Source organism: Danio rerio, chromosome 23 (genome assembly GCF_052040795.2).
Source record: "Danio rerio strain M-AB ecotype USA chromosome 23, GRCz13ab, whole genome shotgun sequence".
Classification (NCBI taxonomy): Eukaryota; Metazoa; Chordata; class Actinopteri; order Cypriniformes; family Danionidae; genus Danio; species Danio rerio.
The window spans coordinates 47,439,716-47,570,000 of record NC_141043.1 but is presented as its reverse complement, the minus strand read 5'-3'; the positions used below and the strand labels follow the sequence as shown (position 1 = coordinate 47,570,000).

General features: G+C 38.2%; 6 protein-coding genes across 10 annotated transcripts in view; all 6 read right to left on the bottom strand.

Moving 5' to 3' along the window:
* The window catches only part of cnga1b (cyclic nucleotide gated channel subunit alpha 1b), a 19,734-nt gene extending 14,821 nt beyond the window's left edge, over positions 1–4,913 (bottom strand). Inside the window, exons 1-2 of the mRNA XM_087307885.1 lie at positions 4,709–4,913; positions 3,217–3,406 (exon numbers count right to left, since the gene is read on the bottom strand). The gene's annotated coding sequence lies outside the window, so the exon portion shown is untranslated. The remainder of the gene's footprint in view (positions 1–3,216; positions 3,407–4,708) is intronic.
* A 3,921-nt stretch (positions 4,914–8,834) lies between these two features.
* si:ch211-149b19.4 lies at positions 8,835–22,038 on the bottom strand. 2 transcript variants are annotated; one of them, NM_001386532.2, is given in 7 exon segments: positions 10,549–11,630; positions 17,154–17,192; positions 17,289–17,318; positions 17,707–17,742; positions 17,828–17,941; positions 21,065–21,208; positions 21,704–22,038. In NM_001386532.2, coding segments are annotated over 7 exon segments (663 nt in total). In that variant the 5' UTR covers positions 21,791–22,038; the 3' UTR covers positions 10,549–11,417.
* Positions 22,039–30,355: 8,317 nt separating this feature from the next.
* Positions 30,356–56,606, bottom strand: ppm1ka (protein phosphatase, Mg2+/Mn2+ dependent 1Ka). 2 transcript variants are annotated; one of them, XM_087307909.1, is made up of 7 exons: positions 56,555–56,606; positions 46,120–46,537; positions 44,940–45,040; positions 42,890–43,055; positions 36,228–36,372; positions 34,748–34,882; positions 30,356–31,136 (listed from the first exon to the last, which is right to left on the bottom strand). In XM_087307909.1, exons 1-7 carry the CDS (start codon positions 56,568–56,570, stop codon positions 31,005–31,007), a joined length of 1,113 nt encoding a protein of 370 aa, XP_087164035.1. In that variant the 5' UTR covers positions 56,571–56,606; the 3' UTR covers positions 30,356–31,004. The 2 variants fall into 2 exon arrangements, with proteins under 2 accessions (XP_087164035.1, XP_087164036.1); XM_087307910.1 differs by lacking the exon at positions 56,555–56,606 and adding an exon at positions 56,012–56,115.
* A 12,699-nt stretch (positions 56,607–69,305) lies between these two features.
* gprin3a (GPRIN family member 3a) lies at positions 69,306–76,936 on the bottom strand. Of its 2 annotated transcripts, XM_087307840.1 has the most exons (3): positions 76,804–76,936; positions 70,652–72,361; positions 69,306–70,038 (listed from the first exon to the last, which is right to left on the bottom strand). In XM_087307840.1, the coding sequence occupies exons 2-3, from the start codon at positions 72,313–72,315 to the stop codon at positions 70,032–70,034; spliced, it is 1,671 nt and encodes a 556-aa protein (XP_087163966.1). In that variant the 5' UTR covers positions 72,316–72,361; positions 76,804–76,936; the 3' UTR covers positions 69,306–70,031. The 2 variants fall into 2 exon arrangements, with proteins under 2 accessions (XP_087163966.1, XP_087163965.1); XM_087307839.1 differs by lacking the exon at positions 69,306–70,038 and having other exon boundaries at positions 70,446–72,361.
* An 8,876-nt stretch (positions 76,937–85,812) lies between these two features.
* On the bottom strand, positions 85,813–104,581 carry rnf150b (ring finger protein 150b). The gene is given in 8 exon segments (NM_001017554.5): positions 85,813–85,996; positions 86,067–88,367; positions 92,426–92,630; positions 94,493–94,589; positions 94,826–94,908; positions 96,336–96,407; positions 96,925–97,175; positions 103,873–104,581. Coding segments are annotated over 7 exon segments (1,260 nt in total). The 5' UTR covers positions 104,324–104,581; the 3' UTR covers positions 85,813–85,996; positions 86,067–88,266.
* A 15,068-nt stretch (positions 104,582–119,649) lies between these two features.
* LOC147838299 (interferon-induced very large GTPase 1) overlaps positions 119,650–130,285 on the bottom strand; it is a 35,225-nt gene continuing 24,589 nt past the window's right edge. Inside the window, exon 3 of one of the 2 annotated variants that reach the window (XM_087307837.1) lies at positions 119,650–124,672. In XM_087307837.1, coding sequence (XP_087163963.1) covers positions 120,368–124,576 — 4,209 coding nt within the window. In that variant the 5' untranslated portion in view covers positions 124,577–124,672 and the 3' untranslated portion in view covers positions 119,650–120,367. Of the gene's footprint in view, positions 125,075–130,285 lie in introns of both variants that reach the window. The other variant, XM_087307838.1, reaches the window with a different exon arrangement.

Here is a 130,285-nt window from a genome sequence, read left to right as displayed (position 1 = left end):
TTCTCCCTGCCTTCGCGTGGGTTTCCTCCGGTCCAAAGACATGCGGTACAGGTGAATTGGGTAGGCTAAATTGTCCGTGGTGTATGAGTGTGTGTGTGAATGTGTGTCTGGATGTTTCCCAGAGATGGGTTGCGGCTGGAAGGGCATCCGCTGCGTGAAAACTTGCTGGATAAGTTGCCGGTTCATTCCGCTGTGGCGACCCCGGATTAATGAAGGGACTAAGCCGACAAGAAAATGAATGAACTCGTACAAATTCGTACGAATTAGCCACTAAACTGGCAAAACGTAAAATACTTACGTTTTCTTGTGAAATCAGGCTGGAAAATTTGATATTTCTAAATGTGCCATTGAGTTTCCCCCAGATGTTGGTAACAACAAAATAAACACATATATGCCAAGAAAATAAACCTGATTAGTCTACAAATGAAGTTATGCATGATAAAATGAAATGACACACCGAAAAAGTATTGAACACATGAAGAAAGGAAGGTGTAGTTCGGCAGGGAAAGCCCAGACAGCAGCTGAAATCTCTCAGTAGTTCTTCAGCAGCCCTCTGCCCTTCCTCGGTGTAAATCAATATCAGCTGCTACATTAGCGGGAAGATGAAGATGAAACCAGGGTGGACATTTCAGCAAGACGATGATCCAAAGCACAGCCGAGGAGACTCTCAGATGCTTTCAGAGAAAGAAAATCAAGCTGTAGAATGGCCAAGCCAATCACCTGACTTGAATCCAGTAGAGCAGTGGTTCTCAAACTGTGGTACGTGTACCACTAGTGGTACACAGGCTTCCTTTAGTGGTACGCGAAGGAATGAAATATGTCATGTACATGCTACACACATTTAAAAAAATGTCAAAAATGATGGATATAATATGCTACATATGACATATAGCCTATATTTCTGAAGTAATCTGCCACGTTTTTTGAACTGTGCAGAGTTGTAGCTGCTTTATTGGGCCCACTGCCCTACTGTATTTCAATACTGCTTACTTTTGTGGTACTTGGAGAGACTATTTTTTTCTGAGGTGGTACTTGAAGAAAAAAGTTTGAGAACCACTGCAGTACAGAATACAGAATAAAGCTCAGATTTGATAGACGAGACCAACAGAAGCTTCAAGATTTACACACTCTGTGGGAAACTCACACTTGAGCAATGCATGTGACTTTAAGCTGCAGCACCAAAAAAGCCTTTTATATAAGATATCAAATATATTTCAGTAGTTCAGCTCCTTCTGCTTTAGCCATTTCAATCTTATTACACACAAATTGTTTCTCAGATTTGTCTGTTTTGTTTTATTTATATACCGTATGTTTGTATTGTAAAGTTAAAGCAGATTTTGGTATAGCTTTTACCAAAATCTGGTTCAATTACGGTGACGTGGTGGCGCAGTAGGTAGTGTAGTCGCATCACAGCAAGAAGGTCACTGGTTCGAGCCTTGGCTGGGTCATTTGGCATTACTGTGTGGAGTTTGCATGCTCTCCTCACGTTCGTGTGGATTTCCTCCCCACAGTCCAAAGAAATGCAGTACAGGTGAATTGGGGGAGCTAAATTGTCTGTAGTGAATGAGTGTGTATGGATGTTTCCCAGAGATGGGTTGCAGCTGGAAGAGCATCCGCTGGGTAAAACATGTGCTGGATAAGTTGGCGGTTCATTCCACTGTGGCGACCCCAGATTATTAAAGGGACTAAGCCAAAAAGAAAATGAAGCAGCCCCTTTACGACTATTACTTCCAGGAAAACACATGACAATGTGTTCAATACTTTCCCCCCGCTGTATTCAATAGCTAAGGAAAAAAGAAAAGTTTAGACTATTTTAAATGATGGCAGCTTAAAGACGCCTCTCATATGGAGAATGAAGTCTCCTGCATTGCTCATGTATGAGTTTCACACAGACTTCAACAGAGTGTCAAAATCTTTATGCTTCTGTGGGTCTTGTCAGTCAAATCTGGGCTTTATTCTGTATTCTCAATTGGATTCGCATTAGGTGATTGGCTTGGCCATTCTACAGCTTGATTTTTTTCCTCTGAAAGCATCTGAGAGTTTATCAAATCTGAGCTTTATTATGCCCAAGTGAAATCTGCATGCACAGAAATCCACTGATACTTTTAGCCCATCACTGAGTCTATTATTTTCTTTTGTAAATGTGCGTAAATATATATTTATTCAGTTTTATACTATTTTCAGTACTATTATTGACTAACATGCAAACATTTATATGGTTTATGTACAATACACTTTAAGTAACATTTTCTGTCTTTTAGTAGATTTATTATTATTTGAGAGACTTGCTTTATTTATCAAACAAGTCAATCTAATTGGATTCACATTATCTTTAAATAAAATATAATATTTTATATTGCAGATACTATATTCTCAAATCATTTTTCATAAATACGCAGATTTTCATCACACTTCTGCAAAGAAATAGCAAACAAATGTCCCTGGTTCTGCTTATTACTGTGATTTTATAACGCAAGTGTGTTACTTTCATTTATTCTTATTTTCTTTTGCAAATGCTTTAGTGCTTTAAGTTTCATAGAAGTGCATCATTATTTATTCATAGATTTTCTTTTCGGCTTGGTCCCTTTAGTAATCAGGGGTCGCCACAGCGGAATGAACCGCCAACTTATTCAGCATATGTTTTACAAAGCGGATGCCCTTCCAGCCGCAACCCAACACTGGGAAACACCCATACACACTCAGTTACACACACACATATACACAATTTACCGCATGTGTTTGGACTGTGGGGGAAACCAGAGCACCCGGAGGAAACCCACACCAACACGGGGAGAACATGCAAACTCCACACAGAAATGCCAACTGACCGAGGCTCGAACTAGCAACCTTCTTGCTGTGAGACGACAGTGCTAACCACCGCGCCACCCCAAGTGCATCATTAATAAAATGTATTATTATTATCTGCATGTGTGTGTGTGTGTGTGTGTGTGTGTGTGTCTGTGTCGATATGAGTGCGGTTCTGGGTTTGTGTATCTGTACTGTATGCATGTGTGTGTTTGAGTGTGTGTGTCTGTCTATATATACTGTATGTGTGTGTCTATGTGCATTGTGTGTGTCTATAGTCACGTATTTGAGTGTCTATATGCATATGTGTGTCTATAAGAATGTGTTTGAGATAGTGTGTGTGTGTGTGTGTGTGTCTATATGTACTGTATGTGTTTGTCTGTGAGTGTGTGTGTGGTGTCGCTTGCTCACCTTGTGTCGCTTTCACACACCTGACATCTTCACAGGTACGCCAGCGAAAACATGCAGGCATTCTCCCTCACACACACTCCAAAAACCGAAACACCGAACATTTGCCCAAAACACGGATCAGCCTCAGGTTTAAGCGGTATTCCCAAACACACACGGAGCTCCAGAGGATTGCAGACAGGCACAGTAGGATCTGGGATTAAACAGGATACAGATGAGTGTCACTGTCTCTCACGCACACACATACACACACACACCTTGGGTTTTCATGTTATATGTGGACTCTCCATAGCTGTTGTGTACAGACTGTATATTGTGTCCTCTTCCCCCAACACTAACCCTAAACCAACCTTTACACAAAACACTCTGCACTTTTACATCTTCACGATACTTCATTCTGTCTCATTTATCAGCCACATTCCTTGTAATGTCCCTATAAGATCAAAATTACTGGTATTAATATACTTGTGGGCACATTTGGTCCTAGAAATGTAACACACACATGCACAGACTAATTCACACACACTTACTGACTGATGAAAAATGTTGTTGACTGTAAGTATATTAGTTGATGAATGATTTATTATCTTCCGCTGTGTGAAAGATATGCCAGAATAGTTGGCGGTTCATTCCACTGTGGCAACATCTGATAAATAAGAGGCTAAGCTGAAGGAAAACGAATCAATTTATTATCTTGTAAATGTTGTAGTGCTATAAGAATATGTCCTGTGTCCTGCGATGTAAGGGAACTTAACCTTTTCTCTCTATGTGGAATAAAGTTGTTTCTTAAAAATCCCTCTCTCTAACAATCACATTTACTTTATTTTTATGAAGACTTACCATAGACAATACTGTTCAGCATGTTTCTACACTTTTACATTTTTAAAACACTAAATTTTGTGTGATTTATAAGCCGTTTTCCCTCGTGAGGGACAAAAAAAAGTCCCCACTACGTCAAAAATTACTGGTATCACTATACTTGTGGGGACATTCGGTCAACCGGAAATCAAAAAAGATTTCTTATATAGTTATATAAAACACAATCGCAGGAAAAGTCCAGAAGGGGGACATTTGTAGTTGCAAATGAACAAGAATTAGGTCTATTTATATTATTACAGTAGTACAATTCCTCTACAATTATAATTACTGTATTTGCATTACATATAAAATGCGATTTGATAAATAATATGAATAATACTCTGTATAATTGCTCTTTAAACATTGATGTGAGGGTTATGGGTAGGCGTTAATAACATATAATTAATGGGTAACGTTAATCTAATACTTAGAAAATATTTCATGTTAAAAAATTTCGTTAACTTCCGGCCGCCGCTGTATCCCTTCTAGCAACAACCGTTATTACGATCGCTTCGATTAACGAAGTACATCTGAAACTCTCAATTAATCATAAATAAAACCATGATTTTTTTTCTTGAGGATCTTCTCTGCTTGATGTGTGTGTTTAAGACGTGTGTGTCGATTATTTTGTGCTCACCTTGAGGCCAGATTATCTGTCCGCTAATGTGCCCAGTCAGCTCTCTCCACTGATCGCCTGTAAACCCGCTAATCAGGTTAACTTGACACTTAGGAAACACACACCACACACTGACACAACACTCTATTATGCCACAAACACACACCGAGGGAATGTATTGATTTAAATAGTGCCAGTCAAAGATGAAACATACATACAGAAATCTGATAATATAGCAAGTTACATATGCCAATATGATGTTTTAGCTGGTCGACCAGCCTGGTTTAAAGGAGTTCGGGCCATTTCCAGCCTGGACTTAGCTGGTCAGGGAGATGACCAGCTAAAACCAGCCAGAGATTTTTTAAAATGTTATATTTTATACAACTATATTTATTTATGAAATTATAAAAGCTTCCCTAGTAGCAAAGAATTCTGGCCCAGATTTGGCATAAAGCTGGCACAGCAGGCATTCATCCGGCACTGGCATACAGCATGTGGGCTAAACATGGCCCGGGTTTGGCAGAGGTGGCACCGTTTTTAAGGCGGCACACAAGATTTGGGCCAGATGAAAAACGTAGTATTTGGCCTAGATTTACAAATTTGATAAGTGGGCCATGTGAGTTTGGCCAGTCTTAACCCACATTTAAAATACACTAAAATCATTTTTGAGTAAAGAAAAAAAATTCTACCAATCAGGTCACTTTGAGAAAAAGCGTGCCCATAGTGTGCCTAAAGCGCATCACTCCATGGGTTTATCAATTTCATTGTAATCGTGACACACCAACCTATCTGGCCCAGTTCAGGCCCAGTTATGAGTTATTAACTTGGCTGAGACTTGGCCCAGATATGGTCTGTGTTTGGCCCTTGTCTAGAAGCCAGATTTGGTCCAGTCATGTACCGTAATTCACTGCGGCATGTGGGCCAAGCAAAACCTGATTGTGTGGGCCAGAGCTGGGCCAGAGAAATTTTGCTATGTGGGTTATTTGTCATGTTAGGGTTTTATAGTGTTCGTATAGTGATGTTCTTGTTGGGTCTGATGTAACATCGTTCTGCATTACAATTTATTGTGATGTTTTGAATGTCAAATAAAGGAAACTGAACTGAACTGTTCAATTTTTATACTATTTTCATTACTATTATTGACTAACATGCAATCGTCTTTATGGTTTCCCTGCTGAAAAATCCAGCTTAAACCAGCCTAAGCTGGTTGGCTGGTTTTAGCTGGTTGACCAGGCTGGTTTTAGAGGGGTTTTGGCCATTTCCAGGCTGGTTTCCAGCCATTTCCAGCCTGGTCTTAGCTGGTCAGGCTGGGAGATGACCAGCTAAAACCAGCTTGACCAGCCTAGCCAGGCTGGGAGCCCAGCCAAAACCAGCTATGTCCAGCTTAAACTAGGCTGGTCCAGCTGGTTTTAGCTGGTCATTTTCCAGCCTGACCAGCTAAGACCAGGCTGGAAATGGCTGGAAACCAGCCTGGAAATGGCCAAAACCCCTCTAAAACCAGCCTGGTCAACCAGCTAAAACCAGCCAACCAGCCTAGGCTGGTTTAAGCTGGATTTTTCAGCAGGGTTATGTATTATACAGTTCAAAAAGTAGTATTTTCGGTCTTTTGGTTGATTTATTATTATTTGAGAGACTTGCTTTCTTCATCAAACAAGTATCTAATTGGATTTGAAGTGTAAACTTTTAATAGAATTTCATATTTTATATTTCAGATACTATATTCTTAAAATTATTCTTCATAAGTCCTCAGATTTTCATCACACTTCTGCAAAGAAAAAGCAAAAAAAAAAAAATCCTGGTTCTGCTTATTACTGTGATTTTATAATGCAAGTGTGTTACTTTCATTTATTGTTATTTTCTTTTGCAAATGCTTTAGTGCTTTAAGTTTAAGAGAAGTGCATCATTATTCATTCACTGATTTTCTTTTCAGTTTAGTCCCTTTATTAATCAGGGGTCGCCACAGTGGAATGATCCACCAACTTATCCAGCATATGTTTTACGCAGCGGATGCTCGTCCAGCCACAACCCAACACTGGGAAACACCCATACACTCTAATTCACACACATACACTATGGCCAATGTAGCTTATTCAATTCCCCTATAGCGCATGTGTATGGGCTGTGGGGGAAACCGGAGCATCCGGAGGACACATAGGCCAATATGATGTTTTAGCCTGGTTTTAGAGGAGTGTGGGGTATTTATAGGCTGATTTCAAGCAATTTCCAACCTGGTCAAGCTGGTTTAACTGGTCATTTCCCAGCCTGATCAACTAAGACCAGCCTGAAAATGGCCAAAAATCCCTTTAAAACCAGGTTGATGGCAGCCTAGGCTATTTTAAGCTATTTTTTTCAGCAGGGAAGTGTGGGAGTGATCACTTTTGAAGCACTGTTACGGAATTTTATGTAGCTATAAATTTATCTCCCGAATTAGTGGTTCCAACAATACGATTATTCTGGGTTTATCAAATATAGAGGTCAGTTGCAGGCTATTAATCAGAGCGGTGCGGACATTAATATTGCTATATTTTGCCAATTGTTCTGTTTTTTTATGTTATGGAATGTTTTTATTTAAATTTTTTTCTTTCAAATTGGATTTGGAGTCTAACTAAGTTTGATATGTTCATATTTGGATTTTACAAATCTATTTGTCATATATGCAATTTATATTTGAATGTTTTGGAAAGTCTAGATGATGATTCTTTTGTTAAACGTGCTGTATGTAAGGTTTTGACTCTTCTAAAGTATAAAACACCATCACATGTGTGCAGATATTTCAGAAACATGCTCAGTGAACATTCTTGTTTATCTGAAAAACAATGCTGGAGTCAGATATTCTGCTTTGAAAATGTGCTTTATGTGCTGGAACGGCTGTCTTTGGTCATTTAACCCGCCCATTGCCAGTTAAGCCAATTAGATTTCAGCACCTGGGTTACCTTGACGCAAACCTCATTTTCATTCATTCATTCAGTCAGTCAGGAAGGTTCTAAAATAAAAGTGTGTCCGTGACCCAAATCCGACCTCTGGTGGACAGTAGCAGACTCCGAAATGAGCCGCAGATTCAGAGTTCCACATGAGGTTGTTAGTTAGCAAATAAATTAAATATCACGAGCATAAACATTAGGTGAGCAGATTACATTGTAACCCAGTGTCCAAACAACATGCTACATGAATGATTTAAAGTAATAAGCAATTTGGCTGTTTGCACAAGACAAAACACGTCAGAAATGTAAATTCAGCCATTCAGAAGCACATAATAGTGCACTCACTGCACTCCAGCCAAATGGTAAGCTTCATAATAAATGAATAATGAATACATATTAACCTCTTTAACATGATTAAATGTAGATGTTGAATCACTGATATGTGTTGGTTTGCACTGAGTCTCAGTTCTGAAGTTCAGTTTTAGGCAGTTTATTTTATTTTCCAGATCTGAGCTGAACTATGTGCTGCTGCTTTTAGTAGTATGGCAATAAATGTCATTTACGATGGCATTCAAGCTCACATTATTAGCATTTAACACTGAATAAAGTACATAAGCTGTACCTGAGCTAATCATTGTTTTTTTTGTTGTTTTTTTCAGCTGCAAGAAGCTGTTTTTAAAATATAAATTTCAGGTGTTGGTTTGGACACAAACTTTTTAAATATGAAAATATTCCTTCTAATGCTCGCTTCTGTTGGTCCTCAATCCAGCAACTGCATTTGCGTTTGTTTGGATCCAGGAATGCAATACCTAGTTCAACCACTGTGTGTGTCAAACTTACATACTGCACCTTTAAACTGATGGACACTGAAAGTACAGGCAATGTTATTTTTACTGCTTTATTATTGTTGTGTACAGAGCATCTGGTTATTTTAATGCTATCGTCTTCTCATGTGGAACTATTTTATATGTTCATATGTGAACCTATAAGATTATAGTAAATATTTATAAAGATAAATGTGCATTTATTTTATTTTTTATTTTATTTTAATGGTTTTAAAAATGCAAATGGTCATTTTTCAATATAGTATATTTTATATTTGTGAAAACCAAACATGAGCTTGTGTGTGATTTACATATTGCCATATATATCAGGTTTCTGTTTGGGAAAAGCTGTAGTACAACATGTAGAAAAAAAGATTTGCAAATACATGGGAAAGACACAGATGCACAGCACCAGATTTTAATTTTGACAAATCAAGCCATCAAATGAGAGTAACACTGAGGTCAGAGGTCGCACTCTTAGTGGAAATGCACAGTTCTCACAGAAGGTCACATGCTAAAAACGACAAATCAGCGGTTCGATCTTTCTCCAGTGTCAATAATAGAAACATAATCAGCATAAATCAGTCTCGTTCATCTGTCAGTGTTTGTTTTTAAACAGTTTGCCCTGGTAGTAATGCATCCTGTTTGAGTTTCTGAGCCAAATAAATAAATAAATAAAATCGTTATCGTCAATTTTTCCCATCATTTCCAGAAGACAGCCACTGAAATATCATTGAGTGTAATAGTTTATGTATCCAAAAATCTTGTCTGACATGATGAATGACTCTATTTGGCCTCAAAATACTCATTGGTCATCTGAAATCTTTAAACTCTGCCACTATCATTTACAAAATCATTCATAACTACAGCTCAGAATAACATGTTTCATTTTGACAAATGGAGCAGGACTGTGGCTCAGTGGTTAGCACTGTGGCCTCACAGCAAGAAGGTCTCTGGTTCAGTCCCGGCTGGGTCAGTGGTCATTTCTGTGTGGAGTTTGCAAAAGGTGCTTCGCTTTTCACTACAATCCAAACACATGCGTTATAGGGCAATTGAATAAGCTAAATTTTCAGCAGTGTAGGAGTTTGTGTGTGAATGAGTGTTTCCCGGTACAGGGTTGCAGCTAGAAAAAGGACTTGCAATGAAACGTACAACAAAACTCACCCTAAGTAATGCATTTCAGATTTGCAATAATGTATATAGCACCCTCTAGTGGATGTCATGTGAAACGTACAACAAAAGCACCCTAAGTATTGTAGACAGTGCCCTCTAGGGGTTTGTCACCTGAAATAATGTAACTCAGATTCATTTAAATGTAGACAGCGCCCTCTAGTGGATTTATCATCTTCAATATACAACTAAATGTACCCTAAGTAATGTATTTCAGATTCACAAAAACGTAGACAGCGCCCTCTAGTGGATTTGTCATCTGAAACGTACAATAAAAGCACCCTTAATAATGTTGACAGCGCCCTCTAGTGGATTTGTCATCTGAAATGTACAATAAAAGCACCCTAAATAATGTTGACAGCGCCCTCTATTGGATTTGTCATCTGAAATGTACAATAAAAGCACTCTAAAAAATGTAGACAGCACCCTCTAGTGGGTTTGTCATCTGAAACGTACAATAAAAGCACCCTAAAATAATGCAGACAGCGCCCTCTAGTGGATTTGTCATCTGAAATGTACAGCAAAACGTACCCTAATTAATGCATTTCAGAATCACTGCAATGTAGGCAGCCACCTCTAGTGGATTTGTCACCGGAAATACTTAACAAAATGCACCCTGAGTATTGTAGACAGCACCCTCTAGTGGATTTATCATCCGAAATATACAACTAAAGCACGCTAAGTAATGTAGTCAGCGCCCTCTAGTGGATCTGTCATCTGAAATATGCAACAAAACGTACCCCAAATAATGTTGACAGCGCCCTCTAGTGGATTTGGCATCTGAAATGTATTATAAAATATACCCTAGGTTTTGTAGGCAGTCACAACGCCTTCTGGTGGATTCATCATCTTAAATGTGCAACAAAATGTACCCTAAGTAATGTATTTCAGATTCACAAAAATAGACAGTGCCCTCTAGTGGATGTGTCATCTGAAACGTACAATAAAAGCACCCTAAATAATGTTGACAGTGCCCTCTAGTGGATTTGTCATCTGAAATATGCAACAAAACGTAACCTAAGTAATGTATACAGGACCCTCTAGTGGATGTATCAACTGAAGCGTACAATAAAAGCACCCTAAATAATGTTGACAGCGCCCTCTAGTAGATCTGTCATCTGAAATATGCAACAAAACGTACCCTAAGTAATGTAGACAGCACCCGCTAATGGATTTGTAATCTGAGGCGTACAATAAAAGCGGTCTAAATAATGTTGACAGCGCCCTCTAGTGGATTTAACAACTGAAATGTATAATAAAATATACCCTAAGTTATGTAGGCAGTCACGACGCCTTCTGGTGGATTTGTCATCTGAAATGTACAACAAAATTTACCCTAACTGATGTATTTCAGATTCACAGAAATTTAGACAGCGCCCTCTAGTGGATTCGTCACCTGAAATACATGACAAACTGCTCCCTAAGTATTGTAGACAGCGCCCTCTAGTGGATTTGTCATCGGAAATGAAATAATATATATTTTATGTCGCAGCCTCTTGTGATTAGCTAACCGCAACGTTTCAAATTGCTCGATTTCAATTAATTACACAGCCCTAATATATTATCTTTCTAAATTGTAGGCTGAACATTCTCTGCCTGAATCGCTGTATTGTTCCACAGTTTGAAATATAATGGCTTTTTCTTGTATTTTTTCATCTATGTTTAGCTGCTTTGACACAATCTACATTGTAAAATATGCTATAGAAATAAAGCTGAACTGAATTGAGAGCTGAAATGCTTCTGTCGATCTGGAAATAATCTAGATTTGATGGTTGGTGAGTGCCCTGCTGCTTCTGGATCTTGTATTTCTGGCTCTCAGAGTGTTTTATTTCCCAGCGTTTCTGTCTTAATCGCTGTTTCTGTGGCCACAGTTTTTCCCATCTGGCCTTGAGCGTGTGGTGGTGCGGCGGTGGGTGCAGCGGAGGTGCTGGCTCCAACTTGAAGGTGTCCTGGGTCAGGATTGGGCACAGTCCCCTCCATCACTCCCATGTTGGCCGAATCCACACTGATGGGAACCATGTAAATGACCTGAGAGAAAGAGACATGCATCATTATATCCTCAAAAATTTTAATTGTGAATGAAGTCAAAATTAATATCCCCGCTGTACCCCCCCCCCCATTTCTGTTTAACAGATTTTTTTCCAACACATCTTCTAAACATAATAGTTTTAATAACTGATTTCTAATAACTGATTTATTTTAGCTTTGTCATGATGACAGTAAATAATATTAGACTAGATATTCTTCAAGACACTAGTATTCAGCGTAAAGTGACATATAAAGGCTTCACTAGGTTTATTAGGGTAAAGTTAGGGTATTTAGGCAAGTCATTGTATAACAGTGGTCTGTTCTGTATTTTTCAGATATTTCCCAGGTCTTGTTTAACCAAATCTGTCAACCCTCCTGTTTTTCCCTCGCAGGGCTCTCCGTACACTCAAAAATACATTTGCTGCTTGTTCAAACTTCTCATTTAATATGAGTTCAATTCATAAGATTTTGTCAGGAACAACTTAATTTTTTATGTTCAATGCACTTAAAGTTACAACAATTATTAAGTTAATTTATGTTTGGATTTACAGTGTATTTTACCATTCGATCCTGCAATCATCCTGTTAAAGTATTCTCCTGTATTTTTCCTGCATTTTGAATCTTTCTATGAGGGGTGGCAAATAAAGATCATCAAACAGCTGATCTGATTTGGGTCGGGTGCGTTTAAACAGACAAATAGACGTAATATTATGTAAACACTTGGCTTGTTTTATTTTGGCTTGTTTTATTTTAGACACAACAAATTTGGTCTTAAATGAGCCTTAAAGTGACACCTCTGTTATTTAACATAATAAAACAAAACGTCAAAAGGAGATTCATTTGCTGTTCTTTAATAAATAACTATAATACTTTAATCAGAAAGTACACTCTAAGAATAGTGTTATACAAAACAAAAAAAAATTACGCAACAGTTTGCATCAATATTCAAGTAACGACGGCATCTAACAAAATGAAGTTCAGACAACAAACTTTATTATGTTTGCCAAATCTTTTCCTCTTCATTCAGAGGCATTTTTACATAGAAAAAACCTAAAAGTTTTAAGTTGAGTACTCAAAAAATAAGTTGCTTCAATTAGTTTTTTAAATTAAAATTGAAAACAAATCCAGTGTTATGTACTTAATTACATGCACGTTTTCAAGTTTACAGTTACAGCTGCACAGGAGTGGAATTCTGTCCCTGGCAGCATCAGAGAGATAACCTCATTTAATATATTCAAAAAACATTTTAAAGGGTCACGAAACACCAAAACACATGTTTTGAGCTGTTGCCAGTCGTATATGTGTCCCACACTGCTAAAAACACTATTAGGACACCTATATTTCACTAAAAAGTGTAATTTGGTTGTTTTTGCGTTATTTTAAGCAAATTCGTACTTCCGGTTTGAAACTAATTTTTGAAGCTGCGTCACGGTCATGACATAATAGCGTGTATTCCAGCGTGCAGACTGGACGTCTGAGCCAGAGTGTGTCTTATTACGTCTTACAGTGTGCTGCATTAATGCATGAGTAAAGCTTGGTTCAAACCAATCAGCGCGCTCTATTGTGCAACTACATTAATATTCATTACTGTCACAGTGTTTAGACGACAGAGACGCCACGTTGTGTTGGCAAAACAAGCGTGAAGTGTTGCTTTTATAGTTTGCTGCCGTGAAGTTTTGTTTTCATTTTCTCTCTGTGAGAGCTCAGCTGGAGTCACGTGTGGATTAACAGTGTACGCGACGCTCCACAACAATAACTTACGTGTCTGAGGATTATTGTTTACCTGAGAGCTGTTCTCATCTGCAAACGCTGAGATCCGGATTCGCTTGTAGTCTCCTCTTAATAAAGACGCGGCTCTAGTTGCTGGTGATTGTCCTGTCTCTACAGATTTGGTAAGTGAGCGACCAGTGCTCTTTGTTTACTCAGTTTGTTCGTATCGAACAAACTATTGCACTGAGTGTAAACAAGTTAGCTCTAACAGTTACAACCAAACTATAACCTCGTGTTGGATTTTGTGACCGGAATAACACACGCGGCTTCTGACGCTACCTGCCGTGTGCATCTAAGTTTCCGGGAAATGCTGGGTTTTTTTTCTCTCATTCGCCGTGCGGTATCAAACATTGCATGAAAAATACACGCTTAGAGCAGCTCCTCGAATCAAATATCTCGTTTGTCGCGAGGGACATGAATGAATTCCCTGAATGAAAGAGCCAAACTGCAGTTAAAGTCCACCATTTAATAATTTGGCAAATAATTTGACTACAGATGTCCATGTAAACACAGTCACATTGTCCGCTGTGTGTGTGTGTTTTGACTCTGAAACTCAAGCGCGCCCAAATAGACACTTTCACACCATCCCACTTTTCTTCCTCCGACACTCCCCCCTAAACAGAGCTGGACACGCCCACTTTTCTGACTTTTTCCAAAGTAGAGGTGTGAAAACACCCTGCTGAAACGAGGGGCTTTCATGGCCCTTTAAAACCTGGTTTATAGAGAATTAGACGTGTCTTCATTCTGATTAAATTGAAACTAGCATGTTTCCAATTGTGCCCACCATCTTAATGATCTGTTGTTTAGATGTGTTTCAACTATTTTTATCTCTATTACAAAATGTTGGTGTTTTAGCTTAATTTGTACAGTAAATATTCTCTTTTAACATCTATATGACCATGTCTATTTTAGTACTTTTTAAATATGTTTGATAGATTGTATAATTTTTGTATTGTTTTTTTCTAGGTTGTTAAGGCACAACAGATGAAAAATAGCCTTCGGGCTAATTCTGATGCATTGGCAGAGATGCTAATTGATGTACACTGTCCCTGCCAAATAGTTTAGTTTAGAGCCTCAAATAAAGAAAGTAGCCGAAATTGTTTAATATTTTGTTTGTTTTCAATTGTACTGTTTATGCTTGTAAGAAATACATTTAACAACAACATTTTTGTTTTTCGATAATTTTTTATTTGTATTAAACCACAGGTTTTCATTCTTTTACAAAACAAAAAAAAAAACATGTAGATTCCCATATTATCAGTATAAAAAAAATAAAAAAACATCAGAGTGTGGATTTAAAAATACAAAACAACTCCATTAGTGTGGAAAAATTATCAACCCAATTTCTTTGGTTTGCTACAAGTTAGATATTGTTTTAAAGTAACTGACAGATATATTTACCTTTAAATTAGCCCATTTTTAAATTGATGAAATTATTAATAGTTTCCTGTTTTTAAAACTTAATAAAATTATTCTGGCAACTTAAAAGTTTTAATCTAATCAGCATTTTAAATGATGTAGTGCTAACAGACCTCTTGAGTTATTTTAGAATGTATATTTGAATTACACAGTTAAGAAAAAGATTTAAAAGATGTAATAACTAGATTTTATTTGTGCAGCCTATATTAGGCTATTAATATTCATTAAATCGTTTTTCTTATGCAGTCCCTTTATTCATCAGGGGTTGCCAAAGCGGAATGAATCGTCAATTATTGCGGCATATGTTTTACAAAGCGGATGCCCTTCCAGGTGCAACCCAGTACTGGCAAACACCCATTCACACACAACTCATACATACTATGGACATGTAAATACAGCTCATTCAATTCCCCTAAAGCGCATGTGTTTGGACTGTGGGGGAAACTGGAGCACCAACATGGGGAGAACATGCAAACTCCACACAGAAATGCCAACTGGCCCAGCCGGGACTCGAACCAGCGACCTTCTTGCTGTGAGGCGACAGTGCTAACCACTGAGCCACCGTGCCACTGGCTATTAATATTAATAAGCTGTAATCAACAGCTCCGGATGAATAGATTTAAAAATGTGCCCCTTATTTTAACATTACAATGATGAGGAATATAGTTTACAGAGCAAGGAAATTATCAACAATAGTTTCTATTTTATTTTTCTTAGACTGGATTAAAAAAGTGTAGCCTAAAAAAATGTTAACACTGCTATGGTCAATATTATTAGCCCCCTTAAGAATTATTCAATTTGGATTGTCTCCAGAACAAACCACGGTTATACAATGACTCGCCTAATTACCCTAACTTTACCCTAATTACCCTAGTTAAGCCTTTAAATGCCACTTTAAACTGAATACTAGTACTGCATCTTGCAAAATTATAAGAAAAATATTATGTGCTGTCATCATCATGCCCTTAGTTATGAGAAATTAGTTATTAAAATTATTGGGCTGTATTTTGACGGTCCATGAGCAGAGCACAAAACGCAGGGCGCAAACGCTTTCAGGGCATGTCAGAACACGTTTTTGCTAATTTAAGGACGAAAAAACCTGCTTTGCGCCGCGGTGCATGGTCTAAAAGGGTTGAGTTTATTTTCTTAATGAGTTATAGGTGTGTTTTGAGAATAAACCAATCAGAGTCTCATCTCACATTCACTTTAAGAGTCAGCTGCGTCGCGCCAAGAGCGCATTCGCTATTTACAGGACGCAAAGTAAGTCTAATTGGAAAATCTGAGCATTTCACAAGCAAACAGTCAACAGAAAACAGTTAAACAGAGCATCTACTGCGTAAGAATGAGAGATAATGGATCTACTTTCACTTTCCCTCTTGGATAAGGAAACCTTTACGCACGGACATCAATTAGTCTATAAATAAATACTTTAGTTTGTTAAGCGCAAATATTCGTTTCAAAACTATTTCTAAATTCAGTTCTAATTTCCAGCAAACGAATAAATGAACAATAATAATGAAGTGTGCTCAAAAACCTGAGTTATATCCTAAAACACATGCTGTGCCCCATATGGTCTAAAACCTGACAGGTGGACAAATCTAAGCTTGTTTTTAATAAAACAAATATAAATATGGATATAATAAATAATACTGCTAATAATAATAACATTATACAAAAGCAAATTGTTATGAATGAACTGAAAAAGCCTCCCGAGATGAAGAAGACATAAAAGCAGTGATTTTTCATATTTCTGTAGGCTAGAAAATAATATGTTTTGTAATATTTTAATCCTTTATATTTATATCCTATATCTATTCTTATTATATCCTATATATATCCTTAATATTTAAATGTGTTCATATGTAAAGATATTTGCCTCTCTTGTGTGTATTAAGCAGTGTGTAAGCGAGGCGCAACTCTGCGCTGGAGTTTAGACCGGGTTTGTTTTGGTCTAATGAAAAATCTATTATAGTTTCTCAAAATAGCAACGCGCCAGCGGTCCGCCTCAGAATGCCTTCCTTTATAGACCAGATCGCCTATGGACGCACATATGAGCGCTAATGCATTTGCTATTTAAACAGCGTAGCGCAACGCCTCAAAACCACTCTTGCGCCAAGCTGAAACTACCAAAAGACTATTGCGCCGCGCCTTGCGCCACACTGCGCCGGGTGTATGATAGGGCCCATTGTGTTTAGAAATGTGTTGAAATAATTTTCCGATTCTGATCAAACAGCAGCAGACATAAGACAAAAAAGTCTATAAAATAAAAAAAGACTCTAAAATCATAAGAAAATAAATCAAAGTTTCTACAAGAGAGAAAACAAGTTTGTTTACCTGAGTAGCGGCTCCTTCCTCTGAACTGCCGGATTCAGCCTGAAATCAACATAAATCCTCCACATAAATGTCTTAAATCTCTTTATGAGCACGTCTTTATGTGAACAGATGATGATATTGAGCAAACAGACTTACAATGACAGCCTGCTGGACAAACGAGTACACCTGAAAACAAAGAGCATCAACCACAGAATCAATGTTGATATACTCATTAAACATACTCATTAAAGGGATAGTTCACACAAAAGTGAAAAGTCGCACTATTTACTCTCCCTCAAGTGCTTCCAAACATTTATGAGGTCCTCTCTTCTGTTGAACACACACAAAAAGATATTTTGAAGGACTTTGGAAACCAATGGTTACAGGTTTCCAACATTCCTCAAAATATCTTCTTTAGTGTACAATAGATGAAAGAAACTCATAAATGTTTGAAACAAGAATGAGTAAATGATGACGGAGTTTTCATGTTTGCTTGTGTGAATGCTGTTAAAGAATGCAAAAGTGCTTAATTAATCAATAATAAAAAATATTAAAGTGTTAGAAAGTTCTTGACCTGTAGAGGGACGTTTGAGGGCAGGAGGTTTGACATCTGCAGTGAAATAAAATAAACTCCTTTGAAATCAGGACAGAAGTGGGATTGATTCATGCGAGATGAAGACTGATGTTTAGTTTACCTGTCCCTGCAGAACTGAAGACTCTGGTGGGCCGGCGTTAATGACGGGAGCGGGGCTGGGGGCGGGTCCAGAGGCAGAGACTGGGGCGGGGCCAGACAAACCTTGAGAACGAACCTGTGAAGAGAATCAGCAATAAATAACTGCATTCAAAAGCACCATAACCCTAAACATGATTCACTACATGTAGATGAATTACCATGTTTGTGAACATGCGGTACAGAGTTTGTTGTTGTCTTCGTAATAAGTTATATATTATATATATATATTATTTACAGCAGTGGTTCTCAAACTGTGGTACGTGTACCCCTAGTGGTACGCAGGCTTCCTTCTAGTGGTACGCGGAGGAATGAAAGATGTCATGTACCTGCTACATATATTTTAAAATTGATCAAAAATGATGTATATAATATGCCATATATGACATAAAGCCTATATTTCTGAGGTATTCTGAAACTTTTTTTTAACTGTGCAGAGTTGTGGCTGCTTTACTGGGCCTACTACGCTACTGTATTTCAATACTGTTCATTTTGGTGGTACTTGGAGACAATTTTTTTCTGAAGTGGTACTTGATAAAAAAAGTTTGAGAACCACTGGTCTACATAATGCTTTCAGCATATTATAACAGCTCGTCACCCAGTGATAAGCACAGTGATTCGGCAAAAATTAACGTTAAAGTGAGCGGCGTTCGTCTGACAGGTCTATTTGCGATAGCACCCTCCAAATGGATATTGGCGAAATGACCAATCATCCAGCCCCAAATATACAATCTCATTAAAGCTCCATGTGATTTTACAAGAGAGAAGCTAAAGGCCTACAATCAGGGACTAAAAATCAGCCCTGGCACTGTAGCCACACCAGCTCACATTACCACACCGACACTGCCCCACCCACAGACACGCACATTCACTACTTATATTGGTGTACAGATGGTAAAATTATATAAGCAGGACCACATTTAAGAGATATTTAAACATTTGATGTATGTGACTGAAACAAAAACAACCCATTTAAATATGCAATCATGTCATTCATTTTCTTTTCGGCTTGGTCCATTTATTAATCTTGGAATCGGCAACTTATCCAGCATATGTTTTACACAGGGGATGCCCTCAAAGCTGCAACCCATTACAGGGTTACCCAATTCCCAATTGGCCTACCCAATTCACCTATAGCATGTGTTTGGACTTGTTAAGGAAACCAGAAGGAAACCCACGCAAACATGCAAACTCCGCTCAGAAACACCAACTGACCCAGCTGAGGCTCGAACCAGCGACCTTCTTGCTGTGAGGCGACAGCGCCACCTACTGTGCCACTTTTTATGGTCCATCTTTGACAATTAGCTTGTGTTGCACTTACTGTTTGCTTGACATTCTTGCCAGATTTTGATTACATCTGCGTAACCTCAGATTGGGTCGGCCCATCTCGAAACCAGCCGATCGTTGCCGATTGGGCCAATGCTTAACATTTATAATTATTCTTACTATCATCATCATCATCATCATAATATTCACATCTTGCAAGAGATAAAAGCTGCCTACATGTAAAAACAATGCATTTGAAAAAATAAAAATAAAAAATAAATAGCTGACCGGCCCACATTTAAAAAATGGTCCGGCCCTTCTGGCATTTGCCAAAATTGCCAGATGGCCATTCCGCCCCTGCCTACAATTCTTTGTATGCCAACAATTTAGCTCTTTGTGGTCATGTGCAAGAAATAATGTTCCATGATGACCAGATTTAACACTATGTAGTGCTAAAAACCGAGGTTGTGCCTTAGCCAAAAACAAGAAAAGAAGACGAAGCTGTACAAGGCTTGGGTAATCATCAACAAGCAAAACAACTGCATTCTGACAGTGAACTGCACCTGTACGGCAGGGTATGTGAACCTACATTTGTACATTTTATTCTTAGCATTCAGTGTCCGCAGTTTAATTCACCATGTTTAACTGTTGTTAAAGATGTGCTTATAAAGAGATTTCAGGTTTAATTTTGTTGATTTCAAGCTGAATCGGGGAGTTCAGAGTAAGGAGCCGCTACTCAGGTAAACACAAACTTTTCTTCCTCTGATTTTGATTATAGAAACTTTATTTGTGTCTTTTTTCATAACTAACATACACATATTATATGAAGGATGGCAAAGATGTTTGTGTCTTGTTCATCCTGCTGTATGATCAGAATCTAAAGATATCCTCAACACATTTCTAAACATAATAGTTTTAATAACTCGTTGCTAATAACTGTTTTTTTTTCTCATTGTCGTGATGACAGTGAATAATATTAGACTAGATATTCTTCAAGATGCTAGTATTCCGCTTAAAGTGACATTTAAAGGTGATTAGGCAAGTCATTGTATAACAGTGGTTTGTTCTGGAGACTATCCAAAACTAATATTGCTGAAGGAGGCTAATAATATTGACCTTAAAGGGCACCTAGGTTACCCCTTTTTTCAGATTTAAGTCTTTTGCGTCTCTAGAATGTGTATATAAAGTTTCAGCTCAAAACACCCATCAGATTTTTCATTATACTTTTTACAAGATGCTGTTTTATACACATTTCCACCAGGGGGTGGTTTTGTGGTACTGCGCCTTTAAGACGAGTCTTCGTTCTGACACGCGGCTGTGCTGATGAAGTAAAGCTGAAGTAAATCGCTGTACTTCATTACACACATACTCTGTTTTAAAACACTTTAAACATGTGAAACTCACCCTTGAACACATTTGATGATGATTGCTGATCCTAGCGAACAGAACAGACCTTTTATTCCCGGTTGCTTTGCGTATGTCTGGTCTTGTTGACATATACACGTGACTACCGGAACATGTTAATGCGCGCAGCTGTCAATCAATTCAGTGGGCGGGGGGATCGCACTCTTACTTAAAGCTGTGGTCAGTCTGAAAACCGCTCTAATTGGTCCACTATTTATATGTTGTTAAATTGGAAAAAAAAAAAAAAAAAAACTGGGTGTGTTTATATTACTCCAATATGATGGTCTATACACTATATATACACATATGTCTGTCCAAATAGCTTGTTTAAAGTGCCTTTAAAACAATTAAAAACTGCTTTTATTCTAGCCGAAATAAAACAATTAAGGCTTTCTCCACAAGAACAAATATTATAGGAAATACTGTGGAAATTCCTGAATCTGTTCAACATAATTTGGGAAATATCTGAAAGAGAAAATTCAACAGCATTTCAGTGTTGGATGCACTTCTATCATGTTAAATCTTCCCTCACCTCTGTGTGGTTCGCTGGTGGGTTTTTCTGGATCTGTGTGTTTGTCTGTGCTGCGCTCATCGGGAAAAGCACCGTCTGAGGCCCGAACGGCCCCATCACCGACACCGGATACAGCATATATCTGAAGCCCTCAGGAAGCGGGAACTAAACACAAAAACACTCACAATAACGGCTGTGTGTTCATTTAACAGACATGCAGAAAACAGGAACTCTGGCATCCCAGCACACACTCAGCCATTCATTTTCCTTCAGCTTATAGTCACTATTTCAGAGGTCACCACAGCGGAATGAACCGCCAACTACTTCAGCATAAGTTTCACACAGCGGATGCCCTTCCAGCTGCAATCCAGAACTGGAAAACACCCATACACACTCACATTCACACACACTCATACACTACAGCTAATTCAATTCATTGATTCTCCTATAGCGCATGTGTTTGGACTGTGGGGGAAACCGGAGCACCCGGAGGAAACCCACGCCAACACGGGGAGAACATGCAAACTCCACACAGAAACGTGAACTGACCCAGCTGGGACTCGAACCAGCGACCTTCTTGCTGTGAGGCCACAGTGCTAACCACTGAGACTTGTACATTTGGCCCCCACAACATAGACACACACACACACACATACTCACCTGCGCTGTGTCCATAGTGAGGATTCCCCACACACACACCATCAGGAGGACCCTGGCCGTGTCTTGAAAGCTGCAGGAGTGTGTCATGATGGAGACTCACAGCCAGCAGAGCTCCAGACGCCGTATATAAAGAGCTCCAGCAGATGCATGAGGTGTGTGTGTGACGGAGAGAGAGACGCTCGGTCATCCTGCACACACACTTCACTCCAATTATACCAATTACAGACGCTCACGTAAGAGGAATCAGCCGCTTAACACACACATAACACTTAAACAACACTTACAGAACACTTACAGACACTGATGAGTAATAAATAACACACATTAATGTCTTCAGTGGAAAAACAACACACACTCATGCTGAACACACACGTCTCTCACACACATGTAGTGTACACACACACCACACAAACATGCACTTATGCTGAGCAAATACTCAGACACACACACACACACACACACACACACACACACACACACACACACACACACAATCTCTCTCTCAGACACATACACAACACATGCAACACACTCAAAGTGAATGCACACACTCACACACACACAAACTCTGAACACACTCAAACTGAATGCATGCACAACTCATTGAACACACACACACTCTCTCGCTCTCTCTCTTTCTCTCTGACACATACACTGAACACACACACACAACACATTTGAAACACACTCAAACTGAATGCACACACAACTCACTGAACACACAAACACACACTGAACACACTCTAACAATGCATGCACAACTCATTGAAAACACACACACTCACACTGAACACACACAAACTGAATGCATGCACAACTCCTTGAACACACACACACACACACACACACACACACACAAACATACACTACACACACTTAAACTGAACACACACACACTGAACACACACACATATACACTGAACACACTTAAACTGAACACACACACACACACTCAAACTTAACACACGCACACACACATACACTGAACAAACTCAAACTGAACACACGCACACTGAACACACTCAAACTAAACACACTCACACACATACTGAACACACTCTCATACACATACCAAACACACACACAAGGCATTGAATGCACACATAACCCATACTAGCATCAAACGGACGGACGGACGGACGGACACACACACACACACACACCAAAATCTCAGATCCTTACATACTTTCTCTCTCTTACTTTTTAGACGCATGACACACACACACACACACACACACACACACAAGGCATTGAATGCACACATAACCCATACTGGCATCGAACGAACGGACGGACGGAAGGACACACACACACACCACAATCTCAGATCTTTACATACTTTCTCTCTCTTACTTTTTAGACGCATGACACACACACACACACACACACACACACACACAAGGCATTGAATGCACACATAACCCATACTGGCATCGAACGAACGGACGGACGGAAGGACACACACACACACCACAATCTCAGATCTTTACATACTTTCTCTCTCTTACTTTTCAGACGCATGACACACACACACACACACACACACACACACACACACACACACACACATCAGACAGAAACAAGCTGTTATTTTAAAGATTATCCAGTCTAGTGTGCACATGTCATGTCAAGTGTGTGTAAGAGTGTCCATGAGAGTGTGTGTGTGTGTGTGTGTGTGTGTGTCAAGCGTCTGAAAATATGAGTAAATAAAGCGAGAGAGACAGATAGAGACACAAAAGCAGACATTACAGTAAACGCCACAATGCACACACACACACACACACACACACACACACACACAGACAGACAGCCATCATTATACTGTAATCTTAAATACACAGGAGGAAAAGTGAATAAAAGTAAAGTGTTTCATGTTTAAAACAACTTTCAGGAACACAGAAAATGAATATATGAGTGAAATCATACTATACACTTATTAAGATGAATCTAAACTTGAAGTAAAGTGGCCAAGAGTGACTGATATGTAGAGCCAGACGGAATCTGCGGACGTCTTTTGCCAATTCTGCTGGGAATTTTGGTGAAAGTCTGCGGATTTCTGCTGAATTATTTTTGGATTACCATAACTAAAACCTTTATATGTGAAATAAAAAGTAATAGCTCTTAAACTTTTATTTAGTGCTTAAAATTCAAATCCAGTTAGATTCCAAGAGGAAGCCCTATGTTGACAGTGTTCAGAGGCGCCGTTGACGTCTGGGATGGACCATCACTTGGTGGAGGCATGTACTGTGCTCAGATCAGTCAGTATTTCAGGTGTTTATTGGGGAGAAATGGACACTGTGTGCTCCGGACCAAAGAAGAAAAGGACCAGCCAGACAGTCACCAGCAAGTCCAAAAGCCCGGGTCTGTGACGGTATGGGGTCATGTCAGTGCCCTTGGTGAAGGTAACTTCCCTTCTGTGATGCTCCATTAATGCTGAAAGCACAGAGAGATTGTGGAGCACATATGCTGCCGCCTTCTACAGAGACGCCCTGCATATTTCAACAAGACACTGCGGATCCACACTGTGCACACATTACAGTCCTGCTGCAGAGGAAGAGGATACAGGTACTGGACTGGCCTGCCTGCAGTCCCGACCTGTCTCCAATAGAGAATGTGTGGCGCATTTTGAAGCGACAAAATGTGACAACAAAGACCCCGTACTGTTGCACACCTTAAGACTTGTTTGCAGGAAGAATGGGACAAAATTAGACCTGAAACTCTTCATCATTTGCTGTCTTCAGTGTCTAAACGTCTTTGTTGTGTAAAGGAATGACATCATTACAAAGTGGGAAATGCTTTACTGAAACAACTGTTGTTTTTAATGTGTTGCAAGAAGCAGAACTGAAATACAAGTTTATTATAAAATCATCAGGAACACATTAAATAATGTTTGTTGTGTTGTCAGCAGTGAAACACAAGTCGAAGTAAATGTAGAAATCACTACTTTCATTTCTTATTTGCATTTTCCATACTGTCTAAACCTTTTCTGATTTTGGGTTGTAGAAACTTCCACTGAATGATGTTTCTTCTGTTAGTCATGGAGACCAATGTGATTATGTCGTATTCATAAATAAGTCACATTAAATAGGAGACATTCTAACACACACACACGCACACACAAACACATTCACATACACACACACACATACAGACACAAGGACAAACAAACAAACAAACAAACAAACAAACACACACACACACACACACACACACACAAACAAAAACTTACACAAACACATACAGACACACGGACAAACAAACACACACACACACACACACACACACACACACACAAAAACTTACACAAACACATACAGACACACGGACAAACAAACACACACACACACACACACACACACAAACAAAAACTTACACAAACACATACAGACACACGGACAAACAAACACACACACACACGAACACACACGAACACACACAAACACACACAAACACACACACACACACACACACACACACACACACAAAACTTACACAAACACATACAGACACACGGACAAACAAACAAACACACACACACACACACACACACACACACACACACACATACACACATACACACAAACAAAAACTTACACAAACACATACAGACACACGGACAAACAAACAAACAAACAAACACACACACACACACACACACACACACACACACACACACACACAAACACACACACACACACAAAAACTTACACAAACACACAAACACACACACACACACACACACATATACACACACACACACACAAAAACTTACACAAACACATACAGACACACGGACAAACAAACACACACACACACGAACACACACGAACACACACAAACACACACAAACACACACACACACACACACACACACACACACACACACAAAACTTACACAAACACATACAGACACACGGACAAACAAACAAACACACACACACACACACACACACACACACATACACACAAACAAAAACTTACACAAACACATACAGACACACGGACAAACAAACAAACAAACAAACACACACACACACAAACACACACACACACACACACACACACACACACACACACACACACACAAAAACTTACACAAACACACAAACACACACACACACACACATATACACACACACACGCACAAAAACTTACACAAACACATACAGACACACGGGCAAACAAACAAACACACACACACACACACACACACACACAAACAAAAACTTACACAAACACATACAGACACACGGACAAACAAACAAACAAACAAACACACACACACACACACACACACACACACGAGCACACACACACACACACACACACACACAAAAACTTACATAAACACTTACAGACACACGGACAAACAAACAAACACACACACACACACACACACACACTATAATATATTTACATTACAATAACTAAAGTATTTTATAATTAACCCCTTACGCATTTCATCTGTAATATTAAAGAAAATCTATAAAACAACACAATTATCACATAACTTATGTATTTTTTTGGACATTTATATATAATAACTCTAGGCTAGACTGAAGAATAAGAAATACTGTGACATTACATTAAAGTATCTAAAAATGCATACACACACTGCTTTCTTTTTATTTATTGCACATTCACGAACAACTTTAGTGAAGAATGTGTTTGATTTAAAGTGATCAGCAGAGGGCAGCAGAGAATACAGAATACAGAAACTGAACTACAGACCAACTAAACTAAACCAAAATCACATGAATATACATTAGAAACGCTTTTTCAAAATGTTTATTTAATTTGTATTTTACAATATAATAAATAAATAAAATATTAAATGAATTATTGGTAAATATATAATGTCTTATATAGTGTATCATTTATTAATATTACTTTTATTATGTATTATTATTATATTATTTTCTCCTTTTTCTCTAATTGATGTTAAAATATATATTATATAGTGTGTCATTTTATGAATATTATTATGTATTAATATAATATTATTATTGCATTTTTACTTTTATTTTCTTTAATAACTATTAAAATATAAAATGTTGTATACACTGTATTATTTATTAATATTATTATGTATTAATATTATATTATTGTATATTTTTTTCTTTTTTCCTCTAATTTATATTAAAATATATTATGCTTTATATATTGTTTTATTTATTAATATTATTATGTATTAATATTGTAATATTATTGGGTTAAATTATTTTATTTTTTCAATGTTTTCTTCTAATTATTATCAAAATATATATTGTTTTATGTGTTGTATTATTTATTAATATTATTATTCATAAATATTATACTATAATTGTATAATAATAATAATAATACTATAATCCCTCTTTTTTTCTCCAATTTATATTAAAATATATATTGTTTTATATATTCTATTATTTATTAATATAATTATGTATATTAATATTAGATTATTATTGTAGTTTCCCTCTTTCTTCTCTAAATATTAAATAAATATAAACTGTTATATATATATATATATATATATATATATATATATATATATATATATATAGCATTATTTATTAATATTATTATATATTATCATATCATTCTATTATATATTATATAGTATTATATATTATATTATTCTTTCACCATGTGACCGCATTGTTTCTTTTTAATAGTTAGGTATTTATTTCAAGCTTTTTTTGAGTTATAATTTTATGTTTATCTTTCCTCGATCTGTGACCTCAGCTCTTTTGGCGGAGAATTGACCCCACAGACAGCACTGATAAATAGGAAGCATCTCCAGCACATTTCACAATACAGTTTTATTTTATCTTGCATTCACATTTGTATTCACTCAGAAGATATTGACTGAAACTAAATGTTCAAACAAGATCTGTAAACCAACGCAAAACCTCAGGAAAATCTAATATGTTGAATTTGTGATTGCATTCACATCATATTCAAGAAATAAGGCACTGAGAATTAATCCATCATATTCAAGATAGTGAAAAAAACACAAAAGTGACTTGATGAGGAGAGATTTAAAGGTGCAGTATGTGTGATTGACACCTAGCGGCTGAACTAGGTTTAAGGTCTTATGGAGCGAATTTTCATTCAATGTCTGACATAATCTCAACCGAAACAAAAGGAGAGGGCGGAACATAATATAGCTCCTCCCACTTTTTAAAACAGCCAATAGCATTTTGTTTATATCACAGCTCTGCAAGTGAGAGTGGTTGAGCTCAGGCACATCAAATTAGAAGCCAATGAGAAGAAGGGGGCGGGCAAGTCAGAAACTAGAGAGGATTTGATTGGTCAGAAGATTTGATGAGAAGCTGAAGTATGGGGTGAGGTGAATAAAATCATTGATCCATTTAGGCAGAAGTGCATTAAAGCTTCACATGTTTATATCTGTTTTAAATCTTCTAATCGCAAATTTCGTCACTATTTTTGAGGACCACTAGATTAAAGATATCTTAAAATCGAACAATACTGCTACTAACTAATTTCATGGGACCTTTAAAGCAGAATATCTGACTTTAGCATTGTTCTCCAGATAAACAAGAAAGCTCACTTGGCATGTTTCTGAAATATCTGCCTACATATTACAATATGTTTATGCTTTAGAAGAGTCAAAAACTTTCATACAACACCTTTAAAGGTACAAAAATATGGACATTTCTTGCTAAAACCGAGAACCACAGAAGACTTATTCAGGTTAATTCTGTCTGCAGTTCCTCTAGTCCAGTGGTTCCCAACATGGGGGGTCCCTGCCCACAACAGTGAGCTTTGGTGGGGGTCGCGTCATATTTAAAAAAAAATACTTAGCAGTGGACAATCTGAAGAATGATCATGTTGACTTCATTTTATCCCCTAGCTCAGTGGTCCTCAACCACCTGTCCGTGGATTAATGGGGTATATGCCGAAGCATGCAAATGGGACTTTTAATTTGCCAGTAACCTGGTTCAAGCACTTCCGGCGAACTGTATGCCAATGCAAAAACCGGCGCGTTTAAGGTCCGTTTTATAAAAAAAATCTCAACTCTCAAATCTCTTCCTTCCTAATCTGCAAATGCCTCTCTGGTTCTACCGCTAACTGTACTACAAAAAAAATAAAAATAAATGACTAATGTTTTGCGTCTTACACTTTACATACCTGAAACTTGCCTACAGCACTTATTCATTGTTTGTGTAAATTGCTTCCTTGTCCTCATTTCTAAGTCGCCTTGGATAAAAGCGTCTGCGAAATGACTAAGGCCGTACTCACACTAGGTACAGTTGCCTCGAACCGGGCCAAAGCACGCTTGTCCCCCCTCCCGTCTCCCCCGACGGCCCGCGCTCACACCATATCGGGCCTCGGCACGCTTACGTCATCGCTGCTGCGCTGTTCAGAAGCGCTCTCTATGGCAAGCCTTTTTAGCATTTAAATCTTTGTTCTGACTCCATAAATATATTTCCAGATATCTCTAATTATATTTTGACTAGTCATTATTATAATTCGACTAGTCAGAATAACAATTAGAGATATCTGCAATTACAATTGTACTAGTACGAAATCAGATTGGAGATATCTGCAAATATATTATGACTGACTAGTCATATTCCTCCATTGACTTCCATTGAAAAATATTTGCAGATATCTCCAAATGAGTTTTGACTAGTCACAATTGTAATTAGAGATATCTCTGAGTTTTTACTAGTCATAATACATTTGGAGATGTCTTTAATTCATCATATTTAGAGATATTTACAAATATATTTGAAGATATCTCTAATTAATTTACTAATAGTCGAATTACAGTTGTAGATATCTTGAATTGGATTTTTGACGAGTCAAAACTCATTTAGAGATATCTGCAAATATTTTTCAATGGAAGTCAATGGAGGAATATGACTAGTCATAATATATTTGCAGATATCTCCAATCTGATTTCGTACTAGTACAATTGTAATTGCAGATATCTCTAATTGTCATTCTGACTAGTCGAATTACAACTATGACTAGTCAAAATATAATTAGAGATATCTCTAAATATATTTATGGATAGTCAGAACAAGGTTTAAATGCTAAAATGGCTTGCCATACGCTCTCACTCAGTAGCACAGTGGAGATTTCTCTAGTTATATCGTTTCAGTCGTTTGAAATGCCGTCAAATATTTCGCCAAACAGTCCTTAGGGACGCGGGGACACGCAGTCAGATATTTTACCGGACAGATCCGCCACTTTTGCCACTCATAAACAATCATAAAGCTCTCGTGCTGCAGGAATGAGGAGGTCTGCTGAAGGCGCGCAGCTGTGGTGCAGTGAGGGGTTTGCGTCTTTAATAAACTACGCCAGTTTGCGTTCACTGAACAGTAAGAATGATTAATAAATCCATATCAAACTGTCCTTAAAAGTCACGTCTCGCTTTCGGTTTCGGGCTTTGGCGCGTTTTGTACTCACACACAAAGCCCAAGTGAACCGCGCTCAGGCACACCTCTCCCAACCGGGTCAGGGCCGGCCAAGTGAACCGTGCTTGAGCGCGATTCAGCGCACTCACACTTCTCTAACGATCCGGGAAACGGGCCTGGGCCAGTACGGATGGCATAGTGTGCGATGTTTTGCTTGTATATTTTGCATTAGGCTATTATTTGTGCATAAACATATCTTGATATAGTAATGAACACACCGTTTGTTTGAAAACAACATTCTTTGTCATCATTACTGCAAACTTTTATGCGTGATGATATCATTAAACGTGGAGGGGGCCTTACAATATTTTCAGGGGAAAAGGGGATCTCGGGCAAAAACAGGTTGGGAACCACTGCTCTAGACTAGGCATTTACACTGATAAACACATCACTAAAATATATACAGAAAGCTGCTGATTATGTACAGTTAAAAGAGTGAGTTGTTTTCACAAAGGAAAAAAATCTGTGTTCAATACTTATTTTCCCACTGTAAGTGCAATGCATAAACATGTATTTACACAATACGCACATTGTAACTAATCATTAATTTCAGTGTACGTATGTATTGGTTAAAAACCCCTTTTATTATATATATATATATATATATATATATATATATATATATATATATATATATATATATATATATATATATATATATATATATAATATATTGGCTCCTTCCACAAATCTATCCATGCAGCATAAGCCTGGTTTTGCGTCCAGGGTCACGAATAATAAAGCAAATAATCCGCCACACCTTCTGTCTTTAGATGTAAAGGTTGGTTTAAAGCAGATGTTTCCTCCTCCTCATAGTGCAGTTGTCAGTGTAACGGCAGTGCTGTAGTTGGAGAGTGTTAGTCTTCATGTTAAGACCAGCGGCCTATGGAGGCAAAGTTTCGGCTCATGTCGTGTGTGTAGTCTGTGTTTTGATGTTTCCCCCAGGCTCCAAACGGGACCACGATCACTGTGCTGTTGTCCTCAGAGCCGTACTGAAGAGCCTGGACGACACAAACACTTGTGCTATCAGAATTATCAGGAAATTAGTCTGGCAATAAGTTGACTCGGGTTTTATTCAAATTAAAAAAATCTTTAGTGATATCTCATGTGAGTATAACAATAAACTCCAGTCAAAAAACTGTTGCTCTGTTTTTCTTTCTTTCACTTGCTCATCTCGTAATATACAGCTGAAGCCAGAATTATTCATCCTCTTGTGATTTTTTTTTTCTTTTTCAAATGCTTCCCAAATGATGTTTAACAAATCAAGGAATTTTTCACAGTATTTCCTATAATATTTTTTCTTCAGGAGGACGAATAATTCAACTGTTTATACCTGTAGTATGTTTTTGCTATATCCTGTCATGTATCAAAAGAAACAATAAAATACAACCATAATTATGGATGGTTATTTAATAATCATGACCAGTGTTGGGTATAACTCCTTATAATTAACATACGTTACGTAATAGTATTACTTTTCTATAGAAACAAGTAATATAATGCATTACTTTAAAAAAAAGTAATATAATTTAAGTTACTTTTTAAAAAATGTAACGCGAGTAAAGCTTTTTACCTTGCTCAACTGACTTTAAAAAACATATTGCGGTATAAAAATGATCTTGTCTTAAATCACACACTCAATGAGAGAGCGTGTTGCGAAGGAACAGACAGTCGGCTCGCACTCATCATCATCATCAGGTCTGTTTTTCACAGCATTTGAGTCGGTGTACTGTTCTAGTAACTGAATAACTCAGAATATGGGTTTCTTTCGAGTCCGGAGTATATGGTATGTTAGTACTTACTGCAGATGCAAACCATTTCATAACAACTCAATATAATTCAATATAATGAACTGATTCGACCGGTCCACTTAGAAGATCTGGTTAAAACAAAGGATTCTTTCGTAAATCGCCCGTCATTAATACAGAGAGTCAGATTGGCAGGCCGCAGACTTTTTTTTTTGCTATGGATTCTTGTTATTTTGAACTCATCAAAGAAAAGAAGTGGATTGTCGATAAGTGTAGATTGTAAGTAAAACTCTTGACAACTGCAAGAAACACGACATTAAGAAAAAAACTGGATGCAAAGCACTACACTCGCACCCCACCTCCAGCAAAACAACACATGGTAGACATCAGATCACGTTCCCCAGGTAAAACAATTCATTCGACTTAGCTCAAAAATTGTTTATAGCTCTTTTTGTTGAGGGGATGCAGCCACTGTCTAACGTTACCGTAGAAGCGACTACTGTTTTGTAATATAGTACGATTACTTTTTCTTTTGGCAATTGATTTACACATTTATTAAGGCCATGTGAAGCAATTTATTCAGTGTATAAAGTTCAAAGATTTATTTTAAGCTGGGTTTTTTTATCGTCTTTCTGTTTATTTTGTTATTAAACATTTTAAAGGTTTCAAATGTGTTTTTGCCTTAATATAAATTATTTCATGGTAGTACTCTTGGGCTTTATTGCACTCTTTATCTTAGTAGACTGTGAATTTAATCATACTAATAACTAGGGCCAGACGGAATCTGCAGACGTTTCTTACTATTTCTGCGGAGAATTTTGGTAAAAATCTGTGGATTTCTGCTGAATTATTTTGGGAGTATCCAGCGAAGTATCATAACTTACACCTTAATATATTAAATAAAAAGTAATAAATTACTGAATAAAAACCGAATAAATTCAGGTTTACACATTTACTCAAGTAAATAAACAGAATTAATAATGGGCTAAAAATCGGAATCTGCGGAATTCTGTGGAAAATCTGCGGAATTCTGTGGAAAATCTGCAGAATTCTGTGCGCGCAGATTCCGTGTGGGCCTACTAATAACCCAAAACGTACAAAAGTAGCAAATACATTACTGTACATGCTTTCATTAATCTGTATAGACAGCATGTATAGCTCTGGGCTCAGAAAGTTCTCCAAATATAATTTTATCCTTCATTTTTTAAAGGAAAATGACGCTGCAGGTTATATAGGTTCTGTTAAATGCAGAGTTTCTCTATAAAAAGGTGAGTGTAACTTAACAGGGCTCGAAATTGCGACCATTTTGGTCGCATATGCGCCCGAAAATTAATCTATGCGACCTCATAATATATCTGGGAGCATTAGTGCGACTGCAGGTAATGGTTGTAGTGCGACCTGTTTTGGTTCTTTCTAAAAACGTGCTGAATCGCTCTTCCCTGCCGCTATATTGGTTCATATTAGCTGTCAATCACTCAAGGTATTCCGCTGTCAGATAACAGGGAAGGAGCTTTTATGACCACGGGAAATGCAAACGGCTGAAGAGTAAAAACTTAAAGCACACAGGTTTGCAAACCCCACCTAAAGTTGAGGCACAGATGAGAGCGATCATGACACGTCACGTGGTGAATATTGATCCGCCAGCTGAGATCAATCGAGTACAAGCTTCTTGGAGAAGACGCCCGAATCTCCATGCGTCGCATTCACTGCGTGTTCAGCGTCCACTAAAAGCCAAATCTAATACTGAACACATCATCGTCAAAGGAGCTCGCCTTTACTAAGTTTACACTGAAACTGCGGCTCATCATAACAAAGACCGGTATTGTGCCAATGGTTAGCGCAAGAATCCTGATCTGCCTGCACATAAATTGGGTCGGCTGACTCGCCTGCTTTACCACTAACACAGAAACATGAAGATCAGCTCAGACTGAACCTTTAAATTGACACAAACTGAAACCAAAACTTTTAAAGAGTGATAGAAGTGAGACTTTACTTACTTTCTCTTGTCTATTCTTTCTTGAGGTGTATATTATTTATTTATTTATTTACTGATGACTGCTTTGCAGCTTTCATCATTGAATTGAATGACTTATTATAATCTTTTGTTTGTTTTGTAGCAGAAATATTATTTATTAAATTGACATGCATATAAAAACAGCAGTGCAAAATAAATATTTCTTACTGCAATGCTTCATTTTTGTTTGATGCAAACTATACAATTATTTTTCATAAAGTAACAGACTTTTTATAGCAGATAACATACATTCATGCACATTCAAGGCAGCATCATAATGAGAAATGGAATTCATTGTTACTATTATTGTCATTTTCATCATCATTAATATTCTATGGCCTAATTATTAGACATTCCTTTTGGAATTATTGCACACAAATATTAATGTCTTCGCAGCATTAGTTAGATAGCTGTTTCTGATTTTTGTCAGTCCTATTAATTTTGTTTTAAAATACAATAAATCCCTTAAAAAACAATTTGCAGCGGTGCTCATTCATTTTTTCTGGTGCTCCTAACATTTTTTTTGTGCTCCTAAATATTTGAAGTTGGGAGCACCGGTGCTACCAAGTAAAAAAGTTAATTTCGAGCCCTGCTTAACCTCTAAGTTTTGAAAGAGAGAGCCAGTTAAGGAAAAGTAATGTAAAAGTAACTCAAAAGTAATATAACGCGTTACTTTCCATAAAGAGTAGCTAAGCAACGCACTTAATAGTTACTTTTTTCGGCGAGTAACTCAATTTTGTAATGCACTACTTTCAAAAGTAACTTTTCCCAACACTGATGACGACAGGCCGAGCCAGATTTTTAGAGCTGTAGAGATATTGTGTGGGAAGTTTAATGCATGATTGCGCACCTGCTCAGCGATGACGTTTGCCGCCTCGGTGGGGTCGTGGCACAGGTTGATGATGTCACAGATCTCTTGGTTGGACATGATGAAGTTGACGCCGTCAGTGGTGAGGACCAGGAAGGAGTCGTGAGCGTGCTGCAACTACAGCAAACACCACAGATTACTTTCACTGACACTTTATGCAGGGTGTGAATTATACACTGAAGACTGGGGGGGTTAACTCTGTCAATGTTAGTTTGTGTAATACATGCTTAAGTAAACCAAATTTATATATTTAATTCAATTACATCTAATTTATTAATCAAACTTATTTCAGTTTTCAGGGCAACCCAGTGGCTCAGTAGGTAGTGCTGTCGCCTCACAGCAAGAAGGTCGCTGGTTCGAGCCTCAGCTGGGTCAGTTGGCGTTTCTGTGTGGAGTTTGTATGTTCTCCCTATGTTCGCGTGGCTTTCCTCCGGGTTCTCCGGTTTCCCCCACAAGTCCAAACACATGCGGTACAGGTGAATTGGGTGGGCTAAATTGTCCATAGTGTATGAGTATGTATGGATGTTTCCCAGAGATGGGTTGCAGCTGGAAGGGCATCCGCTGCGTGAAACATATGCTGGATAAGTTGGTGGTTCATTCCGCTGTGGCGACCCCAGATTAATAAAGGGGCTAAGCCGAAAAAAAAAAAAATTAATTTCTGTTTTGAGTGTTTGATATTGAGTGTATTCTGACCTACTCTATTTCAGCAGATGTGTGCTTCTCGAAGATGACCTTGACGCATCCTGCACTAATAAATGGACGATCTTGAAGTATTGTATGCATTTAACTCTTTAAATTCCATGTGCAAGCATTAGTATTTATTAAAATGCAAACTTTGCGTCTGATTTTACTTCACTTATAGGCTAAATATAGATACAAACAGCTATATCTTACAAAAAAACATTGTAAACAGACTGCTGGGGTAATATTTTCTCTTGGCGTGTTTGTGCATTCACAATGGTACGAACCATTATAGGGGTGGTCAAATGAATATTTATATTTATTAACTATTGAATTATTATTTAAGACAAAGTTAACAGCTAACTGGGAGAACACAGTGGCTCAGTGGTTAGCACTGTGGCCTCACAGCAAGAAGGTCACTGGTTTGAGCCCTGGCTGGGTCCCCCACAGTCCAAACACATGCGCTATAGGTGAATTGAATAAACTAAATTGGCTGTAGTGTAAGTGTGTGAATGGGTGTGTATGGGTGTTTCCCAGTACTGGGTTGCAGCTGGAACAGCATCCGCTGTGTAAAACATGTGCTGGATAAATTAGTGGGTCATTCTGCTGTGAATAAAGGGACTAACCTGAAGGAAAATGAATGAATAACAGCAAACTATTTCTCAATATTAAAGGACTTAAATACCCATACACCCAGTAATCCACACCCTGGTTTCATGTCAAACAATGAGGGAATACATTTTAAAAGTCATAGGGATGAAATAATGTGAAAAGCACATACTAGAGTCTGTGTGATCTCTGGTTCAGCGATCACGCCACTTTTTTTCAAGTCAAAGTCTCCGATGCTGCGGGTCATTGCCAAGCGGCCGTTAACGTTAGCCTGGCCGACGCTGTTCCAGGTCACGAACCCACCACTCTGACGGATCCTACAAAAGACATATTAGTTAAATTATTTAATAATAATAGTTATATATACCATTGAGGTCAGAATTATTAGCCCCCCCCCTGTATATTTTTCCCCAATTTCTGTTTAACAGAGAGCAGATTTTTTTCCAACACATTTCTAAACATAATAGTTTTAATAACTCATCTCTAATAACTGATTTATTTTATATTTGCCATCATGACAGCACATAATATTTGATTAGATATTCTTCAGGATACTAGTATTCAGTCATAGATATATACATTAGATGTCGCCTGCCCTATTGTTGTCTGTTGGGCGGAATGCGTCAATAGCGCCGCCATCTTGGTACAGGGTAGCGCTCCTTTGAAATGAATGCGGGACCAAGGTACAGTGGAGGACTGTGGCCATCCAAAGCCAGAGATATACACATATATCTGTGATCGGGAGTTTTCCTGGATGTTAGTATGTTTTTTTTTTCTAATTACAAAAATTATAATTTTACATCACTTTTCTACATTGATGGATCAGTGACCGCACGGACATTCCTGACAAAAAGCTTGTGTTTGTGTTTACAGAAATGTACTATTCACCCTCCCTGTTAAACTTGATCTAATCATGTCCTGAAACACAGCTCCTCTCCTGCTTTCACTTGTCATACTGACGGAGGGAGCGATTCGCTTGTGAATGAATCTCCATTATGAACGACTCTTTCACTAGCCGACAATAATACAAGTTTCTGGCAGCGCAGCATCTCGTTGTCATATTTCTTTTGCATTGTTTGCTGATTTTATTCAACAAAACTAGCATAAGCCGAGTGTTTAGTGCGAGTTGGAGCTGCTTTGCCGTATGGTGACTGCAGTAAGTGACTGTTATCATCAATAACATCACCTTATTAGCACAAAAGTTCAGAACATACAAAAACGTAAAAAACTTAATATTACCTATGAAATGTTCTGCCTTTTGTGCTTTGTTTTCTTTGTTTGCTCGTTACTACACTCGTAGACAGCGCTAAAGTCCAGCATCTTCATGTAATAACACTGTCTTGACTAGTGCGGTTGAATGACATTTGTCCTGGGAGCACTGTACCAATGTGGCGGCGCTATTGACGCATGCTCAGGGTCCCTATGTGATATCTATAATATATATCTATGGTATTCACCTTAAAGTGACATTTTAAGGCTTAACTAGGGTAATTATGGTAATTAGGCAAGTTGATTGTTAAGGGTGATTGTGCATTTGTCTTTTCAATAATGATTTAGGCGTCATTTTACCATCTAAATACATATTTTTTCTCATACACTGGTTTTCCACACAGAACAGCAACTTCTTTACATGGAATGCATATACCACTGTGTCCAATGCAGAAAGTGTTCTGCAAAGTCAATCAAACGATGCTTGTGCATATAAATTAACCTGAAAGTCGTATTATTCAGAATCTTCTATCCTCGAACCCTAATACTAGACACCTGATATCAAGCTTTGTTTGTATTTTTGAGGCTCCAATATGCACTAAGCACGTTAAGACAGCTTGGGCCATGGATTTAAATGAAGAAGTGGCTGATGAGATCTGGGAAGAAGCCCTGTCGAGAATAAAAAAAGCTTCAAGAAATTCGAGACATAAATCAAAAGTTTTACATCGCCTTCATTTCTCTGAAACTAGATTAAGTAAAATCTTTCCCTCTGTATCTCCTAAATTCAATTCAATTCACCTTTATTTCTATAGCACTTTTACAATGTGAATTGTGTCAAAGCAGCTTCACATAGAAGATCATAGTAAATATGAATTCAAGATCAATGTTTTTACGCAACCAGAGGACTACAATTAATATAAATGCTAAAACATGAACTGACATTGCAAAAGGAAAGGGGGGGTGGTAAACTTTTGCACAATATATTTGTGGTTAAAATTTATAATATTAGCAGTCTGAGAAAAATTAAGATATTTTATGCAGCTGCTGAAGGGTTGCACTTAATATGCGACAGATGTGGTGGGGCAGAGAGGACTTTGCCATATATATTTTGGTTTAGTCCTGTTCATCAGTTTTGATCCAGCATTTTTGAGTTGTTTTCCAGTGCTTATGGAACCAAAATCCTACCAGACTATAATCTGGCTATTTTTGGATATTCAAATATAATGGACACCTTTCCATCAAACCAACAGCAAGCCCTGACGGTTGGCATGATTACAGCTAAAAAGATGATCTAACTTAATTGGAAATCTCCAAAGGCTCCCTGTTTAAGAGATGGTGAATGAGCTGCTTTATGTCATTCACATGTAACGACTGCATCTTGAAGCTTCACAGAAAAAAGCTGAAACCACATGGGGACCTATTTCAAGACTCAATAGCATTCTACCTTTGTAAATTTTCATCTCTAACCCATATATTCATGACACTGACTTTTTGTGTATGTTTATGCTACATATGTCATGTAAATATGTTTGTGTATATTTGGTAACTGAGATGATCCCTCCTCTTTTTCTGAGGGGCTAATGTCAATTATTTTGTATTATTTTTTTTCTTTTTATTGTTATTCTACTCTTTTTGTTTTGTTAAATACCTTATAAAAATGTTAAATAAAACAAACATTACAAAAAAAATAAAAATAAAAACGATGCTTGTGTAACACTGCGTGCATGTTTCAGACAGAAGTGAGCTGTAATGTGAGTCTCAGGGTCTTTGCTGATATTAATAGCACATGGGCAGAAAGCTCTAATATCACTACACATGCCAGAACACACTACTGCTGGAGCGCCAGGGCTTTGACATACAGTACAAGACAAAATTATTCCCATGTGCTGTTTAATTCAACATTTTTTAACATAATAGCTTTTATTGTCATTTTTGAAATCCCCTTATGACAGTACGTAATGTTTGATTTGGCATTAATACTGGTATTCAGTGCAATTTAAAGGGAACCTATGATGCAAAATCAACCTTTGGAAGCTGGGACAGAACTGTGTGTAGTATAGTGTGTCCGCTGTCACAGTGGTGTAATATAAACACAACAAGCATCTTTTTTTTTTCAATTTCCTGATGTTAAAATAGGAAGAAAATCTCTGTGATTTTGAGGCCCGACACAACATGACATAGCCCACTGAATTGATTGACAGCTGCATATTAACGTGTCTACATAGTAACGCATATAAACATGTCCACAGAACAGGATTTGCAAAGAAACTGGGATTAAAAGATCTGTTTAGCGCTCTGTGATCATCTGCAGCCAAAGAGCATGGAATCACCAAGAGGCGACACTCTAGTGCAATTTGGTAAACAGCCACTAGATGGCGCGGCGGCCATTTTGGACTGAAAACTCCAATAGAACAACAGCATATTATAAGTCTGTACAATAAACTATTAAAAGTGCTGATGATTGTGATAGTAAGTGTTGTATTGTCATCTTTCAGGTTGCATCTCAGCTTTAATGCGCTGTTTAAATAAATAAATATAAAACAAAGCAGCTGCTTTCCATCACAACAGCAATAAGATCCAATGGACAGCCGATCGTTTTCACTCCAAAACGACGGAATCCGGGGCTGTTGCTGTGCGCTGCTGTTGCAATGGAACGTTCTATTAAGTGTCGCCTCTTGGTCATTCTAAGCTCTTTGCTGCAGCTCAACAACAAAGACTGTAGAATACACAAGTCGTGTCACTCGTATACTTTTGAATGGGGAAAAGTGTAACAGTCAATATGGTGAATGATGCCCCGCCTACTAGTACAGGAGCCAATCAGAGATCACTATATGGCGGATAAAGCCTATCTTCTAGTACAGGAGCCAATCAGAGATCACTATATGGCGGATAAAGCCTATCTTCTAGTACGGGAGCCAATCAGTGGTCGCTAAAGAATGACAATTCTCCGGGGGAGGGGCTTGGACTATGGGTAAGTTTTTGCAGATTTTGTGTGATACGAACATTTAGAAATGAAACTAAACAGACAGATGTTGTTTCATTTTAGTGGCTATTCATAATACGTAAAGTAATCGTAAGCTTGGCAAGCAGTTTTGGAGAATTTGATGTTTCCCCATTCAAACAGAACGCCCAGGCATACTGCCCAAGAGGCATTTCAAAGATGGCTGCCGAGTGAAATGACTTGCGTTAAAGGGACTTTGTCAACAATGACTTTTACAAGTTTAAAGCCTTTTTTAAAAACAGAGCATGTCTGTAATAAAGAAAAAAAAACAGTAAAAACACTGTGTAATTCATAACTGCTGAAATCACCACAGGCACATACACTACTAGTCTTGTCACCTATCTAAGTTTTAGAAACAACAAATAATAATAATTGACTTCTAGTTGATCGTTTGGTATCAGAAGTGGCTTATATGAAATATAAAGGCCTCTAGATCAGTGGTTCTCAAACTGTGGTGTGTTTACCACTCGTGTTACACGGGCTTACTTCTAGTGGCACGCGGAGGAATCACTGAGAAATGAAAGAAAAAATTTATACAATTTTGAAAAATTACCATATTCTCTTGTTACATCTCGATCGCTTGAGTGTTAAAATTTAACCCACAGGCTAGAAAAAGGAGTAAGAACTGCAGCACAACGCGCTTGCGTATTCCAGGAATGCCCAGTTGAAAACATCTTAACTTTTATGAATGCCGCACTGCGAGTCACGTGACAAGAATCAACTGATCAGCTTCATATTTCATACAGAATATAACTTCGTTTTACTAATTATCTCAAACACAGAACACCCACACACTGCAGTGCTTCTTAATTTTCTCCATAAATAGAACTCGTATTAGAGTGCAGCAATGTTCTGTCAGCTTGACATCCTCTGAGAAAAAACGGGTTCCCTAGCAATCTACAAACAAGTTAATGTTTAGATTTCAAAAAGTTTTACAAATACGTCATATGTACATGCAACAAACATTTCAAAATCTATGAAAAATTGTATAAATATGAATATGACTTGTTTTTGAACTGTGCAGTGCTGTAGCTGCTTAATTTGGCCGACTTCACTGCTTTATTTCATTACTGGTCATTATGGTGGTACTTGGAGAGACCAACTTTTTCTTAGGTGGTACTTGGTGTAAAAAGTTTGAGAACCACTGACCTAGATTACACTTATTTGAGCACAATAAAATCTGATCATGTCTTGATTTTTAATGATTTCATTAGGACATTAAGGTCTGAGTTTGCTCAGACAAAAGTCTCATGACTGAACAGAAATAATGTCCAGTTTAGAATATAAAGTCCTGCTGCAGTGGAGACAGAATGAATATTGTGTCTGACTCCATCATGAGCTTGGAGGACTGCATCCATACATCTCTCACATGACTCAAATCACTGATTAATAAAGTCATCTGGAATGAAGAAGAAAGCGTTCAGCAGGACTCCCAGAGTTCATCTGGATTCATCTTCAATGCCTTCTCCTTCATTTTACCCCAGACATGCTCAATAATGTTCATTTCAAGAGTTCACACTTAGCTGATGATTGATTATAAGCAAGTTTGGCATGCTGTCCCGGGAGAGAGCCCTAAACTCAAAGGTTCTTGAGCCCTGGGCTCCCTCCCGTTTGAAGGGCAAGAGGGGAGCCTTGAGCTCAAGTAGACCTCGACAACTCCCCCTTGATAAAATCTGATGACTAAAAATTGAATGCTATGAAAAGATATGCTGCATGGTGAGGGATTAACTGTAGTGCAAAATTTAGATTTATTAATTTACTTGTTGAGCATGTTTTTGGAATGTGGGAGGAAACCAGAGGACCCGGGGAAAACCCACGCAAGCACGGGAAGAACATGCAAACTACGCACAGAAACGACCACCGGCCTGTTAAAGGACTAGAACCGGTGACGTTCTTGCTGTGAGGCAACAGTGCCGCCCTATGGAGGGAAAGGTGAAGAGGTAGGGGTGGAAGGGGGGATTCTTCAAATCGAAGATGACTGTAGTGAAAAAACCCTGGCCCTTTAGAGTGGGTTAGGAATGGTCTGATTGGTGGAATCACGCATTAATAAAGTCATCTGGAATGGCAAAGAAAAAGTTTTTGCAGGACTCCCAGAGTTCATCTGGATTCATCTTCAATGCCTCCTCCTCCATCTTACCCCAGACATGCTCAATAATGTTCATATCTGGTGACTGGGCTGGCCAATCCTAGAGCAGCTTCACCTTCTTTGCTTTCAGGAGTTTTGATGTGGAGGCTGAAGTATGAGAAGGAGCGCTATCCTGCTGGAGAATTGTCCCTCTCCTGTGGTTTGTAATGTAGTGGGCAGCACAGATGTCTTGATACCTCAGGCTGTTAATGTTGCAGATCTCTCGCACACCCCCATAATGAATGTAATCCCAAACCATGATTTTTCCTTGACCAAACTTGACTGATTTCTGTGAGGATCTTGGCTCCATGTGGGTTCCAGTAGGTCTTCTGCAGTATTGGTGATGATCAGGATGCAGAACAGATGATTCAGCAGAGAAATCCACCTTCTGACACTTTTCCAAATGATCAACTAGAAGCAACTTTGCTGCTTGTCAGGTAGTGTAGTGTCAGTACAACTATGCAAGTATCTGTGCATGTATGTGTAAGTGTGTGTGTACCTGTGTTTCTCGTCTTTTCTCTCCGGAGTGTGATCGTCTGTGAGTTTGCGTGATTTTCCTTTCCTACACAGCAGAGCTCGACTGTCTCCAACGCTGCCGACCACCAGCTCAATGCCGTCCCGAAGCAGAGCCACTGTCGCCGTCGTGCCCACCATCATGAGGGAGGCTGAACAGCAAACACGCATAATTTAAAGTCATTTCATTATGTTCATTACTTTACTTAAAGTCTGTGTTATGTGGAAATTGCTGAGACTTATATTTCACTATGTCGATGTTCTTCCAATGAAAGCTGAATATTGAGTAGGGGGCGGGGCTTTATTTTCTGCATCATTCCCTCATAGCAAAGTAATGGTAAGAATGGCGTGGCTAAGAATATTGTATACAAAATGCGAAAGCAGTGGAGTTTTTATTATACCACAGTACAGCATTTCTGGTTCCTCAGCTCGTGATCACTTGGAGAAGAAGCAGCGCTGTTTTATCACACTTAATACATTTTAGGCTTCTGTTATAATGCTGCTCTGTGCAGTCGAATAAAACACAAAACACATGTTTTGAGCTGTTGACAGTCGTATATGTGTCCCACACTGCTAAAAACACTATTAGGACACCTATATTTCACTAAAAAGTGTAAATTGGTTGTTTTTGTGTTATTTCAAGCAAATTCGTACTTCCGGTTTGAAACGAATTTTTGAAGCTGCGTCACGGTCATGAGATAATAGCGTGTATTCCAGCGTGCAGACTGGACGTCTGAGCCAGAGTGTGTCTTATTACGTCTTACAGTGTGCTGCATTAATGCATGAGTAAGGCTTGGTTCAAACCAATCAGCGCGCTCTATTGAGCAACTTCATTAATATTCATCACTGTCACAGTGTTTAGATGACAGAGACGCCACGTTGTGTTGGCAAAACAAGCGTGAAGTGTTGCTTTTATAGTTTGCTGCAGTGAAGTTTTGTTTTCATTTTCTCTCTGTAAGAGCTCAGCTGGAGTCACGTGTGGATTAACAGTGTACGCGTTGCTCGACAACAATAACTTACGTGTCTAAGGAGAATTATTGTTTACCTGAGAGCTGTTCTCATCTGCAAACGCTGAGATCCGGATTCGCTTGTAGTCTCCTCTTAATAAAGACGCGGCTCTAGTTGCTGGTGATTGTCCTGTCTCTACAGATGTGGTAAGTGAGCGACCAGTGCTCTTTGTTTATTCAGTTTGTTTGTATTGAACAAACTATTGCACCAAGTGTAAACATGTTAACACCACAACCAAACTATAACCTTGTGTAGGATTTTCACCACATTTTGTGACCGGAATAACACACGCGGCTTTCTGACACTACCTGCCAAGTGCATCTAAGTTTCTGGGAAATGCTGAGGTTTTTTTTTCTCTCATTCGCCGTGCGGTATCAAACACTGCATGAAAAATACACGCTTAGAGCAGCTCCTCGAATCAAATATCTCGTTTGTCGCGAGGGACATGAATGATTCGACTACAGATGTCCATGTAAACACAGTCACTTTCTCCCCTGTGTGTGTGTGTTTTGACTCTGAATCTCGTGCATGCCCAAATAGACTCTCCCACATCATGCCTCTTTTCTTCCTCCGACACTCCCCCCTAAACAGAGCTGGACACGCCCACTTTTCTGACTTTTTTCAAAGTAGAGGTGTGAAAACACCCTGCTGAAACGAGGGGCTTTCATGGCCCTTTAAAGCTTCGCTGATGTTTCCCAGTTTACTATAAAACAAAGAAAAAATCAAGGGTGTGTGACGTCATTAGAGTGAACACACACACACTCCGTCTCACTAGTTGATAACTGATAATTTGCCTGGATTTGAACATTCTTACAAACAATTGGGGTAATTCAAGTCTATAAATTTGCTAAATATGCAACTCTGTTCAAGTGTTTTTTGAATGTTTTCATTAAAACATCGTACATTGTTACACTTTTAATGCATAGATGGAAACCCAGCTATAGAGAATCCCCAAATTGATTAAATGTGCAGCGATTGCAGTGTAAATGTTTGCCGAGTATATTGGTGTGAATGATTTTTTTTCATACCATTGCCATAAATCTGCAGCTTCTCTTCCAAAGCTGCATCCACCTCCAGAAACGCTTTTGATAAAACCGTCTGTAAATCTGTTTCCATCTCCAAACACTCCCTATATTGAATAATAATAATAAATTAAATTAATTCACAATGCTACACATCAAAAAATGCTTTTCTTACTAAGATTTTTTGTCTTGTTTCTAGCCCAAAAATCTACAAATTCCTAAATCAAGAAGAATTTTCTAGACAAGCAAAACATATTGTCTTGTTTTGAGAAATAATAGTTTTTTTCTTAAAACAAGCATAATAATCTGCCAATGGGATAAGCAAAATAATCTTACGCCAAAAGAAAAAACAAGATACTGATACTGTTGCCTCACTTCGCCGGCGCTTCCTTGTACTGTTGCCTCAGCCTCACTTCACCGCCGCTCACCATGTTAAAGTGTGGAATGATGGTCAAGCCCCCCTTAACTTTAGAGCATAGTAATTGGATATTTACTCGCGGGGAGGAGTTTCCTCATCGCAGCTCATGGACTTACAGGCACACACAGTCAATTCGAGATGATATAAAACAACATATATTATTTAAACGCAAACCCAAGAAAACCGCAATTCACAAGCGCGTATTGAACCGTAGAGGACGTACCATACAGTTCAATATTATATTGAGAACCGTGGCATCTCTAATATATATATATATATATATATATATATATATATATATATATATATATATATATATATATATATATTTAAAGTCTGCATTAATTAACATTAATTAATTAATGCATTAATTAATTAAGTTACTTAATTAATTAAGTAGTAGGTGAGACTTTTATTTCAGTATGTTGTACATCCAACTGATCTAAATTGTAATATTGTTCAGGGGCAGGACTTTCTTATCTGCATATCATTCCCTCATAGCAAACTAACAGTAAAAGATGGGCGTGGCTAAGAATATTGTGGCTGAAGTGTCAAACTAACAACATCGGAGAAGAACGGCCAATCTAAACGCAAACATTTCTTCAGTGGATTAACTTGCACAGATTAATTGTTCAACCAAAATCATGAATAACAGTGTGTGAAAAGAATGACAGTATTAAATTAACATTGTTAACATTTTTGTTATTAGTTTCCAAAAGCAGAAAATGAGCACTCATGTATGTTTTGACAGATTTTTCAGTGCTGTACCTGATGTTCTGCTCCATGTGTTTGTGGCAGTAATCTGCGGCGTGCGCGCCCCCGTGTCCGTCAAACAGGGCGAAGTACAGCACGTTTTGCGTCAGCTCGCTCACTTGGAAACGATCCTCGTTTTCCCGCCGGCGGCCGATCAGAGTCGCGCAGCCCACCCTGGACACACTGATGTGCGGGATCGGGGTTCCGTAGCGGATGCTGGGTGGCAGCAGGATGGGCTCCTCTATCCGGTTATCCCAAATGCCGAAAGAGTCCCAGGTGGCTGGACGGCCGCTGCCGTCCATGTCCAAACGAGTGGTGTGCCAGCGGACTCCGGGCACACGCACACACCTGGCAGGATGCACGCATCGAGCGCATCTCAGCAGCCGAGAAAGGCAGACGGCAGACACGAACATCAACACTTCAGATGGGACGTCTACAAGAATAAAACTAAAATTAGCATAGCTAGCAGTGTCGGTTTCATAGTGGTTACAAGTCAGTAAACCAACAAGGCATACATCTGCAGCTACTGGGCATGTGCACATCAATAAATCAAAAATAACAATTGAATGGGTGATTTATTAAGCAGAAGAAAACATTCTCGTATACGTCTGTTTCAGTATGGAACATCTATGTGAATAAAACAAAAGTTAGAATAGCTAGCGGTGTCTGCTACAGTCCCTACTGCAAATAAAAAGTTGAGCTGCGCCCAAAATCGCAAACTTCCATACTATATACTACGCTAAAAACAGTATGCGAACCGAGTAGTATGTCCGAATTCATAGAATTTGGAAATCAATATGAGAAAAGTACCTGGATGACTTACTACTTCCGGCGAGAACAAGTGCGCATCGGATGGACACTTTGCATACCATGATGAACCGCGAGATTATTCATAAATGGGGCTGCGTCCAAACCCGCCTACTCCTCAGTAGGTTTGGGATTTGAATCTACATGTACTCCTGGACCGTTAGAAAAGTACGTTCTATACAGTATGAATGCGAGTAATATGAATGGAACTTCGATGTACTACATCCGCCATTTTGTCATGATGAATTGACCTACCCGCGTCAGTTGCGCCGCTTCACTCCCATTCATGAATTCTATCAAGTGGCAGCATGGGATAGCGTCGTGTGCATTGGATGGTACTTCAGAATCTTGCCAGAAATTGTAGGTCATCCGAGCACTTCTCACATACTGTTTTTCGAATTCTATGAGTTCGGACATACTACTTAACTCACATACTATTTTTTGCGTACTATATAGTATGGAAGTATGCGATTTCAGACGCAGCCTGGAAGTAAAGTGACGCAACTGATGTAGGTAGGTCAGTGATGATGACAAAATGCCGGATGTTTTACATCCATGTTAAATTTATAATACTGACATACATACCGTATATAATTTACTTGTTTATACAATATGATTGCATAGTAGTACATTTAAATTTAAATGGAGTACCTACTGAGTTGTAGGCAATTTTGGACGCAGCCTTGGTAAATCTGGAATCAAACATATGCGACTACTGGGCATGCGCACATCAATATAGCATAGTACAGCATCTTTGTGACTATTTAAAACAATTATTACTGTTTTTACATTACTGTGAAGAGCAGGTTTAGAATCGGGAGGACGTTAATAATACACAACTTAATGGGCAATTCATTCATTTTCTTGTCGGCTTAGTCCCTTTATTAATCCGGGGTCGCCACAGCGGAATGAACCACCAACTTATCCAGCCAGTTTTTACGCAGTGGATGCCCTTCCAGCCGCAACCCATCTCTGGGAAACACCCACACACACATTCACACACACACTCATACACTACAGACAATTTAGCCTACCCAATTCACCTGTACCGCATGTCTTTGGACTGTGGGGGAAACCGGAGCACCTGGAGGAAACCCACGCGAAGGCAGGGAGAACATGCAAACTCCACACAGAAATGCCAACTGAGCCGAGGTTCGAACCAGCGACCTTCTTGCTGTGAGGCGACAGCACTACCTACTGCACCACTGCCTCGCCTTAATGGGCAATTTAGGAAGTAAAACAAAATTCTCATTCACTTCTGTTCTTCAGTATGGGGGTAATGTGAATAAAACTAAAGTTAGCATAGCTAGCGGTGTCTGTACATAGGGGCTACTCCAAATAAAAGGTTCCTAAATACTAGAAGTCATATATCTGTGACTATTGGGCATGTGCACATCAATATAGCATCATTTTGTGACAAAATTAAAAACAATGATTACTATTTTTGGGTTTTTGTGAGGGGTAGAGGTTAATGACACAATTTAATGTGTAATTAATTAAGTAAAAGAAGAAATACATATATTTAAGTTATGTTTTGGCATGGAACATCTATGTGAAACTATAATTAGCAGTGTCTGCTATAATAACCTTATTCTAAAATGTGGAAGTGCGCCTGTTTTCGTGATTGTCTTAGAACTTCCGATTCAGTCGCCTATAGGAGAGATGACTAGGAATAATAAACGGTAGAAAACGGTCAAACTACTTGCTCTACAAACAAATGTTTGCACGACTATACAGATTAAGATGAATAATATAATAAGAAAATATCAAATTGCAACATCACGCGTAACGAGCAGTTTTTAACGTCAAAACATGAATGGAAGTGGAAGTCTCGAGCCAAACAGATTCAAATGGCAGTGCTCGCTCGTCGGCGGAGAATAAGGTGAACACTCCAAATAAAAACTTGATAACATTTTATAATAACTACACACTATAAAGAATTTACTAAGCATTAGCTAATAGTGAATTCATTTTCTGTTAAGCATTAATTCTACATTAATAAGCGTTAGTAAGCAGTTTATGCAGCTACAAATTCTCTATTCTTGACTTATAAGCACCTATATAATGTGTTTAATAATTGTATCTTCATACTTAGTTAATGATTTATATTTCATGACTTAATTAAGTATTGCATTATTTACAAACCAGTTGTATTTAAGAGTAGTTGAGGGTGCTTAGGATCATTCAGAATGAGTTAGTAAACGATTAATAAACTATTGAAATCAACGTTTATATAGCTTATTATTCAGGCATATAACAATAGTTAACTAATATGTTAATAAATGCTTTATTAACTCAACATCATGCAGTTTTGTGACCTAATCTAAAGTGAGAACTATTCATGTCTTTATAAATGACTTACAAATGACAAATAAAGGCTCAGAATCAAATGAACGATAATCTGTGCAATCTTTTCTAAAAAAGTAAAATTACTGTAAAGTTTAAACATTGCTGAATAACAGTAGTCAAAATACGACATAAAGCTGGATAAAACAACAACAATATTATAATTTAATAAGATGCAATGTTTAATTTACAGTAATTTTATTTTAGATAGGGTTGTGTATCTTGTTGGATAATACGAATCATTTTTTATTATTTTTGTCTCTTTTTCTTTTAATCAAACAATTATTTGTATTGGTCATGTAAGGGTCATATATTAACTGAACTTCTAATGTTGTAGGTGAGTGCTGTGCATACTAATTACTGCTTCCATTCATGGCCAAGATTCTGGAGAAAGTAGTGTTCAATCAAGTTCTGGACTTTCTTACTCAAAACAATCTCATGGACAACAAGCAATCCGGCTTTAAGAAAGGCCACTCAACTGAGACTGCCCTGCTCTCGGTCGTGGAGGATCTCAGACTGGCTAAAGCAGACTCTAAATCATCAGTCCTCATTTTGCTGGACTTGTCAGCTGCTTTTGACACTGTCAACCACCAGATCCTGCTATCTACGCTTGAGTCACTGGGCGTTGCGGGCACTGTTATACAATGGTTCAGATCTTACCTCTCTGACAGGTCATTCAGGGTGTCTTGGAGGGGGGAGGTGTCCAACCTACAGCATCTAAACCAGGGGTCTCAAACTCAATTTACCTGGGGGCCGCAGGAGGCAAAGTCTGGGTGAGGCTGGGCCGCATAAGGGATTTCACAAAACAAAGTCCTCAAATGTCATTATTAACAGTTTTAATTATTTCTTCTGAACATGAAGTGTCCTGAACATTAATAGAACATTGAGTGAAGATTATGAACAGTTCTTCTGAACATGGCATCTTTTGCCTACTCCTTACTGCCAGAGACTTGACAGCGCTTCTTCTCACAAATCTGAATCACATTTGGCTTTAGAGCGGAAGCAGTTGAGACCCTCAGTATGGCTTGAAGATGATCATCATTAGGTCTAGACCTGTACTTTGACTTACTGAAGTTCAAGGTGGAGAATAACTTTTCTCACACAAATATGTGCTCCCAAAAAGGCCAAGTCCTAGGGAAAAAAGTGGGGGAACTCACTCAAAACTTCCATTCCCTCACCTAAAAAAAAGGCGTATATATGTATAAATAAAATACCCACACCCCACTCCAGTCACATCAGTCTGTACCAGTCTGTATCTACCTATAATATATATAAGAAAGGGCTAGAAATTAACTTTTTTACTTGGTAGCACCGGTGCTCCCAACTTCAAATATTTAGGAGCACCAAAATAAATTTAGGAGCACCAGAAAAAATTTAGAAGCACCCGCCAAAACTGAATGAGCACTGCTGCAAATTGCTTTTTAAAGGATTTATTGTATTTTAAAACAACATCAATAGGACTGACAAAAAAACAGAAACAACTATCTAACTAATGCTGCGAAGACATTGATATTTGTGTGCAATAATTCCAAAATGAATGTCTAATAATTAGGCCTTAGAAAATAATGATGATGAAAATGACAATAATAATAACAATGAATTACATTTCTCATTATGATACTGCCTTGAATATGCATGAATGTATGTTATCTGCTATAAAAAGTCTGTTACTTTATGAAAAATAATTGTATAGTTTGCATCAAACAAAAATGAAGCATTGCAGTAAGAAATATTTATTTTGTACTGCTGTTTTTATATGCATGTCAATTTAATAAATAATATTTCTGCTACAAAACAAACAAAAGATTATAATAAATCATTCAATTCAATGATGAAAGCTGCAAAGCAGTCATCAGTATATAAAAATAATAATAATATACACCTCAAAAAAGAATAGACAAAAGAAAGAAAGTAAAGTCTCACTTCTATCACTCTTTAAAAGTTTTGGTTTCAGTTTGTGTCAATTTAAAGGTTCAGTCTTTTGTCTTTTCATGTTTGTGGAAAAGCTGGCGAGTCAGCTGACCCAATTTATGAGCAGGCAGCGCAAGATTCTTGCGTATACCACCGGCGCAATACCGGTCTTTGTTATGAGCCGCAGTTTCAGTGTAAACTTAGTAAAGGCGAGCTTCTTTGGCGATGATATGTACAGTATTAAATTTGACTTTTAGCGGACATTTGCGCTGAACACGCAGTGAATGCAACGCATGGAGATTCGGGCACCTTCTCCTAGAAGCGCGTACTCGATTGATCTCAGCTGGCGGATCATTATTCACCACGTGACGTGTCATGATCGCTTTCATCTGCACCTCAATTTTAGGTGGGGTTTGCAAACCTGTGTGCTTTAAGTTTTTACTCTTCAGCCGTTTGCATTTCCCGTGGTCATAAAAGCTCCTTCCCTGTCATCTGAAAGAGGAATACCTTGAGTGATTGACAGCTAATATGAACCAATATAGCGGCAGGGAAGAGCGATTAGCACGTTTTTACAAAAAATCAAAACAGGTCGCACTACAACCATTATCTGCAGTCGCACTAATGCGCCCAAATATATTATGAGGTCGCATAGATTAATTTTCGGGCGCATATGCGACCAAAATGGTCGCAATTTCGAGCCCTGTAAGATGCTGGCTGTAGCTAGGCACCTAAGTGGCAGGCAGGGGCGGGAACAGCTTACCTTGGTTCTGGCCGGCGCGAGTTCCCGTCACAGCGTCTAACAAAGGGGCGGGGTACGTGGTGACGCCACTGGCATCCCCGCCCCTTTGTTTACACGGCGGGCGGGGAATGCCAGTGACCGCTGTGTACGGATAGAATCAGCGGAGCGAGAGCGCTCTCTCTCCCCGCTCCGCTGATTCTGTCAGTGTACAGCGGTCGGCGCGGGCCACAAAATATTGCACTGAGGGCCGCAAATGGCCCGCGGGCCGCGAGTTTGAGACCCCTGATCTAAACACTGGGGTACCTCAAGGCTCTGTTCTTAGGCCACTTCTCTTCTCCATCTACACATCATCTCTAGGACCAGTCATCCAGAGACATGGATTCTCCTACCACTGCTATGCTGATGATACCCAGCTATACCTCTCTTTTCATCCTGATGATCCCTCGGGTCCAGCTCGTATCTCAGCCTGCCTGTTGGATATTTCACACTGGATGAAAGATCATCATCTTCAGCTGAACCTCGCAAAAACGGAAATGCTTGTAGTTTCTGCCAACCCGATTCTACACCATAACTTTTCAATCCAGATGGATGGGGCAACCATTACTGCATCCAAAATGGTGAAAAGCCTTGGAGTAACGATTGGCGACCAACTAAACTTCTCTGACCACATTTCTAGAACTGCTCGATCGTGCAGATTCGCACTCTATAACATCAGAAAGATCCGACCCTTCTTATCTGAACATGCAGCTCAACTCCTTGTTCAAGCTCTTGTTCTCTCCAAACTGGATTACTGCAACTCTCTACTAGCCGGGCTTCCAGCTAACTCTATCAAGCCTCTTCAACTGCTCCAGAATGCAGCAGCACGAGTTGTCTTCAATGAACCTAAACGAGCACATGTCACTCAGCTGCTAGTCCGTTTGCACTGGCTGCCAGTTGCTGCTCGCATCAAATTCAAAGCTCTGATGTTTGCCTACAAAGTGACTTCTGGCCTTGCTCCTTCTTATCTGCTCTCACTTCTGCAGATCTATGTGCCCTCCAGAAACTTGCGTTCTGTGAATGAACGTCGCCTCGTGGTTCCATCCCAAAGAGGGAAGAAATCACTTTCGCGAACGCTCACGCTCAATCTGCCCAGTTGGTGGAATGAACTCCCTAACTGCATCAGAACAGCAGAGTCACTCGCTATTTTCAAGAAACGACTAAAAACTCAACTATTTAGTCTTTACTTCACTTCCTAATCTGCAATTGCCTCTTTGAATATCACACTAACTGTACAAAAAAAAAAAAAAACTACTAATACTTCCCTTCTTAGACTTTACTGACCTGAAACTTGCCTTTAGTACTTATTCATTGTTGCTCTTAGTTGTGTAAATTGCTTCCTTGTCCTCATTTGTAAGTCGCTTTGGATAAAAGTGTCTGCTAAATGACTCAATGTAAATGTATATGTAATTAGCATTTTTGCAGAAGTACATAGATGCGGGTCCAAAATAGAATTCAGCTCTGCAGAAACTTCCTGTCTGAAGAGAGGTGTTAAAACTGAACACAGAGCACAGAAAGATGTATGCTTTGTTGTTGTGCAGAGAATTCGTAGAAAAAGAGGAAGTATGTCGAAGGTGCGGCCAATGGAGGACTGAACAATGACTGACAAGTGACGTTACACCAAAACTCCACCTGTTAAGATCGGTTGTGTATATATGCTGGAGTCAGGAAATGTATGTTAGTTGCGAACCTCTTGAATGTAATTCTTGTATTGCATTGGGGTAACGTAACCCAGAGCTCCAATAAATTGTTACGATTTTTGACATTGAAGAAAAACCTCTCCAGACCTTTTCTCTTGAACACGCATGGAATTGGCTAGAAATTCCAACAATCTTTAAATGAATAGGAATGAATAATGTAATTTTCCCCCTTTTTAGAATTTAACTGTGCCTTTATTTATCATATAAAGGATTTATAAAGACATGAATAGTCCTTACTTTAGATTAGGTCACAAAACTAGATGAAGTTGAGTTAATAAAGCATTTATTAACATACTAACCATTGTTATATGCCTGAATAATAAGCTATAAAAATGTTGATTTCAATAGTTTATTAATCATTTACTAGCTCATTCTGAATGATCCTAAAAACCCTCAACTACTCTTAAACACAAATGGTTTGTAAATAATGCAATACTTGATTTATTCATGAAAAATAAATGATTAACTAAGTATGAAAATACAATTATTAAACAAATTATGAAATTGCTTATAAGTCAAGAATAGAGCATTTGTAGCTGCAGTTATAAACTGCTTACTAACGCTTATTAATGTAGAATTAATGCATAACAGATAATGAATTCACTATTAGCTAATGCTTAATAAATTATTTATAGTGTGTAGTTAATATAAAGTGTTACCAAAAACTCTTCAAATCTAGAAGGCATATCTGTGATTAGTGGGCATGCACACATCAATATAGCATAACTTTTGTGACAATGTACAACAATTATGCATGTTTTTCGTGTCATTCGAGTGACGCTGCAATACAATTAAAGCTACCTTTTCCCTGTTCAAAGGAGTTTTTGTCCTAATCACCCGCAACATCGATTTGCAAAATGCCTTGTTTATAAACATTTCTGAACAGCAGCATAAACTACTATGACAATGATCTCCTCAGGTACTGATTATGTGCTTTTTTCAGAGTTATTGCTACCGGCGTGAGTTTGTAGACCATTTTACGTGGCATTTATTGCCATACTGAAAGCAGAAACAGATAGTTTACCTCTGATTTTTTTTTTCCCTCTCCGCTGTCGCCACTGCCTCGCATGGTTCAGGATTGGTAGAGCTACGCATCGATGAATTTGCTCTTCAGTGTTTGAACTCTCAGTAATGATTAAATCACACTGAACTGAGCTAAACTGAACTGAACTTAAACACTAAAACCTGGACCACACTGTTCCAGTTACTATGACCATTTATGTGAAGCTGCTTTGAAACAATCTACATTGTAAAAGCGCTATACAAATAAAGCTGAATTGATATTGAAAATACAGTAAGAACTAACATAAGAAAATGGTTGTTACATCAGTGCAAACCAACAAATAGTCACTCAGCATGTAGCTTTACCCAGCTGTGTGCATTTCAAGTAATAAATTGCACTGCACAAACCAAAGGTGCCTTTCACTGCATATGTTAGGTAACACTTTAACTGGTAATAAATGCATGCTGAAAGGTCAATAGGGGTAAGCTGGGTCAAGTTCGCATACACTGTCTAACTGCTGACCTCTGTGAGATGTGTTTCACATCCAAACAAACAGCACAACACCATAAATATGACATCACCGGATCGGAGCATGTGACACTGACAGGTTACATCATAACAAAAAACGTGTCCTGCAAGAAATCTCAGCATTTCATAATGCTCACGATAGAGCAGAGCATTATTTCTTACCAATTACGTCTAGTTTTAAAATGATTTATATCTAAACTTATATAATACAGTGCAAAATAAAAATGTGCTTTTAAAGAAATATTAAAATGTCAAGTTGTATTTAAAGTTTTGTGCTTTAAAAATATTTGAAGGTAATTTAATGCATGCAATATTTTAAAATAGCTTTTCAGAACATGGTTTGTAAAAATGTACAACAAATATATATTTATTTCTAATGTATTCAATGAGATATAGTGCATTAAATAGTGTGTACACTTTATTTTATAATGTATTAAACCCTAGTCAAAAAATATTAATCCAAAAGCTGTAAGATCTTATTTGTTAAAACATATTAGACATGTAAAACGTACAGTAGTTTTGAAAATGTTTTCTAGATGTTTTAAATGCAACTTAATTCCTGCATTATAAAATCCCCTTTTGAAAATACACAACAAAATGCTTTGAAAATAATTTGGGTTGATGAATAAAAAGTAAATTGGTGAATAAATTATTACTGATTAAGCGACTTTAAACAGATTTGACTGCCTAATACTGCATTAACAGAGTGCTGTTTTCTTTCAGTGGCTATTATTCATCTCACAGAACATTTAATGAACCACTTTTAGCTGCTAGGAGTAAATAAACTGCGCCAGAATCACTGATAACAACGCAAGACTCTGATTTAAAGAGGCTTACCTGCGGGAAACGAGCAGGTTTATCATTTATTTAGTTGGTAAAGTTGGTGTTCGTTCCAACAAAGTGCACTTGTGTCCAGCTGGAGTGACAGTAGGCGAGTCAACAAACATTTACACTACTAGCTAAACAGTTTAGTTTAGCGATACTGATCGCTCCTCCAGGAGGCGCATGGCGGCTCAGAAGCCGAATTCACGTTTGAGCCGCATTTAAATCTTTTTGATATACATTTCTATTTCAGTGGAAGCTTATGTACGGAAACATATGAAGAAATATTAAACGGATCAATGCTAATAATGTTAGTGCTAATGGCTAATGCTAATGTATACAAAGTAATTTTGCAAAAATTTCGAAAACACAAACATCTGTGATAGATCAACCTTGGGCAGCGATGAGAAACGTAACATGTGTCACGTGCTCGTTTCTGTTCAGAAGCTGTCTGAATAATAATCAAATCTAAAATAATGGCATTTCGATATACACCGAATATAAATTATAAGTGTACAATTAAAATCTAGGGACTTTATTATTATTTATTCTACTTACCAATCGAAGACAACATACAAGTTGCAAACTCCGCCCTTTAAAAAGCTCTCCCCGCTCTTCTTGATCTGTTTCTACATACACATTCCTTTACACACAGTATCCAATCAAAAGCCGCCCCTGCCCTCAGCTCGACCTATCAGATGAGGGGGTGTGTAAGGGGGTTATTTCTTGATTTATTAAATTATATGTCTAAATATTTTTTTGAGTTATAAAGAAATTATCTAACACTTATGAGTGATTAACCATCTATTTAATTTGGTTACACGATTAAAAAAAATAAACAACAAACAATAATAAACTCCTTGAGGATTCCAACATCAATAACAACACACTGGAGAACATATAAAAGCATTATTTTAGAAGAAATAACTCAGTTGATTATCGAAAAAAATGAAAGGACGTGGACATTACATTACTAGCGTGTGTTTGGCCTTTCTCCCTCTCTCCCACACACACACATTCATGCACACACAGATGGATCACAGCATGTTTCCGCTGTAAACACAGCAGAAGTCCTGAATAAAAGATCAACAAGGACTCAAAACAGAGGCATTTTAATACCTTATATATAATTCCTGAGGAGACTGTAACATAAATTGCAAATAGATCGGTGTATTTTTATATTGGAATTTCAGAAATTACCAAATAAATAACATTAAGGTTTAAATACGTTTATGTTTTAGGCTTTTGGACTGAAATCAACACTGTTTCTCGGTTTGGAATATATTACAATACATAATGTGCTATTACTAATATTGCATTTATAGTCTGTAGGCATAATAACATGTATATAATTCAGTATATTTACAGTATAGTAAGAGGTAGGCTATTCAATTTCATTTAAATGCTGATTATTAGATGTCGTCACGCAGCTTGACATTTAGTTTTTAAAGTATTCCTTCATGATTTGTCAGATTTAATTTCCTTTAGACCAAAACATAATGACTATATTATGCATAATAGTTAATATGTCATAAATGAATATGTTAGGCATATATTTTAAACCAAGATTCATTCAATTAAATATAAGACTAAAAGTCAGCTTTTGGCCCCAATATAGGTATAATATATACACAATATACTCAATTTGAAAGCTGTTTACTTTGCCAATATCCTACATATTATTGGTTTTACTCATTTGATCCACAAATTTTAATATATAGAAAGCGCTCAGTGTTATTCACACCTCTACTAAACACCATCATGTTAACACACGAAGTAAAACTAAATTAATGTAATCTACATTATGTATCAACATTAGATTATGTGTAGATGTTCGTACTTTAAAACACTGGTGTATAATACTATACCTTAATTAAATATTGTATTTAATGTAAAAATTAGAACGCGTTTTTACAGTTTCTACAGTATTTTTAAGGATAAAGTTCTGTCAGTTTTTTTGTTTACCGTAAAAATGTACAGATTTTTTTTTAAGTGCAACATAAAACACAAAATAACATGACTTATGGGATCAAATTCCCACCTAAAGTATTGTGGTCGCAGACAGAAAAATAAAGCACGTAATTCAAAAGATTGACATTGCGTTTAAAATTATAAGACACAAAAGCAAAAACTAAACGCAGAATAAGAAGCGACAAGGTTACGTACCAAAAGATAATGAACGTGAATCAAAAATTAAAAGGTATTTAGAAAAAAATCAGTTTTTGAATGTTTTGCATGCTTTCCGTCTTTTCCCCTTCGCTCGTTCCCACATTCTGCACTTGCATTTCCAAAAGATGCAGCTTCATCATTGGTCCACTAGTTTAGATTGACAGTTACTCCTCTAGCCAATCAGGCGAAGGCAGAGTTGATTTTGTATTGTCGTTTTTGATTCACGCTCACCATCTTTTGGTACGTGTCCCCATTGTTTTTTTTCCGCGGTTAGTTTTCGCTTTTCGCAAATTATTTTTGTATCTGCAACCACGACACTTTAAGCAGGGATTTGATTTCATAACGACTGATAATAAAAGCTAAAAACCATTAGCTTTTATCAGGGCTTAATTTTTGCCGGAACATGCCGGACCTCTGCCTCCTCAACCACCCTCCTCCCCCGTCCGCTGTAAACTATTGAACCCCCCCCCCTTGACTTTTATCCGCGACACCACTCCGCCATCCGATGCCAATCCCCCCCAAAATGTACTGCTAAGTGTAACTGAGGCCAGCAAGTCAAGTGCTGTGCAGGTAAACCTTCCTCCTCTGACTGTTAAAAAGTGCTCTAGCGATAGACACTAGAGGCTGTGGTCTTTAGCCTCCTTGGTAGAGCAACCGACACTCATGCAGAAAGTCGCAGATTCGATCCAGGTGGGGGTTACATAAGCAGCACTGTAAAAAAAAAAATACACAAGTTCAAAATTCACGTGCAGGAAAATGCCAATGGAACTCATCCAAGTAAACAGATCGCAGACTCAAGATGTCGCTTTTTACCATGGAGCTACGACTGCGCTGGCTGATTATATCCCTGCTCATAGTATACTATATAGTTTGTATACATCACTTTAGACAAACTATACATTTGGAAAACAATGTTTTAATGCATCGCACGTCACTTCACTTAAACTGCGACATGGTCATCTTGCGGAAATATTACTAACGATCCATCAGGTAATGTTTTTCCCTCTCTCTCGGTAAACCGCTGTCTCGTCAACAAATATTTTTTCCCATAATGCATAGCGCATTGGCCTACGGCAGCTGGATAAGTCCAAAAGGCACAGTACTTTTTGCGTTTGGGTCTGTTTTAGTTCGGATCATATTCTCACCACAAACGAACCGCTTCAGGGTTTGTCTGAAAGCGTACCGAGACCACCTCTTCAAGCAGGTCTCGGTACGCTTATTTGGTCCGCTTTTGGTGCTCACTCGAGTACGATTGCTGCATTCACACCAGCCCAAACGAACCGCACCAAGTGGGAAAACGAACTCTAGTGCGATTCAACTGAACAAAATAAGGCAGGTGTGAAAGCACCCTAAAAAAGAAGTACTGCGCCTTTTTGGACTAATCCAACTGCCATAGGTTGATGCGCTGTGCATTATGGGATGTGGAGGAAAAATTACCTGATGAAATCGTTGGTAGTATTTCCGGAAGACAACCATGTGGCAGTTTAGCTAAATGAATTCACGCCTCCTCCTGAAGTGACGTGCGATGTGCCTTTGCCGTTTGCAATGCATTAAAACATTGTTTTCCAGCCAAGCCGCGCTTCATTCTCCAAATGTAGCTATAGTTTGTCTAAAATTATATATACAAACTATAAAGTATACTATGAGCAGGGATACAATCAGCCAGCGCAGTCGTAAGCTGCGTCCCAAATGGCACACTACACTACCCTAGTAGCAAATAATTCTGGCCCAGATTTGGCATAAAGCTGGCACAGCAGGCATTCATCCGCCACTGGCATACAGCATGTGGGCCAAACATGGCCCGGGTTTGGCAGAGGTGGCACCGTCTTTAAGGCGGCACACAAGATTTGGGCCAGATGAAAAACTTTGTATTTGGTGCAGATTTAAAAAATTGATAAGTGGGCCATGTGAGTTTGGCCAGTCTTGACCCACATTTAAAATACACTAAAATCATTTTTGAGTAAAGAAAAAAAATTCTACCAATCAGGTCACTTTGAGAAAAAGCGTGCCCATAGTGTGCCTAAAGCGCATCACTCCATGGGTTTATCAATTTCATTGCAATTGTGACACACCAACATATCTGGCCCAGTTCAGGCCCAGTTATGAGTTATTAACTTGGCTGAGACTTGGCCCAGATATGATCTGTGTTTGGCCCTTGTCTAGAAGCCAGATTTGGTCCAGTCATGTACCGTAATTCACTGCGGCATGTGGGCCAAGCAAAACCTGATTGTGTGGGCCAGAGCTGGGCCAGAGAAATTTTGCTATGTGGGTATGCACTCATGCACTATGTACTTATGCACTTACACACTCAACAGGATAGTGTATATATTGTAGCGAGGCAGAGGGAAAACAGCGGCACAACAGGATGAGTTTACAGACAAGTCCCCGGAGGGTGCTTTATTTACAAAGTGAATGTGATGTACAAGGTGCTCTTCTTTAGGGTGAGGTGCTCTGGTGCTCCGGGAAGTAGGTGAAGGACAGTGAGTAGTCGGGTGAAGGGTCGTCACGAGCTGGAGTCCGCTAAGGAGAGACAGAGAGACAAGCATTAGCACAGGGAGTCATAGAATGAATGAAGCTCATCTTCTCCTGGCGTAGGTTGGGCTTATATGTCTCTCGGCTTGATGCGCTCCAGCTGTGATCGATCCTGACTTGATGATGGTCCAGCTGGGTGAAATTAGCGACCAGGGCGACGTGGCAAATAATCGCTCGCTACATTCCCCCCCCTTAGCGTCGTCCTGGTCCTGGGTGTTCTGCGGAGGAAAGGTAGAGTATTTAGAGGGGGGGTAGAATGTTTTGACAGACCTGCCCATCCTGACCATAGCCTTGAGAGCCCGTCGGCGTTTCCGTGGGAGGCCCCGGCTCGATGTTGAACAGTGAAGTTGTAATCCTGGAGCGACAGGAACCATCTGGTGACTCGAGCGTTGTTATTTTTCGCTGTTGACATCCATTGTAGTGGAGCGTGGTCGGTCACCAGGGTGAATCTTCTGCCAAGTAAGTAATACCTGAGCTCCAGGATTGCCCACTTGATCGCCAGGGCCTCTTACTCTACCGTGGCGTACCGGGTCTCTGCAGGGGTAAGCTTCCGACTCACGTACATGATGGGGTGTTCTTCATCGCCGTGGACCTGGGAGAGGACCGCGCCCAGGCCCGAGTCGGAAGCGTCTGTCTGAAGAATGAAGGGGCAGCCAAAGTCAGGTGCGTGCAGTACCGGTGAGGATGTTAGTGCAGTCTTCAGGGCTTGAAACGCGCCATCTGCTTCTCTGCTCCATTGTATCCTCTCTGGCTGCCCCTTTCTGGTCAGGTCTGTCAAAGGGCTGGCTATGGATGAGAAATTGGGAATGAAACATCTATAGTAGCCCGCTAACCCCAGAAATGCACGTACCTGGGTCTTTGTGGTGGGTTGTGGAGTTTCTTGTAGTGCTCTGATCTTGTTCTGTTGTGGCTGTATGAGACCTCTACCGATGTGGAAACCGAGGTATTTGGCTTCTGCTAGACCCAGGTGGCATTTCTTGGGATTAGCTGTGAGCCCAGCCCTACGAAGATCAAGGAGCACCCTCCACAACCGGGATAGATGTTCTTCCCATGACTCGGAGTGGACGATTAGGTCGTCGAGGTATGCTGCTGCATACGGCTGGTGGGGTCTCAGCAGGATGTCCATCATACGCTGGAATGTTGCTGGAGCCCCGTGGAGCCCGAAGGGAAGAACCCGGTATTGCCAGTGCCCACCGGGAGTGGAGAAGGCGGTTTTCTCCTTGGCGCTTTCACTTAGTGGTAGTTGCCAGTAGCCTTTAATGAGGTCGATCGTGGATATGAATCGGGCTCCACCCAGCCGATCCAGCAGCTCGTCCACCCGAGGCATGGGGTACCCGTCGAATTTGGAAATTTCGTTCAGCTTCCTGAAGTCATTGCAGAAGCAGAGGGTGCCATCGGGTTTGGGGACCATCACTATGGGGCTGGACCACGGGCTACGAGATGGTTCGATGATTCTCAATTTCCTCATCTTTTGGATCTCCTCGTTGATAGCCAGCCGGCGAGCTTCTGGTACTCGATAAGGCCTCTGCCGGACGATGGTGCCAGGTGGGGTGATGATGTCGTGCTGGATGATGGTGGTTCGGCCCGGTTTCTCTGAGAACACATCCCTGAACTGACCGACCAAGGCTTGCAGCTCCGCCTTCTGATTTGGTGAGAGTTGCTCACCTATATGGACAACGGGAGAAGTTTCTTCTGAGAAGGCAACTAGATGACCTGGAGCTGCAACCCATTTCTTCATCAAGTTGATGTGGTAAAGTTGTTCTTCTCTTCTTCGTCCCGGCTGACGGACTCGATAGTTTACCGGCCCTACCCTTTCTACCACTGTATATGGCCCCTTCCAGGATGCCAAAAACTTTGAGGTGGTGGTAGGTATCAGGATCATTACCTTGTCCCCTGGGTGGAACTCTCTGGGTTGGGCGGGCCGGTTATATAATCGCTGTTGGGCGCGCTGGGCTTCAGTCAGATGTTGCTTGACGATGGGCATGACTTTCTCTATTCGTTCTCTCATGTCCCGCACGTGCTCAATTACTGACCGTTGTGGGGCTGGCTCTTGTTCCCAAGCTTGACGAGCCACATCCAATAGCCCTCGTGGTTGGCGGCCGAACAGCAGTTCAAATGGTGTAAAACCTGTAGATCCTTGGGGAACTTCTCTGATCCCGAAAAGCACGTACGGGATCATGAGGTCCCAGTCGCGCCCATCCTCTGCAACCACCCTGCGGAGCATCTGCTTCAGCGTCTTGTTAAAGCGCTCCACCAAGCCATCAGTCTGCGGATGATAAACAGAGGTTTTTATTTGCTTTACCTTTAGGAGGCGGCAGAGGTCTGCCATCAACCGGGACATGAATGGGGTGCCCTGGTCGGTCAGTATCTCTGCTGGTATTCCTACTCGGCTGCATAATAAAAACAGCTCCTTAGCGATTGCCGATGACGTGGCTTTTCTCAGAGGGATCGCTTCTGGATATCTGGTGGCGTAGTCGAGGATGACAAGGATGTGTTCATGTCCCCGGGCCGACTTCGGCAAAGGCCCTATCAAGTCCATGCCAATGCGGTGGAAGGGCACCTCAATGATGGGTAATGGTATCAGAGGGCTGGGGGGTGGTCGTTGGGGAGACGTTCTTTGGCAGATGTCGCATGCCTGACAATACCTCTTTACTTCTCCATCCAACCCGGGCCAGTGGAAACGATCTCTGATCCTTTTGATCGTGTTGGCTGCTCCTAGGTGTCCTGCCATCGGGTGAGTATGTGCCAGTTCCAGAACAGTCTCCCTTTTGGTCCTCGGGACGACCAATAGCGTCTTCGTTTCCCCCCGCCTCTCTGCGACACAGTACAGCAGACCATTTTGCACAATAAAATGTGGGAGGGGGTGAGGGCTGGGAAACCGTTCGTTACCGTCTATGATCCGGACTTGTGGCCAGCAGTGCTTCAACGTTTCATCTTCACGCTGTGCTCTCCCGAAGTCGCCACCTGCGGTAATCTGTTGGAAAAGATCATAGTACAGGTTAGCCGATGATGACTCACCCCCTCTGTCGCTCTCGGTGGCCATCAGCGCTGTTTGGCGGTCCCGTTGAGCCCGTCCCTTGCTGTTCTTCTTTGCCCGAGCCGATCGAGCCTGATGGTGGGTGAGGAGATCATCGAACCCCGGCCAGTCTCTGCCCAAAAGGAGGGGTACTGGAAGATCTGGGACCACTCCTACTTCGATGCGCCAGCTTCCCGACTTCGTCGCTATGGTGACTCTTTGGGCGGGTACGTGGCGGGTATCACCGTGTATGCATGTAATCGGGATTCGACCTTTCCCTTCTTGATGGTATTTTAATGTGTTTGGGTGGACCAGTGTTATTGCACTTCCTGTATCCAGTGTGGCCGTCTGTGTTTTCCCGTCTAAACATACTTTTCGGGTGGGAGCTTCGGGAGGGACGTTGCGGTGTACCACGCACCCTGCCGTCCAGGCCGGGGCCGAGAGTGTTGTTGGCTCTGTGGGCATCGGCTCGTCGACTGGGCTGGGGACCGCCGGTCTGCTGCCTGGTCGTGTTGTGCCCTCCACCGGTCGCCATGGCGCATTTACCCTCCGGGGTGGCAGAGCCGCTCTCTCCCCAGTCTCCCGGGCCACATGAGCTTCCGCCAGCTCCACCGCCTCCACCAAAGCAGCCAGCGAGTCGGGGTTCCTCATGCTGGTAAGTGTGCGGAGCCGTCTGGGTAGCGCCCTCATCATCTTTTCAATGACTACTTTCTCAGCGACCTGGACTGCGGTTGGATCTCCTCCCAGTAACCATAATCTTCCCAATCTGGATAAGTTGGCTGCTTGGGTCCGAACCGGCTGTTTGGCATCATAGGACCACTGAGAAAATTGTTGTGCTGCGCTTATATTGGAGAGTCCCATTCTGGCGAGTATCTCCTTTTTTAATGCTTTATAGTCGTCATTTTTCGGTGTCTCTAATGCGAAATAAGCTCTTTGAGCTTCTCCAGTCAGGAATGGCGCTAACATCCTCGCCCAACTTTCCCTCGGCCATCTCTCTCTTTCCGCAATTACCTCAAAGGTGTGCAGGTAAGCATCAATATCATCCAGGTCGCTGAGTTTTGTGATAAATCTATGGGCGCTCACCTCAGAGAACTGGCTGGAACCGGCCGCTTGGCGGAGCTGTTGTTCCATACGGTCTTGTCTGGCGGTGAGTGGTTCAGTTATCACTTGTTGTCTTCTTGAGATTTCCGCTAGATGGCGTACTACCTCTTCGATCGACATGACTCAGGAGGGGATGACAGCCGAGTAAGAGAGCGTGAGTGAGAGAGAGAGCGGATGCCTGTCTGTAAACAGAAGAAAAACAGAGAAAATTCAGTGGTTACTTCTTCTTACTGGTAAGTGCTGAATTTTTTTCCCTCTGAAAAAGCGCGCATTCTCCACCAGTTGTAGCGAGGCAGAGGGAAAACAGCGGCACAACAGGATGAGTTTACAGACAAGTCCCCGGAGGGTGCTTTATTTACAAAGTGAATGTGATGTACAAGGTGCTCTTCTTTAGGGTGAGGTGCTCTGGTGCTCCGGGAAGTAGGTGAAGGACAGTGAGTAGTCGGGTGAAGGATCGTCACGAGCTGGAGTCCGCTAAGGAGAGACAGAGAGACAAGCATTAGCACAGGGAGTCATAGAATGAATGAAGCTCATCTTCTCCTGGCGTAGGTTGGGCTTATATGTCTCTCGGCTTGATGCGCTCCAGCTGTGATCGATCCTGACTTGATGATGGTCCAGCTGGGTGAAATTAGCGACCAGGGCAACGTGGCAAATAATCGCTCGCTACATTATGTAGTGTTGTCCCAAATGGCACACTACGGTTTTGTACTAACCGGAAATTAAAATTGTCACCAGCGAATGACATTACGTTTGTAACGTAATATTAGCTATCAAAATGGTACCAGTAACAACAACAAAAGTAACTAGAAGGAGACGTAATCGTCGCTCCATAGTCAAAAGTGACATTTTGTGTCTGCCCGTTTGGTTACATGTGGGAGTTCAATTGGCATTTTCCCGCACATGAATTCTGACCAATCGAAAAGCAGTTTAGGAAATATGTTCAACAACATCTGGCCAATGAGTGATGAGGATTTTGTCAGATGACTGCATTTTGGTTCTTTTCAACTGGTTTGGACCAAAGCCAGCAGTGTGGTGTGAAAACGACCCAAAGACGGCAGAAAATGCCACCCTTAATTGGTTATTGCCCTTGGTCCGGACCAAAAGAAGCGAACTACAAATGTAAAATAGCACCCTAACTGAAAACAAGTGCATTTTCAGATTTCAATTAAAGATTACAAGGGCAAACTATTGTTTTTCTTAATGACATGCATGGATGAAAACTAGCAATGTGAGCGAACCATATTAATATGGTTAGTTTTGATTTCATGTAAACTTTAAAATCAAAATAAAGCCGAATGCTTGTCATGCCATACAATAAAGAGAACAGAAAAGGTGTTCAGTATAATAAAGAGCCATCACATAAATCACTTCACAGTTCGTTTCTTTTTAATAAGTAGGGCAGATGCTCCGTAGGGTCCCTAATGTGGACCGAACACAGGACACTATAGCTGTAGGTGTGTGTATGTGAGTATGACACAAACAATATCATCCACGCCACAGCGTCCAAATCAAATATTTAAACCTTCAGACATCCTTTAGCAGAAAGAAAACTCAATTCAACCCAATATCCACATCTCTCATGCTCGCGCGGAGAAGATCAAATATTCATCAGACATCACTTAGTGCTCTCAGAGCTCGGAAACACAAAGACCTCATTCAGTCAAACCCCACTACTACGGTAAAAATAACATGAAAACATACAGCAAACAAGGATCCGGTGACAGAACAAAAGCCAGACTCATACGCTAGGAGTTTTAAAAGTTCAACGTGCAAAATGTGCTCTGCTCACATGTGAAAAAATACTATTTATAGTAAACCAAACTATAGTAAAGTGCATTATACTGTACATATTATAGTATTTGCTAATGACTTTGTTGATGAACGCTGGAGTACACACTGTGGTATTAAGTTATTACATGGCTTTCTGGAATACTTGTTTGTAATTGATCAGTCGTGACATTCCAAGGTATGTTATTCCCAGACAACAACCACTAAATAACACAGGCTCATCGTGGAACTGAGAACCACCTTGATCTTCAGTGAAAACAATTAAGTATATATACTTACATTCACATTTACATGTATCTGCTCGTCTTTCACGCCACTTTTGTTCACTGTTTGGCACCATCTAGTGTCTGAATAATGTGCAGGTTAGTGTATACTCCATCAGCAGTTTACATTTCTGTCAGCTTTGTGCTTATGACTGTTTATCGCCATCTAGTGTCTGAATAATGTGCAGGTTAGTGTATACTCCATCAGCAGTTTACATTTCTGTCAGCTTTGTGCTTATGACTGTTTATCGCCATCTAGTGTCTGAAAAATGCGCAGGTTAGTGTATACTCCATCAGCTGTTTTTTAGTTTCTGTCAGCGTTGCATTTTTGACTGTTTGTCGCCATCTAGTGTCTGAATAATGTGCAGGTTAGTGTATACTCCATCAGCTGTTTTTTAGTTTCTGTCAGCTTTGCGTTTTTGACTGTTTGTCGCCATCTAGTGTCTGAATAATGTGCAGGTTAGTGTATACTCCATCAGCTGTTTTTTAGTTTCTGTCAGCGTTGCATTTTTGACTGTTTGTCGCCATCTAGTGTCTGAATAATGCACAGGTTAGTGTATACTTCATCAGCTGTTTTAGTTTCTGTCAGCTTTTTGTTTATGACTGCTTACCGCCATCTAGTGTCTGAATAATGCGCAGGTTAGTGTATACTACATCAGCAGTTTACATTTCTGTCAGCTTTGTGCTTATGACTGTTTATCGCCATCTAGTGTCTGAATAATGCACAGGTTAGTGTATACTCCATCAGCTGTTTTTTAGTTTCTGTCAGCTTTGTGTTTTTGACTGTTTGTCACCATCTAGTGTCTGAATATTATGCAGGTTAGTGTATACTCCATCAGCTATTTTAGTGTCTGTCAGCTTTGCATTTGATTAATGAATTAAAGAAATGATTATGGCTCAGAACAATGTTTTGTAGAAAGTATATAGTTGTAGAAAACTATAATATTGTGTCGTTTGTTTATATTACTGTAGTTGTTGTGTTAGCATAGTGTAGCATCTTACAATAGCAACTACAGAATCTCCACAACAGACGAGTTTTTACTGTAAAGAATGTTTGTGATTATAACTGTAAAAAAAAAATAATAATAAGCTACAGTAAAAATATGTTACCTGCTAAACAGTGAGTTTCCTTAATATATATGGTGAATAATCGTAAACGGACTCCCCCTTGTCACAATCACCAGCGATCTAGCCTGTGCAGATTGCAGGAGAACTAAAATTCTGCCACTGAAATGAACTACAAATCCCATCACTCCCTGCATTTACACACCTTGCCCAGATTTCCCTTGATTGGAAACACACAGCTGAAGCTTGTGATTACCAGGACTATAAATTCACCTCAGTCACACACACACACATTGCCACACACATTGCTGAGTCTTGTTATACTGTAAGTGAGCATTACAAAGCATTTCCTTGTCTTGCCTTGCTGTGTTCTTTCACCTTTGTTTTGTTTTACTGTTTATGTTGTTTTGCCAACAGTCCTGACCATTCACCTCTATTCTGACTATACTTTTAGATTATCTGCATGCTCCTGTCTGTCCGTTTTGACCTTTTGCCTGCCAGACAACTCTCTTAATAAACTCCATTTGGATCTTTATTAAACCCCAAGAATTCCCTGCATGACACTTCAGTTTTTTTTGTTGACATCCCAGCAGGCACACAACATAATAAGGCATTAATATTGGGTTAAATTTAGGTCATGACGTCAGGTGACCAAAATTCAATGTATAGCCAGCGTCTAAGGATGTTATTTTGACGTCCAATAACGACGTTGAATTACGCTCATACTTGGTTGATTTTAGGTTGTGTTGTAAAGTGACCAAAATCCAACGGCTAACAGATGTCATAACGGTAATGTCCACACAACGTCTAGACGTAACATGATTAGACGTTGATATTTGGTTGATTTTATGTTGGACATTGACGTCGGCCTGATGTTGGGTTCTGACGTCAACTCGATTTTCATTTCCAAACAAAATCCAACATCCCCATGACATTGGGGTATGTTGGGGTAAGTCAGTATGACGTCATGTGACGTTCTGTGCCTGTAGGGATAATGGTTCTTTGGTTGTTTTTTTAAACATCAGTTATGAACATTAAAGTTTCATGTTGCATTTAATGTATATTACCATACATTAATAATTACTATTAATATTTATATCTGCTGCATTAGTTCATCAGATAACTTTCTCATTACCAAACGCTTTTGGTTGTGATTTTGTCTGTGTAATAAATGCAAAATGTTAGATGTAGTAGTTTAAAACAGTAGAGATGTATTAAACACAGTAGTTTGCAGTAAATTGAGAAATTTCTACTATGTTTCTACTATACTTTTAATGTTAAAAATTTAACTACCACAGCGGGGAGGTTTTTTCTTCTTTTTTACCACAACTTTACAGAAAAACATAACAAAACAGTAACATGGTGCTCTGTGGTATTTACTATAGAATTGTTCTTTATTTTCCTGTGGGATTCATAAGATTTGAGTCTGACAGAATGCATATCTTATTACATTAAAGTGCTTTAAAGTGACTATCAGGTCAGTGTTCACAAGAACAGTGCTTTTTCCAGTGATAAAGCCCGTTAGAGTCGTTAATTCTCAACAGGATTTACAGCTGCCAGCGTTTGTTATTCAGGTGAGCACAAGGTGACCGCAGTGACTGAACATGATTTAGACATTAGTCATTAACTGTTCTGAAAAAAACTTCAGTGCTACTAAAATACACCCAAACTCAGAATACATCTCAGAGAGATTCAATCTACAAAGGTTTCTAAAAATAAAAAGCATTAAAGAAGAGTGATCAAACTGTTCAGCTAAATATAGTGCCATTCCACTTTTAGACATTCAGTGCAGTTTTATAGATGTAGAAAAATTAAAAATGTCATTGAGGTTTCAGTTACGTACATACCAGAAGCGTCCCACTGACATCATCAGAGAAAGAGCCAATACAAAAACAGAAGCAGATGCTCATAATGAAGATTGAAGATCGTCTTTTTCTGTGGATTTACTTGAATAAAATGTGCGCTAGCAAAATAAACTTTGTAAATGTTGATCTCACATGGACTTTAAATGACAAATATCTCTTGTACCTCATAATAGTGAACATGTGTAGGTCAAGTTTAAATCACAGTCATTTCAAGACCTTCCATCTCTGAACATGGCTTAAAACCTGCATGAAGAAACAGTATGTAAATACAAGTACAATTGAAGACAAAATTATTGGCCCTCCTTTGAGATTTTCAACACAGGCTTGTTGAGAAAATGTGCCCAGGCACACATTTCTGAGAACCGAGAAATATGTCCCCCAGGGTACATAACGGCGATATGGCTGACTGCTAACCTCCGTATGAACGTTTTTTAAGCTGAGATCCTAACAGTTGGGTTAAGGGAAGGGTATGTGTGGGTCAGTCGATATCAAGCTGATATTCGTTACAACAAGCCGACCAGCCTCTCTCGCGGACGAGCAACAAAAAGATGTTGAGACTGCCAGAAAAGTACACAGCGGCCTCTGGTGTATTTACAAGAAATGGCACATATAAAAAAAACATCCCCTGATAATGTATTTGAGATGGTCAATAATGTACAGGGCGCCCTCTAGTGGATTTGAGAAAAGAAAAACTACAAGAAAATATAGTCCAGGGTTAATATTTCTCGGTTCTCAAAAATGAAGTCCTGGGGACATGTTTCCTTAAACATAAGTTAGGGAAAAATATGACAGTCACTTTGCCATTCCCTCTTCAGGATGCTGTTTTGAGCAGCAGTGAGATCCAGCGAACAGTGACCTGAAGACGTTCCTCTTCCTCTTTCCCGTCCTCCCTTTTCCGGGCGACTGTTCGGAGAGACATATGGACTTCCGGAGCGTCCCGATGCGCCGCTCGTGTTCACGGATTTTACACTGGAGGTGGCTCTGGATGGCAAATCCCAGTGACTCCATGTCCAGAGATGCTCCATACACTTCCCACGTCATTCCCTGCTCATCCCAGACGATCTGCTGAGGCGCAGCACTCTCCCCCTTTTGTTCATCCACGTCTCCTGTTTTACCTAGACATTTCATGGAGGTCTTCTCCGCATCACTGATGGTCACGTCTGGTGGATTCAAACCAAACGTCTGCGGCGACTCGCTACGAAGTTCAATCTCTATTTGGCACACGTGCTGATGAGGCTTTTGGGTATTGGGAGATTTATAAGGAGGCGGGCCTAGAAATCTAGGCTTGGCTCCAATTGGTGTGGAGTCCATGAGGCCTCCATTTGACAACCAATCAGAGTCAGAGTTACTATCCGGCTTGAGTTCATTGCGTAGATTGGCTTCAGGGTTATTATCAGAGTCCAAACGAATGGTTTGAGGGTTGCGGACGGGACTCATTTCCGTAGATTTGCTACACAGCTTCACAACTGCCTGGATTTCAGCATCAATGTTAGTAACTTCGGTTTGTATTGCTGCGTCCTTCGTTGCAATGGCAGACAAATGTGTCATCGTCTCTGAATCCTTTTGGATCTTGGATGTCGAAGTCTTATATGCAGTATTATTCACCATGTTGTCATTCTTTATCGTGCTGTCAGCTTCCTTCTGTTCCCTCAGACTCTTTCCAGTCTTTCTCTCTTGGGTTGTGACATATGCATCAGTTTTATCCTCCGGCGCTTTTAGCTGCTCTGGGTTTAATTCTCGATGCAATAACACGGATGAACTGTCTCCGCTCTTTATCTCCGGTGGTCCCAGAGGACTTTCTCGTAATGCTGTTTTGGCCCCTGGTTTGCTCTCAGCGTCGTTCGGTTTATCTTTCGGAGATGGTGTCTCTTTGGACACCAGTTTTTTAATCCTCTCCGCTTTGTCCACTTTGAGAGACGTAGGACTGGTCGCTTTAATTTTAGGGCTGGAGGAGGCTTTGGGAATGTGCGAGAGAGACAATCGATTGAGACTTTTCGGAGAGTCGGTAGAGGTAATCTGAGAGGCTGACGCTGTTTTTTGGAGCATCTTTTGCGGGGACTCTGTGGAGCCCATGATGTGGGATGTCGACGGAGCCTTTTGGATGTTTTTGGGAAACAGTTTTGCTTGCAGCTTCTTCTCATGCACATTTGGGGATTTCAGTTTCGCACCACTCGTTGAACTTAACACCTCAACTCCTGAAGAGCTCGATTTCGCCGGTTGTCTTGAAGCCGTTTTGTTCGCATTTGTGATCTGTTTGGTTGTAGTCGTGTGCATTGTAGGTATTTTGGACGCAGGGTGGAGATCTGCATTGCTAGCTAGCGGAGTGTGTTTTAGTGTCTTCACAGATTCCCTAGAAGTGCCTTTTTCATGCTCTTTAGCTTCATTGCATTGCTTTTCCTCAGGTCTTGTCTTGGGTTCAGGAGAGATGTTTCCTTTTCTGTGCTGGCCTGAGGGGTTGGACTCGGTTTCCCAGCATGCATTGCTTCCTGGGGTGTGAAGGAGAGCAGGATGGGGCTCCATAAAACCGATGCAAGTTAATATACAGATTGCTGATTTAGTGACACATCTGTGAAGAGAGCAGAGAGTGTTTTGAGAAAATAATACAGATAAATATTAGGATTGCACAATATTTTGATTACACAATGTGTAAATGTGCAACGTGTATAGGTGTTTCCTATTACTGGGTTGCAGCTAGAAGGGCATCCGCTGTGTAAAACATATATATATATATATACTAGGGATGTAACGGTATCAGAATTTCACGGTACGGTAATACCTCGGTATGAATGTCACGGTACGGTATTTATTGAATCATTTACAGGAAAAAACAAAACTTATGAAAATACTCCAAAAAAGTGCCAAAAGTGTCAATGACATACAAATTAGCCATCTATCTGTAAGCTTTGAAACAGGAACTTCAATTTTAATAACAAAAAAATATTAAACCATGTAAAAAAAAAAAAGTTTCAATTTAGTATTGTTGAAAACTCATCACATTCAACATTTAATCACTCACTCACTTAGATAGAGATGGGTTTAAAGGAAAATTATCATATAAATATAATCTGGTAAAAGCTGGTATCTCTGGGTATTTACAATGTCCCCTGCACCAGAAAAAACCCCTCTCATTTGGGACTGAGGTTTCTGGGACAGAGAGATATGACTTGGCCCAGGTTGACATCAGTGGGTAACGTTGTGCATTGTCTTTCCCCCACTTGAGAGGACAAGCCATGAGTGAGATAGCTGTCTCATGTCTGTATCAATCTGAACAGTGTGCTGTGTCACACCCTCCGTGCGCGACAACACAGCTGATCAGAACGCGCGCGACAACACAGCTGATCAGTACGCGCGTGACAACACAGCTGATCAGAACGCGCGCGACAACACAGCTGATCAGAACGCGCGCGACAACACAGCTGATCAGTATGCGCGCGACAACACAGCTGATCAGTACGCGTGCGGCGACAACACCCGCTTCAGGTTCGATCATTTCCAGCTCTTTTTGATGCCCGCTTCTAGCAGCACACTCCATTTCCGCATTACTGTATCTGTAGCGACAACAGACTGCAAGGGATGATGGCCACCCCTGGGCTGATGGGAATTGTAGTTTTCGCTACCTCCCGTTCGCTTCATTCGCCTGAGCAAATTTTCTCAGAAGAACTATAATTTTACAGAGTCATGCGACTACGGTAATATCGAAAAAAATTAATATTGCGGTATGACGGTATTTACAATACCGTTACATCCCTAATATATACACATTTGAAGTCAGAATTATTCGGCCACCTTTGAATTTATTTTTATTTTTTAATATTTCCCAAATGATGTTGAACAGAGCAAGGGAAATTTTCACATTATGTCTGATAATATTTTTTCTTCTGGAGAAAGTCTTATTTGTTTTATTTTGACTAGAATAAAGGCGGTTTTTAATGAAAAAAAAACATTTTAGGGTCAAAATTATTAGAAATGAGTTATTAAAACTATTATGTTTAGAAATGTGCTGAAAAAAATCTTCTCTTCGTTAAACAGAAATTGGGAAAAAATAAATGGGCTAATAATTCAGACTTCAACTGTGTGTGTGTGTGTGTGTGTGTGTGTGTGTGTGTGTGTGTATATATATATATATATATATATATATATGTATGTGATATTTAAGTCTAAAAATAGAAAATCAATAAAAATGGTTAACATTTGCTCCTCTGACATTTTTGCAGAAAATGTTTGTATTCATGTTTTTCCTGTACTAAAAGTGCATTTACTATATGTTAAAAACAACATTTGAAAAAAATATATGTAATATATTTGTGTGTAATCTGATGTACCCTCTACCTCTTTTTATTATTTTATATTATTCATTCATTAATTTTCTTGTCGGCTTAGTCCCTTTATTAATCTGGGGTCGCCACAGCGGAATGAACTGCCAACTTATCCAGCATGTGTTTTTACGCAGCGGATGCTCTTCCAGCCTCAACCCATCACTGGGAAACCCATACACACTCATACAAATGCACACACACATACACTATGGACAATTTAGCCTACCCAATTCACCTGTACCGCATGTGTTTGGACTGTGGGGGAAACCGGAGCACCCAGAGGAAACCCACGTGAACGCAGGGAGAACATGCAAACTCCACACAGAAACGCCAACTGACCCAGCCAAGGCTCGAACCAGCGACCTTCTTGCTGTGAGGCGACAGCACTACCTACTGCGCTGCATTTTATATTATTTTTTTTTCCTATTTAATTCTTCTTGTTAAGAAGTGATGTGAAGTGATTTTGTTGTATAATAAAACTGTTAAAAAAAGACTATAGACAAAGTCCCTACTATTTTCTAATTAAGAATATTATTATTATATGTTATATGTATATACACTTTGAAAGGGGGTTGTTACGGTGGCACAGTGAGCAGCATGATCGCTTCACAGCAAGAAGGTCGCTGGTTCAAGCCCTGGCTGGGTCAGTTGGCATTTCTGTGTGAAGTTTGCATGTTCTCCCCGCGTTGGCGATTTTCTCCAGGTGTTCGTTTCCCCCACAGTCCAAACACATGCGCTATAGGGGAATTGATTAACTAAATTGGCCGCAGTGTATGTGTGTGAAAGAGTTTGTATGGGTGTTTCCCTTTGTTGGGTTGTAGCTGGAAGGGCATCCGCTGCATAAAAACTTATGCTGGATAAGTTGGTGGATCATTCCGCTGTGGAGACCCCAGATTAGTCCAACGACGGTGTCTACTGGTGGATGAAGGTTCACTGTGTGTTCATCTTTCCAGTGCACAATGTTGAATTTCTTTACATTTAACTTGTATCTGACTTTAATTTTAACAGAATATATAATTAAATTAAATAGATTATTAATATACAGTTGAAGTCAGAAATATTAGCCCCCCTGTTGATTTTTTCTGTTTAATAGAGAGCAGATTTTCCAACACATTTCTAATCATAATAGTTTTAATAACTCATTTCTCATTACTGATTTATTTTATCTTTGTCATGATGACAGCACATAATATTTGACTAGATATTTTTCAAGACACTTCTATACAGCTTAAAGTGACATGTGGACTATTGAAAAAATATACAGCTTAAAGGGGCTAATAATATTAACCTTAAAATGGTTTTAATAAAATTAAAAATTGCTTTTATTCTAGCCCAAATAAAACAAATAAGACTTTCTCCAGAAGAAAAAATATTATCAGATATACTGTGAAAATTTCCTGAATCTGTTAAACATCATTTAGGAAATATTTTTAAAAAAAATAAAATAAATAAATAAATCAAAGGGGGGGCTAATAATTCTGACTTCAACTGTATGTTGTTCACATTTACACATTGATCAGTCTTGATTATTATACAGAGGTAAAATTGACTAAAACCTTAAATGGCAGCTCCCGCTTGCTCAATATAAAATAGGTTGATTAGTCCCCTTTAAAATAAAAGTAATATCGTTTCTAATTAGAGGTCATAAGCATTAATATAAACACTGTCTACTATTGTTTCTCTATATAAACTCTGGTTTAGTCACGATTCATAGTCTCCCATGTACACTTAATTAGAATGCCAATTACAGTTAATCAACGGGTCAGTCACCCTCTCTGGGACAGTTGTACAACACCTTGTTGTAGCCGAAAAGAATGCTTTTCCATCTAATTACATACAGTTGAAGTCAGAATTATTAGCCACCCTGAATTATTAACCCACCTGTTTATTTTTATCCCCAATTTCTGTTTAACAGAGAGATTTCTTCAACACATTTCTAATCATAATAGTTTTAATAACTCATTTATAATAACTGATTCTTTTTTAATCTTTGCCATGATGACAGTAAATAATATTTTACGAGATCTGATTTAACACACTTCCATACAGCTTAAAGTGACATTTTAAGGCTTTACGAGGTTAATTATGTTAACTAGGCAGGTTAGGGTAATTAGGCAAGTCATTGTATAATGATGGTTTGTTCTATAGACTATCGAAAATATAGCTTAAAGGGGCTAATAATATTGACCTTAAAATGGTTTTAATAAAATTAAAAACTGCTTTTATTCTAGCCGAAATAAAACAAATAAGACTTTCTCCAGAAGAAAAAATATTATCAGACATACTGTAAAAATTTCCTTGCCCTGTTAAACATAATTTGGGAAATATTAAAAGAGAAAAAAAAAATCAAAGGGGGGCGAATAATTGTGACTTCAACTGTATGTTATATGTAACATTTAATTAGATTCTAACAACTTCCTGCGTTTTTGTTTCGTCTACTTCTTCATAGGGGAGACAATGATATAATGTAGGGTGAATATAAGTCAATTAGGATACTTTTCCTTGGTAATCTCAATGGCAAAAGTTGTCCAAATTGACCCTCCGGCAGGTGTATAATAGTGTAATAGCTTAATAAAAACACTGTGGTGCATCAGCGACGCCCATTACTATAGAAACACGACACAACGCAAGTAAACTCTCGCTTCTTTACTAAATACACCACAGATCTTGAAGAAATAGTAAACATACTCACTATTTATTGCATCCCAAATCGATAAAGATGATGTCCGCGGTGTTTGTCCTGATAGTGAAGCTCAGTCTGAGGATGTGGAAACTGTGGAGTGTTTTTCCCTCTCATGCTTGAATAAATGACGATGCTGCGCTCTGCATCTGATTCGCGCATGCGCACTGGTCGAGCAGCGGAGGACGCACGGGAATACTAGGGCACATATTGATTTAGCCTTATTTTTCCAAAACATCAACTGGGACTTGCAGTTACGAGCGTTAAATTAAAATTCCTATTATATGCTATACAAATTACACTATTTTATTTCGTTAAATTCAAGTCAAACAGAAGTTTTTTGTTCTATTTAAATATAACACAAAATGTTAAACACATAAAACTGAAAATGTTTTATATTAATGACACCTTATTTTATATAATTTGTATCTGTATCAAATATTGACAAATTTCTTCTTTTATTTTAATTGTCTACAGTGTGTTTGATCGTTAAACAAATCTAATATATCTTAGTAGCAAAAAGCGACTATTATGCAACAAATCTGAATATTTATATAAACATGCACTCACCGGCCACTTTATTAGGTACACCTTACTAGTACCGGGTTGGACCTCCTTTTGCCTTCAGAACTGCTTTAATCCTTCATGGCATAGACTCAACAAGCTACTGGAAATATTCCTCAGAGATTTTGCTCCATCAGCATCACACAGTTGCTGCAGATTTGTCGGCTGCACATCCATGATGCCAATCTCCTGTTCGCCACATCCCAAAGCTGCTCTATTGGATTGAGCTCTGGTGACTGTGGAGGCCATTTGAATACAGTGAACTCATTGTCATGTTCAAGAAACCAGTCTGAGATAATTGAGCTTTATGACATGGTGTGTTATCCTGCTGGAAGTAGCCATCAGAAGATGGAGACACTGTGCTCATAAAGGGATGGACATGGTCAGCAGCAATACTCAGGTAGGCTGTGGCGTTGACACCATGCTTAATTGGTACTAATGAGCCCAAAGTGTGCCAAGAAAATCTCCCCCACATCATTACACGACCAGCACCAGCCTGAATGGTTGTTACAAGGCAGGATGATCCATGCTTTCATGTTGTTGAGGCCACGGTGTGGTCTTCTGCTGCTGTAGCCCATCCGCCTCAAGGTTGGACGTGTTGTGTGTTCAGAGATGCTCTTCTGCAGAGCTCGGTTGTAACGAGTGCTTATTTGAGTTACTGTTGCCTTTCTATCAGCTGGAACCAGTCTGGCCATTCTCCTCTGACCTCTGGTATCAACAAGACATTTGCGCCCACAGAACTGCCGCTCACTGGATATTTCCTCTGTCGGGCCATTCTCTGTAAACCCTAGAGATGGTTGTGTGTGAAAATCCCAGTAGATCAGCAGTTTCTGAAATACTCAGAGCAGCCAGTCTGGCAGCAACAACCATGCCACGTTCAAAGTCTCTTAAATCCCCTTTCTTCCCCATTCTGATGCTCGCTTTGACCTGCAGCAGATCGTCTTGACCATGTCTACATGTGTTTGTTTTTGTCACAGAAACACCAATTGTCACCAAACCCCAAATATCAATTGACAGATGACATTAACATCATGACATAAACGTTACAAAAAATCAAATTTTGTCATAATAATGTCAATCTTTTTTATTTATTATTATAAATTTGTCTCATCTCATATCTGTTTGTCAATATGAACCAAATTATTTTTCATGCGTGTCTGAAATGAGCTTCCACAGATGTGACTGAAGTTTAACTATTGCTCACATGTTAAATGTCTGACCCCTGCATCTAGAACTGAACAAACAGTGCACAATAAGTCTATAATCGATGTGTGTGTGTGTGCATCTGTCTGTCTGTCTGTGCGTGCAGCTGACAGATTGATCTGTCCAAAGCAGAGCAATACTGGGACGGCGGGTTCAGAAGGATATTAAACCTTTTCATGTCCTGCAATGTCCCCAAATTCCTACAGCTGGCAGGCAACACGCACTGACCAATAGGATCACTCATCTGACTGAAAACACACAGACACCAATCAGATCATCTCCCTAGCGGAGCACGCACGGCCAATCAGATCACTTGTCTGACAGAGAACACACAGACACCAATCAGATCACTTGCCTGACAGAGCATGCACGGCCAATTAGATCACTTGTCTGAAAGAGCACAGACAATCAGATCAATTGCCTTAAAACATGCCGAATCAGATTCAGTCAGACATAGCACACAAAGCCAATCAGATCACATGTCTGACAGAGAACAAATGGCAAATTATATCCCGAGCACACACGGCCAATCAGATTGCTAGCCTGACAGAGCATGCTCAGCCAATCAGATCACTTACCTGACAGAGCATGCTCAGCCAATCAGATCCCTTACCTGACAGAGCATGCTCAGCCAATCAAAACACTTGTCAGAAAGAGTGTGGCCAATTAAATAAATTCTCAAAACACACAGAATCAGATGACGTGTCTGACAAAACACATGGCCAATCAAATCTTGTCTGACAGAGAACACAGCCAATCAGATTACACTTCTGATAGAAAATACATGGCCAAACAAAATCACTCATCTGAAAGAGCACACACGACCAATTAGATTACTCGTCTGACAGCACAAATGGCCAATCAGATCACTCGTCTGACAGAGCACACACGGCCAGTCAGTTCACGCATATAACAGAGCATGCACAGCCAATCAGATCCCTGATCTGAAAGAGCACAAATGGCCAATCAGATCACTCATCTGACAGAGAGCACACAGCCAATCGAATCGCTCGTCTGACAGAACACAAGGTCAATCAAATCACTTCTCTGACGGAGCATACCCGATCAAATAAATAGTCTCAAAATACAGCGAATCAGATCACTCGTCTGACAGAGCATGGACAGCCTATCAGATCCCGCATCTGAAAGAGCACGAATGGCCAATCAGATCACTGATCTGACAGAAAACACAGCCAATTAGATCACATGTCTGAAAGAGCATGGCCAATCAAATCATCGGTCTTAAAAACATGCCAAATCAGATTTAGTCTGACTTAACACATCCAGCCAGAGAACAAACAGCCAATCAGAAAGCTTATCTGACAACAATGAATGGCCAATAAAATGACTTGTCTGACTGAGCACACTCGGCCAATCAGATCACTTGTCTGAAAGTGCAAGGTATATCAAATAAATTGTCTCTAAATCCACTGAATCAGATGCAGAGTTTAACAGCAAGATGGGCCAATCAGATCACTTGTCTGAATAAATTCGGCCAATCAAATCACTAGTCTGACAGAACATGGCCAATCAATGGTCTCAAAAACAAGCAGAATCGGATTCAGTATGACAGAGGACGCACAGCCAATCAGATCACACATCTGAGAAAGAACACACAGCCAATCAGATCACACATCTGAGAGAGAACACACAGCCAATCAGATCACACATCTGAGAGAGAACGCACAGCCAATCAGATCACACATCTGACAGAGAACACACAGCCAATCAGATCACACATCTGACAGAGAACGCACAGCCAATCAGATCACACATCTGACAGAGAACGCACAGCCAATCAGATCACACATCTGACAGAGAACACACAGCCAATCAGATCACACATCTGAGAGAGAACGCACAGCCAATCAGATCACACATCTGACAGAGAACACACAGCCAATCAGATCACACATCTGACAGAGAACGCACAGCCAATCAGATCACACATCTGACAGAGAACACACAGCCAATCAGATCACACATCTGAGAGAGAACACACAGCCAATCAGATCACACATCTGACAGAGGACGCACAGCCAATCAGATCACACATCTGACAGAGAACACACAGCCAATCAGATCACACATCTGACAGAGAACACACAGCCAATCAGATCACACATCTGACAGAGAACACACAGCCAATCAGATCACACATCTGACAGAGAACACACAGCCAATTAGATCACACATCTGACAGAGAACACACAGCCAATCAGATCACACATCTGAGAGAGAACGCACAGCCAATCAGATCACACATCTGAGAGAGAACGCACAGCCAATCAGATCACACATCTGACAGAGAACACACAGCCAATCAGATCACACATCTGAGAGAGAACACACAGCCAATCAGATCACACATCTGACAGAGAACACACAGCCAATCAGATCACACATCTGACAGAGAACACACAGCCAATCAGATCACACATCTGACAGAGAACACACAGCCAATCAGATCACACATCTGACAGAGAACACACAGCCAATCAGATCACACATCTGACAGAGAACACACAGCCAATCAGATCACACATCTGACAGAGAACACACAGCCAATCAGATCACACATCTGACAGAGAACACACAGCCAATCAGATCACACATCTGACAGAGAACACACAGCCAATCAGATCACACATCTGACAGAGAACACACAGCCAATCAGATCACACATCTGACAGAGAACACACAGCCAATCAGATCACACATCTGACAGAGAACACACAGCCAATCAGATCACACATCTGAGAGAGAACACACAGCCAATCAGATCACACATCTGACAGAGAACACACAGCCAATCAGATCACACATCTGACAGAGAACACACAGCCAATCAGATCACACATCTGACAGAGAACACACAGCCAATCAGATCACACATCTGACAGAGAACACACAGCCAATCAGATCACACATCTGACAGAGAACACACAGCCAATCAGATCACACATCTGACAGAGAACACACAGCCAATCAGATCACACATCTGACAGAGAACACACAGCCAATCAGATCACACATCTGACAGAGAACACACAGCCAATCAGATCACACATCTGACAGAGAACGCACAGCCAATCAGATCACACATCTGAGAGAGAACGCACAGCCAATCAGATCACACATCTGAGAGAGAACGCACAGCCAATCAGATCACACATCTGACAGAGAACACACAGCCAATCAGATCACACATCTGACAGAGAACACACAGCCAATCAGATCACACATCTGACAGAGAACACACAGCCAATCAGATCACACATCTGACAGAGAACACACAGCCAATCAGATCACACATCTGACAGAGAACACACAGCCAATCAGATCACACATCTGACAGAGAACACACAGCCAATCAGATCACACATCTGACAGAGAACACACAGCCAATCAGATCACACATCTGACAGAGAACACACAGCCAATCAGATCACACATCTGACAGAGAACACACAGCCAATCAGATCACACATCTGACAGAGAAGACACAGCCAATTAGATCACTTGTCAGAAAACAAATAATCCACCATATCACTGATGTGAATGGCTGGAGGGAGTCATTTACAGACAGTCATGTGTTTAAAGTGACCCGTGTGTTGTGTTCAGGTATTGATCGACTGGAAAGAACTCCTGACCATAGGACAGATGCAGGGTGAGTGTCTGACTGACCAATAACTGCATCACATCTGACCAATCCTGCACAAATCAGACACAAACACTACAATTCCCACTGCACATATTTGTAAATGTATGATATCATATCTATTCATAATCCCTGTTTATAGCGCACAACAGCCTGTATATTAAGTTCCTTTCTATAATAGCAACCTGTACAGTACATGCTCATCTATTTGTAAATATCTGATTCTAGTTAACAGACTTGTATTTTAAGTTCATAGTACAACCATCTGTAAATATTACTCATAGTTTTCTATATTTGCCCCTTATATCTTACACCTACATCCTGCACATGCTGCTATTGCACTCCTGGTTAGACCTGAACTACATTTTGCTGCCTTGTACATGTGTCATGACAATAAAGTGGAATCTAATCTAATCAATCTGCCCAAGAAAACTATTTAAGTTATTTAAAAATGCCTCAAGAATGAATGCGATTGGTCAACCTTGCAAGTAAAAAAAAACAGCAGTATACTAAACCTTTATGCAGCATGCTCATATAAATTCAATGCATTTCAGTCCTGTGTTTCTGTAGGTGAATTAATGATGCAGGTGCTGCCCCCTTGTGGACACTCAGAAGAAAGCAAGTCTATTATTCCTTTAGTTAATACGCTGGAACTTTGTTCTGTTGTAAATAATTAAATATGCATTAAATTGATCAGAAGTGACATTTAAGGCATTGGTGATGTTACAGAAGCACTCTACACTAATTATGCAGACTTTACACAACCTAATATGAAGAAAACGGATGAGTTATACCCCTCACAGTTGTCATGAATGGTCATTTAAGCTATATACACCAAAATTGTTCTTTACCAGGCTGTAAACACCTTTTTTTTCTGCTGTAAATTCGGCCATTTTAACAGTGGGCTCAATGGGGTATATGCCGAAGCATGCTAATAGGACTTTTAATTTGCCAGTAACCTGCGTTAATCGCTTCCGGTGAAATGAATGCCAATGCAAAATCGGCGCGTTTAAGGTCTGTTTTCTTTAAAATCAGCTGTCTCCAAGGGCGGAGTGCTATCTGATATAAAGTGGGGCTCAGATTGTACAAAAAGCACTGCATTAAATTACATTTTCCCCACCATGGCTTTATAATATGAGCAATTATTTTACCCCATTATATTCAATGGAGCTTCTGCGCTAGCCTGTCGATTCTGATGGGCGCATGAGAGTAAACGGCTTTGTGTCTCGTTTTACGCTTGAGCAACTAAATTAATGCCAAAGTCTGTTTAACTGAATGTATTTTAATGACATTACAACATCGATGCTGTAAAAGGAACCAAATAATATGGAAAAAACACATAATAACAGGTAACCGGAAGTTTATCGGTATGAGAAACCTGTGGGAAACACACTAGCTCGGCATATAGCTACCCTATTGAAATTTGCTTTGTTATTGATCCAGGACTAGCAGAATTTTAATGAATTGCAGTTTCAGTTACTTCCGTATTTGCTTCATGAGGGAGAGCGGGAGGTTGCAGCTTGGTCAAAACTAACCAAACTGACTTTAAAAACTAAATACTGAACTGTGAATTTCATCTATAGTTCCACACCTAATCCTGAATGTGTTCAAGACAATTTAGAGTTTAAGCTTCCCCCCATTTCCAGCCTGATCTCACGAGAAAACGTAAGTATTTTACGTTTTGGCAGTTTAGTGGCTAATTCGTACGAATTCGTACGAGTTCAGTCGTGAGAAAATGTACGATTTTAAAAAGGAGGCGTGGCACCTAACCCCACCCCTAAACCCAACCGTCATTGGGGGATACGCAAATCGTACTAAAATGTATGAATTAGATCGTACGAATTTGTACGAATTAGCCACTAAATGAAAAAGTTACGAATTGCCGTGAGATTGTGTTGCCATTTCTGCCCGTATCTTTAATTTGCATTATGTGAATCAGCAAGAACTGCAGATTCGGCTGAAAATATTTAATGTTCTACTGGAGGAAAACATGTTGGCTGGCCTGAGGGTGGGTAACCAAACATTGTTTTAATCATTTTTGGATGAATAATCTCTTTAATCACTACTCCAGAAACTGTGCGTCACTCTCTCTCACGTCTGTTCTGCAGTTCCTCGCATCTGTTCAAGCGTTGAGGAGCGACATTTGTTTAGCTCGACTGTAAATGATTCTTTCTGACATCTTTCTGCTCAGCTTATGTTCATACACGCACACTGAACTAAACGAGTCATGTCTTTGCTAATAAATAAAGAGAAACAACCCTCCTCAAAACCAAAATCATCATTTAAAGGTGCTGTATTTAGGTTTTTGACCCGTCTAAAGCAAAAAAACACTGTCATATGTGTGCAGATATTTCAGAAACATGCTCAGTGAACATTCTTGTTTATCTGAAAAACAATGCTGGAGTCAGATATTCTGCTTTGAGCATGTGCATTATGTGCCAGAACATCTGCCTTTGTTTTGGTCATTTAACCCGTCCACTGCCAGTTTAGCCAATTATATTTTAGCACTTCAGGTTGCCTTGGTGGAAAACAGCTTATTTGATTCATTCAGTCAGGAAGGCTCTTAAAGTGTGCATCCGTGACCGAAAAGCAACCTCTGGTGGACAGTAGCACACTCTGAAATGAGCCGCAGATTCAGAGTTCCACATGAGGTTATTAATTAGCAATTAATTTAAATATCATGAGTGTAAACATTAGGTGAGCAGGTTACATTGTAACCCTAACAACACACTACACGGCAAGATTTGCAGTGATAAGAAATTTGGCTGTTTGCATAAGACGAAACATGTCAGAAATGTAAATACAGCCATTCAGAAGCACAGAATAGTGCACTCACTGCACTCCAGCCAAATGGAAAGCTTTATAATCTAATGAATACATATTAAACCTCTTTAACATGATTAAATGTAGATGCTGAATCACTGATATGTGTTGGTTTGCACTGAGTCTCAGTTCTGAAGTTCAGTTTCAGACGGTTTATTGTCTTTTCCAGATCTGAGCTGGTCTATCTGCTGCTGCTTTCAGTAGTGCGGCAATAAATGTAATGTAAAATGGCATTGAGACTCACATTATTAGCATTTAACACTGAATAAAGCACATGAGCTGTACCTGAGATGATCATGTCATCAATTTTCTTTTGTTCAGCGGCAAGAAATAGAAGGCGTTTCTAAAACATAAATTTCAGGTATTGGTCAGGACAAAAACATATTGAAAGATATTCTTTCCATTACATGAACATGTTGTTATTTAAAAGATTATTTAAATGAGCTTTTAGGCTCTATAGTCAGGCACACTCCTATTACTCCTCAACCTGCGCTTGCGTTTGTTTTGATGCAGGAATGTAATACCTAGTTTAACCACTGGGTGTTAAACTTACATACTGCACCTTTAATACAGCAAAAAAAAAAAACATGTTCCTGTCATCATAAACACTGGAGTCAAAATTCAAATGTCAGCAGAATAAAGAATAGAATGTTCACTAATTGTTTTCGGAATTCCCATTCTAACTGGAAAAGAAACAATGTAACTTTTTGGAATCATGTGATGGAATCCTGTGACATCAAAGACAACTGTGTAAATGAAAACAAGCAAGGTTAGCCCAACAAAAATTAACATTAAAATTTATTAATATTCAAAGCACAGTCTGACTGAAACACGTGCAAAATACTGAGCATGAAAGGGAACAAATCTCTACTGAGAGAGAGTGTGTGTGTGTGTGTTTAGGGTGAATTAAGCTGAACTGCACGTGTGTGTTTGTTTGTTTGTTTGTTTGTTTGTTTGTGTGTGTGTTTGTGTGTGTGTGTGTGTGTGTGTGTGTGTGTGTGTGTGTGTGTGTGTGTGTGTGTGTGTGTGTGTGTGTGTCTGTGTGTGTGAATATACAAACCTGTGGGCGAAATCTGAATCTCAAAATGAAATCCAATCTCTAAATACATAAAGTGCATGACGGAATAAACTTGGCAAATTCAGGAGAAAATTAACGGACAAAATATTCTCCTATTTACAATATACAGTCAAACCAAATCAGGAAGAACGTTTACAGATTTAAAGGAACAGTGCACCTGAAAAATGATCAATGACTCACTTGTGTCTTTCACTGACTCTTTCTCTGTTTATCTGAATGTAACATGTGTCATTTACATTTACACTGTAAAAAGCCATTAGTTGACTTTAAGCAACATGTTTACTCACTTTATTAAAGTAAAGTCAACTAATCGCTTTAAAAGCAACAGGTTTACTCACTTTATTAAAGTCAACTAATCGCTTTAAAAGCAACAGGTTTACTCACTTTATTAAAGTAAAGTAAACTAATCGCTTTTAAAGCAACAGGTTTACTCACTTTAAGTCAACTAATCGCTTTAAAAGCAACAGGTTTACTCACTTTATTAAAGTAAAGTAAACTAATCGCTTTTAAAGCAACAGGTTTACTCACTTTAAGTCGACTAATCGCTTTAAAAGCAACAGGTTTACTCACTTTATTAAAGTAAAGTCAACTAATCGCTTTTAAAGCAACAGGTTTACTCACTTTATTAAAGTAAAGTCAACTAATCGCTTTTAAAGCAACAGGTTTACTCACTTTATTAAAGTAAAGTCAACTAATCGCTTTAAAAGCAACAGGTTTACTTACTTTATTAAAGTAAAGTCAACTAATCGCTTTTAAAGCAACAGGTTTACTCACTTTATTAAAGTAAAGTCAACTAATCGCTTTTAAAGCAACAGGTTTACTCACTTTATTAAAGTAAAGTCAACTAATCGCTTTTAAAGCAACAGGTTTACTCACTTTATTGAAGTAAAGTCAACTAATCGCTTTTAAAGCAACAGATTTACTCACTTTATTAAAGTAAAGTCAACTAATCGCTTTTAAAGCAACAGGTTTACTCACTTTATTAAAGTAAAGTCAACTAATCGCTTTTAAAGCAACAGATTTACTCACTTTATTAAAGCAAAGGCAACTAATCGCTTTAAAAGCAACATGTTTACTCACTTTATTAAAGCAAAGGCAACTAATCGCTTTAAAAGCAACAGGTTTACTCACTTTATTAAAGCAAAGGCAACTAATCGCTTTAAAAGCAACAGATTTACTCACTTTATTAAAGTAAAGTCAACTAATCGCTTTTAAAGCAACAGGTTTACTCACTTTATTAAAGTAAAGTCAACTATTCGCTTTAAATGCAACAGGTTTACTCACTTTATTAAAGTAAACTCAACTAATCGCTTTAAAAGCAACAGATTTACTCACTTTAATAAAGTAAGTAAAATACCTAATCACTTTTTACAGTGTGTTGACCTTTTTTTGTTTTAAATAAAGGGATCTGAATGACACAAGGCTGAGTAAATAATGTTGTTTTGAGAGTAAACTATCCCTTTGAAGGAACTCCACTGAAAGCACAGGTGGATCGGGCATGTGGCATGCACAGCAAACATCACATGACCTGCTCCACACAATCCAAAGAGCACTTCCTAGAAAGTCCCACAGTTTTGTCCCGCACAACGTCCGTCCAGGCGTCTTTGGTGAGGGCCAAATCCCACAAAAAAAAAAAAAAAAAGAAACATCTCCAAAAGGAAGGCGTCTAAATACTGACACAGTCTCTCTCTCTCTTTTTGTTTGTATTTAATACTGCAGAACTCAAGCACATCAAAACGCTCCTCTATAAAAAAATAAACCACATCTTTTGGGATTCAAAATAGTCTTTAACACCTTGTTTTTTGTTTTGCGCGGCGCCGGGATCACAGACAGTGGTAAAACAGGCAGCGAACAACACTGCGACGGTAGGAAAGAGATAGAGATATGATCTGATTGTCGAACGTCCGCCAAGTGCTTTAGCTCAAGTATGTAACTGTAGTGTGTACTGTAGTGTGCACACTTAAGGGGAGAAAGAAGAGAGTTCACCCTGCTTTTCAGAGAAAGAGAGAGAGAGAGAGAGGAACGAAAGTAACAGGCAGTTCGTTTGTTAAACCGCGAGACATCGGCCAGACTTCCACTGAGGTTAAAGCTCTTTCCAGCCCGTCGCTGCGCTCAGACAAACTATTGATCTATGGGCGTGGCCAGATCAGCACTTTGGGTCATCAGTGGGCGTGTCAATATCTGAATGCCCTGCCCCTGTCGTCAGGGAGACATCTGAACTCCCGCTGGCTATTGGCTGTAACTCACCTGTGGAGGAAGGAGAAGAAGATCAAATTAGTCCTGGTTATGCAAATATTTCCAATTTATTTTTTCCATAAGAATTTGAAACGGACCCCTTTTAGGTTTTGATCCTAATTGTGGTGTTTTGGTCGCTTTAAATTCAAATGAGATCTTCCTCTTTTTAAAACAGGGCGGAGCTACAAATGCCTATGTGTCAATTAGGGATGCAACAGTTCTCGGTAAACAAATGCATCGTCCCGTTGTTCTACCACGGTTCGTGCGCCCTGGGATACGCAGTTTAGAATATGAATTATTGATATTGGTTTGTAATAAAAACAACTGCAAATCAAATCAAAGCAGGCCTTTATTTGTCGCATACACTTTCATATAGTGAAATTGACTACAGCTTTTGTTTGATACAAGATTATTTAACTTACGCCATCGGTGGATTATTCTGCTTGTTACAAGGAGAAACTCACCTGATTTTGGCGCATTTCTTAAAATAAAACAAATTTTTTTGATTTGAAAAAAAATTTTGATACTTGAACTAGAAAAAAGACAATACCTCTCAGCATTTTATCCAGTGTTTTGACACTTTTCTACTATTGTTTTCTCATCTGTGATGTGAGTGCCTTGCTCGCTTTAGAAACTCAATTTATTTATAAAGCACTTTCAATACCAAATGTGGAACCAAAGTGCAAAAAAAAAAACAACAATGAAAAAACATAAACAAAACCCAAAAGAGGCTGAGCATTAAAGGGTCACGAAACACCAGGGGGGTATTCCAGAAAGCTGGGTTAACTTACCATCTGCTAAAACCTAAACTCTCGGTTGATTTACCCAAAACCTGCTTACCGCGAGTATGTTGGTTCCAAAACAGGTGACAAGAGTTAGTTAAATCAACCTCCTGAAGATAACCGCGGGTTAATGCGCGTGCACGGCACACACCTGAAGGCATTTTCAATAGATCGCCGAATTCACGAGTCACCATAGAAAGTCACGGTGAGAAAAAAAAGGGCAACGCACTTTACAGAGGCGAAGCTGGAGGTTTTAAACACAGAGATTACACATCTGCTTCAACGAAGGAAAGAAATATAGAATAAGAAATAGATAAGAAAAGAAAAAATAAATAATAAGAAAGTTTGTTAGTTCATTAAATTACACATGCCACCCTCCATTTTATTGTAATGATAAATTAAAATACTCTTTAACATCCTTTTTGAGTATGTTGTGTAACCATTCATGCATTTATTTTTCTTGCCATTAATTTCTTAAGGCCACAATATGTGTATTGACTAATAAGGCTTATAGAAATTGTAATCTTTCTGGAGCTAGAACTCTGTCCAAAGTCATTAAACACAGAAACATTATCATAAAAGGTAATATTTAATTACTGGAGCTCTTTATTTAACACTCTAGAATATTCTTTCTGACATGCAGCTAATAGAAAGAGGCCTGTCTAACTGCTGTGTCCTATAATAAAGGCTCATCAGTGGTTGAGTTTTTGACTTAAACCACACACTCTGTCACTGTTGTAAGTGATTGTTGTCAGATAGCTTTAGGTTCTTTTTATTTTGCATGCAAACGAAGTTCCTTCTGCCTCAACTAACAAGCAGTGTAAGAATTTTCTGCACTTTTCCATATTTGAATATTACTCTTGGATCACAAAATCTTTTATCTACATATTAAAATTCTAAAGTAGCTGTATAAGGTCCATCTTCAAAGATAGTCACATGAGCATCAACTTAAGGTGAGAAATGTATATGAAAAATATGTTACACGTTGAAAGGTGTGTGTATAAAGCAGTGTACAAAATCATTCATTTTATTTCAGGAAATGAAGAAATGAACAGACCAAAATATTTGATTAAACATGTTTTTTTGACTAATTATATATTTTTAGCACTCTTCCATCTGTTTTGTCTGCTTGGGTCACTGAGATTTCCTCTGGGTCAGGCTGCAGGTACGTGTCATCGTATAAGGCAGAAAAGGGTATCTTTTGTCCTCCAGCAAGTAACAATGTAGTGCCCAGTAATGATTCTATTTTATAATACAAATATAATAAAAATAAACATTGTGTAAAGCAACATTTGCTTTATAGTTTTTTTTTTACTATATTTGTGTTATACACTTGAATCATTACTTCCTGAAAATCAGCCATTTAGCCTCAACATAGTGATGAGGTGGGGTCATCACATATGAGCTGGTAGGTGGAAGCAGCAATAAGTTCACACCAAGATTAAGGATAGAAAATTAAGTTGTACCTGCACACTTATACTTTGGACAAATTTTATATTATCAGTGTCCTTTAGTGACTGATGGAGCTTTAAAATCGGCTGCAATTAATGCACACAATAGCATTTAGAAACCCTGAAAAAAATATTATATTAAAAAATGTAGGTGTGTGTGCGTGAATGTATATATAAGAACGACGTCCTACATCTTAAATTAAAGATATATTTCCTACAAAAGACAAAGCTGCCACTTATAATATTATACAGAAAAATGTGAGGGTGCAGAAGGAGAGAAAAAACACAAGATCTATAAGTGAGATTCGAACTCGCTCCGCTGTGCGCTCCGTTGTTCTTTATAGACGCACTATCCACTACGCTATTCCCGTGCTCTAAATTATCTGTGTAATGATACACAGTAATGTATGACCAAGGAACTGTACAAAAGTGTAAAAAAACAGTTCAGTGCCAGGCATACTGTACAGGTGGTCATGCTGCCACATTGTACAGTTGCCTAAAATGCCCTGACGCAAATACAAAGAGCTGCACTGAATGTTTTTTATGGTAAGCGCAGACCCGCGGTTTGTCACATTTGATTTCAAAAAGGTTTGTTAAATACATTAACATTATAAATTTGGTTATGAAAAAAACTATGCACTTATAACCCTCTCACAATGAAAAAACTTGTATCTGTGTGTCCACATCCATAAATATTCTCATCAAAAGAGCACGCAATGCTCAGTAAACTCTCTGAAACAGACAAACTCTGGAACATACTCTCTGAACATAACCTGCTCCGGAGCAGGTTATCTTCACAGAGTAAGTTGCTATGGCTACTTAACATACCCAGAAGTTACCTCCGATTTTGGAACCAAAGTTGAGGTTATCCACCTACTTACTCTCAAACTTACCCGTGTATGTCACATAACCTGCTTTCTGGAATAGCCCCCAGAACACATGTTTTGAGCTGTTGACAGTGATATATGTGTCCCACACTGCTAAAAACACTATTAGGACACCTATATTTCACTAAAAAGTGTAAATTGGTTGTTTTTGCGTTATTTCAAGCAAATTCGTTCTTCCGGTTTGAAACAAATTTTTGAAGCTGCGTCACGGTCATGACATAATAGCGTGTATTCCAGCGTGCAGACTGGACGTCTGAGCCAGAGTGTGTCTTATTACGTCTTACAGTGTGATGCATTAATGCATGAGTAAAGCTTGGTTCAAACCAATCAGCACGCTCTATTGTGCAACTTCATTAATATTCATTACTGTCACAGTGTTTAGACGACAGAGACGCCACGTTGTGTTGGCAAAACAAGCGTGAAGTGTTGCTTTTATAGTTTGCTGCAGTGAAGTTTTGTTTTCATTTTCTCTCTGTGAGAGCTCAGCTGGAGTCACGTGTGGATTAACAGTGTACGCGACGCTCCACAACAATAACTTACGTGTCTAAGGAGGAACATTGTTTACCTGAGAGCTGTTCTCATCTGCAAACGCTGAGATCCGGATTCGCTTGTAGTCTCCTCTTAATAAAGACGCGGCTCTAGTTGCTGGTGATTGTCCTGTCTCTACAGATTTGGTAAGTGAGCGACAAGCAGAGAAAGCCCTATCGCCTTTACGTTTTAGGCGAGAAAGTAGAACAAGAAGGAGCCACTGATCATTTTAGCCAGGAGTTCTACTGGGAATCCAATGACTAAGCTTGTTAGTAGTATACTCTGGGACTAGGCCATGAAAACCTTCCAAACCTTATAATAAACTCTGCATTATATGGGTAGCCAGTACAGTTTGATTAGCACTGGAGGAATATGCTCCGTCTTCTTAATACCTGAAAAAGACTGTTCACTCATTCACTCACTCTGTTCAGTTGGCATCGTGTCCTGCGACAGAGGCTCTGAGTCGAGGAGGACCTGAGGGAGACCCCCCATCCTGACCCCGGGATCACGGGCACCGCTCACATCCCCTGCCATGACATCATCACTCATCACCATTGCATTGAGAGCCACGCCCCCAACGGCCAGCTCATAGTCCAAGGGGAGCTCGTTCAGACACTCGGCACTCGACTGCAGAAACACAACACAATCAGCTGATGATCATTTAATAAGACTACACAACCAGCTGATGATCATTTAATAAGACTACACAATCAGCTGATGATCATTTAATAAAACTACACAAAACAAACACAATCAGCTGATGATCATTTAAAACAACACAAAACAAACACAATCAGCTGATGATCATTTAATAAAACTACACAAAACAAACACAATCAGCTGATGATCATTCAATAAGACTACACAATCAGCTGATGATCATTCAATAAGACTACACAATCAGCTGATGATCATTTAATACAACTACACAATCAGTTGATGATTATTTAATAAAACTAAAACTCAGTCAGCTGATGCATTTTCAATCAAACTATACAAACACAACAAACAAACAGCTGATGGTTATTCAATAAAACACAACAAACAAAACAACCAACTGATTAACATTTAATAAAAACAAACAAACAAATCAAAACAAACAAACACAATCAGCTTGTTCATTCAAACAAACAAACAAACAAAACAAACAAACACAATCAGCTGATGGTTATTCAATAAAACACAACAAACAAAACATTCAACTGATTAACATTTAATAAAAACAAACAAACAACAAAACAAACAAACACAATCAGCTTGTTCATTCAAACAAACAAACAAACAAACAAAACAGACAAACACAATCAGCTGATGGTTATTCAATAAAACACAACAAACAAAACATTCAACTGATTAACATTTAATAAAAACAAACAAACAACAAAACAAACACAATCAGCTTGTTCATTCAAACAAACAAACAAAACAGACAAACACAATCAGCTGATGGTTATTCAATAAAACACAACAAACAAAACAACCAACTGATTAACATTTAATAAAAACAAACAAACAAATCAAAACAAACAAACACAATCAGCTTGTTCATTCAAACAAACAAACAAACAAAACAAACAAACACAATCAGCTGATGGTTATTCAATAAAACACAACAAACAAAACATTCAACTGATTAACATTTAATAAAAACAAACAAACAACAAAACAAACAAACACAATCAGCTTGTTCATTAAAACAAACAAACAAACAAACACAATCAGCTTGTTCATTTAAACAAACAAACAAACAAACACAATCAGCTGATGCTCATTAAAAGCACTACAAAACAAACACAATCAGCTGATGTTAATTCCATAAAACACTACAAAACAAACACAATCAGCTGATGCACATTCAAAACAATAAAACAAAACACAAACCACAGAACCACACTATTCTAATTAACACTAACCCAAAATATATATAATAATAAATAAAAGTATTATAGTTAAACAAAAGATTGCAATAATTTTTATTCTCATTTTTAAAAATGTATTTAAATTAAAATATAATTTGAAAATATAAAAATCATAGTAACAAAATATTTAAAATACAATAACATCTCAATGTAATTCAAGGTATTAAAATAGCGGAAACGTTTAATTTAAAATCAATAGAAGTATTTTTTAAATAAAAATGACAAAAGCATAATTATTAAATGTTAATTGCAACATAAAAATACAATCTTTAAAATAAAACATGAACAAATTTAAATATTTTATTTCAGCTTGATGTATTTTTTAATTATTTATTAACAATACTGTGAACATTGTATAATTGAAAAAATACATAGTTAAACAAATTACATAATATTGTTTTACAATATAAAATGGACTTTTGAAAACAGAACAAAAAATATTTCAGCTAATTATGTTTTTTTCTTTGTTTATTTTATATTTGGTTTGACACAAATGTACTAATATTGTATGAAGTAAGGTAAATAAAAAAAAAAAACACGCAGGCACAAAAAAAAAAGCAAAACACTGACCGTGAGGCCGAGGGCTTTGAGGATGTTCATTTTACACATGGGACACGTCCGGTGGTCCACCAGCCATGGGTCCACACAGCATTTATGAAACAGATGCCTGACACAAACACAAATCCATTATGATCAACATAAAATAACAAAACAAAACATAATAAATCATAACAACAAAACACTCTAATGTATTACTATCGTATTACAGACCTTGTTTGAATTTTAAATTGCATTTATCTAGAAAACAGTCAAATTAACTAGATAATATATCTATTTTTTCATTGTAAGCATTAGTTTGCTTAAAGAGCAGTCAGGTGTGTGTTTGTGTGTGTGTGTATTTACCTGCAGGGCAAAATTCGGACAACATCATTAGGTTTGTAGCCCTCGATACAAACAGCACAGTTATCAAAGTCACTCTCCGTTTCCTGAAAGAGAAACACACACACACACACACACACACACACACACACACACACACACACACACACACACACACACACACACACACACACACACACACACAGACACACACACAGAAACAACAAACACACATAGACACACACAAGGGCACACATAGACACACATAGACACACACAAACAGAGAGACACACAAATAAATATGCATACACAGGCACAAACCCAGGCATTCAACAGACAGACAGACAGACAGACAGACAGACACACACACACACACACACGCACACGCACACGCACACGCACACGCACACGCACACGCACACACACACACACACACACACACACACACACACACACACACACACACACACACACACATACACACACACATATATATACACACACACATATATACACACACACACACACATAAATAAATAAATGTATAAATAAATAAGAGAATATCTGGATGTCTATAAGCTAGTAAACACCAAAACAGTGACACAATCCACATTTAGAAGATAAAAACCTGATATAAACATCTAAAGACTAAGAAAGACTTTTAAAGAGATGTAATTTTATTGCTATTTCAGCTTCTTTGGCTACGTCATGGCAAAAAAAACAGATCAAGTTTACCACATTTTATAAATACCACTTTTCTATAATTATAAAAAATATTCTAACAATTAAAAGTCATTGACAGCAATAAACAATATACAAGGTAAAATGCATAAATAATTATAAGACTAGTAAAGACTTGTTAAATCTAATCTGTCTTATAGATTTATCAACCAGCAAAACACAATCAAAACAGCAACCCTTCAGCACCATCAGCTCACTCACTCATCTAGAGGCCTGTCACAATAATCAATATATAGACTTATTGCACAACACATGGACATGAGCTCAATCGTTTATATATATCACCTATTGGATGTGTCAGTATGGTTAAAACACTGTAATATTTACTATAAAGGACTATAGTATATTCTCATGTGGGTGTCTGACAGCTGAAAATAGATCTGGTAGCAGATATCACAGCCTCTGTTACTCTTTATCTTGCACTTTACTGTTAACATTTATAATTATTTATTTAGGATATGTGTTTACTCATTCTGACTCCAGTGCCTGATTATTAAACTGTTCAAATGACTATAATTAAATTAAACAATAAAATATGATGTGTTCTTTGGAAGAGTGAGCTTATCATGATGATATTATATTATCATTATATAATGAGTGACATGAAATGGTCTTAAAATGACAATAATATTGATTATTGCAATAATATTTCCAACAGAAAACAGATATCATGACAGGTCTACTCTTTAACATACTGCTTCAAGTGGACTATATTTGTAGACTAATGTATAGTGGATAAGGGTATAGGGAGTGATTTGGGATTCAGCATTATTGTGTATTGTCGTCTGCTCACCTGGTCTCCTTTCCTGATGGTGCGCACTTGTAATTGGCTGATGGCCTTTTTGGCAGCGTCTCCAAGCCTCCTCTGACCAATGAGAGAAGAGAACAGTGTTAATAAAGCTCTGCTGGGATAATGACAGACTGAGAGCTGTAATGAAGGGTTCTGCTGGCACTTCTGTAATGAAAGACACTCTTCATGGCCTATAATCATGTCTGAGTGTCTCGGTTAAACACATACAAACACGCAAAAGGAATGTGGACTGATTTTATAAGCACCAGGAAAAGCCTGTCTAAAGCTGGCAGGTGTCTGTAGCTCCTCTCATGCTCCGCCTCTTTGCCCTTATTTGGTATCCCATGGTCAGAGCTATGAGATGTGAACAAAATGGCAACGGTTGGCCATGCCTACTTCTAGCTTCATCTGCACTCTTAAGTAACCTATTGGTGACTTCACGGATACTACGTCCATATCTTTTACAGTCTATGGGCAAGGTGCACAAATAAAGCCCCGACCCCTACTTAACATTCCTTTTCAGTTGGAAATGCAGCATCACACTGGCATAAAAGCCTGGAGCAACTTCAGTTTAGGCAGATTGTTTGCATACCTGGTTGCGATCTCTGGCGTTGGCGTATCTGAACCTCTGGATGTAGTAGAAGACGAGCCAGGCCAGCGAGATGATCATGAGGATGATGAAGGAGATGGAGACAAACACCACCGATGTGCGGCTGACGTACTTCTGCAGGTTTCGTGTGCCGATGGTGATGTGCATGTGGACCGTGATGTTCCTCTCCATCAGCAGCACCAGCTCTCGGCCCTTGGGCTCCGGGATCATGATGGCCACCACGTCACTGATGCCTGAAACACACGCAAACATAATAAACATTCATTCATTCATTCTCCTTCGGCTCAGTCCGTTATTTGTCATGGGTCACCACAGTGGAATGAACCGCCAACTATTCCAGCATATTTTTTACATAGCGGATGCCCAGTTGCAACCCAGTACTGGGAAACACCCATACATACTTGCATTCACACACTAAGGCCATTGTGTTTACCACATTCACTTATAACGCATGTCTTTGGACTGTGGTGGAAACCAGAGCACACAGTAAATATCAAGAAGACAGGCGACAAATCTAACTAAAACACAGCTATTTCTTAAGATGGTGTTATTAAACATTAAAAGGTTATTAATTAAATTAAAAGGTTCTATTAAAAGGTTTAAAACACTTTTGAAGATATAAAATACAACATTTTTATTTAGCATTTTAAATTATTATTTATTTATGTTTTAATTACATATCAGCAGCACTGGCTATATTCATGACAAAATCTACACTAAAATATACAATATATAACATGCAAACATATCGGTACTTAATAAATATTCTTTGTACAAAAAAAATACAAATAACAACATAACTGAAAAGAGCCATATACAATTTTTTTGAATGATAATAAATATACTAAAATTCCTCCATAAGACACCTTTTATTTTTGATTTAATAAAATTCAAAATACAAAAAAAATTGCTTGCAATTTAAACAACTACATTTAAAATACAAAAATGCTATTTAACATTTATAATTATAATTTCATGAAATATTAAAATGCTGCTTTAATTTTAAAATGATTATATTGAAAATATAAAAATGTTGTTTTACTTAATATGGTACTTTTAGAATTATTCAAAATACTAAAATGAATTTTTCGAAATACTATCATTCAAAATCCTTTTATTTATTAAAATACGTTATTTATTAATTATAATAATAAATACTTTTATTTAATAATTATTCACAAAAGTTTTAGAATTATTCGAAAAAATAAAATGTTGTTTTGTATTTTAAGTAATCACATTTAAAATACATTGTTTTTTATTTCACATTTTTAAATATTACATAAGATACTCAAATTTTACTGTGCTTTTAAAATAATTATACTGCAATTATTAGAATGTTGCTTTACTTTCAAAAATTTTACATTTAATATACTGAAATGTTACCTTACTTTTAGAATTATAAATTTAATATACTAAATAGAATACTAAATTACTTCAATACTATTCCGGTTTTTGTTAAAATGATTCTGAAATAATTTTGTTATTTAATTTGCTCAGTTTTGCTCTTTTTTTAATTCAAGATTATAACATTAAAGCCATGCTTGTTACTTATAAAAAAGTTAATTTTTTAAATTAGGATTAAAGTAACACTAAAATAATGTACATTAATAATAAAAAGGGGAAAAAATTATGCACATTAAAAAATTATAAAACTGACAAAAACAAAAATAAAAAAAACAAAAACTATAAAATTATAATAGTAAAATAGTAAAATAAACAAGACAATAATAATATGATATAACTTTTTAAAAAGAGTAACGAAAACTACAATAGTTACTCTGTGAAACTGAAATAACTCTATTTAAAAGATCATTCATTTTAACATTTTTTTATTACAAATGTAGTCACTTATTTCCAGGTAGTGGGTATCGTTTCAACTTTTCAACTCCAGTAAGTTGCATAGCTTAATTAAAAAAAAGAGAGAGAAAGAAAGAAACACTATAAAATTGTACAAAACCAAAACTTATATTTTTTCCATTTAGCTGCAATAGACTTTTCTTATTTGATTCAGTTTGATGCATTAAAAACAAATGTTTTTTTTTTAAATTAATAAACACAATATCTGCCTGATATGCATGTTTAATGTGCACTGTTAGTCCATATTAGGTCTTGAGTGATGAATACTGCAATGATGATAAAAGCAAACCAGCAAATATACGCCAATGCACACATTTGGCCAATGATTTTCCCCTCTCTGGTAAGTGCATCGTATACCTATACAAGAATAAAAGTGATTGCTGAATAATGTCTGGCTATATATTATGATGATGCATTCACCATCACATGTATGCGTGTTTACATTTATTACCAAATTCAGCTGATATGCATGCACAATCACTCATAATCTAACGTGCATGTGCAAATCACACACCAAAACATGCATAACAATCACTCATAATTAGAAATGCACATAACAAAGCTTATCATATATGCAACCGTCAACACATAAAGCCAGATATGCAAGTGGGTCAACCACATATGCATTTAACAAAACAACAGATATGCAAGAGATGCTTTATCATCACTCATAAGCTTATATGGATTTACAGTGCACTCACCAAAACAAATGGTGTCCATTCAGCAAGACATCAATCACACATAGACATGCAGTTCTGCATTTATCATTAAAGACAACCAGATAACCTAATATGGACTGACATTGCACATCTCCAAACATACAGACAGATGATAAACACATGCACTTACCAAAACGAACACTATAATGTTGTCTTTATTTAAACATGCATTGACCATTCATTCAGACATTCTTCTCACATAAATATGCATTTAAACGATTATCATCATTTGCATTACCCATCACTCAAAACCTAGGGCTGACATTACCAAATATATGTATGTTATAAAAAAGATGATGAATGCATTTACCCAAACAAACATGCATTCACCATAATATGCAGTCAGATATTTTTCAGTAATCTCTTTTATCCTTTACAATGCACTTACATGAAAATAAACACAAATATGAATTGGCCAGATGTGCGCTTTGGCATGCATTTGCAGTCAAGCGTTTATCATCAGATGCATTACTCATCACTCTTAACCTAATACCATATAGATGTACTGAATAAACACAAACGCGTGTTCTTACAATGCACTTAACAGAAAGAAATAGCCATGCCTAGAGCAAATGTAAACATTGTCATGCATATGCACTCTAGTATAGACTAACATTGCACATTAACAAACATCCATGATAAAAGCACTTACCAAAACAAACATGCATTCACCATAAGCCAGACATTAAGCAATGAAAGTATGATCCTTTACAATGCACTTACCAAAAAAATAAAACAAATAGAGGAGCTGGACAAATGCTTTGGTATACATTTGCATACATTTGCAGTCATGCATTTATCATAGCATGCATTCCCCATCACACTAAACCTAATATCATGTGGACATACTGTACAAACATGTGCATGCGCTTACAATGCACTTATCAGAAATTAATAACTATGCCTTGACCTGATGTAAAGATTGCCATACATACACGGTCATGCACTTATCATCATATGCATTACCTTTAACCTAATATAGACTAACATTGCACATTACCAAACACACTTCATAAAAGCACTGACCAAATCAAACATGCATTCACCATAATATATAGCCAGAACTTATTAAATCACTTTTATCCTTTAAATTGCACATGAAAACCTAAAACAAATATGCAATGGCATACATTTCCAGGCATGCATGTATCATAACTTGCATTACCCATCACTAGGCCCACACGGAATCTGCGTACGCAAAAATCCAGATTTCCGCAGATTTTAAGCCCAATATTGAAGCTATTTATTTACTTGTGTAAATGTGAGTACATTTATATTGATTCAGTTTTTAAATAAATTTCAGTAGCATTATTGATTAATATGAAAATGTTCATGATTTACTAACAATACAGCATGTAAAGTAATATCATCTTTCAGTAGATATATTACATGAGAAACTTGCTTTGTTCACCAAATAAGTGGTTCTAATTGGACTTGCAATGTAAACATTAAATCTAAGTAAAACAGGTACAGGGCTCAACAATAAGGACTGCCCATCGGCCCGGGGCCAGCGATTGAGATGCTTGGGACAGTAGACAGGATGGTTACTGGCCCGATTGGGCCACTGCTGCCATGACACTAAAGTTTAATTTGCCTTTGACTATTTGTCAATTGCATGCAAATACAGCCTTTGAATTGAGAAACAGTTTGTGTTTTCAAGCCTTCAAATGCTAACTTCTCGGTTCCTTTTATCTGATTGGATGTTGTGAGCATGGTATTTTTTCCGTATCAACCAGTACAGCAAAGAGACAGCAACATGGTGACAACATCAAACGATGATGCTGATGGAAAATATTTGTTTCTAACGTCTTGGAAGCAAACATTTACAAGGGTGCACCACAACTAAAAAAATGATGTTTTGTAGTTTGCCGTCAGTTTGGTAGGTCAGCCATTTTTGTTTTGCAATAAAATACCTGCACATTGTGCTACTTTTGTTTGCAAAACACTTTTAATTTTGCTCATTATACATTTATAAAAAAAAAATTACATTTAAATTCTAGATATACAGACATTTTGACACTTTTTTTTCATTTGTTTGTCTAAGAAATAGCTCTTTTTTTTTTGGTGAGGCCAGTGAAAATATTGGCAGGGCAAGTAAAAATCTGAACCACTGGTCCGATCGGGCAAGTAGAAAAAATCCTTAGAGTTGAACCCTGAGGTATTACTTTTATTTCATATGAGTTTTTAATTATGATACTCCCAAAATCATTCCGCAAAAACCCACCGATTTTTTACAAAATTCTGCACAGAAATCGCAAAAATTGCCCACTCAGATTCCCATCACTAACCTTATATGGGCGTACAAACATTTATAATGCACTTACCAGAAACCAAAACAAAAACAAATATGCAAATTAAGCATCAGATGCATTGCATTGTGTAAACTTGGTTTTATGTTCACACATTTGGACTTTCTGCTTAATAATAATAATATTAGAGAAAAATACTCTTTCTAAATAGTGGAATTATATAGGCAGGCAATAACTATCAAAGCAGAACGTACAATAAATATAGGGAGCGTGTCAGAAGTTGTCACTGAATGAATGTGCAAATATAAAACTAAATTTATCTCAATGTGTTTGGCGTGCATTTGTGCATATGGGAGCACATATGGAGGTTCTGTTAAACACATGTGTGTGCATTTACAATGTACTTATCAGAAAAAAAACTATGCTTTGACTAAATGTAAAGATTGGCATACATATGCAGTCATACATTTATCATCATATGCTATATCTATCATTCTTAACCTAATATAGACTAACATTGCATATTACTAAACACACATGATTAAAGCACCAACCAAAACAAACATGCATTCACCATAATAGCCAGAAATTATTCAGCAATCACCTTGTATCCTTAACATTGGACATAAAAACCCAGAAACAAATATGCATTGGTATACATTTGCAGCGATGCATTGCATTTATCACCATATGCATTACCCATCACTCTCAACTTAATATCATATGGACATACAAACATTTATAATGCATTTACCAGAACACAAAAATCAATTATGCAGTCATGCATTTAGCATCAGATGCATTGCATTGTGTAAAATTGGATTTATATTCACACATTTGGACTTTTTCCGTAACATTATAATTTCAGAAAAGTATTCTTTCTAAACAGTGAAATAATATTAGCAGGCAATGACTATCAAAGCACAACATTGTTCACAGTCAATTAATCAGAGCTAATGTTGTTTTGAAGTCATATTTACTTAAGGTTTCAGACCGAACATTAAATGTAGTTTATTAAATATAGAGAGCGTGTCACAATTTGTCATTGAACGAATGTGCGAATATAAAACCAAATTTACCTCAATGGCTTTGGCATGCATTTGCAGACATGCATTTACCAATAGATGCATTGTCCATCACTTAACCTAATATGATGTGGACATACTGTACAAACATGTAATCATGCACTTACAATGCACTTATCAGAAATAAATAATAACTATGCCTTGACCTGATTTAAAGATTGACATACATGTATTTATCCTCACATGTATTACCCATCACTCTTAACCTAATAAAGACTAAGATTGCACATTACTAAACACACTTGATAAAAGCACTGACCAAAACAAACATGCATTCATGTAGCCAGAAATAATTCAATCACTTTTATCCTTTACATTGGACATAAAAAACTAATATGCAATGGCATACATTTCCAGTCATGCATGCATCATAACATGCATAACCCCATCACTATATTAAGCTAATATTGCATAACAGCAAACATGCACGATAAAAGCAGACCAAAACAAACATGCATTCAGCAAAACATGTAGCCAGAAATTATTCAGCAATCTTTTTTTTTTTACAATGCACTTACCAGAAAAAACAAAAACAAACATGCTTTGACATATTTGCAGCCATGCATTCATCACCATATGCATTGCCCATCACTCTTAACCTAATATCTCATAGACATACAAACACATGAGTGCACTTACCAGAAAAACAGCCATGCCTTGACCAAATGTAAACATTGCCATACATCTGCTGTCATTCATGCATCACCATATGCATTACCCATCACTCTTGGCCTAATAGTATGTGGACATACAAACATTTATAATGTACTCACCAGAAAACAAAAAACAAATATGCAGTCATGCATTTAGCATCATATGCATATGGACGTACACATAGGCGCGTGCACCTTGACCAAATGTAAACATGACATCTGCGGGCATGCATTTAGCACCATATGCACTGCACATCACTCATAATCTAATATCATAAGGACGTGCAAACATAACACGCTTACCAGAAGACAAAAACAAATATGAATTTAGCATCATATGGACGTACACAAACGCGCGTGCACTCACCTTGATGCGGCATGGTGATGGTCTCATTGGGGTTGGAGGAGCCCACATTGAATATGACCACGGCTGACGCGTTGTGTCCCACGGCGTGTCTGATTTTATCCTTGTACGTGCAGTTTCCGCGGCTGATGAGCGCGATCCAGGCACCGTGTGCGCGCGGCGTGAATCTGCCGCTCGGGTCGCATGCGTGTCTGTCGTGCGGCGCGGCGGGCATCGCAAGCACGCCTCTGGCCTCCCGTTTGAGTGAATGCTCCCCGTATCGCCCGCACTCCGTTTTCTCGGTCCGTACCTCGGCCGTGTCCGGATCCACGTATGTGATGTTAACGAACGCCGTGTACCATTCCTCCTTCTCGGCCACCGTAAAGTCCAAACACAGCAGATGAACGAAGCAGAAAGACAGCAACCAGGTGGACAGAGCCAGACTCCGACACGCCTGAATCACAGACAGCGCCATAACGGGTTTATGGTTATTGTTATGACGGTTTAACGGCCGCTCGACGCGCGTTCACTCCATAATCTCCGCTTTGTGCGCGTTACGCGGAGCGGCAGCCGTCACTCATAAGTAAACCGTTTGTAAAAACTACAGGTAATAGAGTGAATACTTTGATTAATAAACCCTACCGCCTGTTTAGCGTGTGGGTCGGTAAAAACGCGAGCAGGAGCGTCGCGACGGAGCCATGGTGTCGGATGTTTTCGGCCTTCAGCTGTTGGTGATAAAAACACAACGCGAGATCTGAAACAGCGACCGCTAGCGGTGGAGGAAGGATCTGCGCATGCGCGATACTCAAGAGAGCGTCGAGAAATGCTCATACGACGACGAAGCGTTGAAAAGTTGACTGGAAGTAAAGGATAATTCACTAAACTTTTCAAAATATTGTGTGATTTATAAGCTGTTTCATCAGCACGGTCTAAAATTACTGCTATTACCATAATTTCAACAGACAGACAGACAGACAGACAGACAGACACACACACACACGCACACGCACACGCACACGCACACGCACACGCACACGCACACGCACACGCACACACACACACACACACACACACACACACACACACACACACACACACACATACACACACACATATATATACACACACACATATATACACACACACACACACATAAATAAATAAATGTATAAATAAATAAGAGAATATCTGGATGTCTATAAGCTAGTAAACACCAAAACAGTGACACAATCCACATTTAGAAGATAAAAACCTGATATAAACATCTAAAGACTAAGAAAGACTTTTAAAGAGATGTAATTTTATTGCTATTTCAGCTTCTTTGGCTACGTCATGGCAAAAAAAACAGATCAAGTTTACCACATTTTATAAATACCACTTTTCTATAATTATAAAAAATATTCTAACAATTAAAAGTCATTGACAGCAATAAACAATATACAAGGTAAAATGCATAAATAATTATAAGACTAGTAAAGACTTGTTAAATCTAATCTGTCTTATAGATTTATCAACCAGCAAAACACAATCAAAACAGCAACCCTTCAGCACCATCAGCTCACTCACTCATCTAGAGGCCTGTCACAATAATCAATATATAGACTTATTGCACAACACATGGACATGAGCTCAATCGTTTATATATATCACCTATTGGATGTGTCAGTATGGTTAAAACACTGTAATATTTACTATAAAGGACTATAGTATATTCTCATGTGGGTGTCTGACAGCTGAAAATAGATCTGGTAGCAGATATCACAGCCTCTGTTACTCTTTATCTTGCACTTTACTGTTAACATTTATAATTATTTATTTAGGATATGTGTTTACTCATTCTGACTCCAGTGCCTGATTATTAAACTGTTCAAATGACTATAATTAAATTAAACAATAAAATATGATGTGTTCTTTGGAAGAGTGAGCTTATCATGATGATATTATATTATCATTATATAATGAGTGACATGAAATGGTCTTAAAATGACAATAATATTGATTATTGCAATAATATTTCCAACAGAAAACAGATATCATGACAGGTCTACTCTTTAACATACTGCTTCAAGTGGACTATATTTGTAGACTAATGTATAGTGGATAAGGGTATAGGGAGTGATTTGGGATTCAGCATTATTGTGTATTGTCGTCTGCTCACCTGGTCTCCTTTCCTGATGGTGCGCACTTGTAATTGGCTGATGGCCTTTTTGGCAGCGTCTCCAAGCCTCCTCTGACCAATGAGAGAAGAGAACAGTGTTAATAAAGCTCTGCTGGGATAATGACAGACTGAGAGCTGTAATGAAGGGTTCTGCTGGCACTTCTGTAATGAAAGACACTCTTCATGGCCTATAATCATGTCTGAGTGTCTCGGTTAAACACATACAAACACGCAAAAGGAATGTGGACTGATTTTATAAGCACCAGGAAAAGCCTGTCTAAAGCTGGCAGGTGTCTGTAGCTCCTCTCATGCTCCGCCTCTTTGCCCTTATTTGGTATCCCATGGTCAGAGCTATGAGATGTGAACAAAATGGCAACGGTTGGCCATGCCTACTTCTAGCTTCATCTGCACTCTTAAGTAACCTATTGGTGACTTCACGGATACTACGTCCATATCTTTTACAGTCTATGGGCAAGGTGCACAAATAAAGCCCCGACCCCTACTTAACATTCCTTTTCAGTTGGAAATGCAGCATCACACTGGCATAAAAGCCTGGAGCAACTTCAGTTTAGGCAGATTGTTTGCATACCTGGTTGCGATCTCTGGCGTTGGCGTATCTGAACCTCTGGATGTAGTAGAAGACGAGCCAGGCCAGCGAGATGATCATGAGGATGATGAAGGAGATGGAGACAAACACCACCGATGTGCGGCTGACGTACTTCTGCAGGTTTCGTGTGCCGATGGTGATGTGCATGTGGACCGTGATGTTCCTCTCCATCAGCAGCACCAGCTCTCGGCCCTTGGGCTCCGGGATCATGATGGCCACCACGTCACTGATGCCTGAAACACACGCAAACATAATAAACATTCATTCATTCATTCTCCTTCGGCTCAGTCCGTTATTTGTCATGGGTCACCACAGTGGAATGAACCGCCAACTATTCCAGCATATTTTTTACATAGCGGATGCCCAGTTGCAACCCAGTACTGGGAAACACCCATACATACTTGCATTCACACACTAAGGCCATTGTGTTTACCACATTCACTTATAACGCATGTCTTTGGACTGTGGTGGAAACCAGAGCACACAGTAAATATCAAGAAGACAGGCGACAAATCTAACTAAAACACAGCTATTTCTTAAGATGGTGTTATTAAACATTAAAAGGTTATTAATTAAATTAAAAGGTTCTATTAAAAGGTTTAAAACACTTTTGAAGATATAAAATACAACATTTTTATTTAGCATTTTAAATTATTATTTATTTATGTTTTAATTACATATCAGCAGCACTGGCTATATTCATGACAAAATCTACACTAAAATATACAATATATAACATGCAAACATATCGGTACTTAATAAATATTCTTTGTACAAAAAAAAATACAAATAACAACATAACTGAAAAGAGCCATATACAATTTTTTTGAATGATAATAAATATACTAAAATTCCTCCATAAGACACCTTTTATTTTTGATTTAATAAAATTCAAAATACAAAAAAAATTGCTTGCAATTTAAACAACTACATTTAAAATACAAAAATGCTATTTAACATTTATAATTATAATTTCATGAAATATTAAAATGCTGCTTTAATTTTAAAATGATTATATTGAAAATATAAAAATGTTGTTTTACTTAATATGGTACTTTTAGAATTATTCAAAATACTAAAATGAATTTTTCGAAATACTATCATTCAAAATCCTTTTATTTATTAAAATACGTTATTTATTAATTATAATAATAAATACTTTTATTTAATAATTATTCACAAAAGTTTTAGAATTATTCGAAAAAATAAAATGTTGTTTTGTATTTTAAGTAATCACATTTAAAATACATTGTTTTTTATTTCACATTTTTAAATATTACATAAGATACTCAAATTTTACTGTGCTTTTAAAATAATTATACTGCAATTATTAGAATGTTGCTTTACTTTCAAAAATTTTACATTTAATATACTGAAATGTTACCTTACTTTTAGAATTATAAATTTAATATACTAAATAGAATACTAAATTACTTCAATACTATTCCGGTTTTTGTTAAAATGATTCTGAAATAATTTTGTTATTTAATTTGCTCAGTTTTGCTCTTTTTTTAATTCAAGATTATAACATTAAAGCCATGCTTGTTACTTATAAAAAAGTTAATTTTTTAAATTAGGATTAAAGTAACACTAAAATAATGTACATTAATAATAAAAAGGGGAAAAAATTATGCACATTAAAAAATTATAAAACTGACAAAAACAAAAATAAAAAAAACAAAAACTATAAAATTATAATAGTAAAATAGTAAAATAAACAAGACAATAATAATATGATATAACTTTTTAAAAAGAGTAACGAAAACTACAATAGTTACTCTGTGAAACTGAAATAACTCTATTTAAAAGATCATTCATTTTAACATTTTTTTATTACAAATGTAGTCACTTATTTCCAGGTAGTGGGTATCGTTTCAACTTTTCAACTCCAGTAAGTTGCATAGCTTAATTAAAAAAAAGAGAGAGAAAGAAAGAAACACTATAAAATTGTACAAAACCAAAACTTATATTTTTTCCATTTAGCTGCAATAGACTTTTCTTATTTGATTCAGTTTGATGCATTAAAAACAAATGTTTTTTTTTTAAATTAATAAACACAATATCTGCCTGATATGCATGTTTAATGTGCACTGTTAGTCCATATTAGGTCTTGAGTGATGAATACTGCAATGATGATAAAAGCAAACCAGCAAATATACGCCAATGCACACATTTGGCCAATGATTTTCCCCTCTCTGGTAAGTGCATCGTATACCTATACAAGAATAAAAGTGATTGCTGAATAATGTCTGGCTATATATTATGATGATGCATTCACCATCACATGTATGCGTGTTTACATTTATTACCAAATTCAGCTGATATGCATGCACAATCACTCATAATCTAACGTGCATGTGCAAATCACACACCAAAACATGCATAACAATCACTCATAATTAGAAATGCACATAACAAAGCTTATCATATATGCAACCGTCAACACATAAAGCCAGATATGCAAGTGGGTCAACCACATATGCATTTAACAAAACAACAGATATGCAAGAGATGCTTTATCATCACTCATAAGCTTATATGGATTTACAGTGCACTCACCAAAACAAATGGTGTCCATTCAGCAAGACATCAATCACACATAGACATGCAGTTCTGCATTTATCATTAAAGACAACCAGATAACCTAATATGGACTGACATTGCACATCTCCAAACATACAGACAGATGATAAACACATGCACTTACCAAAACGAACACTATAATGTTGTCTTTATTTAAACATGCATTGACCATTCATTCAGACATTCTTCTCACATAAATATGCATTTAAACGATTATCATCATTTGCATTACCCATCACTCAAAACCTAGGGCTGACATTACCAAATATATGTATGTTATAAAAAAGATGATGAATGCATTTACCCAAACAAACATGCATTCACCATAATATGCAGTCAGATATTTTTCAGTAATCTCTTTTATCCTTTACAATGCACTTACATGAAAATAAACACAAATATGAATTGGCCAGATGTGCGCTTTGGCATGCATTTGCAGTCAAGCGTTTATCATCAGATGCATTACTCATCACTCTTAACCTAATACCATATAGATGTACTGAATAAACACAAACGCGTGTTCTTACAATGCACTTAACAGAAAGAAATAGCCATGCCTAGAGCAAATGTAAACATTGTCATGCATATGCACTCTAGTATAGACTAACATTGCACATTAACAAACATCCATGATAAAAGCACTTACCAAAACAAACATGCATTCACCATAAGCCAGACATTAAGCAATGAAAGTATGATCCTTTACAATGCACTTACCAAAAAAATAAAACAAATAGAGGAGCTGGACAAATGCTTTGGTATACATTTGCATACATTTGCAGTCATGCATTTATCATAGCATGCATTCCCCATCACACTAAACCTAATATCATGTGGACATACTGTACAAACATGTGCATGCGCTTACAATGCACTTATCAGAAATTAATAACTATGCCTTGACCTGATGTAAAGATTGCCATACATACACGGTCATGCACTTATCATCATATGCATTACCTTTAACCTAATATAGACTAACATTGCACATTACCAAACACACTTCATAAAAGCACTGACCAAATCAAACATGCATTCACCATAATATATAGCCAGAACTTATTAAATCACTTTTATCCTTTAAATTGCACATGAAAACCTAAAACAAATATGCAATGGCATACATTTCCAGGCATGCATGTATCATAACTTGCATTACCCATCACTAGGCCCACACGGAATCTGCGTACGCAAAAATCCAGATTTCCGCAGATTTTAAGCCCAATATTGAAGCTATTTATTTACTTGTGTAAATGTGAGTACATTTATATTGATTCAGTTTTTAAATAAATTTCAGTAGCATTATTGATTAATATGAAAATGTTCATGATTTACTAACAATACAGCATGTAAAGTAATATCATCTTTCAGTAGATATATTACATGAGAAACTTGCTTTGTTCACCAAATAAGTGGTTCTAATTGGACTTGCAATGTAAACATTAAATCTAAGTAAAACAGGTACAGGGCTCAACAATAAGGACTGCCCATCGGCCCGGGGCCAGCGATTGAGATGCTTGGGACAGTAGACAGGATGGTTACTGGCCCGATTGGGCCACTGCTGCCATGACACTAAAGTTTAATTTGCCTTTGACTATTTGTCAATTGCATGCAAATACAGCCTTTGAATTGAGAAACAGTTTGTGTTTTCAAGCCTTCAAATGCTAACTTCTCGGTTCCTTTTATCTGATTGGATGTTGTGAGCATGGTATTTTTTCCGTATCAACCAGTACAGCAAAGAGACAGCAACATGGTGACAACATCAAACGATGATGCTGATGGAAAATATTTGTTTCTAACGTCTTGGAAGCAAACATTTACAAGGGTGCACCACAACTAAAAAAATGATGTTTTGTAGTTTGCCGTCAGTTTGGTAGGTCAGCCATTTTTGTTTTGCAATAAAATACCTGCACATTGTGCTACTTTTGTTTGCAAAACACTTTTAATTTTGCTCATTATACATTTATAAAAAAAAAATTACATTTAAATTCTAGATATACAGACATTTTGACACTTTTTTTTCATTTGTTTGTCTAAGAAATAGCTCTTTTTTTTTTGGTGAGGCCAGTGAAAATATTGGCAGGGCAAGTAAAAATCTGAACCACTGGTCCGATCGGGCAAGTAGAAAAAATCCTTAGAGTTGAACCCTGAGGTATTACTTTTATTTCATATGAGTTTTTAATTATGATACTCCCAAAATCATTCCGCAAAAACCCACCGATTTTTTACAAAATTCTGCACAGAAATCGCAAAAATTGCCCACTCAGATTCCCATCACTAACCTTATATGGGCGTACAAACATTTATAATGCACTTACCAGAAACCAAAACAAAAACAAATATGCAAATTAAGCATCAGATGCATTGCATTGTGTAAACTTGGTTTTATGTTCACACATTTGGACTTTCTGCTTAATAATAATAATATTAGAGAAAAATACTCTTTCTAAATAGTGGAATTATATAGGCAGGCAATAACTATCAAAGCAGAACGTACAATAAATATAGGGAGCGTGTCAGAAGTTGTCACTGAATGAATGTGCAAATATAAAACTAAATTTATCTCAATGTGTTTGGCGTGCATTTGTGCATATGGGAGCACATATGGAGGTTCTGTTAAACACATGTGTGTGCATTTACAATGTACTTATCAGAAAAAAAACTATGCTTTGACTAAATGTAAAGATTGGCATACATATGCAGTCATACATTTATCATCATATGCTATATCTATCATTCTTAACCTAATATAGACTAACATTGCATATTACTAAACACACATGATTAAAGCACCAACCAAAACAAACATGCATTCACCATAATAGCCAGAAATTATTCAGCAATCACCTTGTATCCTTAACATTGGACATAAAAACCCAGAAACAAATATGCATTGGTATACATTTGCAGCGATGCATTGCATTTATCACCATATGCATTACCCATCACTCTCAACTTAATATCATATGGACATACAAACATTTATAATGCATTTACCAGAACACAAAAATCAATTATGCAGTCATGCATTTAGCATCAGATGCATTGCATTGTGTAAAATTGGATTTATATTCACACATTTGGACTTTTTCCGTAACATTATAATTTCAGAAAAGTATTCTTTCTAAACAGTGAAATAATATTAGCAGGCAATGACTATCAAAGCACAACATTGTTCACAGTCAATTAATCAGAGCTAATGTTGTTTTGAAGTCATATTTACTTAAGGTTTCAGACCGAACATTAAATGTAGTTTATTAAATATAGAGAGCGTGTCACAATTTGTCATTGAACGAATGTGCGAATATAAAACCAAATTTACCTCAATGGCTTTGGCATGCATTTGCAGACATGCATTTACCAATAGATGCATTGTCCATCACTTAACCTAATATGATGTGGACATACTGTACAAACATGTAATCATGCACTTACAATGCACTTATCAGAAATAAATAATAACTATGCCTTGACCTGATTTAAAGATTGACATACATGTATTTATCCTCACATGTATTACCCATCACTCTTAACCTAATAAAGACTAAGATTGCACATTACTAAACACACTTGATAAAAGCACTGACCAAAACAAACATGCATTCATGTAGCCAGAAATAATTCAATCACTTTTATCCTTTACATTGGACATAAAAAACTAATATGCAATGGCATACATTTCCAGTCATGCATGCATCATAACATGCATAACCCCATCACTATATTAAGCTAATATTGCATAACAGCAAACATGCACGATAAAAGCAGACCAAAACAAACATGCATTCAGCAAAACATGTAGCCAGAAATTATTCAGCAATCTTTTTTTTTTTACAATGCACTTACCAGAAAAAACAAAAACAAACATGCTTTGACATATTTGCAGCCATGCATTCATCACCATATGCATTGCCCATCACTCTTAACCTAATATCTCATAGACATACAAACACATGAGTGCACTTACCAGAAAAACAGCCATGCCTTGACCAAATGTAAACATTGCCATACATCTGCTGTCATTCATGCATCACCATATGCATTACCCATCACTCTTGGCCTAATAGTATGTGGACATACAAACATTTATAATGTACTCACCAGAAAACAAAAAACAAATATGCAGTCATGCATTTAGCATCATATGCATATGGACGTACACATAGGCGCGTGCACCTTGACCAAATGTAAACATGACATCTGCGGGCATGCATTTAGCACCATATGCACTGCACATCACTCATAATCTAATATCATAAGGACGTGCAAACATAACACGCTTACCAGAAGACAAAAACAAATATGAATTTAGCATCATATGGACGTACACAAACGCGCGTGCACTCACCTTGATGCGGCATGGTGATGGTCTCATTGGGGTTGGAGGAGCCCACATTGAATATGACCACGGCTGACGCGTTGTGTCCCACGGCGTGTCTGATTTTATCCTTGTACGTGCAGTTTCCGCGGCTGATGAGCGCGATCCAGGCACCGTGTGCGCGCGGCGTGAATCTGCCGCTCGGGTCGCATGCGTGTCTGTCGTGCGGCGCGGCGGGCATCGCAAGCACGCCTCTGGCCTCCCGTTTGAGTGAATGCTCCCCGTATCGCCCGCACTCCGTTTTCTCGGTCCGTACCTCGGCCGTGTCCGGATCCACGTATGTGATGTTAACGAACGCCGTGTACCATTCCTCCTTCTCGGCCACCGTAAAGTCCAAACACAGCAGATGAACGAAGCAGAAAGACAGCAACCAGGTGGACAGAGCCAGACTCCGACACGCCTGAATCACAGACAGCGCCATAACGGGTTTATGGTTATTGTTATGACGGTTTAACGGCCGCTCGACGCGCGTTCACTCCATAATCTCCGCTTTGTGCGCGTTACGCGGAGCGGCAGCCGTCACTCATAAGTAAACCGTTTGTAAAAACTACAGGTAATAGAGTGAATACTTTGATTAATAAACCCTACCGCCTGTTTAGCGTGTGGGTCGGTAAAAACGCGAGCAGGAGCGTCGCGACGGAGCCATGGTGTCGGATGTTTTCGGCCTTCAGCTGTTGGTGATAAAAACACAACGCGAGATCTGAAACAGCGACCGCTAGCGGTGGAGGAAGGATCTGCGCATGCGCGATACTCAAGAGAGCGTCGAGAAATGCTCATACGACGACGAAGCGTTGAAAAGTTGACTGGAAGTAAAGGATAATTCACTAAACTTTTCAAAATATTGTGTGATTTATAAGCTGTTTCATCAGCACGGTCTAAAATTACTGCTATTACCATAATTTTAAGAGCATTTTGTCCCCAAAACCTGATTTATACAAGATACACAAAACTAGTCTACTACTGCAACTGTTAGCCTATATATCATTTTCCGTGCTAAATATTTTAATTCTTTTTGTAATTTATTACTTGTTTGTATTCATCTGTATTTCTATGTTGGGTTGCAATCACTGAATTACAGACTACACAACATTTTCAGACTCTTTTTCTTTTAGGGTCATTATCATTATAGAGTGCCTTTGATGTTCCGCAAGATTGAATAGTCCTATGAGCACATAATGCGAAATAATGAAATTCTGATGTTTTAATGTGATTGGTTAAACCTTTACACATGCAGGTAGAATTATGTGTTTTTAAACATGTTTTTGTCAATTTTTGCCATATTCTTTCATTGAATGGATGCGATTTTGCCATCTCCTACACACTGCTCAGCCAACTAGTGAGTCAACAAGTTATTGGATAAAATAAGTCATTTTGATCTCTTTTATTAAGTTTTTATAATATTAGTAATCATTTTGCATGTGTCCTTAAAATTGCTGTCCACCCTGTAATGATGTGGTAAATGCCCTAGAGCTGATGTAATGAACAAATGGGGTTAGACAAACCATATTCTTTACCAATAACACAAGCCTCTCCTACAAATGAGCACTGGAATTATGATTGCTAGACCTCTGGTTTCTGTGCAGTATTGCCAAAAGTGCTAGGAGTAAAAATTTTACTATTTACCCCACCTGCAAGGCAAGTTGTAACAGACAGGGTTAGTTGTAACACATGTATTTAAAGGCAAATTACACACAATTAATTTAAATGTAGTTTACTAGTAGCTATACTTTTCTTTTTTATTCTACATAGCACATATGTTTATGTATTTATTTGTTTATTGGATAAACACATTTGAATCTATTTGCATTATTATCCATTTATTCATTATTAAACAATGCATTTATTTACATTATTAACAATAAAACATTTTTTTTCTATTAAAAAACATTTTTATTTTAAAGTTCTCCACATTACAGTAAAAATTTTAAAAAATATTGTGTTAGTTTAATTGGTGTCCAACAGTGTGTGACTTAATTGTAACACCCACAACTAACCCCACTCTGTCATGTTTTCCTCAAAACTGGTTTGCAGTCTTTCAAAATACTTCCATCTTTTAGCCTAAAAGACGGTGATCACAACAATATAAGATTTTCCGCAAATACTTTCACAGATTATTTAAAAAAAAAATACTTTCAGGCTGCAGAAATGGTTTCTCTTGTGTTTCTCATCCAAATTTCGCCAAATTTTTTCAGTAATTGTCAGAAAGACGTCAGCTGACACTGGGGTAAAAACCTCGGAAGCATGCCATGGTTAACCCTGAGCAAATACCTTAAAACTCTGTTACATTTAACCCTGCGTTACTTTGTGCCCTGCGCTCCCCTACTCATTGGCATCCCTGTGCCCATTCTCCTTTATTCAGAGGAGGTTAAAACATCTGCTGTGCACAGAGTAACTATCTTATGTTTCCTGAAACTGAATGTTGTCAAGCTTAACATGTCCACCCTGTCAGTGAAATATTACTTAATATTAAAAAATAGCATTTAAACTCTTTACAAAGAGCTTAAATAGGGAAACACTTTGCTATTAATGGTATCTTTACCCAAATATGTCCTCCCTGTCGGTGTCCACCCTGTCACATCCTTCCTTGACAGGCTGGATATATGCATTGTTATTGACACTTTATTTATATATTATATATTTTATTGTTTATTCGTTTTTTTATGTTACAACATTTATACACACACATGCTACACCAGATGCAATAAAGGAGTGGACAATACAAACCTTTTGGCAATATCTCTCTCAGTCTATGTAAAGGATATCCTTTTAAAGTCCATATAATGGAGCTCATTGACTGTTTGAAATAAAAATACAGCCCTGAGTATTTGTACATTAATGTGAACATCTGTAATTTAATTTACCTTATTGTAAAAAGAGTGTCAAGAGAGAAGACAAAGAAAGAAAGAAAGGAAGGGCCAGAGAGTTTTGCATCCCCCATTGTTCTTGAAACTAATGAAAATTAACCTGAGCCAGGCTCCTCCTCCAATGTACAATGTAAAGATTTACATTCATTAGTAAATTTAGTTTAATTTGAAGGACAATAATTGTTTATTTTCCCATTAATTTGCATATTGATAAAACCTAATTGATAATAGAAGAGGTGGAATGGTGGCTCAGTGGTTTGCAGTAGTTAGTGAAAATAGAAAATAGAAGTTGAATTCTTGAAACCTTTTATATCCTGTTTATATTAACTCTTTAATATTTCTTGTTGTACCTGCTGTTTTTCAAATGTTCCTCCATATTTAGTGCACTAATTAAAGCCTTTGTCAACACTGTCAGCTTGTTTTCCACAGTCGTGTTTAAAGTTTATGAAAATAAACAAATTTTCAGAAAATTTCATAAAACATATCTTGTGTAATTTTTTTGTTAACCAATAAGAGCCAGGTATATTATTTTAAAGTTGGATAAAATATGTTGGATGATGGGTTTTATTTTGAAAAGAACGTGCAACAATTGCATATTTTAGTGGGAAATAAATGTTTTGTCCTTTATTTCATCAATAAAAATAGACTTTTCCTATAATCTATAAGGTTGGGTTGGTAAAGAGACACATTACCTCTCTGAATGTATACATTTTATAATCACACTGCAAAAATATACTTTGATTTTGTCCATGACAGGGTTGGCACAATTTGAGGTTTGTTTACTGTTTTTCTGCTTGCAGATTATTTATAAAAAGTGCAGGAGCTTGACCAACATTCATTTCTTACATCCTAGGGTCTAATAAATACAACAATGTGGTTAAATAAAAAATCTCAAACTTTTTTTTTTGAATTCTGACGTCTCAAAGGCACTTTATAGTGATAATGACCCTTTAATTGTATGTATACATTGTTATGTGTGCTCTTTTCCTAGTCATATATTGTCCTTGAATTGTTTAAATATAAATTGCATATGGTAGTGTAACAGAAATTAGCTCATTTTATGAATATTAATAATCAACAACAACGGTTTATTCTTAATTATTAATATTCCGGCTTAAGCTTCAGTCAATTCGGTCAAACAAACATATGATTGTATAGGATCCTGCCCGCTCGACCGAGCGGACTCTCAGATTATGAATATTAATTATCAACAATAACAAATTATTATTAATCATTAATATTCTGGATCAATTTATTGTTAACTTGACCAAACAAACATAACTAGAGCCTCCGCTCTTCCGAGCGGCCACAATCTGATTTCGTACTAGTACAATTGCAATTTCAGATATCTCTAATTGTTATTCTGACTAGTCGAATTATAATTATGACTAGTCAAAATATAATTAGAGATATCTCGAAATATATTTATGGAGTCAGAACAAAGATTTAAATGCTAAAAAGGCTTGCCATATAGAGCGCTTCTGAACAGCGCAGCAGCGATGACGTAAGCGTGCCAAGGCCCGATATGGTGTGAGCGCGGGCCGTCGGGGGAGACGGGAGAGGGGACAAGCTTGCTTTGGCCCGGTTCGAGGCAACTGTACCTAGTGTGAGTACGGCCTCATAATAGCTAGGCAGGGGAATCTGTATTTCAGTGACATTTTCTCGTGAGGCAAACGATACAATTCATTTGATTATAATGGGATTTATTGACTAGTCAGACAGATAACGAACAAACGCACAAACATACATTAAACATAGAACAAAGGTAAAACCACGTGGAAATATCGGGTCTATACGGGTCTATCGAGCGTGTAACAACAAAGAGAAATAGTAAAGCGAGGAAATAGAGATTTCAGATAAAAGAGTGACAAAACTTTCAGTTCCACACGCCAGGATCACCAAGATTATAAAAACAAAAACACCTTTTTTGATAAAATGGGCACAGCTTATTCGCAGGAAAAGAAGAAAAGCGGAAAAGAAGAAAAGCTATCGGGAAAGTCCATGTGGCGTAGAAAAGCTGCGTGGCCCTCAAAGGGGCCACCGTTGATGATGTTCTTTGTTCGGACTACTCTGCCCAGATGTTTGGGGAGAAGTCTGGTTATACCTGCGGGTCACGTGACAATCCGTTCAGCATTCTGACCAATGATTTCAGGAGAACGTTTGAGCGCGAAACCTTCCTTTGTCTCGAAGCTGCTCGTATGCAAATTTGAGTGTCCGCCCAAAGCATGCGGAGAGGCATTTAATGTAGGGAATTAAAGAATAAAGCAATGCGAGTTATGATCTTGCTCTATGCATCATGTGTTGTAAAATGTCAGCAGAAACCTATCGGTACCAAACATGGGGGGTTTAAAAGTACATCAACATAATTTTTCATATCCTTACAATATTTATGCTTTAAAAAGGCCTAAAGGGAACAGGCATACAGGTTATAAGAGAGGTTACACAGGTAAGAAAAGTCAGAAATGAGATGCAAAGTTTACAAAACATAACACTTTAGTTTTGTGCTGGTCCAGGATTTCTGAGTTCATTTTCTTTCTGTGGAAACAGCCTCGTGGGTGTGTGTGTGTGTGTGTATGTGTGTGTGTATTTGGGCAGGAATGTCTTTGAAGATCAAGGCTTATCTGTCCAGTCTCCCTGGATTACGTAAGCTGTCGGGGGTACCCAGACTTTGGGGAGCCAGGAGTCGTAAACCGTCCTGTCGACTGAACCCAGACCATTTTCATGGAATGTTGAACAGACTGTTTACCTCCAGCATATATGTTAAAATATATATGTTATCAGTTATGTTACAGTAGGCTAATGCTTTTATTATTTCACCATCTGTACACAAATATAGGTAGTGAATTGTGGGCCTGTCAGTGTGGTAATGTGGGCCGGTACAGCTACAGTTCCAGGGCTGAATTTTTGTCTCAGTCCCCCCTGATCAGTATTGTTAAAACCTGATAAATTACTCTTCCTCACATCTGTGCATTTAAAACTATGTTAAGTTCCTCTTGAAATCTTATTTCATTATTCTTAGGTGTATTTCATTATTTGCATTTGTTTGCACACTTGAATGATTAAACAGAGATATCCAATTATTTATTTATCCCATTTGGGGTAAGTGATTTAAAATTAAATTAGCCCCAATTCTGCTGCGTACCTGTGTTCCCCAAGACAGAATTAAGGGAAGGTAACAAATATCTGTTCAATAAATAAGGCGTACACGAAATTTGATCATCGCTTATTTTATTTAGTATTTATTAAAACATGATAAAAAATGACGTCATTTTTAAAGCATTTTTTCATCTTTGCTGTCTCAGTATATTTCACAAAACTGTAAGGTAGGACATTTATCCAAAGCTACTGAATATATGGGTTTTGTTAAACATGCAGGATCTCTAAATGGAAACATGACAATAAACACTTGCTCTATATTCACTGAAAAAAGTAACAGACTCTTATATGTACCTATACATAGCAGGTAGTCTGAGTGTAAAATTCTTCTTTTATGGTTAGATTTCTTTCCATTGCATTTAAAGAACACTAAGCCATTTGACCTATTTAAATCTAACCAGAATAAAGCCATTTCTTACAATAGGTTTCATCTGCCTTGTTAAACACACAACAGAAATAAAGAATTTAAATGACTGTGCTTTCTGTAAAGATATGCATATTTCTTGTCGGAGTTCAGTTTATCAAAAAACGAGTGGCTGAAAGAAAAGTTCATGTAAACTGGCATTATTTGTTGTTTAATCTCTTCTATCATGAGAATGCTAGAGCTATTCTTTGTGTTTAACTTAAGATGATTAGGCTGCTATCCTTTTATAACAGTCCATTAAATTTCTCATAGCTGCATCGTCTTTAACAATGTCTGTGGAAGAGATAATTGTTATTTCAGCTGTTTTTGATATCATCTATATCTCTCAGGGCTCTTTAATAATTGCTGTTTAAATGTATTTATTCAGACTGTCAATAGCTTCTTCTTGAGTGTATTTTCTCCATTCATCTGGAATCTTACCGTAGCCCTGATAGGTTTGTTCATAGTGCTTTTCTAGATCTTGTTGGAATTCGCACACAAACCACTTCCAGTAGGGAAGCTCTGAGAGATCTGGGGTGATGCTCCATGAGGCATATTTGGGACCTCCTTTTCTGTATTCCTTCCAGAGGATCCTCTTATCTGAGCTGTTTGGGTAAAAAAATCCATCACTGGCTACTGCTGATGTGCAGATGTTGATACACAGGTTTGTTGTTCCTCTGTAATGCCACCCATTCAGTCCATTATTACGATGGAAAGGAACGCTGTGATCTCCAGGATGGTCTTCTATGGTGTTTGTGCAGATGGCGGCACAGAAAGGACACTGAACCCAACAGCACTGACAGAAGTGATCAATCAGAATCTCATCTGGTCTGTCTGTCTGTTCAAGCTTTACTGGAAAAGTTTCTGGACAGGATTTTCTGCAAATGTCAGAAATCATAGAAGGAAGTTCTTTCTTTATCACATCTTCAAGGATGCTGACTTGACAATCATCCTGATTCACTCCAGTGAAGTTTTTAAGAGAGAATACCAGCACACCGGAGAGCTGCTGAGTGAAATGAGACAACCACAAATCAACATCTCCATCATTCTCTTTAACATATTTGGTGGATTCACAGGCTGAATTTGTGATCTGTTGCTCCAGGACTTTACTGCTGTTTTCCATCTTTGGTCTAACTCTATCTTCAAATTTCTCACTGACAAACTGGTTGACTTCATCTCTGATGAAAGTTTTGAAGTGTTCTTTGGGGTTTGTAATGTAGTTAATGTATGCTTGGAAATCTTTTTTTTCTGCCAGGGTCTTCAGGATGTGTTTCTCCAGGTTTGATCTGTTACCATTCAGTGATTCACAGTTTGTCCTCATTTGATCTGCTATATCTCTGGCAGTTGTTTTGTAGACGCTCTGCAGAATGGGCTCTTTGAGTTTATTACAAATGAATTCACCAAGAACAGCAGTTGATGAAGCTCCTGTACAGTATTTCTGGAAGATTCTGTAGTACTCTTCACTCTTCTTCTCAAAATAGAGAACAGGATCATTGACTTCCCTGAACATTTGGTATTGGTCTGTAAATGTTTTGCTTGTTCTCTGACATTGGTAAAGTACCAGATCAATGAAGAACTCATTCTTGAACACATATAGCACTGTATCCATCTTTTCATATTCTTCTAACCTTGTCTTTATGTGATCTTTGAGTTGCTGAACGCAGCTGATGTTGTAGCCCATCTTTGCAATGTGATACGACTGAATCAGTTTATCTATGTGCTCAGCAATGTTAGAAATTAAGGCTCTTATCTCATCGTTCTTCTCTTTAGCAAAACCAAGCATTTTTTTTGCTTCTTTGTACAGTTTTTTCGCAGATTCTATAATTCCAGTAGATTTCTTTAACTTTACATATTCTGAATAGCTTGGCAAACAGCTCATGTCTTTGTACTCACTGCCCTCTGTCAGACCGTCCAAAGGAAAACTTGCACAAGTCTCACAGAGTAGCTCTCTCACATCTCTCAATATGTCAATATCCTTGACTAAAGGTGTGTCTCTGATGATCCCTATTGTATGTTGTTTCCAAAAATCATCAAACTGCATTTTCATGACATTTTCATCATTTGCCTGGTCTTTAAACTGTAAGGCAAGTTCTTTGCTCTTTTCAAACAGTGTGTTTTCATGATGTGTCCTCTGAGCATCCATTTTTTTCTTTATGTCACGCTGCTGAAGAACCCCATTTAATTTCCTCAGAGTTTCTCTCACAATGTTTTTTTGAACCTGGTTGATATTTATCTCAAAGAAGCCTTTCCACTGATTGAGTATATTTGCATCTCTGTCTTTCTCAAAGAATTCAGACATTGTCTTTTTCACTTCTTCACTTCTTTCCTTTAGTTCAGATTGAAGATCAGTTTCCTCAACAGTTTGAATTGCTTCATTTTCTATTTGGTTGTGCAGCTTTTGTTCAATCTCCAGCATGGCACTGCGAAGGCTCCAGGTCCATTTGCTGTATTCAGTCTCTAGTTTCTTGTATGTAGAGACTTCCAGAGAATTTTTGAAGCTGAACACAAATTTTTCATTGAGTAAAGCCTCCCAGAGATCATTAATTCTGTCTCTTAGTTGTGTCAGCATTATTCCATCTGATTGTGAAGCATGTCTTAGAATACTTTTCTTCACCTCTAGAATGTTCTCACAGTAGTTTGGGTTTGGTGGTGCCATTGGTGGACTGCCCTCCCAGAGGTGAGGGAAATAATTCACATCATTCTGGACATCAAAATCAATGACATCACTGAAGCGTTCAGTGTCACAGACTTCTTCTTTAGCAGCTATTTTTGTCATTTCATCCAGTTTCTCCACCAGTCTTCTCCTTCCCTCTGTGTTTTTCTCTCCAGCTGTGACATCTGAGACGTTCTGATGCACAAACATGCAGCTTGGATTCAATTGTACATTCTTCATCCTCATGAAGGCCTGAACAACAATCTGAAGAATGTCCTGCATCTCAGATGGGTTTTCTCCAAATATATTGATCAGGGTCATGTTTCCAAGACCAACAACAAATGTGGCCAGTTCATTGTCATGATGTGTTGTTGGCCTTCCAGATAATTCTGGTGCACGAAGCCCTTCAGTATCAACAACCAGAATATAGTCAAAGTTCAGCTCAGTTTTCTTCTCATCCGAGACTCTGACCAGCTGCATGAAAGCTCCTCTGGTGCATCTGCCAGCACTGACGGCAAACTGCAGACCAAACAGGGCATTCAGCATAGTGGATTTCCCTGAACTCTGAAGCCCCAAAACTGACAGCACAAAGAGTCTCTGGTCTCCCAGTTTCTTCACAAGTTCATCTAAAACAGCAGAGACCCAGATCAGAGGAACATGAGCAGCATCTCCATCCATCAGCTCCAGGGGGAATCCAGAGATCATCATATCTGCTGCAAAAATCGGGAGAGAAGGAAAGTCAAACTGCAGACTCCTATTCTTCTTCATGGATGACCCAGATTCATAGATCTGACCGCACTCTCTCAGGATGTGCTCCAAGCCAAACTCTGTAAGATTGATTAGTTCTGATGTACTTTCTAGGTTTGTTTCTTTAGTCTGCAGTTGATCTTGTTTAACATGCATCTTTTTTAATTCTGCGACTTCATGCCATTTGGCATAATACTGCTTATGAAGTTCACAGAGCTTCTCTGAAGTAAATTCATCCAACATGTTCATCATCCATTTGAGAAAATGTTTTTTTTCACTGTCTCTCTGTGATTTCATTTGTTCAATAAATGTCTTCATAAACTCAGTCACTCCATGTGTCACCTGCTTTTCTCTTATTTCTCTCATCTTCTTCAGTTTGGTGCTTTTATCTTCCTCCAGATTTTCTCCTCGTAGACGATGCAGCTCTTTGTTTATTTTACACCAGTCATGCCACAGTTTTCCCTGACAGGGCAGGATTGTTTCTTTCACTGTTGATGGATCTTTTCCTCTCAGTAAATTCATGATCTTCAGTGCTGCCTGTTTCCCTCTCTGACACTCTGGATCCTCTTCATCTACTCTGATTCCTGAGTGTTTGGCCACATCTTGAAGTTTGAATGCCTTTTTCTGCAGAGTCTCTCTGATAGTCTTTCTTATTAGATTAGATGTGTCGCCTGCATTTTTGTCAGAAAGACCAATTATGAATTTTCCATTCCCCAGTTCAGTTTCATCACAGCTGTTTTCTGTGAGCAGACAAATGAAAGGCTGAGGAGATTTGCAGAGTGATCTCACCAAACCCTTATAATGGTTCTTCTGTCCAAAATCAGGTAAGAAAAGGACATTTACTGAACTCATACTGGTCAGAATCTCATATTGTTTCTGATTGTCTGCTGCATCACCATGCAGATTACAGAAAGCAACACAGTCATCAAATGAATCTGTGTTTCTCCCGGATGGACAGTACCAGGCGATCTCCACCACTCCGTCCATCAGTAATCTGGTTCTGCTGCCGCCTGGGCAGTTCCTGTGGAAGAACGTGTTGTGTTTCTCATTGATCAGACTGTTCACCAGCTGAGATTTAGATGAAGACACAGAGCCAAACCTGAAGAAAAACACCATTGGAGTCTCAGCCTTGTAGACCGGCTGGGTTTGACTGATGGTTTCATTATTAGTGGTCTTCATCTTCCAGCTCTTGTTGATTGGTCTGAATGTCCAGAGAGGAAACTCAATCTGTTGTGTAAAAGGATCAGGAACAAGCAGAGGCAGAGCAAACTGACACTGAGAGAGTTTAGTCACCATCAGCTGCTTCAGGAAACTATCAGCACAATGAAACACAGCCATCTGAACATCCATTGGGTGAATATCAGACTTGTAGTCTGCTCCTGTTTCCAGATCTTCTCCTTTGATGACAACTGTTTTCAATTCATCCTTCTTTATGTGTTTTATGACATTGTATCTCGATCTGTAGTTCATGTTTATCAGCTTTTGTAGGAACAAGTTTACCAGTTTATTCTCCTCATGTGGCTCATGAGCCTGAATTGAACACTTACTAATTTCAAGAATCTCTGCTGTTCCCAATTTATGTATTATTCTTTTTGTCAAATCTAGTCTGTCATAGAGTTCTTCGAGTTGTTTGTGTTTATGTGGTTTAAGCTTTGGATTTTCACCAATTTCATCTCTCTGTAAAAACAAATAGATACATGTCACATGAGCAGAGCAATTAACACAGTTTAGAAAACAAATATCATACTGAAAATTTAATGCTGTGGACATTTACCAGTAATTTAGATACATGTTAGTTTGATTTAAAATTATAGATAGAATAAAAGTTTATTTGTGTCCCTATGCTGGAATTATTCTGTTCTATTTGCAAGTCAGGTATATACATCATGTTTGTATGTTGCAATAAAAGAGAAACTATATACTATTGTTCATATACACAACTGTGAAGTGTGGCAAGATATTCCCAGACAATCAGATGTAACTAAATTAGCTCAGTTTATGAATATTAATAATCAATAATAACGGTTTATTGTTAATATTGCGGCTTAACCTAATGTCAATTTGGTTAAACAAACATATGATTGTATATGATCCTGCCTGCTTGATAGAGCTGACTCAGATTATGAATATTAATTATCAACAATAACAAATTATTATTATCAATGATAACAAATTAGTAATCATTAAAATTCTGGATTCATTTATTGTTAATTTGAACAAATAAACATAACCATAACCGGCGGTCTTCCGAGCGGACCCGGTAATGATCTATTCATTTAGAAAAGGGAATTATTACTACTTCTTGTGAAGTAGATTAATCATTCATAAGTTTTAATCAACTTATAGCAGCTAGGCAGGGGGATCTAACATTTCAATGGCTTTTTCTGTGAAGCAAACAATACAATTCACTTCATTATAATGGGATTTTTTGACTAGTCTGACATATAACGCACAAACGCACAAACATAACATAAAACATAGAACAAAGGTATACTATACTATACATACAGGTCTATAGAACATATAACAAACAGAGAGAAATAGCAAAGCAAGGAAATAGAGGGTTCAGATAAAGAGTGGTAAATCTACCTCAGTTCCACACCCTATTAAGGATCACCAAAATTATCAAAAACACCTTTTTGATAAAAGGGGCACAGCTTATTCGCATAACTAAAATACCTGGGGCCTCATGTATCATTGCTGCGTACGCACAAAAACTTTGCGTACGCCAGGTTTCACGCTCAGAATCGCTCACGTTTGGATTTACTAACAATGAACTGAACGTGGGAATGTGCGCAGCTTCACGGCAGCTTTCTGGCAGGCGTACGCACATTTTTTGTGCGTGTCTGTTTTATTTCCATTGGCGACTCCTAGAGGCAGTTGTGTTAAATTCCTCTCTACAAAGTGTCTGAGCCTTGTAATGGCAGCTGTATGAGACGGGTTCATCTAGCAGGTATATAAGGTTTCCATACCATACAGTTGAGCAGCTAAACATTAAAGCACAATTTGCAGCGGTCGCCTGTTTTCCCAGTGTAATCTGAGTGATCTACTGCACGCACATTGCTATAAAGACACTATCTGAAGATGAATTTGCATGCGTGAATCAGAAACATTTCCATTCAATAAATGTGCAAATAAAATATGATGCACAGACTTATTGATGATTCCTACTTGTCTTTCTCATGATAAATAGTGGGCAAAATCTGATATGTAGCGGGGAAAAAAAGAAGAATGAGTTCACAGACGCTGGAATCGAGCCGAGATTATGCGTCTTATGAGCTGCGCCACTGAGACTGTTAAGGGTACTGCAACATTTTACAGCTATAAACCACACTATGTCTTTTTTTTAACGCACTCAGTGCGATGTTCAGACCCAACTGTGTTAACCGCATCAGCTAAACTCTCCCACTCTATTTTTTTCTTTTGTTGTTAATTCCGGAGGACAAACTTGCAAATAACACCGCTTTTCCCCCGGTCTACCTCCGAAAGCAGCACCTCCAATTCACATTCTGTTCAAAGTTTCTCTTTTTGCTTGATTTTGCCTTTGCTTTTTCGTTGGGTTTTGCCATTAGCATAGTCATTAGCATATTCATACGGGGGAGGAGGCAGGGAGGGGTTTTGTTCTCGTGCATGTTGCGCTCAGTTTCACGTTCATTCAGATGTACAAAAGAATATGCGTGACATTCGGCGTAGGCAGTGTTTCATACATCTGAATTTTTTTCTGCGTAAGCACATTTACAGCTTTGTGCGTACGCAATGTTTTAGTATGATTTCCACGCAAGTCTTCGTACATGAGGCCCCTGGAGTTTAGGGTTGCGGTCTCTCTCTTTTGCGAGTTTCTTCCGTTGTGATGGGAGTTCTTTGATGCCCTTTCTTGATGCGTGGAGTTTGCAATACAGGTCGGAGGAACGCGATTACAACTTTAAACTGAGTTTACTTTGCCGGAAAAATAAGAAAATGTGGGCTTGGATCGAGCCACACAGCACAGGAGAGCCGCTAGACCCCTCAAAGGGGTGACCTCCTTGAGCGGTTCTTTGTTCGAACGTTCTGCCTCTATTGGGGAGGAGCCAGGTTTTAAGCGTGGGTTCCGTTACACCCCATTTAGCATGCTTGACCAATGATATCAGGGCAAAGTTTGAGCACGAAACTTCCTTTGTCTCTAGGCTGCTCAAATGCAAATTTGAGTATCCGCCCAAAGCATGCGGAGAGGCATTAATTCAGAGCATTAAAGAATGCATGCCATACGAGTTATTATCATGCTCTACGCATCATGTGTTGTAAAATGTCAACAGAAACCCATCGGTACCAAACATGGGGGGTTTTAAAGTACATCAACATAATTCCCACATCCTTACATTATTTATGCTTCAATTAGGCCTAAAATACCAGGCGTGCAGGTCATATGAGGGATTAAACATGTAAAAAAAGTCAGAAATGAAATACAGTTTATAAGTTTACAAGACATAACCTTTAGTTTTTGGCTGATCCTGGATTTCTGAGTCCCCAGTCGTGTGTGTGTGTGTGTGTGTGTGTGTGTGTGTGTGTGTGTGTGTGTGTGTGTTTGTAAGAAGGGAGAGACAGGAATGTCTTTGAAGTCTTGGTCACCCATCCCTGGTCTTTATCTAGATAAGTCAGATGTCACCAGGGCGCGGTTTTTCAAAAGGTTTAATCCGGATAAAATTGATCCAGATTTAGTAATCCTGTTTTTGCGATCCGTGATCACGTAATCCAGCTTACTTTTTGAGCCAGTTTTTCAAAGCAACATTGGATTGGATCAATCTGATCCGGATAGGAACTTTTCAGGATCACTAAATCTGGATTACCAGTGCTCAATCACAATGTAGATGGATAGATAGGCCTATGTAAAGAGAATAGCCAGTGTGGGGTCAATATAACTTTTTTTTTTTAAATGAAACCACACACATAAAAAAAAATTTAAAAAAATAAATAAAAACCTAAAAACAATAAAAACCCCACCCCATCCTCTTCCAGCAGTCGGCTCATCTGAGACCTACAACACTGTACATTAAGTATATTTATAATAAGTTTCAAATATAGATGTAAATAAAAAAGACTTAATGTCAAAAAATCCACAATAATTTCAGACTTCCTCATCTGATGTGGAGAGAGCAGCTTGTCTGAGCGCAGCCTTTAGGAGGAGAATCTCAAGTCATTGGCCTTGGTTTGCTGCAGTTTGGTCAGAGTCAGTTGTTTCTCTGCCAGATGAAGTTGTGCTGCTGCTCTTTCAGTCTCTTTTTGCAATTGTTGAAAGAGATTTCAAAAATCAGTGATTGCCATTCTTTGCATTTTTTTTTTTTTTTTGGTTATTCTGTAATCATTGCATGCATCACTAATAAATATTCTCAAAAGAAAAATAGTTTCCATTGTGATGAATATATATATATATATATATATATATATCAATTAGTGACAGAATAAAATGGATTGTTTTTGGTCAGTTTTGACAGCTGTTTGGGGGATTATTTTATGAGGCCAAGCTATTTCTACTTTGCTGTAGGCCTATACTGAAAGGCTGAATACGTTAAAGCCAATAATCACTATAGCCTGACAGATGAACAAATAAAATGAAAACCTTATGAATAAATAGTATATCTTGTGTAAGATACTGCATGATCCAAATATAATATTATTTAATAAATTTTTCAAGTTTTCATTACATTTTGGGCATGAAATCCACACTAAATCCCCCCTTCTGATGGGATCAGTTTAATCCAGGGTTTTTGGATCAAAGTGATCCAGATCCTACAAAAAAGGTCTGAAAAACCCAAAGTAAAGGTTTGATCTGGATCCAAAACAAGATTGGATTACGTGATCTAATCCGATTAGGTAATCCGTTTTTTCTTTTGAAAAACCCATTTTCAAGATTTGATCCAATCCCTTATCCAAAATCCTAGTGGATTACTTTTGAAAAACCGGCCCCTGGGATTACCTAATCGGATTAGATCACGTAATCCAATCTTGGTTTGGATCCGGATCAAACCTTTTGTTTGGGTTTTTCAGACCTTTTTTGTAGAATCTGGATCACTTTGATCCAAAAAACGTGGATTAAACTGATCCCATCAGAAGGGTATATTCAGCGTGGAATTCATGCCCAAAATGGAATGAAAACTTTAAAAAATTATTAAATAAAACTATATTTGGATCATGCAGTATCTTACGAGATATACTATCTATTCACAAGGTTTTAATTTTATTTGTTCATCTGTCAGGCTATAGTGATTATTGGCTTTAACGTATTCAGCCTTTCAGTATAGGCCTACAGCAAAGCAGAAAGAGTTTGGCCTCATAAAACAATCCCCCAAACAGCTGTCAAAATTTACCAAAAACAATCCATTTTATTCTTTTACTAATTGATACATATATATATATATATATATATATATATATATATATATATATATATATATATATATATATATATATATATATTCATCACAATGGAAAATATTTTTCTTTTTAGAATATTTATTAGTGATGCATGCAATGATTGCAGAATAACAAAAAAAAATAAAAAATGCAAAGAATGGCAATCACTGATTTTTGTAATCACTATCAGCAATTGCAAAAAGAGACTGAAAGAGCAGAAGCACAACTTCATCTGGCAGAGAAACAACTGACTCTGACCAAACTGCAGCAAACCAAGGCCAATGACTTTAAATCCGCCTCCTAAAGGCTGCGCTCAGACAAGCTGCTCTCTCCATATCAGATGAGGAAGTCTGAAATTATTGTGGATTTTTTGACATTAAGTCTTTTTTTTTAATTTACATCTATATTTGAAACTTTTTATAAATATCCTCAATGTTCAGTGTTGTAGGTCTCAGATGAGTGGACTGCTGGAAGAGGATGGGGGTGGGGTTTTTCTTGTTT

Bases quoted from the DNA above. Each gene is read 5' to 3' on its own strand.
- ppm1ka (XM_087307909.1), bottom strand. The intron at 36,373-42,889 runs GTACACACACAC...TGTCTTTTGTAG, and splicing joins AGAAAAGACGAGAAACACAG to GATCCGTCAGAGTGGTGGGT. The intron at 34,883-36,227 runs GTATGTGCTTTT...TGTTTGCTGTAG, and splicing joins CAGAGATCACACAGACTCTA to TTGCAGCACGCTCACGACTC.
- gprin3a (XM_087307839.1), bottom strand. From the start codon at position 72,315: ATGGAGCCCCATCCTGCTCTCCTTCACACCCCAGGAAGCAATGCATGC.
- si:ch211-149b19.4 (XM_087304940.1), bottom strand. From the start codon at position 20,625: ATGTCAACAAGACCAGACATACGCAAAGCAACCGGGAATAAAAGGTCT. The intron at 17,743-17,827 runs GTAAACTAAACA...ATTTCACTGCAG, and splicing joins CTTCAGTTCTGCAGGGACAG to ATGTCAAACCTCCTGCCCTC. The intron at 11,631-17,153 runs GTAAACAAACTT...TCTTTCTCTCAG, and splicing joins AGGAAGGAGCCGCTACTCAG to GTCATTTACATGGTTCCCAT.